A 133,522-nucleotide genomic window follows, 5' to 3' on the forward strand; every position below is an offset into this window, starting at 1 on the left:
GCACCAGCGCCATCTATCATGCACGAACACCAATCACCCTAAAAACGGCAAGATTTAATTTATCGGAACGATTACTCTCGGGGCGTGTATCTCTGCGCGCCAGGAGAGGATAGTGTGCGTTCGCGGCCCACTCTTTCCACCCCTCCTTCCTTGCCGTCCTTCTTTTCGTGCTGCAGGTTTCCTGGATCTACCACGGTTTCCCTTTCCACTCTTCCCTTCAACCGTTTTCCTCCTACTGTGTTCCCTCTCCACTTCCTTTGCTTTCACCACCCCTTCTGCCCGCGTCTCTCTCCACTTTCCGTCGTCTCCACCCGTCCTCGCTGCCTCCCATCGTTCCCACCCCTCCCCCCGCTCCACTCCGCACTGGCCCACAGGCCCTATCAGTCTCTGCGCAACCGAGTCGATGATTAGTTATCACAGCCGTGGGACTTGGCCTCACCCCGCTTTTGTATTCTCAGACGGGAGTTGAACCCCTTTCTCTCCCCCGCGGCTCTCCGGCTGGCTCTCCGGTTGGCTCTCCGGTTGGCTCTCCGGTTGGCTCTCCGGTTGGCTCTCCCTTCGCAGCTTCATTTCAAAAGAAGTCGCGCTCGCACTCCGCCTCCAACGTAGCAGACGGTTTATCCCGAGATGTCTCGCAGCAGTGGCAGCAGCGGCCCCGTCCAAGCGGCGCCATAAAGTTGTCCTGTTCAGCTAGATTAAGAAAAAGAAAAATTTTTTTGAAATGTTTGGCAGGTACTTGAGATTACCTCGCATCGCGGAACGAACCCTGACACAGACAAGCTTCACGATTTTCCTTCATTTTTTTCCATGGCTCGTGTTTCTCCCCATCACGTACGCATCACGCTCCGTGTTGCCGAGCACGCCGAAATTGGAGCACCACCACCAACAACAACAAAAACAACAGCAACGGGTAGGCGCGCCCTTCGGTTCCCTTCCATCCCTCCGGCTCGTGCCTGTCAAGGTAAGTGAGGCGCCGCCTTCTCCCAAAGTGTGTTTGAATTTGCGCGGGATTCCGCAGTGGCAGAGCCAGGCAGCGCCAGGCAGCGAGCGGCCTAAGTGCAAGCGGCCCAGGCCAGACCCAGCACACTGAGAGTCGTCGCTCTGTCTCTCTCGCACCTAAACGGGACGGCCCATGAGTGCGAGAGAGACAGAGAGGCCCGGCCTGGCCGAGCATAACGACAACTTCCTCCGCGTTTTCCCTTCCCTCGGCCGCGATCAAGTGCGAAACTTTTTCACTAGGCCGGGCCTCATTTCCGCGCTCCGCCGGAAGTCCGAGCGAGCAGCGCGGCGGGGCGGCTCTGGGCCGAGCCGGGCCGAGCCGAGGGCCCTTCTCGTATTTTTCACCCAAGAATTCTCACGCCGCCGCCTGAAAGGCACTGAAAGGATTCTGGCGAGGCAGGGCGAAGCTGTTCGCCCTCCAGCCGCGTTTTTAGCGCATTTTCGTGAAGCAAAATCTAGAAGCGGAGGAAGTGCATTGTTTCCCCGACACTGTTGGAAAAGAGTGCAGAAAAAAACTGGAATTTTTTGTGTTTATTGCTCTTTTTATGAGATCCGCATGGGGACGGAGAACGCGGGGATCGCGTTAAGACAGCAGGATGCCGGACAGTAGTAAGGTTGCCCCATTGTTGTGCGAAAATCTTTGGGGCCCCGGAGGAGGAGGGTTTGCGCACAACAGTGGGGACACCTTACTACTGCCGCGCGTCGTTGTCGTCGTCGCTCTGTCTCTCTCGCAATGGGGTGCCGCCCCCCTCGGGTGCGAGCGAGACAGAGCGCGGCAGCACAGCCGCGCTCCACATTGCGCTGCAGGCCGCGTACGCCGCGGCGGCCCACGACGGCGACCGCCTGCCCTCCACAAACCAATTAAGCAATTTTCTCCAGATCCCCCCAAATTTGTCGCCGAGGGCCGTCGGCGCCGTTCCGTGGCCGTTCCGTGGCCACAGCGCAGCAGCCCCGCGGAGACACGACCAGGATTAGCATTAATGCGTCGTATTTGCATTGCGGGGCCCGGCCCACCCAGCCCGCCAAGCCCCGCAAGCCCCGCCAAGGGCAAGCACTGCCTTCCAGATTACTTACATCCCCCGCCGGCGCGGTGGCGGCGGTGGCGGTCGAGAAGGCCGTGACCGTGGCGGCGCCGGCGGCGGCCCGGAAAAAGAAAGAGACAGTCGGATATTGTGGGAGTGAGTGTGTGTGCTTGATGGTGAGAATGCTAATGCAGCAGCGCGCCGATTGTGTCATCAATGAAACGGCAAGGACACACGCGTGCCGCACGTGTGGGACCACGTCGAATTCGCGCCTTGCTGGTGTTGTTGTTGCCGGCGGCGGCATGGGTGTAGGTTGGGTGGCCTGCCGCCCGGGCGCAGCCAGCCGCCGCCAGCAGCCGCCTGGCGCGGTGAAGCTCGGGAAGGTTTACAGCTGGGTCCCTCACTGCGCTCGGAGCCCATCCGGCGACCTCCACCACGGCCATGCACTCCATGTGCGGCGCGCGGGGCCGCGAGCACGCCGTCGACGCGATGACCCGCCACCGTGGGGCCCCGCCGGCCGAGGCCCTGGCCGCCCGCCAACAGCGTGATGGACTCTGGACTTCCCTCGGCTGGGCACGGCCTCGACCGGCACGGCACGGCACTGCAAGGCCTCGGCGCCGCCACGCACATTCCCGCCCGGCGCATGGAATAGAGCAGGAAATTGTATGACGGAGTGGGGAAGGCCGGAGAAATGAGCGAAAATGGCGGAATGGCGAGCGGCGCCGCCACTGGAAAGCGGCGAAGCCATGGCACGAAGCTATGGCGAAGCAGAGCCAGCAGAGCCATCGAGTATCGCATTCCGAACGGAAGTTGCCTCGCACTGTAATGAACGGTGAGTCTGTCTCCAGCTCGGGAAGCTAAGAACAAAACAGTGGTGGACGTACAGATCACGTTGTTTCACCTGCGGACTCGGATCCGCATACCTGGAAAGTTTGGCGAGCATTGAGCGCATGAATGCCAATAACTCGAAACAACTGCCGGGAGAAATTTGGCCGGTCGGCAGCCGTAGAACTCTAGCGATGGCGGAACCGGGGATGGGTCGAATAAGCAGCGGCGCGCTGGGGGTCAGTGGGAAGGGTAGGAAGCTATTGGAATTCGTTTCACGCGGGCTTCCGTGGGGGCGGCGGGGGCGGCGGGGGCGCAGAGGTTTGCAGTGGCGGTGCGGGGGCCGGGGATCAGGACGCTGTGACGGCACCAGAGCCGCCAGTCAGTCGCGACCAGTCCTGACCATGCACTTTCCGGCGAGAAAAATAAGTCGCTATCTCTGCCGGCGTGGCAACGCTGGGCCACGCCCACACGGTATTAGGCCCCGCGGCGGGGGCGTTGGGCTGGAAGATTCCAAGCGGTGCTCTCTGCAGTCTGTCTCTCTCGCTCTCGCGTGGCGACCCGCAGGCGTGCGAGAGAGACAGAGCGACGCCGTTCGGCGTGAGCCTCCGTGGAGGCGTGCTCCCGACTGACTAATGCTTCTTATTATTTGCCCTTTTGCTTCTGGCGGCGGCGTCTCCGCGTCGCCGCGTCGCATCGGAAGGGGTGGCGGAATTACGCCGCGCTGTTTAGACCAACTTTTAATCGCCGAACAGTTTTGGCCATTTGTCCAGCCTAACGAGCTTCGCCGGCCGCGCGGCGCCGCACCACTGCAGCACGCTTCCGGCTGCACGCCGCTCACGTCCGGACCAAAACTTTCGCGGTTATATATGCAGTTTTTCGGCCTTCTCTTTTTTTCCCCCCTTTTTTTTTGTGGGCCATCCCTAATGTGCTTCCTCTTTTTCTTCGCCGAGCAGCCGGTTTGAATTCGAAACTTGGCAGCGGCCGCGGGCCATGACTCGGCGGCGCCCTGCTCCGCCGCTCCGCCGCTCCGCCTCCGCCCCGCGGTGCTCACGGTGTTTTCCCCGCCGCCGACTTTGCAGTGCAGGGGAGCAGCCCAGGCAGGCAGCCCGGCGGGCCGGGGCCAGGGGGCTCAAAAGGGTGAAATCAGCATTTCGCTTCATGATTTATCTCGGTGACAACGCGCTGCCCGGCGCCATAAGGGAGTAAGGGAGCGCGGCAAGGGCGTGACGCCTGGGCAGCCTCGGCCTCGCCCCGCCTTGCCCCGCCCGACCTGCGCGAGGGTAGCCAGGCCCGGCAGGCCGCCGTGACGGAAAGGGGGGCTTGTTGAGACATAGCCCCCATTCTTCCCGAGGGAAACTCCTGCCGGGAGACACTCTCGCTCGGGATCGCCTCATTTGCTGACTCAACAGCCCTACACACACATCGGGGCGACGGCTGGATGGAGTCTAGTGAGTCTAGTCGCCCGCCCGAGCTGAGCCCTGCGCGCCCTGCACCGTGCACTGCTGGGAGAGTCTTCCCCAACTGCTTGCTGGCGTTTGCTGTGAGCCTCAGGGCGTCTTTTCTTCCGAAGACTAGCCTGCGGTTTGGCCTGTGAGGCGGAGCGGCACACACACACACACACACACACACACACACACACACACACACACACACAACTGGTGACCATCCCCATACCCACGCTCGCACCCTCGCACACACACACGCGCTTCCACCGTGAGCACGCCAACTGACGCCGCATATGTCTCTCCGAGGCCCCGATGAGCCCGTTCTTCCTCCCCCACCCCCACCCCGTCCCGCCAAGCCGGTCGTGCTTCGCCGTGCCTATCTTGTGGCGGGCGGCTCCATAGATCGCCTGGCCACAGTCTGGAATTCAATTTGGACCAAGATGCACACTTGTCGCTCCGCCTGCCCCTCCTCCCCCTCGCCCGCCACCCCCTGCCCCTCACCACCTTCATAGCCACAGCCAATTTCCGAATCGGGTGACGTATAGAAGGAGGCTCTGTGAACCGCCCCACCCCGCCCCGCCCCGCCCGTCACCGGAAATCACCCGGAACCGGTCTTTGTTCCGGGCGCGCCCTCTGTTCCGGCCACCGGAGCGGGAAGCCGACTTTTTTGACTCCGGGCAGCTAAGGTGGTCCGGCTGGTCCCCGGAGCGCCGCCGCTTCCGCGCACTCAAAGCAGGTAAACTTGATCCGTGACAGCTCCGGCGGGAATCGAACCCGGGGCTTCCGCGCAAGCGCCGAGCGCGATAGCCACTACGCCACGCGAAAGGGGAGCAGAGGCACTCTTTGAACGTATACGGCAATTTTTTTCGGCGGAAAATGTGTGTCTGAAAGCCGGGTTCTTGAGCGATGGGCCGCAGCGGAAGAGTGAAAACAACGACGTGCACGTGGGAATGCAGAGAGGCGGGGGGATGGAGGAGGAGTGCGTGGCGCAGGTGGCCAACAAGTGTGTTTCCTCAGCGGCCGCCCACCTCGCCACTCACGACGGAGTGCCCGGCCACGCTTCTCGCCCGTCCTCGAGCAGAAAGGGGCCGAGGAGGTTCTTTCAAAATTCCCGCCAGAACGTTTTTTTTCTGTGAGGCGGCCCGGTTTTGCGCACCAAGGAGAGTACTTCCCGCCGGGAAGTAGTTGTTCAACTTGGCCTGTGAGTGCGACGAAGACAGAGACAGGGAGACTGACAGCGGAGGGCGGAGCGGGCGTGTTAGGAGGTGTGGAAGGTTAAGAAGGTTTGGGAGGCCGGCTGGCAAGTGCAGAGCCATGAGACACACCGCGACGAAAGAAACCCTGAATAAGCTAAGCGAAGTTGGCGCAGCCCCTGGGATAACATTTTCCTGGCTGATCATGTGTGGTCTAGCCCTTAGTGGTAATGGCAATGGTGGCCCGACCCGCCCGTGGAGCAGCCGTGCCCGGCGGGCGGCCTGCCCGCGCTTCGCGGGCGTTCCGTCGTTTCCGTCGCTGCCGGCGCCGCCCCGGGCTGCCGCGCCAACCCCCTCCCCTCCCCTCTCCGGGTCCAGCTCGGCGGCAGCAACACGCGCCTGGGCCAGCACCACGCCACGCCGCGCCGGGGGCTACGCAAGAAAATGTTGATACAGCCAACCGAATAAGGGAGCTTACTGCGGAGATAATGGACAAGGGCCCATCTCGCGGTTATTACGCTGAAACAACGTGGCCTGCCCCGCTGTCCCTCCCAACCCTCCCAGCCCCGGCAGCGGGCGGCCTCGCCACGCTGTCTCTCTCGCACTGGAACGGAACACCCCACGGCCCGCGGCCACCGAATTGGTCCCGGCAAAAGCACTCTTTCTTGACGTGTTGACGACTTCCATCGCCCAGCGCAAGCGAACCCATTGGCATCGGAGTTTGATCCACAGGAGAGAGGCCGGATGGTTCTGAGCTGAGTGTGAGTGCGCCTAAGTTTGGGGGCGGGGGCAGCGTCTTCGTGTTTGCATGTGTGTCCGGGGTGGGGTGGGGTTGAGGTTGTACGCGAGGGAGGGACTTTAGCTCGGTAATGCCACTCGACAAGGGTAAAGCACAGAGCTTCACGCTGTTCTTCTTTCTTTCTTCGACTTTGACAAAAGATTCCTCAGTGCCGTACGGTGCAAAAAAATTAATTAAAAATTCTCGCAACTTTCCAGGAAGGCGGAGAGCGTATTTAAATTATGCCTCATTGGCCTGCGTCGATGGGAGGAGAGAGAGGGGGTAGTAGTGCGGGGAACGCCGAGAATGCCCCCGAAGCTTTTCTTCCGCGTTTTCTCTAGCTCTCCTCGCCGAGAAAAATTCTCGCGCCAAAATTATGTCGAGCATGCGCGCGTCCCTCGGGGAAAGAGCTGGGGGGGGGGCTTTCTTTTTCGGAAACAGAATGATGAAGTAAGTGTGAGCTGGCTGTGAGGGCGAACGCCAAGGGAAGGGGGAGGCTGGGCAGAGAAATGGCAGAGAAATGGCCTGGTCGGCCAGTGCAACGCTGAAACGGAACGGGCGGTGGCAGTCACACAAAGCTTCCGCCGCTGGGAAAAAAATCCGCGTACGGTGGCGTGGCGAGGGGCGAGGGGGCGGTGTCGTGCGGGACGCAGACGTATTCTTGCTGCTGTTACGCCGTGTGGGGTTGGCGGCGCGTGAACTGCACGAAACACGAAAAGTACGAAAGCGTAAATGTGTTTCGCCGCCGCAGCACGCCGCGACGAGGCGGCCGCGGCCGGGCGCCCCGCTTTTTCATTGTTTCAGTTTCACTGCTCTGGCGTCGCGTCCCGCGCCCCGCCAGGCCACTGCCACAGCCACCCTCCGAGTCCCCCACCGGTGCAGCTGCAGCCTCGCGTCGCAGGCACCGCCCGACAACGCAATCCCAGCCATTTTTATCACGAGACAAACAAATAAACCCAACACCCAGTCAGATTGGTTTGGAAATAAAGTTACCAAAGACCTGTCACAGACAAAATGTCTCGAAAATCGTGGTAATCGCAGTCCTTCTGCGAATCGGTGGTCTTGAGAAATTCTGCGGCAGCGGGGCTGGGCGGCGAGCTAAGGGCTGCGCGGCGCGGGGCTCCGTGGGGCTCGCGAGGGCTACGCCTTGCATCGCCCGCCACGCCCCGCCACGCCCCGCCACGCCACGCCACGCCCCGCCCCGCCACGCCCCGTCACGCCGACCCATGAATATGCTATGCGGTAGATTTGCATACATGCCACTGGGCATCTTCTTCCTGGGCGTCAATGCATCCGAACACAAGGCACAAGGAGGCGGCCGGGGCGGGCCGGGGCGGGACGCAGCCCCATCCCACCCCAGCCCCTCGGCATGCCGCGCGCACAGCGTCGGCCTTGTACTGCGTGGAGCCGAACCCCGAGCCCTGCCTGACGGGCCTGACGACGACGACGTCGTCCACCGCGCTCCAATGCACCCCAAAGAAGTTGTCGGTGGAAGTTTGAAGGCAAACTTTTCATCATCCGCCGGCCGGGGCGGCGCCACGTACTCCACGGCGGCCCGGTTCATGGCTCGTAACCCTGCCACCGCGCGCCGCACCGAGACCCGGCCCACGCCGCGGCCCACGCCCTGGAGGGCCTCGGCACGTAGCATCGCGTAGCACCGCGCCTTTTTTTCGACTTTTACGGAGCCCCACGCACGAGGGCCCGGCGGAGGGAATGCCTGGGGGGCCGACGCTTGGTGTGCTAATCCCATCACTTTGTGACAACCAGCCCCCGGATTTGAATTTCGCGCCAAAAGCGAGCTCTCTCGTTAGCCGCCTAGCCTAGCCCAACCTCGGCCGCCCCGCCCGGCCACCCAGTCTGACAGACGCATCAATACGGGGGCGTCCGCTCCAGCTGTGGCCACGCAGCTATCCATCCCTATGCCCGGCATGTGATTGCAAGCCGCCCCGCCCGGCTGTCGCGATACATACGGGGATGCATTTGTACGTGTCTGGCGGCCGAGGACCTGTGGACCTGCAGCAGACCGGGCCGGGACCTGAGGACTGTGGACCTGGAGGGACCTACTGGAGGGATTTGAGGCTGGGCTGGAGGACCTGAGGACCTGGAGGGACCTGGAGGGACCTGGAGGGACCTGGAGGGACCTGGAGGGACCTGGAGGGACCTGGAGGGACCTGGAGGGACCTGGGTGGGACCTGCCCGGAGGCTCACATGTGCCCCCGGCGACGGCCACGGCAACTGCGGGCGACAGGTGCTGGCTGGAGAGACAGGAGGGGGCCGGGGGAAGCGGGAGTGTTCTGAAGTGTGTGCCGGCGTGGACAGTGTGACCGAGTGTGGCAAAAGTTGTCCGGAGGGAAAAGTGACTGATTTCATCTAGTTAGCCAGCTGCAGCCATGGGCAGACACAAAGCTGAGTCTGGAACTTTCTTTCTGCTTTCAGAACTGGGAAAATTTGTCGGGTGCTGAGTGCGAGGTTGGCGTGTTGGAGGTGCGAGGCGCGGGTACACTGCCCGCCCGCTTGGGTCCGGATTGTTCCAACCCCAACCGCTTTTCCCCAACAAGCAAAACGTTTTTGTTTTTGTTCGCACCACACAAGCGCAGCAGCGAACACTCTTCTATTTCACCCCTTCCACTGCCCCGCTCTAATCTTCCCGTCTCTCTCCCTCTCTTCCGCACTGATCTCTCTGACCGCAGCACGCCGGACCTGGCGTGGGGGTGTGAGAGAGAGGGGTGATTTTATCCATGCGGTGCTCTTGTGCGGCTTGCTGCTTGCTGCTTGCTGCGCGGTGCGACGCCGTGCTCCAGCGAGGGCTTACCCGGCGTAACCTCGGTCGAACGCCCCGCGCTCTCAGAGCCGCTGGCTAAACGATACAAGGAAATATGCAGCACTGGGTTCGAACACCGACAGGGCGAGTCCTCGAGAAAAGCGCCCTAACCCTTCCGGTCGTCCGCGCCTGTTGGGGCCCTCTTGGCGGGGCAGGCCGAGACGGCAGTCGCAGGGGCGCTCGCCGCCGGGGAGGTCGCTGTTTGCCTTCCTCTTGTCTTCCGCGTTTCGGATTTCCATTCGGAACGACTCATCAGGGACGTCCCCGCCGTCGCCCCACTGTCGCCCCGCCCGGCCCGGCAAGCCCTGCAAGGGCCTGGAGGGGCCTGGAGGGGCCTGGAAGGGTGCCACGCTCGCCATGCCAAAACTAGTCCCGGCTGGCGACGTCCTGTCTCCAGTCAATCTTCATACTGGGAGGAAAAGTCTGGTGGAGAAGTCTCGTCCCGCGGGCCGGGCGCGAAAGTGTCAGGAGGGAAAGTGTCAGGAGGGAAAGTAGGGAAAGTGTCAGGAGGGAAAGTGTCAGGAGGGAAAGTGTCAGGTGGGAAAGTGCCAGTGTCCACGCTTTACGCTTTCACTGCGTAGGGAAAGCGGCGGGGGAGTAAAACACTGAAGAGACTGCCAGGCGGCAGTCCGAGCACTCGGAGAAGGACCAAGAAGTTTCCCGCCTCCACTCGCCTGTCACCGTCCGCAGTGCCTGTCCGCTGCTGTCTCTCTCGCGCCTCTACGAGACGCCCCGTGAGTGCGAGAGAGACAGAGCGACCCGTCCGGGATGAGCCCTCCGGCGCAGTCCGCCCACCCGGCGTCTGATCTCCAGCCGGGCTGCGGCCCCTCCAGCCCCGCCTGTGTGTGAAACGGAATGACTTAGTGCACTTTGACGGAAGAGCGGGCCCCGGCAGTCTTGGCAGCCCCGGCAGCCTCGGCACTGCATCTCCGGTGGAGCGTCTCGTCTCCGCGCGGCTGGCTTACGTTGCAGCGCGCGGCGTGGCGCGGCGTGGCGTCGAGGCCAGGCCGGGGGCTGCTTCGGGGCACCCCGCCCCGCGCCGCCGGCGCCTTGCACTCCCATCAGAACTTCGGCAGGCGGTGGAAAATTCGGGTTCGCACGCACGCGTGAATTCACGTTCCCACGCACGCTTAGATTCACCCGGCAGCCGCGGGCGTCTCGGCGGAGAACCGGCAACCCTTGCCGACGTCGCGTCACATTAAATTCCAATTCGGTGCAAACAGTCAGTTTGATGCATGGCTGCGACCTTGGGACAAGGCCCTGCCGCCCCGCCGGTCGATCTACCAGAATCCAGCGCGTTACAACCACCTCTGCCGTTGTGCAAACACCGACCCTCCCCTCCCCGATCCGCTCCATCCCTCCAATACAGGGGGCAAATGTTTGAGGAGCCGCACCATATATAGCCTGTCGCGTGGCGCGGCGCATGGCGCGGCGCGCGTCTGTTGCAGAGAAAACAAACTCGAGGAGCGGGTGGGCCGCGCCTGGGAGGTAGGCAACCCATCGACCCAGGCCGGGAGGCGGGCGGCCTTTCGCGCCGCCGGCTGGGCGGCCGTCTCTCCTCTCTCCTCCACTGGAGAACAGCGGCCCGGAATTCGCATTATTTTGCCTCGTAATGGCAACCGCCACGACCTCGGCCACGGCCTCGCACGCAGAGAGGGCGGCCGTTTTGACGCCGGGAAGCCGCCGGGGGGGGGGGGGGCGAGGCCTTGTTCTGTCGGGGGTGTGGCGGCGGAGGCCTCTGAAAAGCCCGGCCGCGGCCCCACAAGGGCGCGGTGATAAACGGCTGGGGCGCGAGGCAGCGCGACGCAGCGCGGCCAGGAGGCCGAGGCCGGGCCGGCCCAGCCGAGGCCCTCGAATAGGCTAAGTGGGGATCATAGCTGTCCGAATGTTGGCGTCGGATCGACCGGACGCCTAGCTTGCGGCCAAGGCTGCGGCCTGCGCCACAGGCCATGCAAATAAATCTAGCAGTGAAGGGTGCAGGGTCCTCGCGGCGTACATTCCCGTCCAAAAGCGCTGCGCCGCCACCTCGGCGATACTCCCGGCGCCGCGCCGCGACGCGACGCGCCGCGATACCCCGCGCGTGAGGGGCAGCTCCTTCCTCGGCGATACCTTGCGCGCCAGGTCCGGCAGGGGAGTGGGGCCGTTGACTTGATGGCCGCGTGCGCGGCGGCTCCGCGGCGGCACCGCGGCGGCACCGCGGCGGCGCGGAGCCCAGCCGCCAGCCGCCCCGGCCGCGCTGACGAGGAAGGATGCCGGCGGCGCGGACGCGGCCCTGCAGTCAGGATCAAGGTTGGGGACGGGGAGTGTGCACGGCCAAGCGGCCAAGCACAGCTGTGTACAGTCCGCGCCAGCACCACCGGCGCCGCGCTCGGCACGCCAGGGCACCGCGTCGTGCGCGCGGCCGACCGCCAGGCCAGCGCGTCGTCTTCTGCATGTCGGCGACCCCGGCGACGTCGGCAACACGACTCACAGGCCACGGGCAGCGACCCCCGGCCCTGGTGCCTCCCGGTGCTGGCATGGCCGGACTCCCCGCGCGGACTGTACCCAAGAACTGGTTCTCGCCCGGCCCGGCTCGCCCGCCGCCCTGCCGTGCGTTCGCGCTCGGCAAAATCACACGGGCATTTTTTTCATTCGCGGTTCACTGTAGCTCGAGCTGTAGCCGGCCGGCCGCGTTAGGTAACTGACAGCGAGCCGGGACATTGAAATTGCAACGATTTCTCGGTTTGTTAGCTGCGGGCTGACGGCTAATTTGGGGGAGCTTCGTTTTTGGCGCCTGTCTCTTCGGCCCGGTGCGACTTCTAATTAATGCGCGCTTGGGAAGGGAATCCGTCACACAATCACTTCGCGAATCTGTCCCTCTCGCTTTAGTGCGGCGCCCCGTAGGGGGCGAGAGAGACAGAACGGACCGTTTGGAATCAGCCGTCTGATTCAGCCGCCTCATTCATCGGCTGTGTACACTGTACTCTGCGTGCTCAGCCAGCCGGCCGCGGCCCGCCCTAACAAGACGACAATATTTACAACCTCGCCGGGACGACGGCGATTGTCATCGCCGGATTATTCGATTACACGTCGATGACTCGATGACTGGCGGGACGGATGCGATTGACAGGGCACTACACTGCAGAGCCTGGCAGTGCCCCTCCGCCCCGCCTGGCCCCGCGACGGCGACAAGTTCCGAGAAGCGGCCGCCGACTAGACGGTGCACGCGGCGGCCCGGCGCGGCCCCCGCGCTCGCGTGCACCTCGCCGTCGACGCGCCTTTTGGGGCGGACGGTACGGCGGCGGCGAACGTAAAATGTGGAGGTAATTAGTGAACGTGGAGAGACGACTGACGAGCCGTGAGCCATGCGGAGGGAACTCGACGTATCCCAGCAGAACAGGCGTATCTGTGGAGCAACCGCAAGAAAAGGCGGATCTGTGGGAGCCCAAGAGGCGATCGATTTGATACCGCAAAAAGGCGGATCCAACTTTTTGGTCGATTTTGAGTTTGTTTAAAATACGTTTCAGAAAGTAAGGATTATTTTGATAGACTCAAAAACCGACCAAAAGTTGGATCCGCCCTTTTTTGTGTATCAAAACAGATCCGCCCTTCTTCTTGGGCCTCCAACAGATCCGCCTTTTCTTGCGGTCGCTCCACAGATACGCCTGTTCTGCTACGGGTTGGGCCCGCAGCCCCGCAGCCCCGCAGCCCCGCAAGGCGCGCAGTGGCGTGGCCGCCGGATCGGCCGGCCAGGGTTTCGGGGAGCTGCAGCGGACAGCGAGAGGCGGCGGGACTCGCAGGACACGCAGGACTCGCACGGAGTGCCGAAAAAAGGAGGAGTCAGAAGCCTGCTGTTGCAGTCCACCAACTAAGTAGTGACACTGTGGCCAAAACGCCCCCCTTGGTGGGCTTCTTAGAGTGTGCCAGGCATTCGCAGGCCGTTCACCAGACTGATTCTGCAACGTCGCTCTGTTTCTGTCGAACCCAGGGATCACCCCACGAGTGCGGAAGAGGCAGAGGCGTAAGCAACGTTCGGAATTCATCTCTGCAGCCAGCTCCGTTGCCACTAGGGTTGCCACCTGCTGAAACTAGCAGCATTTCCTTTCGTAGGGTTACCGCTGCTGATGAGGCGGTGATCACATTACCGTAACGAGACTGCCGGCCACAACTTCCATCACACTCGCTAAAAAAAAAAAGAAAAGAAAGAGGCAACTCTGCTCGCTCTCGGCCCTTACAGGGCAGTGGCATTCTCCATCATCATCAGCAGTCTAACAACGTCGTAAGTCTCCAGCCACAGAAGACAAGCCCGGCGATCTGCGAGTTGGGTGGAGTGGTGCCAGCGACCAGGACCTCCAGGACCTGCTCGGCGGTGGCGGTGGCAGAGACAGGGACGCCATAATGGATCTAGCGGGATGCTTAGTTATTGGCAGCACACCATTTAAAAAAAAAACTTTTGAAAAAACTTTTTTTCTATCCAGCGACACGTTTTAGGCGGCGTATTAATAGCCTGACCGTGCAATGGTGTGCGGTCCCGTGGCAGCAGCGCCAGGACACTGATCCCAGATGTAATTATGAGTGTCTTCCCTCCACCATGCCTCCACCGCCACTATAGCGTCTAGCATCTCGAGCGTCTAGCATCTAGCGTCTAGCGTAGCGTCTAGCGTAGCGTCTAGCGTAGCGTCTAGCGTAGCGTCTAGCGTCCAGAGTCTATACCCGTAAATGAAGGCTAAAACTTATCGCGACCCCACAGCTGGAAGCACACACACACGCACACACACACACACACATACACATACACACACACACGCACACCACACACACACACACACACACACACACACACACACACGCACACGCACACGACACATCCTCCCACTCCGTTCCCGTGCTGCGTAGCGCCTCCCGCGTCGAAGTCTCCAAGTCTCCCAGGACGCACACGAGGAAAAAGAAAAGAGAAACGAAAAGAAACGCTGGCTTCAAAAGAAAAAGGGGGGAAACAGGAAAAGGAAAAAGCTGCTCCTTCCGGAAGAGGACGCAGCACATTTTAGCTCCGATTGCGAGGCGCGAGGTGCACGATGCGGTGCAGCAGAAGCAGGCCGAACTAGCCAGGTTAGGCTAGGCGAGGTGTGCAGACTGATGAGACAGGCTGCAGGCCGTGCAGGCCGCCGCACTGTAGGCTCCCTAATAGCCACACAAGTCCTCCGCGTCGGGTTGTTGCGCCTGAAAATTAGCGGCCCCTCATGCAAAAAAGGAGGCTTTAATTTTTAGCCTCCTCTTTTTTTAAAGAAAGAAAGAAAAACCGCGGCGTCTCTTGAGTGTCGGCGGGAATTTATTCATTATTCAAACTCATCGAGCCGATATTTCGCTGCGGACGCCCACGGAGGAGCTTCGTCACTTTCTTCACGGATTCTTCACTTAACCAGTGGCGCGCTTTCGGTGACTTTCCTCGGTGTTGGCCGTCGGCTTGGGCGCGTCATCGCTGTGCTTTTTTGGGGCGTTCGGCTGCATAATAAAGACACCCTTTGTTTTCGGAGCGGACGACGGGCACGTGAAAGGGTGGGGAGAAGGAGGGCGACCTTGCGGAAGGTCACGGAGGGCCGGACAGTCGCCACCGAAAGTGTGTGCTGCCCTGTTGTTTCCGCGCGCGTGTTCATGGCGGTGTAGCATTTTTGGCCAAGGCAAGGCACTGTACTATCTCCATGGCTGTAGCCACGATGAGGCCCTCCTGTGGCCCTCTCTGTGGCCCTCCTGTGGCCCTCTCTGTGGCCCTCTCTGTGGCCCTCTCTGGGTTGGGCTTCGGGGACCAGTGCAGGCTGCCTTCCTTTCCTTTTGGACAGCCGGGCCAGCCGGGCCACGCGGGGTAATCATGCAAATTGGGAATGATTATCGCACTTAAAAAATAAGAAAACAAAGAGATTGCCTAACGACGCCTCGGCTCCCTTTGCCCGCCGGCTTTATTTCGTCGGATTTTTTTTTATCAAGCGGGATATTTGCGAATGGTCCATCTTGACTCGACGTCCTGTTTTTCAGGTTCCTTACAGATGAACAGATATTGGATTCTATATGAGAGGTATCTGAGGGTGTTGCGTCCGAAAATTTTCAAATGGTGCAGTGTAACGGCGCTGCGACCGCATATAGGCGGGGAGGCCCATACGGAGCCCTGGTTCGAACCGAGTCCGTTCGAAGCGGCCGCCAGCTCTGCCGGTGCGGCAGCACGGCCCTCTGGAGGCTGGCTGCGGGCTGGGGGCTGCGGGCGGGGCGGACGAGGCTGGCAGCCTGCAGGTAGCAGAATGGACGTGGCAGCCGAGCCAGGGCGGCGAGGCGGCCAGGCAGTACAGCCCGCAGCAGGCAAAGCCAGGCGAAGACGGGGCAGTGCTGCGGCCCGGCCGGCCCGGCAGTGGCAGCCACCGGCACACTGGAAGAGGCTGCAGTCAGGCTGGACCGCTGGACCGGTACACCGGTAGGGAGGCTGGCAGGCTGGAGCCCAGGCTGGAGCCCAGGCTGGAGCGCTGGGGCCTGCTGGACCGTCGCTTGGAGAGCGATGCAGAATGGACCTGCGGACTAACGCCACACACCGTGCTGCCAGCAGCCCCGCAGTTGGAACCTGCCCGGTGAGACACAGTCCAGCCCGTCTCTCTGTCCAGCCCCTGTAGCTGCAGAGCGCAAAGCAGCTTCAAGTGGGATGCCATTAGTCAACTCGCGCGATTTTCTGTGGTTGCATGTGTGTGAGTGCGTGTCTTTGGTGTGTGAGTCAGTCTGTCCGTCAGCGTGTCCGTCTGTCAGTCTATCGGTCTGTCCGCCCGACGCTCTCTTGTGTGTGTGTTTGTGTGTGTGTGTGTGTGCGCGCGCGTGCTTGAGCGCAAATGTATGTACATGTCTCTACTCCGCAAACGTCATCGTGAAAAAAGATGTCGATGAAGGTAAGGTTAGGTGCGCCGGTTGGGGGGAAGGGGGGAGGGGGCGTGGCCCGAGGTGGGGCCCACGGAGAGTCTCGGTCGGTGTGTGGCGTACACTGTATGCAGAGGCGAGGAGCGCCGGTCCCGTATCTTCGAAACGCGCGCGCGTCCGCCGCACTTGTGCTCCTTTTTATTTGCTCTTTATTTGTTTATTTGTTCTGGCTTAGACTTAGACAAGCGCCGCCCCTGCCCATCCTTCCCCGACCCCGAGTTTCACCCGTCACCTGGGGGGTACCTTACTACTGAAGTAAGTACTGGCTCCTCCACAGGAACTGGCCGCGTTTTGGTATTTTCAGCTCCACTGACGCATGAACTTTGCGCTCCCATGGCATGGCCCCTGATCGTTTTTCGGACTGTTCGAATCCGAATTTACAAAGTAGCTGCATCGCCCTCTTTCTTTCTTTCTTTCCTCTCTCTCTCTCTCTCTCGCTCCGCTCGTCTCGCCTCTCCGTCTAATTACCCGCGGCTGCTGCTCACGTTATTAATTTAATATTCTGCCGCTTCCTTAATGGGGATGCACTCAAAACCCATGCATGCCATTACACGACGAACGGGAACGGTGTCGGATCCGATTCGTGGAAAACTGAAAAAAAACAGCGGCCGTCGACGTCACAGTGCAAAACGGCGTCGGCGCTGCGGAACGCGAAGAGGAGGCTTGCTGGTTCGGCAGTGTTTCCCCGGCGGCACTTCAAAATGGGCCTCTCGGACGAGGAAAGGGGTAAAGGGTGGGCGTGGCGAGCCTAGCCGCGCCGGAGAAGGGAAACCAGTTCCCCTTTTTATCGGGAATCGCTAATAATCCTTTGATGGCCGCTCCGCTCCGCGCCTAGCCCTCTTAATGGCACATATTTTTCTCTTGACATCATCAAGGGATTATAATGCACTGCAGTCCTGCGGAGGAGTTTTACGTGTCCATAAATCCTGCGATCCTGCGAACACACTGTCGATTTATCAGTGTATTCTGCACTGTCATATCGCCAAGCGACTGATCAGTCGCGCCGTCAGCGACGCGGAAAAAGACCTCGTGAGCTGCGAAGTTACTGCCACCTATGTCTTGCTCGAGTCCGCAGCATAGCCATTCCCAGGAAACGAGTTTCGCACTGTCACCAAATCGCTGATCTTGCTTGAATAACTGACCTAAGACGTCGCTGTGGCGACTCACAGTAACCTCTGTTTCCTCGGAGGGAGAGGCATTTTGATCCAAAGGGTTCTCTTTCCTTTGCTCCTACTACAGTACCTCCTCCTGCCTCTGTCCCAACTCCTCCCCCCCCCCTCCTTCCTTTCTCTGCCTACTTCCCACCCCATGCCCCCTGCGTGGCCGGAGTCGTAATTTTGTCCTATTTATACCCCGCGAATCCCCCCCACCTGTCCTCTCACACGAGTTTTGGGAACAGGTTGCAGCCCGGCCAGCGCTATGAGGTGAACGCTCTCCTTCAGCCTCCGGTCAAGACCAGTTTTGTAACCGATCTGAGGCTCCTCGCGAGACTCGCGAGCGGCCGGCCGGCGCCGTGGGTACCGCGGGGTGGCGTTAACTATCGGCCAACTATCGGGCAGAGCGATTCCACTTTATCTCGGCCAGGGTTCATCATCCCGGGCTTTTGTTTTTAGCCGGCTGGCCCTGAACCTCACGTTTTCGGCCCTCGGCCTTGATCGGCTGCCTTCGGCCGTCTTCGGCAGTCTTCGGCCGTCTTCGGCTGTCTTCGGCCATCCTCAGCTGGTGTCGGCCAGTGTCACACGGGTCGTATGCGGATCCGCCTCCGCCCAGGAGGGCGGGGACGGGCACGGGGTACCTGTGTTATGTAAATGAGACTGACGGTACTGAATGTGCAACCGTGAGACGATATATGATCTGCAAAGAGAGTGTGGTGTGTGTGGTGTGAGTGTGTGTGAGTGTGGTTGCGATGCCATGATATGACGAGGACATATTACATACTTTCTTAACGAGTAGTTCATTTCGATTAATTGAAAATGAGTCATCGTCTTGCAGAAGAAACACAGAGCGAGTTTTCGACAGTGATTTCGCACACCTTAAATATCGGTGTCGCGATTTCTTGCACCATCCACACTCCTTTCTGCCAGGGACATGGATTCTCTCTGCTTCCTCCTCGCTTCCTCCGCCATTCCACTTTCTTCCTCCTTTCACTGCGTCGTCCTCCCAGTCGTCCGCGCCCCTGCCCAGTGCCTGCCCAGTCCCTGCCCAGTCCCTGCCCCGCCGCCCGGTCTAGGTGTTGGTCGCCAACCCGAACTGAACCGGTTTTCCTGGAGGAGCTGGGGAGGGGCGGTGTGGCTAGCATCCCATGGCATCCCATGGCATGACTGTTGGTTCCACGGCGTGCTTGCGAGCCACGCAGTGGCAGTGACACGCCAGCTCCAGGATGGGCCTGTCTAGGGCCCGCCTCCAGCCGCGAGCTTCCAGCCAGCTTCCAGCCAGTCTCACTCAACTTCCAGTGCGTCTTGGGAACCGTAACGGCAACCTTTAGCAAGCAGCTCCAGGACACTGCACTTCTCCAGAGCCTCTCCAGGCAGGTCCCCATGCTGGACCGCGTGCCCGTCGGCTTGCCGCTCGGCTTGCCGCCACCGACGTCCTCTCCATGACTCGCCGTGCCTCCATCCCTCAATTTCGGCCCGTCGAGCCTCTGGAGTCTCTGGAGTCCCTGGAGAGCCTGGAGGGGCGCCCCCCTCCCCTTCTCTTCCTCCTTCCTGTGGGCTCCGCCACGGCTCCTCCACGGCTCCGCCGGCACCGCCTCTGCGAGGGCGCAGCGCAGCGCCGCGGCGGGCGCGGCGTGGCACGGCACGGCACGGCAGGGCGCGGCACGGCGTGGCTGACGCTGAGGCTCGGAAGGCTCGGTGGGCTGCGGCCCGGGCTGTCCGGACGCCACGGACCAGTCGCTGTGCTGGAGGCGCGCTGGGACGGCTGGAAAAGTAGTGACGTGCGAGTGTGTGAGTCAGTGAGTGTGTGAGTGTGCCGGGGAAGGTCCTCTACGTGGTCACCGTGCAGCAGCCTCGGCCACCGTCGCTGGAGACAGCCGTCGCTCTGCCCCAGCCGTAGGCCGAAGGGACTCTGAGGGTAAGGCCTGCGCCTGCAGCGAAGGTTCCAGCGAAGGCTCCAGCGAAGGGTCGGCCTCTGGATCCACACCGTCGTGTGTCGTTCATCGGGTACCTCACTGTAGACGCGCGCTCGTAAACACCATTTCGCAGTTTTGGGTGCGCGCGGCGCGAAAGACTTTTGAGTTTTGAAGAGCCGCGAAGGAAGAGGAGGGGGCGCTCGCCGCCTGGCGGCCGGGCCGTGGCCTGGCGGTCTGGCTTGGCGTCTTGGCCTTGCAGCCGGTCCTTCACCTGCTGCCGCGTCACGCCGCGTCTCGCCGTGCGGCTCGCGGTGCAGTCAGTGTGTCTGTGAAAATGTGCAAATCTTTGTTGCAAGTCGTTACGGCGGCAGGATGCGCAGGATGCGGCCCAGACAGGAATGCTGTCAAACAAGGGCGCTTTGACGAGCTCCTCGACGAGCCCCCGCAGGAATGCTCCTCGTCTAATTAGATTTGAAGAGATTACGTGTTGCCCGGCACTTACGATACGTGGTATTAAAGTAATGCATGGTTTGTGGACACTGTGAAGCAACCACCAGCCTTCTGTCCGTTCGGAAGGAGGAACCTAATGAACCCAGTGAACTTTCGAGAAAAACTCCAACTCTTGAACTTGAACTCGACTTGAACTCAATCTCCCACTAGCTTGTACCAATCCGTTCAGCGTGACGAACCTTCAAGGCGAAATTCATCTTGAACTTGGTCTCGGTCTCGCGCTTGAACTTGAACTCAAACCGCGGGGTACTGACCGCGACGCGCCCCTGAGAACCCTTTTATGGCCGTGCGGTAAATGAATTAATTGCCCAGATGAATTAATTGTGGAGCGGGTAAAGAGCACTTTTGGGTTGCTGCGATAAGCTTTACACGGCCAGCGAGCGTGTAGGTGAGTAGTTGTGGCTATGTTTCAGCGCGCGTATGTGTGTGTGTGTGTGTGTGTCTGTGTGAGCGCGAGGTGACGCGTAGCTAGGTGGATTAAAGGAACCGTGAAACACTCCTGGCCACATTCATTCATTCATTCATTCATTCATTCATTCATTCATTCATTCATTCATTCATTCATTCATTCATTCATTCATTCATTCATTCATTCATTCATTCCGTTTCCCTGATTCAGCGCTGCAGTATCCCACCGTCGGAGTTTGCCTGTTTCTCTACCGCGCCATGAGGGATGGTAACTCCACCACCGTTGGCTTGGATTTGAAACTGCCAGCGGTGTAGGTGTTCCTGGCTCTCTTGGTGCAACAACTCCAACGCCATCGCCAACCTCATCAACATCTTCCTTCAACGAGACCCAGCCATCGGCATCGGTTTTCTGGTTGAGCGTAGGAGTGGTAACTCTACCACCGTTGGCGTTATATTTTGAACCGCCAGCGGTGCAGGAGTTCCTGTGCCTCGCAGGCCCACTCTTCGGAACTCCGTCGGTGCCGCAGTCATCAAGCACAACGAAGGTAAGCAGCTAAATCCAAATATCTTCGAATGGTGGCAGGATTTCATGGCACTTTTGGGCAAATGTCCAGGAACTTAAGTGGCGGCGAACGTGATAGCCACAAGCACAAGTTCTCCGCAATTTGTGAGTTCGATTTGAGGTTAGTTCGAACCAGTCGTTGGCACCACGATAGTGTTTTTCAAAAAGAAATCACGACTATCCAAACACAAACTATCCTATCCTCTTAAACTTAGTCCTAGGGGAAATGATCGTTTCTTGTGGTTATTCCTTTACCATTTGTTTGTTTGTTGAACGCGAGAGAATAGCTACGTAGTGCGCGAGTAGTTTTGTGCACCTTTGTGGCAGGAAGGGTTTGTGGCTTGAAACAACTTGAACCACCATTATGGGCGTGGAAGGGGAAGCGTTTGCTCTGGAAACGACGTCTCCTTAAAATTTTATGATGCTTGGATGTTGTCCCTGCCCTCTCCGGTTCTACTCGTGCGTCCAAGTCACTACGACCATTAAGGCTAGTCTTTTGTTGGCTACCTTTAGTGGTCAGATCTGTGCAATTAAAGAAAAACGTTTCAAATGGAGTTTTTCTTCTTCTTCTTTGCCGCGTGTACGTGTACGGCTTGGAAATGATTTAGCATTTTGTTGTGTTCGCTGCAGCAGAACCCTTTTGGACTGCAGAAGTGCTGAGCTAGTGAGCATTGTGTTTGCAACGTCTCGTGCTTCTCATTTGGCAGCACTGTCGGCAGCGCTCGGCAGCGCTCGGCAGCTTGCGTTCATACTATTTGATTGGCAGCACTGGCTCGCATCGCTGGCCACGGGTAGGAGAGTCTTAGAGCCGCGGGAAGGGAGGGAGGTCAACAACATTTGCAGCAAAGAGCAAGCGGGCATATACGGCTGTGATTGGTTGCTTTTTGCACCATCATATTTACGATAGCTGCTGTCAAGGGACTCGTCTCGGCTCGGCTCTCGGCTCGGCACAGCTCGGCTCGGCTCGGCTCGGCACGGCTCGATTCGACTCGGCTCGTCTCTCTGAAGCCGAGGCGTACGTACGTGCGTTGCATCGCTGCAAGGAAAGGAAGGGCTTGGGCCTGCAGCGAGGCGCGTCGACCCCGACCACGTGGCTTCCCTGAGCTTCTCCTCCACGGCCCCGGCCAGGGCCTAACTTATTTCGTGAATTTGCAATTAAGCCTCTCTGGAGTCCACTTGTTTTTCGACCGCTCCGTGGTTCCGTTCCTGACTTGAGCGGACGGAAATGGACGAAACACATGAATCGAAAAACATGACCACGTAGTCATTTTGATATTTGAACGTTCTATAAATATGCCCTCAGCTTCGTTATTTTTAAAGCTTTTTAAATCTGGTCATTATTTGGGGCAGTTCTAATAGTTTTGTGTGGCTCATAGACTCCTCCAAGAAATTTGTCCTCAGAGTTCCGCGGGAAAAGTCCCCGCAGCGCAGAAACCATTTATTTCCGGGCGGTGCGTTACGCTTCGTTACTTTGTAATACTTTGTACCGACGGACGGATTGGCTGTGCCTAGCGGGACTCGGCGGCCCTTGGCGCGTTGCCAGTCCCTCACTGCGCTTGCTGTCATCGAAATTCGTCACACACGGAGGTATCATTTACACGGCGAGCACACCTTGCAAGTGCGCCAAGAAGCAAGCGCAAAGCAAGGCGGTGGAATGCTTGGGGGAAGGGCAGAGCAAGGCGGAGCAGCCGGTCTGGGTGGGGGCCACGGCAGGGCCACGGCCACGGCCACGCGCTCAGGCGGTCTAGGTCTAGGCTAGTAACTAGTCGCTAGGCGAGCTAGGCGAGCCGAGGCTCAGGCCATTGACACCGAGCGGAGAGGTGGCCAACCTGCTCCTCGCTCCGCCCAGTCCGACCAACTCTATGTAGCTGGAATCATGGCATGCTGCCAGATGTGCCGACGGAATTCGCACCCTGAGTCATCCAGCCAACTAATGTTATATTCTGGTTTCGGACACGTGGTATGTTTTGCGGTATAAATATTGTGCGAGTCGACAAAGTATGCGTGCGCGCAATTTTGCTGCGCACACTTTGGTACGATTTTGGCGTGGAAAGAATTGTTTTGAAGCCGAGTTGTGAACAGATTCAATTCTTAGCTTCAAGTGAGCTAACGCACGAAATCTTCGAAATGGGTACAAATAGAATTAGATAACAAATTGAAATGTTTATCTCAATGACACCGGATTTTTGAATCAGTCCTCCTCCCTTTTTTTGGAAAATTAGTTTGCGATTAGGTAGCGATTTGACAACCGCACTACCCCCGAGAAAGGTCCGTCCATCAACCGCTGTCTTTCGCTTTGTTCCCCGTTTACGACGTTGACTTTCCGGGCGGTGTTAAATCCTGCGGGGAAACATTGAACTGTGAATTGGCTCGAGCGGGAGGCAGTGACCGGCAGTGACCGCTTCGATGTGTGCCGAGCCAGCCGAGACGGCTGGCCGCGGCTTGCCGGCACTTTATGGAGCCTTTAAGCGTTCAGGCCATTCCGCTAGACTGGTTTCGCCGGCAGAGTTCAAGTTTTGGAAACGGATCAAAAGACGTGGCCACGCCGGCGCCTGGCTCGCGGTGCCTTTTAAACAGCCAAACTTTCCACTGAGCAACACCTATGAAAGAAGCCTTGATGCTAATGTGGGTTGCTGCGGGCCTGCCATCGCAAAAACCTGCAAAAACACGATAGCCTAAGTAACTCTGAGCAATCGTTTGAAAAGAGAGATGAGGGCTCCCAGCTATTTATACCCTACTGAGGACGAAAATTTTCAGTTCACACAACGACGTTAGAAAAAATTTGAAACTTCAAAGTTTTTTATGTTTTTACAAGGCCTATTTGACTGAATTGCCCACGAAAAATGGGGTTTTGCGAGCCCAACGAGTTAAAGACGGAGCGGAACAGGCGTCTAGTCCAGTGGTTCTCAACCTTAGGGTCGCGACCCCAAGTGGGGTCGCGAAAAAATTTTAAGGGGTCGCGGCGAGGTAGCTGGGGTCGTGTTTTGGGCCGATTTTAAGCAGCCACTGCGTCTGATCCGAGGCGGGCATTTTTCTCCCTCAACCGGCAATTGGTCTTTGAACCTTCCTTTAGCATGCCTTTGTTACGGAGTGTGATTATCAGTCTAAGTTTGGGAGCAGTATTGTCTCAAAGTTTACCAAAACGGTCAGAAATGTCTTTGAAAAATCGTGTTTTGGGCCGATTTTAAGCAGCCACTGCGTCTGACCCGAGGCGGTATTTCGTCCTCCTTCAACGGGCAATTGGTCTTTGGAACTTCCTTTAGCATGCCTTTGTTACGGAGTGTGATTATCAGTCTTAGTTTGGGAGCAGTATTGTCTCAAAGTTGGCCGAAACGCTCAGAAATGTCTTTGAAAAACCGTTGTGACTGTTTTGGTCAACTTTGAGACAATACTGCTCCCAAACTAAGACTGATAATCGCATTCCGTAACAGAGGCATGCTAAAGGAAGGTCCAAAGAACAATTGCCCGTTGAGGGAGCAAAATGCCCGGCTCGGATCAGACGCTGTGGCTGCTTAAAATCGACCCAAAACATGATTTTTCAAAGACATTTCTGAGCGTTTTGGCCAACTTTGAGACAATACTGCCCCCAAACTAAGACTGATAATCGCACTCCGTAACAGAGGCATGCTAAAGGAAAGTCCAAAGACCAATTGCCCGTTGAGGGAGCAAAATGCCCGCCTCGGATCAGACGCAGTGGCATGCTAAAGGAGGGGTCCCGTGGGGTCGTGAAACTTTTCCTGGGCGTCGCGGAAATTTTTGGCTACAAATTTGGGGTCGCGAGCCGAGAAAGGTTGAGAACCGCTGGTCTAGTCTTAGTCTCAGCAGTCTCTGCAAGCTGGAGTGTGAGCGGGTGTCTAGGCTAGGCTGGTCTAGCGCGACCCACGCTAGGGGCCGTTGACTCTGCCTGCCCCACCGCCTTGCCGCTCCGCCTTGGCTCCGCTCGGGCAGAGCAAAGCCCTCCATGCCGTGCGCTCCGTGGGCTGTGGGCTCGCGGCCTGTGGGCCCCGTGGGGCCCGGCGGGCAGCAGTAGTCTCCAGTGGGCCGAGCCCAGCGCGCCGCCACGGCGCTGCCCACCTCAAGCCGTGGCTCCCACGTGCCCGTCTATCAGACCGAGGAGGCAGAGAGGCAGAGGCACTGCCCCGGTGGCATCGCCGAACATCCACGCACCGGGACGTCCAAAAGAAGATCCCTCGAACGGTGTGCACGTCCAAGTAGGGCCTCAATAGAAAATTTTGTATGCAGACAAAAACAAACTCGGATGGAAAAAAGCCAAAACGTGACCTTCTGTTCATTGACTGTTTAAAATTTATTCTGAAACAAACTCTTTACACTCCGCAATAAAAAACAAACAGCTGGGAAACGCCATCAATTTGTGTTCACTCGGTGCGGCTCCTGTGGTAACTCTGTCGTGACCCCCGTCCCCCGCCCGAGGGAATTGTTGTGGCGAGACAACGTATCATTTCATTTATTTGCTCTCTTCCATTCCGATTTTCCCGTTTGGCTGTTTCGCAGCGCCGCCGCCGCGCCGCCCCGCCGCGTGGATGGCTGCGAACCGTTTGTCGCTGGGGAATGTGGCGCTGGATGGCCGCGCTGCTCACCGAGGCCGTCTCTGCGAGCACGGCCCGGCCCGGCTCGCCCGGCTAGACTGACTTTGGCCGGCCAACCCGTTGGAGTCTGATAGCCGGCGTTGGATTTATTGCTCGACTGCTCCGGCCTGGCTCCGGACTGGCTCCGGACTGGCTCCAGCCTACGAAAGGCAACATTAGCAATAAATGTCCAAATGCTGTCTGTCCGTCTGTCTGCCTTCCTATCTGTCTGTCTGTCTGTCTGACTGACTGACTGCCTGTCTGTCTGTATGTCTGTCTGTCTGGTTTTTCTGTCTGTCTGTCTGTCTGTCTGTCTGGTTTGTCTGTCTGTCTGCCGTGCAGGCGATTCGCGACGGACGCAGCGACGCAGCTGCACAGGTGGCGTTCTAACCATCAGCCCCTCCTCCACGTCCGCCAACGTCCCTCCGAGGCAAATGCCCAAATTTGACCATAACATTTGATGGCCGCCCCGCCCCGCCCCGCCCCGCTGCATCGGCTGGCCAATCTCTGGTGATCGGCGTCGTGGCCGCGCTGGCCGCGCCCGAATTAGGCGGCAGGTAGCGATTTGATGGCCAGGCAGCCAGGCAGGCAGGCAGGCAGCCTGGCACTCGGACGGGCCTCCACGCACACTCACACGCACGCACTCACACATGGGCATGGGCCGGTTCCGAACGCCCCGCCCCGCCCCGCCCCACCCCGCCACGCCCCCCGGAGGCCATTGGACTTGGCTGGTGCCTGGTTCTCTCCAACGCGCCGCGCCGCCACGCCGCGCCGGCCGCGCGCTCGCAGGTCCGCGTCGTCCGCGTTCAGCAGGAACACGTTTACCATCATGCGATTTGTCTGTGCCTCCGCGCGTCTGCGCGTCTCCACGTGTGTGTCCTTTTGCGACGCCCGTTAGTGTGAGTGTGCGTGTGTGTGTAGATGTCAGGAGCGCCGCGCGCTGTGAAGTACACTACACCGCAGACACTCCGTGTCGCCGCCCGGCGGACACGGCGGCGGCCCGCGCCCGGGTGGCAGGCAACCCAACGGCCGGTGCTGGTTGACAAGGCGGCCTGGCGGCCAGGCGCCGAAGTAACGACCGGTGACGTCACTCGCTCGTCGCGTTTTCAGCCCGAGAGTGCTACACGTGCAGTGCACCGCCCCGGGCCTCGGGCTGGTGACTTTATCTGGACCTTGAACAGCGTGGCCCGGCACCCGCGGTGCGTAGTACTTACACTGTGCGAGCGCAGGGGAGGCGCTGCGGGTCCACTGCTGCAAGTCGCTCTCCGGGCTGCTGGGTAATACTCCGGCGGCGCGGCGCACAGTGGTCCAGAAGATCGGTGAAGGCGGTCAAAATCCCGGACGCGCTTTGAGCTCCAGAGTCGCTAAATGCGGCTCGAACCGAGCGTATGACCCCACCAATGGATTCCTCTCCGAACGAGGAACCCATTGGTGGGGTCACACGTTCGGTTCAAGTCACATTTAGCGACTCTGGAGCTGAAAACGCGTCTTGAGTTTTGGCCGCCACCACCGGTCTTCTGGCCCACTGTGCGGCGGCCCCTGTCTTGCAGCCAGGATCGATAAAGCCGTTCTCGTCAAGTGAACCCGTTAGTTCCGGAATGAGCCGCGCCGTGCGTCTCGCGTGCACTGCCGTGTACCGCCCTACAGTGCAGCGAAGGGCGCAGCTCCGGCTTACATCCCGGCGCGCTGCACGGTGCTGCATTCGCTGCATTTCCCCCGAATTGCTTCCTATCCGCCGCCTCGGCGACTCTCGAGAAGCAGCCAAGCAGCGCCCGCTGTCTCCGCCTGGCATATTGAAAGTGCCCGCGATTGTTTTTGTTTCTCTTTTCCTTTTTCTCTGTTTCTTCGGTTTCCGCGTTATCGCAGTGCCGGCATCATCGCCCAATACGGTTTTTGCGTCTTTGCCTCGCTGCGGCGCGCTGCGGCTCGGTTCGGGAGGCGGAGGGGGAGGGCTTTTGCGGTTTACTGCCCTTTGGAGCCTCGTGTTGGCGGCGGCGGCGCGGCGGCAGCGGCGGCAGGAACTCTGCCCCATCTCGGCGTCCCGGAACATTTTCTGCTTTTCATCAAAGCGGGCCGGGGCGGCGCCGCCGCCGGGATTTGGCCCGGAAATCCGGAAATCCGCGCCGCAACGAACGAATTTCACGGCTTTCGCGACAAAGCACTCGTTCTTCGTACGCTGCACTGCTGCGGTGGCGTGTAGTGTAGGTGCGCTAAGCCACGGCAATCCAGTCTCCAGCAGCGTGAGGGGCGAGGAACGGACCACTGCTAGCTCGTGCAGATCCTAATTTATGAACCAAACGATGCCGTCTAAGGCATGCACGAAGAGATTCAGCAGGACCAGTTTGGCCACTCAAATGCGAAAATGTTTTTCCGACGGTTCGAACCTGCCTCCGTCAGCGTCTTCAAGGTCCGCCGAATTTCCGCCAACCCCCCGATGCCGTTTTCCTCGTCTTTCGGTGACGCGCCGCGCCGCCGCCACTCCGGAGCCTCGTGCCTCCCTCGGGAGCGACTCCGAACAGTCGCTCTGTCTCTCTCGCACGCCCACGGCAAGCCCCGCGAGTGCGAGAGAGACAGGGCGCGACCGAGTTCGGACTCGGCCCGGCTGGCCTGCCTTGCAAAATATTTACTTTCATTGCCGACTGTTCGGGCGACGCCTAAACCGCACTGATGTCTGTCGCGCTACCCGCGCCTCGCCGCGCCCCGCCACCGTAAATTGGCAGAAAAGAAAAAGAGCTTATCTGAGCGCAGCTCGGTCCACAGTACGCCTACGGAATGATTCCGAAGGATCTCTCTGTCTCTCTCGCTCCCCTGCAGGCAGCATGCTGGACGCGCCGCGGGTGCGAGAGAGACAGAGTTCGGGATCGCGCCGGCAGTGCGCTGCAGACGGGTAAATTGTCGCGGAGGCCAACAAGGCCAAGCCCCTGTAAGTTCGAGCTCGCCTAGCGGCGCGGCGGCGCGGCGTGTGTGGGTCACTACACGAGGAAAATGAACTGCGGTCCGAATGAGTCGCAGTCCAGTCGCTGGCATGCAGTGCTGCTGGCCCTTGCTCGCGAGCCGAGCCGGCTTCTCCCCCACCGAAAGTTCCACAATCCGCGGGCCCAGCAGAGTTCGGGCTGTCTTGGAGGCAAGGGCAAGGGGTGAGGCTCGGCGTCGGGACCACTCCACACAGCACACATAGCGGGCCGGGCCGGGCCGGGCCTCCCCGGAGTCCTGGCCTCCCTGTGGGCTCTGAGGCCGCCTTGGGCTAGGCTGGCCAAACCCCGCGCCGAAACTGCACACACACACACACTTACTGAACAACAAGTACAGCAGCGAGTACAGTGCTGGCTGAGGATGCCCGCCTCGTCGCGACGCCTCACGAAGCGAATGGCAGACGAACGGCAATAAACCCACTTGCAATATCACGGCCAACCGCGGCCAGTGCCACTGCCAGTGCACCGCCACTGCCACTTCCACTGTGGGCACGGTGGCGAACAAAAGAGCAGTCTCATGGCTTTAACTGCGCCCCGGTTTGAACACTGGAAGGCATTAAATTAGAGAGCATGGGGAGAGATGGCCAACCAGGACCGCTCACGTCTCGGCACGGGGAGGAGGCAAGAAAACGGTCCTTTCTATCGAAAGTTTCCAGCTACGATTTCAAACTGTCGTCCTTTTGAGACTCGGGATTTTGCAGGACTCGAACCGAACGTGTGACCCCACCAATCGATTGCTCTCCGAACGAGGAATCCATTGGTGGGGTCACACGTTCGGTTCGAGTCCTGTTTAGCGACTCTGGAGCTCAAAACGCGTCTGGAGTTTTGGCCGCCTCCGCCGGTCTTCTGGCCCACTGTGCCACGGGCTGGAGCGGGCCGAGGGCCGCCGAGGGCGAAGCAGGGCAAACACTGCCATAATTCCCGGCAGTCAGCCGCATCCGTCGTGCGACTGCGCGACGCGGCCGCGCGCCATCCTCGCCATCCTCGGCGTGGTTTGGCTCGGCCTGCTCCGCCGCTCTGCCGAGCGATTCAGAGGAGTCGTCTCGTCGCTCCGTCTCTGTCGCACTCACGGGGCTCTCCGTAAGCGTGCGAGAGAGACAGAGCGGCTGCGATTCTCCTCCGCAACGCCCAATGCCCGACCCGCCGGCCACCGCTCCGCTCTCGCTGTGTCGCCGCGGTCGCCGCTCGGTGGGCGGCTTGCACTGTACAGCCGAAGGGTTAGCCTCCGCGAAGAACCTCGGACCTCTCCGTTGCACCCGCTGCCCGGGCCGAGCGAGAGAGACAGAGACGGAGACAGCCGTGGGCCCCAAGGGGAGGATGGGCTGGGCCTGCTCGGCCTGCTCGGCCTGCTCGGCTACATAACAGTGGTCGAGTGAATGATCTAGCAGGCAGTCACAGCCCGGACGCGATACAACGACGCGACGACCCTACGACGCCGACCTCGTCTACGACGCGCCCAGCACGCCAACTTGAACTTGAACTTGGACGAGTACCCGGCGGCAGCAGCAGCATGGCTCAGGTAAGCTGGTCGCCGAGGCCGACTCCGAACCGTGGCTTCGTCGCAGTGTGTCTCCCTCGCGCTCGCGGGGCGTTCCGCGCGGCCGCGACAGAGACAGAGCGACGAGTCGCCGCGAGGAAGCAGCCCACAGTGCAGGTGTCCCGCGACCGCGCGCGTAGCAGCGAGGGCAATCCAAGTGCCGAGCTTTGGAGTACGGCTGCACATTCGGGCAAAACACTGCGGCCGGCCGTACGCCCTGGCGGCCCTGGCACTCGCGCATCCCTCCGCCCCCCCCCCCTTTTCCCTCCCGCCGACTCGCACGGGGCAGGAGCGGTGGACACACCGGCACACAGTGGGCCAGAAGACCGGTGGAGGCGGCCAAAACTCTAGACGCGTTTTGAGCTCCAAAGTCGCTAAACAGGACTCGAACCGAACGTGTGACCCCACCAATGGATTCCTCGTTCGGAGAGCAGTCCATTGGTGGGGTCACACGTTCGGTTCGAGTCCTGCTTAGCGACTCTGGAGCTCAAAACGCGTCTAGAGTTTTGGCCGCCTCCACCGGTCTTCTGGCCCACTGTGCGGCACTCCGCGCGGCAACCTGTGCACAGATATGGCGGTCCGGCTGTCTCGACGCGCTGCCACGCCACGCCACGCCGCGGCACCGCGGGTCTCGTTAAAGAAGGGAAAAAATGGTGCCGTCCATGGTCTGGTCATGCCGGTGCAGCGAGCTGCAGCAGCGACCGGGAGCCAGCCAGCACGCATTTCCCAGAAATTGCCTCGACTTCCTTCTCAGATCGTTTATTTTGATCGTGCGTGCCCTGCAGCCCGCAGCCTGCGGCCTGCCCTGCTCCCTAGTGCAGTCTTGTCTCGCACAAGCTCCGCGACAGCGATTTCCCCTCCCCCTCCCCCTTCTCCCCGCCGCGCGTCTCCAATTGTTGTCTGTTTCGAGAATCGGACGGGAGCGGACGAGTAATTATGATTCCTCTGACATTGACGCGGCGTGGCGGAGCGCAGCGCGGGTACCTGGAGTACCGGCAGGCTCCGAACCGTGCGCTCCGTCGCTCTGTCTCTCTCGCACCCCTGCGGACTGCCACGCGAGTGCGAGAGAGACAGAGCGATGAGAGCGTGACTGTTCGGGACGAGCCTGCAGACTGCAGACGCGGCAGGTAGCGGTCCAGGCGCGCAAGTAGTACAAGCAGTGCCTCAGGTGGACGTACCGACGTACTCGCGCGCGGCAGGCCCCCCTTTCCGACTCTCCGATCGCCTCTGAGGTTTAAATGACGCCAGAGCCGCCGCTTCGAACCGATCGGTCGCAGCCGTGGCCTGACCGGCTCTGTCTCTCTCTCTCGCACCCCTACGGCACGCCCTGCGAGTGAGAGAGCGCGGCGAAAGCTCTGTTCGACAACCTTATCGGGGGTCACTCCGGGGTCCCCGTCATAGGGGGGCACGGTTTGAACATGTGCGCGTTGCCGCTGTGTTCTGTCGTGTTTTTGTCACGTTTTTGTAACGTGCTTTTGTAACTAGCGGCCCCTGTGACGCACTGCAGCAACAGCGTGTCGCTCTGTCTCTCTCGCGCCCACGGGGCACCCAGGAGTGCGAAGGGACGTCAGCTATCTTATGGGGGAGACACACGCCACTGAAGGGCTAGCACAGCCTTGGCGCAGCCCGCACCACCCCTGCGCCTTGAGTGACACATGAGGCCGTACGGAAGCACGTGCCCACACGCCAAAAAAAATTGTATTCATCATGAAACATCTAACCCGCGCTGGCGCTCTCGAGTCATAAGTCTTCGCGTTACTTTTTTCTACGCTATTTCTTTCTTTGTTTTCCTTTTTGTGCACTGCTTGCTACCGCTCTGAAGGGCAGACGACGTACGCTGGAAACGGATGGCGCCGCTGTCCGAAAGAAACAGCATAATTGACCGTCTCCATCGACGGACGTGCCCGATTGAAATTTCAAATGAAAACGTAAACGTATCATCGACGAAAAGTCGAGTCGCCTGAGAGTGAGTTCCTCTCGTCGTTCCCGGCCGCGAGCCTTGCCGCGTGCAGCTGGGGCCGCGGGCCTGTGCATTGGCATGCGGTGCAGCAGGCCGCCGTCGCTCTGTCTGTCTCGCTCGCACTCGAGGGGTGCCTCGGAAGGGTGCGAGAGAGACAGAGCGCTGTTCGGAATCAGACTGGCGGCTCGGCCGATACCTTTATGCGCCGTCGTCGTACGCGCCGCTTCTATAAAGGGAGGCTGAACCCCCGGATTCGAGTGTAGTGCACGCTCCGGCGGAACGGCTGGGAATGGCTCTGCAGGGTGGGCCCGCCGCCCCACAGTGGGCCAGAGACCGGTGGAGGCGGCCAAAACTCTAGGCACGTTTTGAGCTCCAGAGTCGCTTTACAGGACTCGAACCGAACGAGTGACCCCACCAATGGATTCCTCGTTCGGCGAGCAATCCATTGGTGGGGTTACACGTTCGGTTCGAGTCCCATTTAGCGATTCTTGAGCTCAAAACGCATCCGGGATTTTGACCGCCTCCACCGGTCCTCTGGCGCACTGTGCGTCCGCCACCGCTGCCCCCGTTGAGAGCTCCGCTCGGCTCCGCTTCCAGAGCCTCGTCGAAGCATCGCCACCAGCAAACAAACCATCTCTCAATTCCCCGCCGACCTTTCCCTGCGTTTATGGCCGGCCGTCGCGGCGCCCTGAGCTTCGCCGTCTCCCTCGCACTCCTGCGCCACGCCCCGTGCACGCCCCGTGAGTGCGAGAGAGACGGGGAGGGCGTCAGTCTGCAGTGTAGGGGACGTCGACGTTCCGTTGTTGAAGACGGCCGCGTCCGGAAGTGCGGCTCGCTGCCGACGCTGCCGATCGCACGCGGCCGTGGCGTGGCGGGGCGTGCTATCGGGTGCCGTACCGCGCTCTGTCTACACGCCTGGATGGGAGACTGAGGCTCTAGGCGGGGCGTGGCGGGGCGCGGCGGGGCGCGGCGCTGCAACAGAGCATACTATTAGAGGTTATTACGTCCGTGACTGCCGACCCCTCATCTCGGGGAAAGGTAAAAGGGAGGGGGGGGGCGTCCCTAGGCGGGGTCCCAGGATGCACCGGGACGTTTGAACGGCGGCATGACGGCGGCATCGCGTTGCAGGTGAAGCTGGTCCTGGTGGCGCTGGCGGCGCTGCTGGCCGTGTCGCTGGCCGTGCCCGCCAAGTACCGCCGCGACGACGGCCACGCCGTCTCCGACTCCAGCTCCGACTCGAGCGACTCCAGCGACTCCAGCAGCAGCGAGTCCGGCGAGGAGCACAACCGCAAGCGGCAGCCGGCCCGCAACGTGCCCGTCAGCAATGTGAGTAATGACTGCGGGAGGGAGAGGGAGAGAGAGAGACGCGTCCTAACTGCCGGCGTGTTCAGCCCCAGGACCCGCAGGACCAGCAGGAGGAGCAGTACGCCGGCCTGGCCATGGGCAACGCCATCCCCTTCGAGCCCAAGGAGAGCGAGGTGGTGCCGCCCTACCCCAAGCCCGTGCGGAGGAGCCACGCCGACAAGGGAGCCGTCTTGGACCAGAAGGTGCGCCAGATTGCTCACTCCGAGGCCGCTTTTCTGGCTTCCGCTCCGTTTTCCTGTTTGTAATCTTTGCGCGGTTTTGCCGGTTTTGCAAATGGCCATGCAGATGGAGCCCGGCCAGCCGTGGGAGAGCCACTACAAGCACGGCGTGGCCCCGGCCAAGCTGCCCGCCCAGGAGACCGACAACGCCCACAGCTACAGGCACTCCATCATCCACCCCTACGGCGACGACCTGCACGCCTAGGGCCGCCTGGGGCCGACCGCGTGGCGCGCCACGCCGGAAAGGACATCAAGTACATCACCGCTAACGTCCCCGTCGTCCCCCGGGGCCGAGCCCGGGGCCGATAGCGGACGTGACGTCATCCTGTGGGGTGATGCAGCAGCCAAAGACAAGCCTCCTTCGGCCCAACGAGCACCCACACTGTTTGATTGGAGAGAGGCGTTACCATCCCATAAAATATACACATCAAACTAGTTTAATTCATTCTCCCATATCTGTCACAAATTTTGATGTAGCTTAAGTAGTGAATAAATCATAAATTAATGTTAGTGTGTATTAAAGTCGAAGCCGTGTGAAGAGCGCACCTCACCCCTCGCCCAAAGCGCCCGCCAAGTCGAGGATAGCCTCCCCTGCACGACACGCATGTGTGGCGGGCAGGCCTACCCCGACGCTCGCAGGCGCTCCGGCACACTGGACTCCGCACAGGGATCTCTCTCTCTCTCTCTCTCTCTCTCTCTCTCTCTCTCTCTCTCCTCTCTCTCTCTCTCGTAAGTGCAAGGTCCCGTTAGTGTGACAGAGACACGTAACCGAGAGAGATGTTTGGAATCTCTCTGCTGACACTTCTGTCCCTCCGCCACGGGGCGTGCTGGGCTGTCGTCAGTTTCGCGGCCTCACGGCACGCTTCGAGCCGCGACGCGAGTCTGTCCGGTCCGGTCCGCGAGACACTCATTTGGGCAGCTCGAGGAAGGCATTGATGCAAATGCAAGCTCCACTTCCGCTCCATATGCAACACCGGCACGGACGAGTCGACGCACACTGAACGCCAACGGAGCCCCTCAGCCGCATCTTCAACGAATCTTTTAGACAAAGAATGCCAAGAATTCCAGCAAATACAGTAGGATAATGGTAGAATGATACTCAGCACACATGGGTACTTTGGCCAAAATTTATTTATAAACTTTTATTATATTTTTTATATAAGTATAAAAACACCATAAAAAGTCTCATGGCATCGATATTTGACATTGGTTGATGTGGGATGAAATGCAGGGTAAATATAATTTGATTCTTAATTCAATGCTCCCTCAGTTATGTGACATGAAAACAAAAAGACGAAAAAACTTAGCTTTCCAGTGAAATAAAACAACATGGAATGCTGCAACATGCACAATTATCACAAATTGGTAAACAGTGGTTGGCTGTCTTTTGGACCTCAGATCTCACTGAGAAAGCAATGGGATTCAAAAGAACTTGAAGAAATGTTAAAGGAAATTCACACATGGTACATTGACAAAAGGTAGCACACTTGCACAGTGCATACACAATACAAATACACAGTCTAGAGTAGCTTCCGCTTAAAGTAAAAATGTTGGAAGTTTACTTTAATCAGATTCTACTCTCATTTTGATGAAGCTTCACCCGTGACAAAAGAAATTCACACCGCACTTAGTCCAACTTGAAAATACTGAAGGAGAAAGTCTTTATTTCCTAGTATACATGCACCATTCCATATAAAAATCTGGTTATTTGTCAAGGAAATTCGTAGATAAAGCCATCTTTAAGTCATCACTTAAACAACAGTTAAGTTACTTACCAAGCACCTAGATTCTTGAAATAAATAAAATGTAAGAAAGGATACGTCCAAAAAAGAATGTAGGTCTGGGAAACAAACTGTTAAGGAAAGGACAAGATTCAAAATCAGTTAAACGATAGTTCATACAATTAAATACAGAAAAATATTGTAAACCTTCCAACAAGATTGGTTTATTAGGTTGCATGTAAAGGATACAACAAGTCCACCAAGAAATCCATTTGTTAAAAGAGAGCGGCGGTTGGTAAAATATTTCTCCCATCTGACTCCGGCTTTTAAAAGAATTAAGCACTGGAAGAAAAAAAAGAAAATGAAAAGCAGAACCATAGAGTACATGGATGTCATTCTTTTTATTACTTACCCAGAGACCAAATACTGCAAACACATAAAAGCCAAAGCCTAGAAATCCTGTTAGTCCAAGAATCCCAGCGGTGGATCCTGATAGTGCTGACATCGACGTTCTGCAATACTCCACAACAGCGGCATTGTTTCGAACAGCACTTTCACTGAAGGCGACGATATCTGTTGCAGAGAGAAGTAGAGGATGACAATGAAAGTAAATTAAAGTACGGCAGACAAAACTTTGTAAATAAATGATCATTGAAACTCATGAAAGAATGTTCAATGCACCCTTAAGGAAAAACAGGCATGTGATTATGAAAGGTTACAATTGATTTTCCACCCTGAAAGCAAGCGGGGTGAGTGTACAATAAGTAAATTGATGAGAGGGTTAACAAAATAGGAAGTTGTTAACCTCACAACGTGACTGCTAACGTCATTGCCGACTACTGTTTTGACAACAGTGCCACCATTTACCTCCTGTTCCTCGGTGCGCAGTTTTAATTCTTCCAGCACACATACTTAAGGTACTATTTCTTCAACTAGCGAAGTAAACAATCTACCTTCTAACAAAATTATTGACAAATCACTATTCCAAATTAAAGCGGACGACGTTTAGTACAGAAACCCACCTGCAGGTGTCTCTGCCTCCGCCCACGGTCAGCTGTTCGACTTGAAGAGGGCGGTGCCGAAAATCAAATGTGGTAGAGGCAGAAAGAAGGTCACCTTCATTTTTATCTAAGGTCAGTAAATTCTGGATTTGCACTGTTTTTCAGGGAACGCACTCTCTGTATCGTTCTATTTGAACGTCTCACGATAGTGTTTGTAACAAAGGTTCGACTTTTGTTGATGTCCTTCACAATCATTCACTGGGAGTTGCAGCTACTGTCACAAATTGACATCATCCACGGTGTCCTAACCTTAATATTTAGGTCATAATAAGAGCAGAAAATAACGTGTTTCTCATTATTTCACATTTTTGTGCTCTTCGAAATGCGTCCCTTTGTGTGGATCGAATTTTCAGATCTGCGAACATATGTTGTATACCCACTGTCACAGTCATTTTGACTTGTACATTTACTACATTTAGATTTTGTGAGGTATCTTTAATGCCGCAGTGATCTTATTCTGAATAGAATCACCCGCAGTTATCATTGATACTTATGTAAATTTAATCTTACATCAACATATGACAACTTTCATTCATGATGCTCTCCTGTCATTTGGTTTTCCACCCCCTACTTCAACTCAAATGTCACTTCTGTTTTCAATCTGTCATAGGCAGAATTTACTATATGACTCAACTATTCTACCTTTTCTTTTCTCTTTCTTTGAATGAAAATTTTATATAGCGTATTAGATTTTGTTACATGTGATGACATCATTATTGGTATTACAGCTCATTAATTAGATAAGTTCTTTGTTGTTTCTTGTATCTTACTGGAAAAAAGTTTGTCTTTTAAACCATGTATAAATTTTGAGACAAAATAATGATATGTTATTCTAACATGACATACTTGTCTTCCAGTAAGAATCCTGTTTCATATCATGTCTTTCTCAATATCTTATGTTTGACTTAATTGATTCTTTCTTCAGAGATTTGCAAGTACCAAAAATCACAATGGATGATGAACCAAAGCAACGCTTCATTGAGCAGGGCTCACACAAGGGCAAGGGTATTGCCGTGTTCACCAGTGGTGGTGATTCCCCTGGTACGTAAAGATGCAACTATCATAATTTTCTGTCATTTGATTTGATAAATTTTGTCATAATTAATCACATTTGCTCTTCCATATCTGCTCTTTCTTTCTGGTTGTGCTTTTCCAATGGTCTTGCTCTTATCAATCTGCATTGTTTGCTTCCTAGGTATGAATGCAGCTGTGCGTGCTGTGGTTCGCATGGGTATTTATCTTGGGTGCAAAGTGTTTTTCATCAAGGAAGGTTATCAAGGAATGGTTGATGGCGGTGCTAACATTGAGGAGGCCAACTGGTCTTCTGTGTCATCCATTATCCACAGAGTAAGCAAGTTTTTACTCATTTACATCTTAAGTAAAATTTCTTTTGTTGCATATCTCTTTTAGATTCTGGCTCATCATCTTTTGCCTTAATGGTTGTTTGTTCTAACCTCTGTCTCAACTTGAGAACAACCCTCTTTGATTTGGTACTTGGGTATTATTAGCACTTGGCAAGCATCTTGTAAATAGAGTTGAGTTGAGAGGGGAGGGGAGGAAGCATGGAGGGGAATGTGAAGGGCAGAGGCAATGACCTTTCTCTTGGGGCAACCTCCCTTCACTGAAACTTGATATCTCATAATAATAAAAATTCACCTTGCCATTAAACTTTTTTTCCCCTCTGTTCTATAGTACAATTGTTTTGTTTTCTAAGTAGAAGTTTTTCTCAATGCCGTGTGTCATTAATTAATTTGGTTTCAATCCTTAGGGAGGTACTGTCATTGGTTCTGCTCGTTGCTCCGATTTCCGTGACCGCCCTGGTCGCCTGAAGGCTGCTAAGAATTTAGTTGATCGTGGTATCACCAACTTGGTTGTCATTGGTGGTGACGGTTCCTTGACTGGAGCCAATCTTTTCCGTCAAGAATGGAAAAGCCTTCTGGATGAGCTTCTTTCTACAAGTAAGGTGTAGGTTTGTGTTTGATCATATTACCTTTCTTTAAGGCGTTAAATTTCATGACAACTTTTCTTGCAGAACAAATCACTCCTGAGCAAAGGGAGAAATACAAGCACCTCCATATTGCTGGTATGGTTGGATCCATTGACAATGACTTCTGTGGCACAGACATGACCATTGGTACTGACTCAGCTCTTCACCGCATCATTGAAGCAATTGATGCTATTGTGTCAACTGCTTACTCGCATCAGCGAACGTTTATTATGGAAGTTATGGGCAGACACTGTGGGTAAGTAAGTTTTTAATTTGTCATCTCAAGCTTCCATTGCAGCTTCAAACCAAAAACAAATCTTCTATTTATGGGCATTAAAACACCTGATATCTTTTGTCAAGGGTTATCTATGTGTTCATGTTCATAACTGGTTCACATTTTATTGTTTTAATTTGATAAAGTGTAACAAACCTCTGAAAAATCTGGAAAATTATTCTCTTTGTGGTCACTTCTCCACAGCATTCAATGTTAGAATTACTGACATTACTGTGTTCACCCTAATTAAGGTATCTTGCAATCGTGGCTGCTTTGACATCTGAAGCGGACTATGTGTTTTGCCCCGAAAACCCTCCACCTGTGGACTGGCCCAAAAAGCTGTGTGACAAGTTAGAACAGGCAAGGGACCATATGTCATCTATCTGTGTTATGCCTTGCTTTTAACTTGCAGAGAATGACTTTAACCCAAACAGGCTCAGAAGTTATTGCATTGTTCCTGCCTGAAGTTTGCTTGTTGACTACCCTTATCCACATGCTCTTTATCCCTCTCATCGGTTTAAGTCACTTCAAAATTTTACACTGCATAATTATGTCTCAAATTTGAACCAATAAGATTTCATCCTAGTTTTTGCCTCTTAGGTTACTGTCCCAAAGTTTTAAAGCCATCTCCAGAATCAATTATTATTTGAAACCACATAATGTTATCATAGAGGTATTGTTTCCCAAGGGCATTGGCTGGGCGCTCGAGATCATGTTTTTCGTGGGGACACCATTGGGCAAATTTGGTATGCTTTGAATGTTTTGCTTGATTGCTTCATCTTCATAGTCAGTACCAAAAGGGACCGTACTTGAATATCATCTCTTTCAATGTCTGAGGGTTCTTGTACAGCATTATTCAAGTGTGTGTCCATGTTCTCAAAGGAGAAGATTTTGAATGCTAGCTACAATGGAAATTTCAATAAGATTTGTGAGACAACATTGTATGATGATGTAACATTTCTTTGCATGCCTGCCATATATTTTTTTTTAAGTTTTTTAAGTTTTTTGTGAACAAGCATTTTAAGAAAAAGTCATTGAACGCAGGTACTTAGCATTGGTTGCTGCTCTGGCTTCTGAAGCAGACTTCGTTTTCATTCCTGAATGGCCGCCAGAACGTGGTTGGGATACCAAGATGTGCAAAAAACTGCTCCAGGCAAGCAATTTCTTATTTACCATTCTCAAAACTTTCTTTTTGTCACTTTTTTAAAGTACTATAATCAAATTTTGGTGTAGAATTTTTTGAAGTTAGGACGTTGTTCTTATTGGGTACTATGTAGCTTTTTTTTGCTTTGTCTGCATGCTTTCCTGTACTATTTTATTTTCCTTTTCTTTGTAGTGTGCAATTTGTGATCCAGTATTGTTGCAAAGTAAAATTGATTATTTAGCGGCTAACAGCTAATGGATGCCCCTTTTCTGCTTGCTGTATTTTCCCCAGCAATACAAAAGGATTTAACTTATTCACACTGAAGCAAATATGTTTCATTCCTGATTGTTTTTCCTATTGTGCTGTTGGTTATACTCCCCAAACTTCTTGTGCATGAATTCATATCTTATATTCCCTATGTATGATGACAGATTTGGCTTCACAAGTGGTGGTATAATATGCGGGACTTGTAAGAGACTCAAATATGTTGAGCTTTATACAACCAAGTTACTATGTCCAAACTAGTCCTGGTAAAGAATACATGATGGAAGCCAGTTCCAGGAAATGTTATCTTCCTCTTCTTTTTTTTCTTTTTTCTTTTAATTGTGGCTGAGTATTACTCTATAACTGGCCCCCTTCCAGTGTATTCTCATCCAGCCTAGTTTTCCCTTGCAGTGCTTCCAATGTTTCAATTTCTTCCTTTAGGAGCGCTCTGCTGGACAGCGGTTGAATATCATCATTGTAGCTGAGGGAGCCATTGATCGTGATGGAGAACCCATCAGTGCAGAAAAGGTGAAGCAGGTTGTTGTGGACAACTTGCAACAAGACACCCGCATTACAGTTCTTGGACATGTGCAGAGAGGTGGTAGCCCTAGTGCATTTGACCGAGTTTTGGTACGTTCCGTTTGTGGAGAATATTGAGTTAATATTGCATCCATCCTGAGAGTCATTAACTTGAAATAAAAAATATTGCAGGGATGTCGTATGGGAGCTGAAGCTGTAATGGCTCTGATGGAAGCAACACCCGAGACAGAGGCGTGTGTCGTCTCCCTTGATGGTAACCAGGCTGTTCGCCTACCCTTGATGGAATGTGTGGAGAGGACCAAGGCTGTTGCGAAAGCTATGGCAGACAAGCAGTGGGAGAAGGCTGTTCAGCTGCGTGGCAGGAGCTTTGTCCGCAACTTGGAAACCTACAAGATGCTGACCCGGCTGAAGCCACCAAAGACAGCTTTTGATGAAGCAGGACGTGGGGTGGTAAGTGTCTATTATGGTTCAGGGAAATACTTGAATCGGTATTAATGGGACTGTCATAAGTGACACTTGACTGATGCATGTCATACAGCAGTACAAATAAACTCCCCAAAGCTTACTCCATGGCTTAAACTAACAACTAAAGGAAGTCTATAACCAAATCTATATGATCATAGTCCATGCACAATGTTCTTGATCTTTTAGAATTTTATGCACTAACATGCTTGAGGAGAAATAATTTTAGGTACCTCTTACATCTGAAATATCTCCTTCCTGCGTGTGTCTTATCTTTTCTGATACTTCTGCATCCTTATGTCTCTAGACATTGAACCTTGCTTTTTAACTAATAAGGCTTGGTCTTTGGATCCCTTTCAGGGCTTACTGAGCTATCTGAGATGTGGGCTGGATTAATTCATTCCTCCTATCCCTAGCTTTAAATCCTAATCGTACCTTACTTTCTGCATGTCATTATAATGCTTGTCTTCTCTTTCTATGCTTGCAGTCTGCATTGAAGAAGGTATAGTATTATTTTTATGGCTATTCATCCCAGTTAACAGTCTGGTGGCGTTTGTGTCTGAGCTAAAATTATCTTATGGTTCCATTCAATTGTCACACTACACAATTTTAAGTATGTCTTTTGTTCTGTTCCTCATAGCAAGACACATTGTGGGGACAGGTAAGGGAGATTTAAAAACATCTTTTTTCTAGAGTTTTTTTTATTGTTCAAAAAAAAAAGTACACTATGTTAGTCTAGCAATTTTTTAAGTGGTCTGAAATCCTTTGCTGTATCTGAACTATAAGAGGTCATGGTTTTGTTTCAAGTCAACTAAGAACCCTGTATGTGTATACCAATATGGGTCTGGGCCTCTAGGTGTCGTAATCTGTTTTCATCAGCAATCATGTGTGCACTTCCTGCATACACTAATATATTAAAAGTAATTTATTTGATTCTTTTTTCTAATAAAATGTTTTATGCCACCTTAGGAAGGCTACACTCTAGCCGTGATGCATATTGGTGCTCCTTCCTGCGGTATGAATGCAGCTGTTCGCTCCTTTGTCCGGAACTGCATCTACAGAGGTGACACAGTCTATGGCGTTCATGATGGTGTGGAGGGTCTAGTAGCTGGCAATGTACGTTTGGGAAAAAAAGTGTTTTCTTTTACTGTTGTAGTTCTTTTGTCTAAGAATTCTAAGATTTCAGGTTCAAATGATGGGCTGGTCAGATGTAACAGGGTGGGTTGGACAAGGTGGAGCTATGCTTGGCACCAAGCGCACACTTCCTGGAGCTAGGATGCCCCAGATTGCTGCCCGTTTGAAGGAATACAAAATCCAGGGTCTCCTCATTATTGGAGGCTTTGAGGTCAGTTTTCTCTATTCAATTCAAGTGTCTTAGAATTGAGTGTTGGACTTACTTAAAACCTAATTTTGCTTGTAGGCCTACCAAGCTGGTCTCCAACTCACAGAAAACCGGTCTCAGCATCCTGAGTTTTGCATCCCCATTGTAATCATCCCTTCAACCATCAGTAATAATGTGCCAGGCACTGAATTTTCACTAGGCTGCGATACTGCTCTGAATGAAATCACAGAGGTGAGTTTTGTCTTATTTTGACTCCGAAAGGCCCGTAAAATGATTGTCTACTTTTGAGATCACAATTTGCTTCCAGATTTGTGACAGAATTCGTCAGTCGGCTCAGGGTACCAAGCGGCGTGTGTTCATTATTGAAACAATGGGTGGATATTGTGGTTATCTGGCTACTGTTGCTGGTAAGTAGGCAGTGGTGGAAGAGAAAGTAACATGTTGTTGATACAATTAACCACCCACTTGTGTGTAGGTTTGGCTGGTGGCGCTGATGCTGCATACATTTATGAGGAGAAATTCTCCATCAAGGATCTTCAGCAAGATGTGTACCATATGGCATCTAAAATGGCAGAGGGTGTTCAACGTGGTTTGATTTTGAGGTAAATAAAATAATAATAAATTTCGCAGGCCTCTAGCTTGACCAACTTAAAATTCACCTATCAAAATTTAAATTTATTTGCAGGAATGAAAAATGTAATGAAAATTACAACACTGATTTCATCTATCGCTTGTACTCTGAAGAAGGCAAGGGACTGTTCAGTGCCCGTATGAATGTACTTGGTAATTTCCTTATGTTGTTCTTTGTATGCATTTTTGAAATGCTTGCGTATTTTTTAAAAATGATATGGTGTTGTTTTTTTGCAGGCCATATGCAGCAAGGAGGGTCTCCCACACCCTTCGACCGTAATATGGGCACAAAAATGGCAGCAAAGAGTGTGGAATGGATGGTGGGTCAGTTGAAGCAGCATTGCCGTGAGGATGGCTCAATCAATGTTAGCTCTCCTGATTCTGCTGTTATGATGGGTATTGTTCGCCGGCAATACAAATTTACTCCACTTCAGGATCTCAAGGCGGGGACCAACTTTGAGTAAGTAATTTTATGATCATACTAGCATGGCCTTAGACATCCTGAAACCCTTGTACTTTTTGAAGAAAGGTAAACTATACATGTATCATTGAATGAACTGCTTTTATCATTTATCAGTCTTGCTATTTGCAAGATTGAATGTTACTTTTAATTGCATCTTCAGCAATATGCTTGAAAAATAAGGTCCATGTTCATTTTTCTTTTCTGTAGATAATTTAGATAACTATAAGACCTTAGTTTAGTTTTTCTCTGTTCATCATTTGTAAAGTGTTAGTAAAGCATCATTTTATGCACAACTATGCATTGGCTGATTGAGGCATGTTGGATTTAGATGATCACATTCACTTGAGCACACATTGTACTGCTTTGGAGGTGATTGCATGACACATTGGTATGTTGTAGGCACCGTATCCCACAGAATCAGTGGTGGTTGAAGCTGAGGCCACTATTCCGCATCCTCGCTAAGCATGAAAGTGCTTATGTGGAAGAAGGGATGTACATAACGGTAGAAGATGGCAAACCCACAGACCTCACTCACTTCATTTAGGCATGTGAAACAACTGAACCCTTTTTGTTTTTGCATGGCATTGTGGCGTATTTTGTGTCATAAATTCAACTGATTTTGTTTTAAGATTACTTATTACTTTAAATTTGTTAGTTAACCTATTGGTAACCTTTTTTTTTGCTCATCATTACTTTTCTTTTCTTTCATGTTAAGAAAGCAATGCTTAATGTATCATTGTGTGTATATGTCATTGTCTATAAATGTAATTATTGTGTTCATCTGTTCATGATTCCTTCTGTTACAACATCTGACTACATGGCTATTTGTGTGTTGCAGTCAACGCATCCCCAAGGTTCAGTGGTGGCTGAAGCTTCGACCGCTATTGAGGATTCTAGCCAAACACGACAGTGCCTATGAAGAGGAAGGATTGTATATGACAGTGGAGGAGGGCGCGGAGGCAGATTCAATTGTAGTTTGATATCTTTAGAAAATTGAGGGATAGTTCAACTCCTAACATGCATAAATTTTAAATTATATGTAAAATATTTTTCATTTTAGCCTTCTGAAATCTTTTGTGTTTTGCCTTGCGAAACATTGTGTTTCACATTGTTATGAGTGGCATCCGTAGTAAGTCAGTCTGTAGTCGCCCCAGTAGATGTAATGCTTGTTATGTTTCATCAGACAATGTTTGTGGAATCAAAGCATGACTTTTATTATAAATTTATTTCAGGCCTAGTCCATCAACCCAGTGAAGCTTCCAAATCTTTATCATTAATAAGAAGTAAATTTAAAGAATTGCCTTTGGATATCTTGTGGTGAAGTCAGTCTTAGTGCTTTTGCCCATTTGCTTCACTTTTTGCCTTCTTGATGTGACCCTTTTACTAGTATTACCAATTTTGAAATGTGGCACTGGCCAATGGTTTAACATGTGAGCATGAAGTGCCTTTAGTCACTGTTGAATGCCATCTCTCTTGTGTGTTCTCTGCTAGATTGGATTTTGTATTTTTTGTTTTAATCAATCTTATAGATCAATTGCACTTTTCTCCTATCACTTTATTAATTTCCTCCAATGTTGTAAAATGTCTTTGTTTTAAAATAAATTTTATTGAATTTTATTTTCATAAACAGTTGTTTGAGAATCTTTTTGTTTAGTATGAACTTTATTTTTGTTGAGTGACAGATGTCTTTATTTTTTTGATATTAGTGTGATATTATTCTTTTAGCTTTAATTTTGCCATTTAATTCTCCATAAGTAACCAATAAATCAAATATGAAGTCTCATAGTTCATTTGGTATAATCTGGGGATTACACATCCTGTAATTTGATGATCAGCATCCACTGAAGGATTCGCTTGGTGTAGCAAAAATTTAGCTAAGATGAAGTAAATGAGTGGTGTATTCTGCCATATACTGTATTTTTATTGTAGTGACTACCTTGTGTATATCCTAACAAGTAAACATTTCCTCCAGCTCAAGTTGTGCGGCGGTTGAGTCATGTATTGAAAGAAGTTCAAACTGAAGTGGTCAGATGGTTGTAAATGTGTTTGTCTAGTCTCATTTGAAAAGGGCATCTCCATTTTAGAGAAGGCATCTTCTGATTTAAATTAGCAGTATTGAGGAGCCGCTTTGATGCAACTTGTACCTAATCTGTGTTTAGTGATTTGTGTAAAATATACAGTTAGTTGACAAATAAATAAGATTTTAGTTGCTTGTCAGCCAAAAATCAGCCAATGAGATGGAATCTACCTCTACTTGGTTGCAACAGGGGGCTGGCTCCCCAGTCTTCACTCTGTGAAATTATGAAAGTGTTCGATTTTTGGAGAGTTTATGCTCAATAAAATTGAAAATATTGAGCTGAACAGTGTACATTATTTTTTGCCTGCACATTACACAGCATACAGAAAACGCAGATAAACAATATTAAAAACACCATTTAATCTCAAAAATGCCAGTTAGAAACTGATCAAGTCTTTTATAAATAAATGAAAATACAGGGATGGAAGCATCAATTACTTAGCCTTAGCGGCTGCTCTTGTCCTTAAAGTTTTCTTAGTGTTTTGGTCCACTTCAGGCAAATCATCATCTTCTCTTTTTTCTGTAGAAATAAAAATTATCAATGAGTCAAAAATTTAAATGAGTCATTTTCTTGTCACTCCTTTTACTGAAACTGAAGCATACCTTCTTTCTTAATTTTCTTCACAGTCTTCTTATCGATTTTCGCCTTTGGCTTGCTGGAAGCATCAAGTGCTTTTTGTTCACGCATTTGCTGAAGCTGTTCCGTGATGAAGTTCCACATGAAATACGCTTGAATAGCACAAATGCTAGCAAGAACACTCAACCTGCGATTAAAACAGAATGATTGAACACAGTTGAAGAGGAGACCAGATTAAATGTTCATGACGATATTATCATGTTCATAAAATATTACCTGACAGTCTTAGTGTTGAAGTTCCCCTCTGCCACATTAATAATCTGGTTGTCACTTAGAGCAAGGCCATACCAGAAGGTAAGGACAGACAAAATTATTGAGCCCAGACGAACTAAGACGAACATACTGTTAGAAGCCATGTGGGTACCTAAAGAGCAAATTAAAAGGACAGTGGCAATTTAATTACAGCATGTAGAGAAATCTTAAGCAATGAATAAACGACTTTCTAATTTTGCTATTACCTTTGGAACCATTATCATCTTTGTCAAGATAATCTACAATACGAGCAACATGGTACAAAGCTTCAGACATGTAGTGGAGGGTCAACAAGCAAATACCAACTCGGTTTAGGCTAAAAGAAATCGTGAAAAAAAAAGTAAAGAAAGAAAAATATGATAAAGAAAAATTTTGATTCGATACATACATGCATCTTTGTGAGAAAATTACGATACAGCTAACAACAGGTGATTTTACTCACTTCAACAGATAAATGGCAGAAATAGCAACAATGCCCAAGGTAGCGGTCTGAATGTGTTCGGACATCTCCTCACGCTTAACCTTCTGGAAGTATAACTCAGGGAAGCAGTGCACCCAATATGAGAGTTGCACAATAAAATAGAACTTAAAAGTGAACATCATAGTGGAGTGAGGATATCCTTCCCAGAGAGAAGTGACATTGAGCAACAGGTTTTGCCTGGAACAGGAAATTATCATGAGAAGTTGTACACAGTTCCCAAATTTCGATCAATAAAAATAATTTAATGGACGATGCATTTACCTTAAGATGATGTCAATACCCCAAACAATAGAAATGAGGTAGAAAACCAAAAGTTGACCAGATTCATTAAACTTGCTGTGCTTGGCCTTGGAAAGGTGCAACTTCTTGGTGACTTTCTGTAATAAAAATGGAATCACATTGAGCAAGGTGTACGTAATAAAAACATAATAATAAACATCAAATTTGCGTTGAGAATGTACATACGTCGAGGAAGTATTCCTGGAGGATGGCATGCATAATAATGCAGATAAGGCAGTAGTAGAAAATTGTGCAAAGATCCTTGATACCATAGGTGTACAAAACATCCAAAGGCCCATCATTGGGATCTTGGAACTCTGGTGACTGTGTGACATTGTGGTGGATTCCGATGAAGGTGAAAGCCAGAGATGATGTAGCCTGGACAGAAAAGACAGGCCTAAGGATTAAAACCGTTTCTCTTTGATTCACCTCCAAGAAGATAGCAAAATGTTAAATTGAAATTTGGGGGGAAACAATTTGTGATCACAGGAGGTACGTTTATTACTTTGTAACTATACTGACATTCATCGTACACAGATGTTTGTAGAAAACCAATTTGGACTTACACAATTGGAGGGTCTCACTTCAGACACAGTAGGGAAAAGAACAAAACAAACATTCTTGACATGGCTAGGTTCTCGTGCTGAACATGTATCACCTAGAGGTCAAGCACTAATATTTAAAGGGCCAATACCGTTACATATGTTCAGAGGTTATGTGACGTCTACAATATTGAGGGGCGAACCGGCAACAGGCCGGTGCTTTCACAGCTGGACATTCACTATCACGTGTTTAAAATGAGCAAGGGTGGGCGTGATTGTTTGACAAAGGCTGACATTCCGAGTACTTATCTAAATCTGCCTCCCATACGCAAGTCTGTTTACGTTTTGCAGCGAGTGAAAGAAGTCAACTTACCTGGATCATCAGACCAATGATAAACACCATCGCGATACAGGACACGATGTCCGGGTGATTTTGAATGAAAAACTCATGACTGAGTATTGCTGGACTTTTGGACGCTTTTCTAGGTTTGATAGGCATTTTATGCATTGGGCGTCTTTCTTCCAATCCGAGGTAGAAGCAGACGCCAGCTGGTGTGAGCTGGGCCGGAGTCGGAGTCCTGCACCAAAGTGCCCTGCCAGCAAAAATGCCAACAGTACACTTCGTGGCGAGAACCGGTGTTGCGTACCACGCTGGTGGAGCGCAAGACCAAATATTTATCAGGTCACCAGAATATGGGGCCCAACGCGAGAAGAAAGACATACAGTAAAATACTGTGCTACGCGGAGAACGAAGTTCGACAATCTAGGTGTGAATAGGTGTCTGCGTTTCGCAGAAACACCTCTTCTTGGCAGAGTCGATTTTGAACGAGGGCGCGCGCCGCCACGCGTAGCGTCAGCGCCACGCGATAGGCCGACAGGCCGGACTCGGCACTGCTCGAGTCAGCCGCGGTCTCCGTCGCACTCGCACGCACAGCCGGGCCATGAGTGCAACAGAGATGGGACCTCGGTGCGGTTTGTACGTGGACAAAGAAAAATAAAATAAAATGAATGGGAGAGTTGGGCGGCGCGGAAGGGGAAAGCCTGCCGGCCTGCCGGCCACAGCCACACGCGCCCGGTGTGACCCATCAGACCGGGCGGATGCTGGCGAGGTCCGGCTTCGATGATAGAAAAAATTAAAAATACTCTACGGCCCTTTTACCTCGCCACTCCCGATTGAACTCACTTCCTTTCGCCAGGGAGTTGCCTTCTCGCTCTACTACTGCCCGCTCCTCGTGTCTATCTTGAATTAGGTACCAATTCACCATCGAACTGCACAGTCACTAGTAGAGGGAAGTCCTGTCGTTTCTCCTACTCGTTTCTAAACTTGTCAATAAAACGCCCGTGGTACGTAGAATGAAGGGCGTGGATTAGAAATTGAATCTTTTTAACACCTTGCCATTGCCCTGTCACAGAGAAGTCCATGCGGCAAATCCATTCCTCTGAGTCGTTTTCGAACGCAGCCCTACGGAAGTTGGCACTACAGTCTCGCAGTCACACACAGCAAGGCGGAGGAGCACCCGGCCGGCGGGTGTAAACAATAACAAAAATACGCGCACGATGACAACCTCCAAAACTGACCAGATCGTCTCGTAGACCGCTTCGTCAAAGTGCCCAAAGTGCTCTAGGCCCGACCGAGGTGCCGCTGATAAATAATAAAATTGTGTGATGTATTCGAGTTGCGGCCGCGACGCGGTGCTGCTGCCGCTGGCTTGCCGAGGCCGGGACGTCCGGGAACGAGACCAAGGAGTCCAGCAACACCTGCAAACGGCAGCCGTCAGCGTCCACGCCGTCGACGGAGTCTACGGATGATATGGAAAGGGGAGCCGTCTCGGCCAACAGCAGTGAGTACTCGAGTGCAGCGAGTCGACGAAGACGGAAAGGAGAGCCTTGAGGCACTTTTCTCTTTCCCTTCCAGCAGCACCTTGACAACTCGAACAGGGCGGCGTGCGGCTTCCACTCGCAGAGCGAGCGGCCGAGCGGCCTTGGCCATTGTGTCGGTGTCCAGGCCCTCCAGGCGGCAAGACTCATTTTCTTCCTCCGATTTTCCGGCCGCAGAGAACTTGTTTTGGCCGGACGGAGGGTGAAGTCCGGTCCAGCGTCCCAGTTCGGGCCAAGTTGTTTGAGGGGGGGGGGGCTCTCCAGCCTTTACAGCCTCCAGCGAAGGTAGGCAAAACGCGGGACTTCTGTGGCGCCTCGCGCCCCTCGAGCACCCCGTGTCCTTGTGCCCCTCGAACCAAGTCGGGCGTTCCCCCCTCGCCGCCCCTCCCTTCCATCGCTGGTCGGCGTCCAGGTCAGTGGAGGAGGAGGAGGCGGTCGAGGTTGTCTTTGGCGTGTGTGTCGCCGTGCAGCCCCACCCGGCCCCGCCGCTCGGCCGCCCGTTGTCCGAGTCTCGGGGCACTGTGCCCTGCTGTGCCCTGCTGTGCCCGTCCCGTTCCGCGCCGTCTCGGCCAAGCCGATCCCCGAGCCTCCCCGTGGCCGCCGTGCTCCGCCGCCCCGCCGTCCCGCCCGTCGCTCCGCCCGCGCCACTGCCACCGCACGCGTAGCGCGTAGCTCGCTTGGGCCAGACAAGGCTCGAGGCCTATGGCGGGCCTATGGGCCGGGGCAGCCCCGGCGGGCAGTTAGCAGTCGGCTGCCGTGTCTGGAAGATGGGAGACCTCCTCGACCGCCGTGCCCCACATGTGCTCCAACGCCTCGTCGGGGGCCGGGGCGGCGGGGGCGATGGTGGCGGGGGCAGGGTGTGCGTCCCTGGCGGCACCCTTAGCACCCCTGGCGCCTGTCGCCCACCCCTTGTACCCGGTGGCCCCGATCGCACCCGCCTTGGCCTCCTGGCCGCCTGACTACGTCCTGGATAGAAGAATCACCGATTACCATGGTACGTCACCATCACCCTGGAGCGCCTGGAGTCTAGGCCCGCGCTGGTAGCGTGTGCTCGCGACTGGACCCTCTTGTTTGACCTTCGTCTGGCGCGTGCCCTTGTCACTCCAGTGTCACCCCCGTGTCACTCGAGTGTCACGCACGAGTCGCGATAACGATGTGCGCCTTACTCCAGAGCTATTTGCCTTTGAGTCGTGCCCATACTTGTGCCAGGTGTCGCGTCAACACCTCCACGACTTGATAATTTCCTTTTAGTTTGGTTCATTCTCGGCAGCGTGTGTGTGCCCATGGAGTGCCCTCTGTCGTGGCATGGACTGGGTGGTCTGGTGGTGGGGCCCGGCCCGACCGGCTTGGGTGCACGGACCAGGGAGGAATGTGACAGTGTGACAGTCCGACAGTCACACGCGTCTTAATCGTCTGCCCTTCCCCCTCCCTTATCGTCCAGCGCCTCCCCCCCCCCCCCCCGCGTGTCTTGAGCACCGAGGGGAAAAGTACGCGCGCCCGCACACTTACGCACGGCTAACCCGGGCAAAACCGAAGCGTGTTTGTAATGTAATGCGAGGCGGGTGTGATTGGTGGTTAACGGTTCTGGGCCGTCTGTGCTGCCGTCAGCAAAACGCTCTGGGGGCGTGCGCGCACACTGTGTGACTGTCACTGAGGCTCGTATCGGCGATGATGCTTTCGACAGAGTGCACGCGGCAGCACTTCCTATTCCCGTGCTATTTCGATGGGCGGCCGGTGCGCGGCACGCCGGCAGTCCCGATGCCTCTAACGACACACTTGCTTACGGCCTCCTGCGGTCTCATCCTCCGAACGCGCTGTCTCTCTCGCACGCGTGGGGCGCTCCACGGGGGAGCGAGAGAGACAGAGCGACTTTTCGGAATCAGCCTGCAGACGCTGCCGGTGCCAAAGTATTGCTGGTTGACTCAGCCCGGCCCGCCCTTGGGGCCGTCCCAGTGCCGAGGTTTCGCGGCGGTTTGACTCACCCCCAGGTGTGGTGACGGAAGGGTTGCCGACTGCCTGGCCTTCATCGCCACTGCCAGTCGTAGGAGAAGACGCCTAAGTTTCTTACGCCCCGCCATGCCCTTCGCGTCCCGCTGCGCTTGGCCGTAGGCTGGGTTGCCTACCCGCGCCCTGCGAGGCGGCGCCCCTAGCGAGGCGCCGGTCGGCAACCCAACCGCCACGCGTGCCCAGCGCGTTGCGTGGGTGCTGCGCCGGGCGTGCTGAGGGAAGCCGCGACGCCGGCCGAGTGAGCGCGGTGCGGCCCGGACGCCCCGACCCGACGCGCATTCCTGGTAAAATGAAAGAGAAGGCACGGCGGGCACGTCCGGTGCGGTCCGGCGCCTCCGACGCGGCGCGCGACGCCGAGGATCCAGGATTCCCGCCGCCAGCGACTCTTTTTTTCCGTTTCCGCAAAAATTGAAGTGCATGCGCGGCGTCTGCTTGCTGACCTCGACGACGCGCTGCATGCGCTGCGCTGCACTCTGCTCTGGGCGGAGGAGGCGGGAGGCGTTGGCGAGCAACTACTCTTCTTTGACGGGGTACCTTTCGCAACGCCGCCACACGCCGGCCTAGCCACGCCGCCTCGCCGCATCGCCGCTACGCCGAACACAAGTCGTATATCCGTCGGCGACAACCCTCCCCTCCCCTCCCCCGCCCCCAACCTTCTCAGGTGCGCGGGCATTGGTTACGTCCAGGGGAGTGATTCCCAACAGTGCTTTCGTCGGCCTGTCTCTCTCGGACTCACACGGGACGCCCCACGAGTGCGAGGGAGAGGACTTCCACTTGGGATCAGTCTGCCGCCAGCGTCATGGGTCGCGGATTTTCCCTCCCTGTGCGAATTTGGCGCGCCGCCCTTGTGTGTCTCTCTCGCACTCACGTAGCTCTCCGCGAGGGTTCGAGAGAGACAGAGACTGGCCTCCTGCTTCTGCTTTGGAATGGGCTCGCTGCAGACTGCAGTGTCCGCCACTGTGCCGGCAGCCCACCTACCCGTGGCGGCGCCGCGCAGCTCCGCACCCTGCCCTCCCTTCCTCGAGTGGGCGGCCTTCTTCAGTTCATAAAACCTGACACTGAATCCACCCCCACGGCCCTGCCACGGCCCTGCCGCCGTCGGAGCACCCACGTGGGACTGGGGCACTCCTTGAAGGGGACGGGGCAGCGGGGCGCCTTACTGTTGGTCACTGTCCTATGTACTATCACTCAGAAGAAATGAGCCCGGGGATACTGCATGCGCAAGCGACTGCCCGAGTTGGCAGTCACGTGGGCGCGGAGTTCCGCCTGGCTTATTTCTATGGAGGCCGGCCATTAGAATGCTACTTGCCTCTCTCGGTGCGCGGTGCGCTATTTTCTTGTGGTGCCGATGCCGCCGCGTGCGCGCATTGCGACACTACACTGCAGTCTTGTCCGCACCTGCGTGGACTCCGCGACCGCCGCGCCACTGCAAACAATGCCAGCGACCGGACCGGCGGGTTGCTTTCTTGATTTGCGCGCCGCGAGCACGTGTTGGCGATACTCCGCGCATGGGGGGCGCGCGTGGGGTATGGACGCGGGGCCGCCGTCAAGCCAATTGGCTAATGCATGTGCCCTGTGTGGAGGATGCCCTTCGCCTTCAACGTCCTCCTTGAGGTGATGGATGGGCGACAGGCGCAGCAGGGCGACCAGGGCCGCCAGGGAAGGGAAGGGATTTCTGCTTGCCTTTACCCAAGCCAAACTCGGGCTGCACGGGGCGCGGCCACAGGGCCTCGGTGACGTCTGCGCGACGTCAGAGCCGCCCCGGTGAACGCCCTCGGGCAAACAGCCCTCGCGGCCCGGGCCCCGGGTTCGAATCCCCGCCTGACTCGCCGTTTTTTGTCGTCTTCCAGGCGCCGCTTGCCCGTACCCGCCGTCCGTGCTGGACTTCCTGCCGCTGCGCGGCGTGGACGCGAGCACGGTGGAGGAGAGCTGGCCCTGCGAGGTGCGCGCCTACTGGGTGCTGGACCTGCAGCCCTTCGTCGCCTTCGTCCGCTTCATCTACGCCTACTTCACGCTGCCCGTGGTGCTCATCGGTAAGGACCATGTCGCCTCTCGGACTGCCTCGCCGCACTGCGCCACTGACCCCGTTCCTCCTCTCCGCAGGCATGGTGCTGAACGTGTTCGCGCTGCGCGTGTGGTCCAGCCGGCCCATGCGCGGCACCAGCTTGGCAGTGTACCTGCGCGCCCTGTCCATGTCCGACATGGGCGCCCTCATCTTCACCTACTTCCTCGGCTACTGGCGCTCGCACCACCCCGCCTTCAACACGCTCTTCTTGGTGAGCAGCTGTCTCTGTCGCACTCATGGGGCTCTCCGTGCGGGTGCGAGAGAGACAGAACGACATACCGCTCTTCTGGTTACGCGAAATCCACCCCCTTTCTGATGCGTTTGCCGGTCGGCCTGTTTGGTGTGCGCAGAACAACGAAACCGTGTGCCGCATGCACAAGATCCTGGTCTCCATGTTCCCGATGACGTCCCAGTGGCTGCAGACGGCGCTGACGGTGGAGCGCCTGCTGGTGGTGTGGCGGCCGCTGCGCGCCAGGAACCCGGCGTACCCGCAGGTGGCGGTGCGCGCGGCCAGACGCACCGTGGCCGTCGTGTACATCACCCTCATCCTGGTGGCCCTCACCAAGTGGCACTTCTCAGGTATGGCCGGACTTTCGCCCGGGAAACCCCCGACGGTCTGGAACGCGAACGACGCGAACGCACAACGCGCTCCCAGAGCCGGTACATTTCCATTTAATCTGCCCTCACCCTCTCCTCGCCTCGAGAATAAATATGTCAGTCTAATTGAGCTGATGGACGCGCGCTGCTCGCCGAGCCGTCTGCGGGCCGCGGCGTCCACGCCGAGGGCGTCGTTGGCGTCGTTGGCGCGCCGCGGCCCTCCCCGCCGCCCGCCTCGCCGGGGCTTCCCTGGCCGCCCGCGCCGCCCGGCGGCAGCGGCGAGTGCAGCTGCACGTCGTCCACCACGAAGTTGTACAGCACCTCGCGCGGGTCGTTGGCGAACAAGTAGTCCATGTGGTTGAAGGTGGGGTGCGGCACCTCGAACACCGAGGACACGTTCTTGAGCCGGTCGAACAGCCACAGGGCTTCCTGCGCCGGGAGGCCGGGAGGGGGAGAGAGAGAAAGAGATTACGAGTGGAAGAAAGCACCGTGTTATCTACGAGACAGGCGGCGTTTTTATGCAGCTTTCATTTTAAGACCGCGCTGCTAGTTTCCCTGTCTGAGATTGCTCAACGTTGCGGAGCAGACGGAAGCTGATAGGGGCCATGCGACACCATGCGTCACCCACCGCCACTACCGAGTTCAGGACTCGAGTGAGACTTTCGCCTCGCCCGAGATAAAGGCATTGCTACTGTGGCAGTGTACTGACTTGCGAGCCGCTGATGAGGTCGTTGTTGGCGTACACCAGTGTCAGGGGCACCTTGATGGCGGCCAGGTTGTAGGACGCAGTGGCGTGGTGGCCGCCCTGACCCGCCCCCGCCGGGCTCGTCCCCCTGACGAAGGCCTCTGTCAACACGCCGAGATAACGGTCGGACTGATGAAATGAGCGATACCGTTCCGCGTTTGCTGCGTTTCTGATTCCGAACCGGGTTTCTGTCTCTCTCACACTCACGGGCTGCTCCTTACGAGTGCGAGAGAGACAGAGCGACCGAGTTCGGCATCAGCCTGATGGCTGTGTAATAATGGGCGATGCGGCGGAGTCAACTGGTGTGCGTGAGTGTCGCTGCGTGTCCCCTTTCTCCCATTAATTGAAAAGGACGTTACCAGCGACCAGACACTCGCTCAGATGGATGAGCGTCCTGACGGACGCGCCCGACGCGTACTGGATCATGATCTGAGGCAGCAGCTCCTGCCGACCCAAACGAACAAAGCCAGATAAAAGAGTGTCGCAAATAAAAAGAGTGGCGAAACAAATGTCGGCGTGGGAACGCGGCTCGGAGTGCACTCACGGCGTCGAAGAGGTCCGGGCTGTGGCCCGCCACTGCGAACACCGCCAGCTTGCACATGTCGGCCGTGGGTGCGCCGGGGTGGCAGAGCAGCGACATCGCGCGCGACGTGAAGCCCCCCATGACCAACACCTGCTCCAGGCCCAGCAGCTGCAACAGGCGCTGCGCCGCGACAGCCGCGAGCACCGTGCCACTGTACTGGGCCGCCCAGGGGGTGGGGTCGGCGGGGCGGTCTGGGAGGCCTTCTGCCCCCTCCACTCACCCCCACGACGTGGCCGTAGTGGGCCAGCACGCGCAGGAAGGGCGAGGCGACGCCCCGCAGCGAGGCGACGGGCCCCAGCAGCACGGCGTGGCGCACCAGGGCGTTGTCCTCCGGCCGCTCCGCCAGCAGCGCCAGCAGCGCCGTCGTGCCCAACGAGTGCCCCACCACGGTCACCGGGCCCGGCGCGTTGGCGTGCACCTCGGCCAGCATGGCCCTCAGGTCCAGCACGCCGTGCTCGTGGAAGCTGTGCCGGCCGCCGCACGCTCAGAGCGCCTGGAGGGTAGGCAATGCGGGCGCCGGTGTGCGGCGGGACTGCCTACCCGCCGGGCGCCTGGAGGGTAGGCAATGAGGACGCCGGTGTGCGGCGGGACTGCCTACCCGCCGGGCGCCTGGAGGGTAGGCAATGAGGACGCCGGTGTGCGGCGGGACTGCCTACCCGCCGGGCGCCTGGAGGGTAGGCAATGAGGACGCCGGTGTGCGGCGGGACTGCCTACCCGCCGGGCGCCTGGAGGGTAGGCAATGAGGACGCCGGTGTGCGGCGGGACTGCCTACCCGCCGGGCGCCTGGAGGGTAGGCAATGAGGACGCCGGTGTGCGGCGGGACTGCCTACCCGCCGGGCGCCTGGAGGGTAGGCAATGAGGACGCCGGTGTGCCGGCGGGACTGCCTACCCGCCGGGCGCCTTCCTCCCTGTCCCTCCGCCGTTTGCCGCTAATTGGTTTCTGCACGGAGACGCCTGCTTATCGGCCGTTCTCCTCGCGAGCCACTTGAATCGGTTTGGTTAATAGTTGCATCGGAGAGGGTATCTGCGCATCGCATGCAAGTGGCCGCAAGTCCATCGACCCCGCGGGGCCGGCAGGCTGCGACGCTCCGTCTCTGTCGCACTGCAGCGGAGCGGCCCACGTGGGCGAGAGAGACAGGGCACCACTTGGAAATGGGCACTGACCTGTAGTTCCAGAAGGCGGCCTGCAGCGTGGTGATGTCCCGGTGGCCGAGCGAGTAGGGGTTACCCCTGAAGTTGGCGAGCCACACGTCGTAGCCCGCGTCGTAGAGCTGCAGGGCTGCCCTTGCGGTGGAGAAAGGGAAAGGGCGCCTCGCGAGTCGGTATTCGAACCCGGGACCTCGGCGTGGGTGGCTTACCGAGCGACCGGTCCGGGCCGGCGAGCAGCCACTCGGCCGACGAGCAGAACAGGCCGTGCAGCAGCAGCACGGCGGGCTTGCCCTGCGCCGGCACGCGGTGCAGCACCAGGATGTGGCCGTCGGCCGTCTCCACCTGCCACGTCTCCGCCGGGTAGTCCCAGCGCTCCAGCAGTTCCACCTGCGGCGCGAGGTCGCGGGTTCGAGTCGCGGCGCCGCCGTCCGTTTTCATTCCTCTCGCCCTACGCACCGTGGACAGCGGCTGCGGGAAGGCGCTGGTCCAGCCGTCCGGGATGAAGAGGGACGCGGCGTCCATGGCGTTGTGGAGCATCTCGGCGATGCGGCTGTGGGCGGCCATGTCGCCGGGGGGCGGCGTGGAGGCCGCGGCCCCGGGGCCCGCCAGCCCGACGGCTAGCACGGCCGGCAGCAGCCAGCACGGCCAGGCTGTGCAGGGCAGCATGGCGCCGGCCGGGCCGGCACTGCGGCGCGCGGGGAGGGAGTGTGGGCGGGGGTCCGGGGCAAGGCCGACAAGGCCGGCAAGGCGAAGGGGAAGCTCTTATCGCACTGGGGCCCACGCACTTCGGGCCGTGCCGATGTGCCAGGTGTGGATTCACTGCCTATTTGCCGCGCCTCGTTACGTGCTCACTGTTTAGTAGGAAGTTTGCCGCCCTGGATATTGTGCCCCCAAATGATCCTTTTCGAGACCGCCTTGGAGGTGACGCGGTTGCACTGGGTGCAAAGCGAAAAGTGGTCCTCTCCTCACTGTCCACTCTCTGCTCGCAGGCTTCGAGCAGTACAGCGCCTTCGACTACCAGCGCTGCGAGCACAACAGCCACAGCTCGGTGGTGGCGGTGTACGTCTACGTGGCGCTCAGCACCTACCTGCCCGGGACGCTCATCTTCGTGAGCAACGTGATGCTGTTCCTGAGGCTGAGGCGCTCCGACTCACTGCGGCGGTCGCTGTTCGGTGAGCTATCCCGCGAACGGTGTGCTGTCGCTCTGTCTCTCTCGCACCCCCGCGAGACGCTCCTCGAGTGCGAGAGAGACAGAGCGACGAGATGCCTGTTCGGGGCCAGGCCCGGCTGACGGCCTGCTTGTGCTTGCAGCGGGCACGGCCCACGACGGCGCGTACTACAGCAGCGACGCGGCGGCGCGCACGCTCGTGCTGTTCTCGCTGCTGTACCTGCTGCTGCAGCTGCCGCTCGGCGTGGTGGAGACCGTGGAGCTCTACTGGGACGTGTCGCTGTACCGGCCGCCGTCAAGCAGTGGCGCCAAGCGCGAGGCCTACATTTTCTGGTGAGTCGGGGGTGGGCCGGGCTGGGCGCCCATCTGTCGAAGTACGAAACTCTTTCGGAAATAACTGTCTTCTCTTCGTTGCAGGTTGTGCCGGAAGCTGCAGCTCAAGTGGTCCCGCAGCCTGCTGTTCTGGCTGTTCCAGCTCAGCTTCGTGCTCAACTTCGTGGTGTACCTCAAGTCGGGCGGCCGGTTCCGCGTCGTGGCCAAGGACATGGCCTGGCAGTGGCTGAGCTGCGGCCTCACGCCGCTGCGCTCGGCGGGTCGCTCGGCGGGCCGGTCGCTGGTCTGGCTGCCGCGCTGCATCGGCCGCTGGTCGTCGGCGTCCTCGCACGCCGCCGCCTACGCCGTGCCCGGGGAGTACGGCGCGGCCGCCTGCTGCCGCGTGGCCCCCGAGATGACCACCGTCTCCGACCACCCTGACGTGACGCTGTCCACCACCCTCGCCACCGCCACCGCGCCCATGAGCGCGAGCGGCAGCACGGGTAGCTTCAGCAGCGACAGCAGCGGCAACCAGGCGACGCCCGGCGGGTAAGGACGTACTGCCTCTCTCGCACCCAAGGAATGCTGCATGAGTGTGAGAGAGACAGAGCGACTGTTGGGGATTCCTTCGTGCTGACGCACTCTGTGTTGCAGACTGAGCCTGTGCTGGCGTCCCGTGCGGTCCAGGATGTCCAGGCCGCGAGCTCGGACCAACTCGTGCCCGCACCGGTGCGCGCTGCGCCGCTCCTCGCAGCGCTCGCCGTCGCCCTCGTCGGCGCGCTACAGTCCTTGCCAGCCCTGCCGCCGCGCCAGGATTCACACCTGGACCACGTTCGTGAGGTCCGTCTCGCCGCGGCCTCGCTCGGCAATCCAGAGGGGCCGTGGTGACGTTCCGCTTTCGTGTTGCAGGGCCCACCAAGGGCTGCTGGGGCTCGGCCGCACGGCGCGGCGCACCTGCACGACGACCAGCTTGACGCCGCTGACGGCCAGCAGCGAGGTGGACACCGACGTGGACTCTGTGTTCGGCTCGCCGCTCTTCGCCGTGCACCAGCGCAGCCAGCAGCAGTGCCAGGACCTTGGCCAGGGCACGCCGCCGGGCCGGGACTGCAGGGACTGGGCGTCGCCGCCCCTGCACGACCTGGACAGCGCGGCCTACGTGAACCCCGCTTTCCTGCAGCCCCTCCAGGACGCTGGCGCATACCGCTCCCAGGACCTGCTCGCAGTGCCGCAGGACCCCGTCGGCGGGTCGTTCTGCGTTGATGCGTCGCCCTCACCGCAGGACTTCCTGAGGGACAACCCCTTCCTCGGATGCTTCAGCAGCAGCAACAGCTTCAGCGGGCCGTCCCTGTCTCTGCCGCACCCCGTGCAGCACCCCGTGCCGCTCCAGGACGTCCAGGACGCGGGCCTGTTCCGCAGCGAGCGGGCGCTGCACGTCGCCGACGGCCTGGACACGAGCACTAGGACCTTCAGGACCAGCAGGAGGCTCGAGCGGTACCTCAGCGAGCCGCACCGGTGACACGACGCCAGTCTCGAGGCGGCTGGGCCGTGTTGACTAGATTGCGTAATAGGAAGCGCGAGTTGCTGTGCGTGAGCAGGGCCCGTCGTCACTCTGTTTTTAATTTTATACGTATGAAATGATTGAAGTAGTATTTGTTGTTGTTGTTTTTGTGGTAGCTTACGTATACCGACTAGTTTAATTTTCGGCGGAACCACCGCTCCCTGTGATACAAGGCATATCTCAAGTCCCATTTTCATCGTCTTATCCTTTCCCGTGTTTTACATTTGCATGTTACTATGTGTTCATTTTATCGTCTTTACTTTTGTGTGACCCGAGCAGAGGAACTGCAAAGCACCTTATATGCTGAGTTTTAAACGAACATAAGAGTACAAGGAGTGATGTGTTATGTGTTGACGTGCAATGGCTACTGTATGTGTTGGTGAATAGATGTGTCTACTCGATGAGTATTATTAAATGATGCCTACGTCAGCACGGCGACTCCGTACTTCCTGACCTACCCCTTGCCTTAATCCTCCACCTGACCTGATAGGGTCGGGACCCGCAAAGGAAACTCGGGACAACCGGCCTCTGCCCCACAGTGTGGGTGCCGATACGACCGAGGCCAGGCCCAGCCCAGGCCCAGGCCCGGCCGAGGGCAGCGCTTGCCCCCTACTTCGCTTGCTCCCCGCTTCAGTGCGTCGGGCTGGCTGCATCCGGACGGTGGGTCGATTCGATTCGAACGCAGCCCGACGCCAAATGCACTGCCACTGGCTGCTACTGTGTCTGTGTGTGTGTGTACAGCAAGCAGTGTTATCTGGTATAGGCTTCCCTGCCCCGCCCCGCCCCGCCCCGCCCCGCCCCTTCCGGGCGCCCGCTTGCGCCCGCCCCACCACCGCGGACGATCGCGGACGGCGGCGTCCGCGTCGCGACGCCTCGTGGGGACGGGACGGGGACGCGCGGCGCCGGTGCCGCTTCAGTTTAAAGAACAGTTTTGAGCCGGGTGGAGCCTGAAAAGAGAGAGGCGCCTTTCCAGTGCCGCACCGCGTCGTGCCGCGCTGCGCCGCGCCTGGAAGGCCTGGCCTCCAAGACCCGTTCCGAACGAGGTGAGTATGGAGGCGGCACGGCTGGCATGGCAGCACGCAGCGACAGGCTTTACGACAAGCAGGGGAGCGGGGGCATCAATGACGTCATCTCGACCTGTCGTTTCCACGTTTAAATGAATCTGACTTGGACAAGCTAGGCAAAAATTGGCCGGTAGTGATGTGAAATTGACGGGCGTTGTCATGACTTTGGCTCTTGGCTCCTCGGAGACGGCATCAGAGTGCTGCTTGGTTTGAAAGGCCCGCGCTGCTGCACTCCGTGTCGTGTGGGGTGGAGGGGAAGTAGGGAAGTAGCCCCGCTGTGCTCTGCGTTCCCATTGGCCGGCCGAGGGCCGTGACCTATTGCGGCTTCTGCTGGCCCGGCTGGCGGCTGTCACGGGCCGGATTGAACTCAAGTTAAGATCAGCTGCTTGAAAGTGGGTTAAACGGGCCCGTCGCGGTGATGCTTGACACGGCGCAGCCTCCTGCCAACATCTGTACGTATACTCAGCGAACGCGGATTGCCGGCCATTACATTTTGCTCGTGTTTCCGTTCGCAAACGAACCCAGGAGCGTTCCGCCGCTCCGAAATACCGAAAACCCGTGGTGGCTGTCACATTCCCCTCGATGCCTCGTGGCTTACTTTTAGGTTTATTGTTTCGGGAGCGCAATGGTTCTTTGTCCTGTCTTTTGACCCTGATTTGCTTTATCCTGAATGGTACTTTGCTGAGATTTTATTGATCCAACGGAGAATCCAACCTCTAAATCATGCATGTGTTATCATTTTGACAACAATGTACTTTACAATGTGGTTCCTTCGATTTGCTTATCTGCCTTTTTGTGTTGTTGGGTGAGATAAAATTTAGTAACTTATTTATTGTTTTCTTTTTTTCAGGTTTTATTGTACTTAAAAGAAGCTGTTCTTAGAGACACACATAAGAAATGGATTCACTCAAGAAAACGGCACAACCCCCGAATCCTAGGGCCAAAGCAAACATTTTGTCCTCTCTGATGTTTACTTGGACATTTGGCCTGTTTTGGAAGGGGTATAAACGAGACTTAGTTCTATCAGATCTCTGTGAGCCTTTGGATGAGTATGATTCGAAGCAGGTTGGTGATCAACTTGAAGACCTGTGGAATGAACAACAGAAGAAAAGTTGTGCCAATGGGAAGCGGAAAGTACCCAGTTTATGGGCTTGCCTTCGAGCCTTCATTGGATGGGAACTATTTTTCTTGGCCTTTGGTATTTTTATTTTTGATCTCACCATTAAACTAGGACAACCAATCTTACTTGGAAAATTCCTTAATTATTTTCAAACAAACAGCACTGTTACTGCTGAAGAGGCTACTATTTATGCCTCAGGTGTAGCTGTGTCAGTGTTTCTACACCAGTTTGGCATACACCCTTTTATCTTTGGCCTAATGTACTTAGGAATGAGGGTTCGTGTGTCCCTCTCATCCCTTCTGTACCGCAAATTGTTGAGAGTTTCTATTTCATCCAGTGCAGGAGTTTCTGGTGGATATGTTATAAACTTGCTGACAAATGATGCGAGTCGTTTTGACTTTGCTCCCTTGTTTCTGCCTGATGCTTTAGGAGGCATAGTTTGTTCAGTGGTTGTGACATATTTTCTATGGCAGGAAGTTGGTGTGTCTGCCTTTGTTGGACTGTCGGCCCTTGTTTTATTTGTACCAGTACAAGCTCTTCTGGCCAGAAAATCATCCACTCTTCGTGAAAAGACAGCTAAGAGATCTGATAGAAGAATCCAACTCATGAATGAAATCATTCAGGGAATCCAAGCAATCAAGATGTATGCATGGGAAAAACGGTTTTCAAAATTGGTTGAAATTTCAAGAAGAAAAGAAGTTAATGTCATCAGATCCAAGCTTTACTATACTGGAATAGCCTTTGCATGTTCCTTATTTCTCACAAAGGTTTCCTTTTTCCTGTGTGTGCTTCACTTTGCTCTCTCAGGAAATGCTATCACTGCAGACAGAATTTTTTCTACTATTATGTACTTTAATATTCTGCAAGAAAGTTTAACCATTTACTTCCCAATGGCAATTCAAAAGTTAGCAGAATGTGTTGTTGCCATCAGAAGAATGGAAGAGTTTCTCCTGAAGCCTGAGTCCAGTGCAATAATGACTAGCCAGAGCATAACTGGAAGTACTGAAGTGCTTTTGAAGAATGTAGATGCCAAGTGGACAGAAGACCAGCAGTTCAACACCCTGGAAAACTTAAATCTTTCCATTTCTCCAGGAATGCTGGTTGGTGTTATTGGTCAAGTAGGATCAGGCAAGTCATCATTGTTACAATTAATTTTACGAGAAATACCGCATGTCACTGGAGCAATGAACATCCAGGGGTCAATTTCTTATGCATCACAAGAACCATGGCTGTTTGCTGGCACAGTTGTACAAAATATCCTCTTTGGCCTTCCTATGGATAAACAACGTTACAAAGAAGTTGTCAAAGTTTGTGCATTAGAAGAGGATTTCAAGCAATTTCCTCGGGGTGATAAGACCCAGGTTGGGGAACATGGACATTCACTCAGTGGTGGACAGAGAGCTAGGATAAATTTAGCTCGAGCTGTTTATAGAAGGGCTGACATTTATCTTTTGGACGATCCCCTCTCAGCTGTTGACACTCATGTGGGCCGCCACCTCTTTGACGATTGCATCAATGGTTTCCTGACAGGGAAAATAGTTATTCTATGCACTCATCAGTTGCAGTATCTCAACAACGTCGAATTCATTGTAATGATGAAAAATGGATCCATAAAGGCCCAAGGCACTTTTGGCGACTTGCAGAAATGTGGCACAGAATTGTCTGATTTAATGAAGACAGAAGCAGAAAATGAGGAGAATCCTGTCAAAGATCCACTGCAGAGGAGACTTTCGATTCACAGTACAGCTTCAGATGATGAATTTGACGTGCCGGAAGAAATGAAATCAAAGGGGAAAGTGACCTGGAGGATTTATCAATCTTACTTCAAAGCAGCTGGTGGTCTGCCAACATTTATCCTTCTTGTGTTATTCCTTGCACTTTCTCAAGGCTCTATAAGTGGTGGTGATTATTGGACTTCCTATTGGGTTGATCTTGAACAGTATGTATTTCAAAAAGGGAACACCACATCACTTCCTATATTGGGAGAAATGGACCAAGATAAATGCTTGTATGTCTTTGGAGCTCTGATAGCCATCACAGTTTTTATGAATTTGAGCAGAATAATTGCATTCGTGTACTGCTGTATGGAAGGCTCTAAAAGATTGCATGATACCATGTTTAATACTGTCTCCAATGCCACCATGTACTTTTTTGACAACAATCCATCTGGACGTATTTTAACAAGATTCTCCAGAGATATTGGTGTTGTTGATGAAAAGCTTCCTGGCACTCTTTCTGATTTCCTGGAGGTGGCCATGCATTTAGTTGGCGTTCTTTGTATCATCTGTGTGGTCAATTACTGGCTTGTGTTGCCTGCCCTTGTGATGGGTGTGATTTTCTCCTTGCTTCGCCAACTGTTCATGATGACGTCTCGAAGTTTGAAAAGACTAGAGGGCTTGTCCAGCAGTCCCATGTACACGCACACAAATGCTACTATTGAGGGGCTTGTCACAATCAGATCAATGCACGCATCGGTGAGTTTCTCAACCTTTATCTTGTTTATCACTACCTTGAATTGTTTCTAATTTTTCTTTAATTTTGTTGCAGGACGATTTATCAAGAGAATTTGATAGCAAACAAAATATGAACTCCTCAGCGGTTTTCTATTCACTTGGCACTGGTAGAGCATTTGCTTATTGGTTGGATCTTGTGTGTAGTGGTTACACAATGCTGGTCATCTTCAGCTTTTTATTTTTGGAGGATGACTTTAAAGGTGGAGAGGTTGGCCTCACCATCACACAGGCGCTTTCTCTAGTTTTTATGTGCCAGGTAAAATATTCTTTGAATTTTTTACCTCAAAATTTATTATTACTGCACCTGATCTTTTATTTAACAAGTTACTATCTGTTGATTTTAGTGGGCCATGCGTCAAGCAGCTGAAGTGGAAAACTATATGACTTCAGTAGAACGTGTTTTGGAATTCCACAAAGTTGAAAGTGAAGAGTCAAGACTTTTGACAAAACCTGAACACAATCTGCCTGTCGATTGGCCAACCTGTGGAGATATCACCTTCCAGAATGTCTGTCTCCGTTACTCCTCTACTGATCCTCCTGTGCTCAAGAAACTTAACTTTTTCATCAAATCTGGAGAAAAAGTAAGAAAGCAAAGCAATTTTAGAATGAAAATATTCTTGCCATTGCAAACTTAGAGCTTGTAAAATAAATTGACACCATGACAAACAACTTCTTTAATTCTTCACCAATATTTTTCTAGATTGGTATAGTTGGTCGAACCGGAGCTGGCAAGTCTTCATTACTGAGTGCCCTTTTCCAATTGTATCCTATTGAAGGAACTATTATTATTGATAAATTAGACACAAGCAAAATGGGTCTTCAAGATTTGCGCTCTCATTTGTCAGTTATCCCTCAGGAGCCTGTACTTTTTACTGGTATGCCTTTAAGTTTACATCCGAACAGTTACTGTCTAAAAGCTTGGTATATAAATTTTGTAATTTATTATTTTTGACTGGTTTGCAGGATCCTTGAGGCACAATCTTGACCCTTTCGAACAGTATAAAGATGAAGATCTTTGGCGAGCACTGGGAGATGTTGAACTAAAGTCATATGTAGAAGAAATGAATGGTATGTATTGAACTTAAATTTAATTCATGTGGAGCTGATATTAAAGTTTCATCTCTGGGTACCATTGCTTCTCTATTTGATCTGATTTTCTGTTTCCTATCATTTTTAGGTGGGCTGCAGTTTGTTGTGACAGAAGGTGGCAGTAATTTGAGTGTTGGCCAGAGGCAGCTTGTGTGTCTGGCACGGGCCATATTAAGGCAGAATAAGATTTTGATTCTTGATGAAGCCACTGCAAATATGGATACATACACTGATCAATTAATCCAGACTACAATAAGGCACAAGTTCTCAGCTTGTACTGTTTTGACAGTAGCTCATCGTCTTGACACTGTCATGGATTGTGATAAAATACTTGTCATGGATGGTGGCCAAGTGGCTGAATTCGGCAAGCCCCATGACCTCCTTCAGAACCCCACGGGGCTTCTGACTAAATTGGTTAACCAAACTGGTCAGACAAATAGTGCTACTCTCAAGTCCATGGCAGAGCAAGCCAGTAATAGAATGAAAACTCATCAAATTGAAGCTGGAAAATGACTTTTTCTTTGCTAGTTTATTTCTGTGTACCTTGTCAGTGTTACCCCATTTGATGTATCTTTTGACACTGCCCAGCTCATTCAGTTTCTTACAATGCAAGAAATTGTATCTGTGAACAATATTCCTACAGTATTTGCTCCTGCTCTTTGGTGTCGCTTTGTCTGTTATTGAATGTCCATCCCCGTAGTGGGAGCAGGTAACATAGTTCTTTTTTAAGGTGACGGTCACACTATGAGTCTTTATTTCTTGCCCACTTAATAAATTATAATTTTATTACCTTTATAATGTTAATTTTTTACTTGAATCTTCGCCTGTAACCAACTTTATTGGTACCTGATCAAACTTCCTTATGTTAGTATTAAAGGAGTTTCATTTTTGTAACTTCCATCATGGAGTCTGGTGCTCTAGAACTTAATAGTGATATCTTGTGATTTATGAGAAGGGTTCATTATATTTTGTTTATAGTGTTCAAATGAAAATTTTCATGTTTTTTGTTCCACTTTGTTCATTTAAATTATTAAAAAAAAAATCTGTTACTCTAATTTTAAATTCTTTATATGCTGAAAATACACTGATATTTATGTTAGATGTGCACTCTGGATTACTTAACTCAGCATGTGAAGCACTGCAGTTGATTTAAATTTTAGAATGTCGACATATCAGTCAATGCAGTACAAATGATGTGGAAGATGTACTTAAATCTTTCAATCTATTGGGACATTTATGTGTTTCTATTCTTGCTAATTGCATTCTTGTGTTAAAGCTCAGTTGATTTGCAATCAACGCTGTACACACCATATGTGTAACTTTTGTGCCTTGTTGATATGATGACTGATTTTTTTACATGTTGAATTAAAATAAAATTCACTTACCAATTTAGTTTTTATCACCTTAAATTTTTTTCTTCCCTCTTCCACGAGTCGCGGGGGAGACAGAAAATTCTGAACCTGATGGTGCCACAGCCTAAGGCGGTTTTCACGACAGCCTGCCGCCTCCGAGGTAGGCATCCCAAACGACAGGCCAGGCCGCTCAGTGGTACAACCTTTCCAAACGAACGACCACGGCTACTGCGAGTCTTGAGATGAAGAGCTCGCATCGCCCTGACATCAACATCAGACCAATTTGTTTTCTTTTAAAGTGAAACATAAACTTTGACAAAACACAAAATTTTGTAAATATCATTTTTTTTCCACGCAAGAACGGCCAAGGCAGGAAGTCGAAGTCAGCTGATCGTCGCGGCGCGCGTTTTGTGCCACATTCAAGCCAAAATATTGTCGCAAACGGGGTAGTTACGGAATGCTGCTGCGGGTCATTCCCCCTTCTTATCATCGACACACACACTGCAAACCCGACCCAGAGGAGAACTTCCACTAGCAGACAAGCTGACAAAGCAGTCCATTCTATTACCCTTAGCGACCATAACCTAAGTATTAGTTAGGAAACTTGTTGATTCCCGAGTACGTCTTAAGTACTCAGGTAACTTGTAAACAAGGCTGTCTTGAGGGGTGTACCCGGACAAGCAAACTAGACTCTGATGAAGAGACGAGTCTGGAAGACGCGGTTCAAGTGACAGGTCTCTTGGTGTTTGGATTTCATTGCAAACCTAATGAGAGACAGTAGTCAAAGTGCGGAGTACCGATACCACGATCAGCCAGCAATGACGACCTCCTCACAATTTACGTTGACCAGTAACTTGATAAAACACAAGAATCAAAGAATGAAGTGCTTCACCGTCAGTGTGCTCGGAATTGCAATATTTGCCATTCTTCTAGCTTACGTAGCATTTGCTGATAAGGATGGAGACGGAAAACCAGATATCAAAGTTGCTTATGTGGTAAGTGGTTTTGTCAAAGGTCAGTTTATTCACTACTTTCAACCTATCGTTACGTCATTTGTTTTAGATTTTTAGGCACGGTGACAGGAATCCAACTGAATCGTACGCAACAGATCCATACAATGATATAAAATATTGGCCAGGTGGATGGGGTGCCTTAACAAATGTATGTATTTTTGCAAGCAATTTTCAGATGAATTTATCGCAGTAAGTTTTATTAAATACTTATGTTTTTTTCCAGAAAGGAAAGCTTCAGATGTACAAACTCGGAAAATACCTGAGATCCAGATATGCAGAATTATTAGGAGAAACGTACTCATCTGAGCGCTTACTTGTCAGAAGTAGCTATGCAGACAGGGTTATTATGAGTGCGGGTGCATTGCTTGCTGGCTTGCAGCCCCCATCAACTTCTGAAATATGGCTCCCAGGTTTCAACTGGCATCCAATCCCAATTCATTCTACTCCTCGCTCTCTTGATCAGGTAAAATGCAGTAGTGATGCGTTCTATGTTACTTTTTCCTTTTTTTAAATGAAAAGTTATGTTAAACTAGGTGCATTTTGTTTTCCTCTCAGTTAATTACTGTTAAAAAGAAGTGCCCTCGCTATGACAAAGAACTTAAAGAAGCCTATCAGTCTGAAGAAATTTCCAAAATTAATACAGATATTGCAGATTTATACAGACATCTTTCTGCTAACACTGGTCAAAATGTGTCAACTGTACTAGATGTTGAGTTTCTCTTCAACACATTAGAAATTGAGGTATGGCTGGCTGGCTTGGGTATTTCCCTTTATTTAAAATTGAGCTGGTGGTTTATCTGAATCCTTTTATTATGCTTCACATTATTAGGAAGCCAATGGACATAAGCTGCCTGATTGGACCAAAGAAATCTATCCTGAGAAGATGAAAGAGATAGCCACTATCTCAGTTAAAATATTCTCTCAAACTCCGTCCATGAAACGTTTTGTTGGTGGTGCGCATTTATGTTCACATTGATAAATGATTGTGGGTATCATGATAATAATGATGACAATCCTTTCAGGTCCACTAATTAATGATATGATAGAAAAAATGGTTGAAAATCACAAGCACTCATTAGATCAAAAACATGAAGTGTTCCTCATTGCAGGACACGATATGACTGTACTTAATGTCATGAGGGCGCTGGGCTTTGATGAAACTTCTAAACCAGATATTGGAGCTGCTATACTAATAGAACTCCATGCAGGACCCCCAGGACTCGGAGAGAGCACAGACTTTGTCAAGGTAAGATCTTATAACAGAATGACCATGCCCTCCCTTTGTCACCTGGGTTTTACAAGAATCTTTTTTGTTACAGCTTTTCTACATGAATTCGAGCTCAACCACAGATCCAATCCAGTTGAGCCTCAATGGTTGTGATGAGATCTGCTCATTGGATTCTTTTGTTTCAGCTTTGTCCCATGTTGCAATAAAACCAAGTGAATGGGAAACAGAATGTAATAATTAAAATATTTGAACTAATATTAAGTCCTCACTGTTGTTCAGATTATGTAGGTTTAGTTGTTGTTTTTAGGTCATTAGTTTAGTCTGTGCCCTTGTCTGTGCCTCTCTGGAGACATTCTGTCTGACATGCATAAGCATGAAATCAAATCTAGAAATTTTATTGTAACTGGTCGTTGTGCTTTTATCGTCTGTATGTAACTTTGCTTCAAGTTAGTGCAATAAATTAATAATGAATACAAGAACAGAAAAAGGTAGTAAGTGACAAATAAAGCATTGGCTTACTAAATACTAATGAGCATTTCATACAATAAACACTCATGCTTTCAAATATGTTTAAGAAATTACAGGATGAAACAGATAAGTTGGTATGGAACACAGAGAAGTAAGGGTACTTACATGGAAAATCACATTTTCAAAAAAAAAAAAAAAAGTTACGTTTTTATGAAAAAATTTGTTGCAGCTATGTCTCAACAGTATAGACAACAGTTGTCCCAGTGTCGAGCTGGTCTTCATCATGATTTTCTTCAAGTTCAGTATCATTCAGACAATCGTCATCTGAATCACTGTTACATTCCGCCTGCCCTCTGTAGGCCATGCTATTAACAATACTAATGGGAATATCTTCGGCCATTCTAATTCCATGAAGAGAAGATAACTTTTCAGCAGCATGTCTCATTTGTACCTCCTACAATTACACAAAGCAAAATGTCAGAAATATTATTGAAAAAAAATAAAATGATGTAAAAATATTCAAAATTACCTTAAGTTTCTGGTTCTGCTCACGCTGAAGTTCAAGAGATTCCTCAATGGAGAGTAACTTAGTATCAGGATGAAGTGGCAAGGGTGGGGTTACATTGGTTTCTTCCCAACGTTTAGGCTTGGATGACACTCTGCCAGTAGGCTTCAGAGGAAATGAACCTGTGAATGGCTTCAGTGGTTTATTTGGTTTAAACCTTTCTTTTGCTTCTTTGTGGCCATAACGTTCACAAATAAAATGTGCAAATGGCTCAGGCTCATCAGGGAGAGGAAATGTTGGTGAAAACTTCTGCTCCCACTTTTCTTTGTTTTCTTGAGGATCAGAGGTTTCATTCCTTATTACATCTGATTCTTTATCTTGTTTCGATTCCACTCTTTGAATATTTTCATCATTATGATCCTCATCAGAAACAATGAGATCTTCAGGCTTGATGAGGCTCGCCTCTGGCTTCAAAATCCTTCAAAGCAAACAGGATATTATTATAATCAATCATGAAAAGACTAGAAAACCATCATAAGTGAAGCAATATTTTACCTTAGATGTTTTTGGTGATCTGTTGTTCCACTGTGAGAGACTAAGATTTTTAGAGGATCAGTTTCCTCATAATCTATGTTAGTGACTGATTCATGAGTTGGATGTTTGTAACGAAGACCTGGAGTGCAATGGCCTGTCCATTCAAGGGCATTCAGTTGATTAAGACTCATAGCCGATAAAAGATTTGCTGCTTTATTGACATCATCTCTAGATTGTAACTCCTTTTCAATCCTTTCTTTGAGTTCAGTAGCTTTGCTTCCTTTGTCAGCAAGCTTGTTAACTAGAGACCTGGAGCACAAAAGAATAAATAAATTGTCATTTTTGTGAACCCCGCAATCAATTAAATGACCATCTCTTACTTGTTTGACAAGATTCTAACTTGACGTTCCAAAAGCTCTTTGAGCTCCGCGACGCTTTTCTTAGAAAGATCACCCATATACACATCCTTTTCCTTAGGAAGGGGGACCAGTTTTCCTGGAACTTTCTTGATGATGGACTCAGGTTTTGCAACCAAAGAAGCAGCAGAGGGAACAGGCTGAGGATCCATTATATAGCCTCTTCTTTTGACGTTAGTAGGATGTGACACTCTACGATGCTAATGTCTACAGTGAATCAGAATAAGAACATGACGATGACAGACTTTCAAGCTAGAAAATAATGAAACATTGCGACATAAACTTTTGGAAAAGGCTGAAAAGAACTTGCACCACGACACTCAACGACACGGCGTAAACTAAACAACAACAACAACAACAACAACAAACAAAAAAAGTTACGATGTTGCCAACAGTCTTACACAAAAAATAACGAAACGGTGTTTTAACTTTTCATAAATGGTTGTTGGCACTTATAAGAACTAAAACAAATTTTATATTAAAATATTTTTAATATGATTTTTGAGTTAGTAATGTTTTTTCTTTTTCAGAACATGCAATAGCCTTGGTTCATGGTTTGTGTCATGATTGTGGTACTAACGTTTGAATCGAGAGGGTTGATGTTTAGATCGACCCATAACCAACAACATTGTTCTCTTGTTCAACATTGTTGTATTTTGCACCGCTTTTAAAAAAAATAATCGACGGAATTGTTGAGTTTGTTCAAGCCGAGACTGATTCTGTTTAATGAATTGAATGCTACATCCAATTTCAGAGCAACAACATTTTCTGGATCATGACGGAAACCGTAAAGGCAAGTCAAGAGGACACACAGAAAGATTCGACCCAGCAGCCGTCGTCACCCAAGACAAAGTCAAAAGCTGCAAAGCTGTCAACTGAAGGAAATGAGCGTCCAAAATCCAATGACAAGGTCGAAAAACCTCCAACCAAGGTAACATGTTTGACCTGACACCTCCTGTCGTCTAGAAGTGTTGTCACATTGGATCAGAGAGTTTGAGATTTTCTTCTGTTGTAGGTGGTTGTACGTCGCCTTCCACCTACTATGACGCTGGAAACATTTTTAGACCAAGTATCTCCTTTACCACCTGTCGACTACATGTATTTTGTGAAAGCTGATTTGAGCTTAACTCCAAACTCATTTGCAAGAGCTTATCTACATTTTGTTCATGTAGCAGACCTGCTCATCTTCACTGAAAAATTTGACAACTATGTTTTTGTTGACAGCAAAGGTATGCTGTTAATCTCTAATTGTGGCTTTGATCTATGAGTCTACCGTCATGTATTTATTGTCCTTTTTCTGGCCTAGGTAATGAGTATCCTGCTATTGTAGAATATGCTCCATTCCAAAGAATACCAAAGCAGAGATCTTCAAGGAAGAAAGATCCTCGTATAGGAACAATTGGTAATGACCCGTACTATCTCGAATTTCTTGAAGCCTTGAAAGCAGAGGAGACTCAGAGGAAGTCTGCGTCCAAAACAAATAAGCAACATTTCTTTGAAACATCTATAAGTGAGTGATATATTCATTTTTTGTATCTTCTCTCCCTTATTTCTTCTTTTTCCATCTTGATGTGGGTTATCTGGATGTAACTTCTGATACCTCACCAACATCTCTTTTAGCAGGCGCAGTTACACCAAAAGTAACATCAACTCCCTTGCTGGAGTTTTTAAAAGCAAGACGTGCAGACAAACTGAGGACAAAAGAAGATAAAATTGCTGAAAGGAGAAAGAGAGAGGTTGAAAGGCGTAAAGCTCGCGATGATGCTCGCATTACAGTGAAGCATGGGAAGACTGCAGAGGCAGATAGTGACATTGCTGCCCCAACGTCACAAATAAAGGTACCAAATTTTATTTATCACTAAAGACTGAAGGTTAATAGATGGGCCTGTGGCTATTGATTTTCTTATTGCATGTATTGGGTTCATATTTAGCTGCTCTTCATCATTAATCATTTATTCATCTCATAATCAATATTATTCAAAGGTAGAAGCGGTTGCTTAAAAGCCGCTTTAAAAAACTCAGTGTTTGCTTTTCAATTTTCAATGACATTACTCTTTGGCATTTATTTAAGGGTTGATTGGTTTTGGAAAATGGCATACCATTGACCTTATTTTCCAGCTTCCCCAACCCTCCAGTGACCGAACCCCAGACTTGGCAGAGATACAAACTCGCTACCTGCGCTGCATGATTGGCCTGGATACGGATACCTCAGGCCTAGAAAAGGTGTCTTGCTCTGCATGTTGCAGTAACAATTTGCATGCTCCCCACACATGTCAGATCCTGCGTGAAAGGATGCACCTCTTATTGCTTCATATTAGCAATGCCAAAATAATTCTGGAGCCTAGTTCAGAAGTAAAAGTTTCAAGTGAAACCACTTCTAGCACAGATTTGCACCAGCCCATCCAAGCCCATGAAACCCTCAAGTCTTGCTGCATGAACAAACTGGTAGCTCCTGGCACACAGAAACCGCTATTTTCTTCCTCCAGTATCAGTAGTGATGACCCTTTAGTCACCTGTCCTACAGTTACTCAAGTTGCCATTAGCAAATTCTCTGATGCTCCCAATAGCTCAGTTTCTGACTCTTGTGAAATGGTGAAGAGCACTTCAACTACTTCATTAAGTATGATTGAAGTGAAATCTACCAGTGGAGGCTCCAGAGGAAGTAGTCTAGCTCAAGAGGGAAGTGGTAGGAGCCACAAAGGTAGGAAAGTAAGTGGGGCTCAGCACAATCCCCCCAGCAGGGACACCAAAAGCAAATTTATTTTGAACCACAAGAGAGGAACCACAGTTCCTATCAAACCTGACCTGAAACACCCTCTCAACAGTAATAGCTCATCTAAAAGTAATCAAAGCTTTAAACTATCTTGTTCGAAGAGAGTAAAGAGTAACAAATCCAATATGAAGCTGACTGAGCTGTTTAAAATGCTGGAGTGTGGCACTTTGCAAGTACAATGCCCATCTCCATCAAACTGCTCCATGGACCAGATGACTACTTTGGAGGAGCTGGAAAAGCAACTGATGTCTCAGCCCAAAAATGATTCTAAAGTTGAAACCAAGGAATGCCAGTCTGAAAACCTCAATTTTCCCTCTGAAAGACAAAAGTTGCAGCCATTGCTTTCCAGATCCAAGACATCCATTCAACCTTTTGATAATTTTAAGTGTGGCAAGAGAAGTCCTGGATGTAAAGAAATTTGCAATAAGAGGAATTCATCTTCCTTTCAATTGAATAGACATTATTGTTGGCCTGGTGAGCCCAGGAGACTTTGTGTTATGTGCAAATCTGGGGCTTCACCTTTAGCTATAGATTCCCTTCCTTTTATTGAAGCAAAGAGAGCAAGATGTCCATCTCACTTTCTTCCGTCAAGATGTGTGAGCCATTCTGACATAAGGATAAATCCTGTGAAAAATGGCAATTTTTCTAAGCGCTTATTAAAGAACTCTCAATTTAAAGGAATATTATGTGGGCATCAAAAGAGTTTCTATGACATGAAGAAGTCTTTGCGGGCACCTTTTGCAAATGAGAATTGTAATGTTGGCAGAGAATGTTCTTTCTTTCATCCATTGCACTATGCAGAAGCTTTTCATTCGCCTGTTGGATGGAGCTTAGGAAATATCTCTGAACTTAATCGAAGTCTGAACCTGTATTCAATGCCTTACCCAAATGTACCAATGGCCCAAGCTAACGTTTGTGATAAATATCAGAGGCAGTCAAAGTATGATTATAATTACAGATTGTCACATAATTTATGGGGATGTGGGTTTAATGCACTTTGAAGACAACTGTCTTCTATGAAGACAATAAATTTATCTCCCTCCTTTATTCTCATGAATCTCTTAATCAACTTGTCATATTTCATCACCTCTTGCATTACTTGCATTTTGTTTATTCTATAAATAAATCCAAGTGTAATTTTCCTGCATGAAAGCTTTCTTTTAGTCACTTACTGTTCATAAATAAATGTCCAGCAGTATCCAATGTTGCTTGCTTTCCATGTTGTTCAAAAATTGGGATTTAAAGCCTGAAAAAGACCACAGTAATTTTGCCTTCCTAAAATTTGAACTGAGGAACCAACAGAATCAGTCTCACAAAAATCTGCATTTCCCAAATAAGCTGTGGCCTAGTTCAGTCTTTCTCTTACTTCTACTGTCCCTTATCTAAAAATTTGTTTCCTTTATCTTGTGTTTGTTTGCTTGAAATTGTAAACTTCTGGTAAGTGCTTGGTGGGATAGGGATAGAAATAAAATATTGCCATGCATGGTTTAGCTTATTTGTTTCAATGTGCCATGCTCAATTAAATTAAAAAACTTTGACAATTTTCAAATTTAATTTTTGTTTTATTTATTTTTATTTTGCTACAGATAGCTGGTCATGGGCCTGCAGCTGACAAAGGAACAAAGGATGCATCTGATATTAAACGGTTTTCGAAAGATAGTAGTGTTAAAGAAATTATGTCCAAGCGTCGCGATGACGATCGTGGTAAAGCTCGAGAGAAAGATAGGGAAAGAAGAGAAAAAGATGCAAGAGAGCCCCAAAGAGAGCCAAAACGAGATTCTCGAAGGGATTCAACAAAAGATCAAGGGCCTGATAAAGAAAAAGATAAAGAAAATCAACCCAACACTCTGGATTCAAAGTAAGATGCATGATGCCTCTATTTTTGTTCTTTATTTGATTGTTAAACTGTAGGGGAACCAGTTTGCTTGCAATTAAATGTAATCAATTTGTTTCAGATCCAAAGAAACAAAGCGAGGTGGTAAGAGCTACCAGGAAGAGAGACAGCGTCTTAATGAAAGAAGACTTGCGGCCAAGGGTATGTCCTCCAAGCCTTCTAGTGTAGGAGATTGCTTGGATAAAAGCGAAAGTGTTTCTACTGAAGAAATAAATGGTGACAAAAAAACAATTGCTAAGAAAGAGGCAGACACTCCATCTGAATCTCGTAGTCGACCTAATGAGAGGAGCCGAGGTTCTGATAAATACCAGCAACAAAGTACTAGGGAGTCCAAGAAATTTGAAAAAACTAATAAGACTGGGAAGGATTCAGAACAAAAGCGAAGTTATGATTCAAAGAAGACTGCTGAGGAACGTTACCAAGATGATAGCAAGGAAATGAAAAAGAATGAATCAAATGACAAAACAGATTCTCCAAAGGAAGAAACTCGAAAAAAAAGTTACAATCAGGAAAGAGAGCAACGAAGAGCTGCTGCAGCAGAAAGAAAGAATCCCAACAAACGGGAACAAGGTGGATCTAAGAGTGAGATGCCTGACTCAAAGGAAAACACAAAAAAGTTGAGTAGTGCTGAAGAAGCCCAACAATCTCTTGATGATAACTCTAGTAAAAAGGGTGGCACCACACAAGAGGAACCATCAAGGCGCAAGTCAGGAGGCGAGTCGTCAAACGAGAGGAAGAAAGGCACCTCAGATTCTAGAGATGAAAAAGATAAAAAGGACCCCCGGGCAGAGCGAAGAATTCGAAATAAGGTAAGCTGAACTCAGTTGAATTTCTTTTTCATTGTGGTAAAAACGTACTTTTTTTTGGTGTTTGTTTCCCTGTTTAGTTTTTTGGTAATTTATTCTCTTTTGCTTTTCAGGATCGGCCGAGCATAGAGATTTATCGGCCCGGCATGGGTCGTTTCAGCCGACAGAGGCTTGAACGGGAAAAGGGTCTGGGCAAGGGCAGCAGCACTGAAAGGGATTCCCCATCCTCCAGTCCGTCTCCGGTGCCGTCGTCTGCCAAGACCTCTGTGATATCAGAAAATGATAATGAATAACAATAGTTTTCTCTCGTGATACTTCTTTTTTTCCCTAATTTTTTTTTTGGGGGTAGTTTCTTTCTGTTTTGTAGTTTACTTTGTCTTCTACATGAAGACACTCACTTAATTTTTATTTTACTTCGTGTTGTAACCCTTTCCTTGGAATGCCATGTGTTAAACCAATTTTGTATTGTTTAATCATTTTTTTTTTTGTGTTTAAAGCATTTTCCTTTGCCAATAATTTAAAGAATTTTGAAACTACACATGTTTAAAAACTGTTTTTGAAAATGTTAAAGGAATTTTGAACTATCAACTGATTTGACAGTTACTTTTGTTGTATCCCTTCCCGGCCAATCTGAGGATTGAAATTAAAAGGAATGTGACTTGGCGTTCCCTTTGCTTTCGATTCAAATTTAGCGCCTGGCTTCATTGCCAACATACGACACCACACCTTATGATTTCATTTCTTTAAGAGACGATGGTTTTTGGTTTAAAATATGTGACAAGGTACCTCTTGTCGGAATATTTTCAAAATTGTGTCCATGCTGAAAATTTATCACGCAAAAAAGCGAAAAACCGTAATCCTGACGTACATTTGGAATGTAGCCCTTCCTGACTGTTGAACTGTTGAGGCGGCCATGTTGGATCGGGGTTGTGGCGAGGCTGATGTAACGTGCTGTCGTGGTCTTTATTTCACTTGCAAAGTCGTGTCAATTTCCACATGAAATATGGCGTCAGAAGGTTCTACCACGGGGCAGCCTCATCTACACAAGCAGGATTTGTCAAAATTAGTAAGTAGTTAGAAATGTATATGTGTTCTGACTTGCCGTATGCGTGCGGCCGGTGTTAACTAACCCATTCGTCCCATACGTGAGAGAATTTACATTTAGCACTCCAAAATTTGGACCTATCCCTTTGATTTACATTTATTCAAAGATGGCTTATGTTTTACATCCATCCTGGAACTTTGCATGTTGACGTGATACTCTGCTTTTCGCGATGTTGCGCTCCGTGCGCTCCGTGGTTAGGGGACCAGGCAGGTTAGGATCTGGGATTCTTGTCAGTCATTTAATTTTTCTTGCCGAGTTCTCTGATCCTGGTGAATACGGAATAGTAACCGTGGGAAAATTTGGTTCTGAGACCACCCTTACCCCTGTTTTGGTTATCTTGAGAATCCATCGACTTGCATGTATCTAATCTATTTGAAATTTTCAGGATATATCTAAGCTCACTGCACTTTCACCTGAGGTTATCAGCAGACAAGCCACAATCAATATAGGTGAGTGGTAATGAAATCCGATTCATTTTGTAAGTTGGTATTTTTGAAGTTGCTCTCACACTAAATCTCTCATAGGTACTATTGGCCATGTCGCCCATGGTAAATCTACTGTTGTGAAGGCAATTTCTGGTGTACAAACTGTCCGATTCAAGAATGAACTGGAAAGAAACATCACCATTAAGCTGGGTAAGAGTCTGTTCTACAGTCTTTGTAGTTTTTAAATTGAAAAACCTTTTTGAAAAATCCTTTTTTTAAAATCCTCTAACCCGCCCCTTAACATTATTTGGATTAATGCATTGCGTAGTTGGTATAAGTGATGACTTCATCTCTCACACTTTTTCCTTTTGTTAAAGATGCATATGCCAGCTGTGTTCGAAAAGCTTTTCATTGTTGCAATCTGCCTTCTTCTTTTACCATACTATTGAGGTGTAGTGCATGGCAGGACTGATCAGCTTTATGTTCTCATTTGATTAATTCACAAGATGTTAAAAAATTCTCACACATAGTTTTATTAGAATGATAAATTTTACTAAAGAGTGGTAATGGTATTTAAAATCTGATGGCAAATTAAATAGCAATCTTAGTGCTGAGTTTCTGACCATTTTTGAGGTTTGGATTTAACTTAAATTATTATTCGGAAATTGTGTGAGAAAAAAAAGTTTGTTTGCTTTTTTTCTCACAAGACACTGCTGATAACATGTTGAGAGAACTCACATAAGGTGCCCATTTAGGCTTCACATACTATCTGTCAGGGTGGACGTCAGAAAACTTTTGTGTTTTTATTCCCTTGGGTTCAAAGTAGTTAGTCCGCAGGGGTCTCTGAAACTGTTTCAAGGATAAAATCATAGTTTCTATTCTGTTGTAGTTGGTATCTTTTAGGCAGAGGGCGTGGGTAGGGTGACTCTTTCTGGGCTGTTACTTTTGATTATTTTCTACATCCTTTCAAGACACATTTGAGTAACCAAGTGCAAAATGTATGAAGTGCTGGCTAAACGACCCACGAGCTACCTTTTCAATTGCAGGCAACGAGGAGGGAGGAGGAGACAAATTTGAAAAGGAAGGAAAAGTTGCTCCACACGTCCAGAAGAAGAAGAAGAAATCCGCTGCAAAATATGGACAAAAGTTCAAGTCCTCAAAAAAGAAAAAAGAAAACGAAGCTGTAGTCGTAGCTCCTGTTTTGGAGGATGGTGTGTGGGAGGTGGAGGAGATCCTTGATTTAAACGTAATAAATGGTCAAAAAAAGTTTTTAGTGAAGTGGAAGGAGTGGGGACCGGAGTACAATAGTTGGGAGAAGTTCACAAACCTCACAACTTGTCAAGAGGCAATCGTTGATTTCTTCAAAAGAAACAACTCACAGCGTGTATTGGACGTCCTTTTAGGAAAGGTGACTATCAGTATAGAGGAAAAGTTCACAAGAGAGCAGCAACTGCTGCTCCTTGCTGAGTGGGAGACAGAAATCAACAAGTTATCCCCCCATGAGGCGCGCATCACTGTGGAGAACGATGTCGACAACGAACGAGCTCCTGCAAACTTCACTTACATCGCAAGTTACATTGCAGGACCCAATGTAGTTTTGCCAGAAGATCCACCTATTGGTTGTGCGTGTTCGGACTGTGGCCCCAAAAGTGTTTGCTGCAACTCTCAAAATGATGCCCCCTTTGCATATCAGAAAAAGAGACTCCATGTTCCTCAAGGCACTCCCATCTTTGAGTGCAACAAAAAGTGCATGTGTGGTGACGAATGTCCCAACCGTGTAGTCCAGCAAGGAAGACAAGTCGCCCTTTCGATTTATCGTACAAATAATGGTTGTGGGTGGGGAGTGAAAGCCAAACAAGCTATAAAAAAGGGAACTTTCATCTGTGAATATGTTGGTGAAGTGCTTTTTAGTGATGAGGCAGAAGTCAGAGGTGCTCAGCACCGAACTGATGGAAGAACTTATCTTTTTGATCTGGACTTCAATGATCCCGAAGATCCCCTCTACACAGTTGATGCTGCCAAGTATGGAAATGTCTCCCATTTCATAAATCACAGTTGCAGCCCAAACTGTGGTGTTTTTGCAGTATTCATTAACTGCCTGGACCCTAACCTACCCAGATTAGCTCTCTTTGCTCTAAGGGATATCCGTGCTGAAGAACAAATATCTTTTTGCTATACATCCAACCCCAGGCTCTCAAAATCCATTACTGCAGCTAATGATGATGGAACCATGCTGCAGTGCAAGTGTGGTGCAGACAACTGCAGAAAATTTTTATTTTAATTGTTAAGTGTTAATATGTGTGATCTAGTGTTAACACCAAGTTGAATGTTTTTCCCTTCCCATTTTTTTTGCCTGCTGTGTTTTTTGTTGGTTTCTTTGTTATTTGTATTTTTGATAAGTACTGATTTTTGTACTGTTTTTTCTTCTCCTTTCGTAAAACACATCAATAAATTTTTGTACAAATAATCTAGAATTTTAAAGTCTCACTAATCATTATACCTTTGCATTATCAAAATATTTAAAATGGTTGATCTTAATCTCTAACTTGATTTACAGTGTAAGGGCATCAATGTATTAATGCAAGGTACACTTTGCCATCACAGAGTAAATGAGAATTTTTTTTTCTAAAATTTTTCCAGGTTATGCCAATGCCAAGATTTACAAATGTGACAATGAGAAGTGTCCACGGCCAGCTTGCTACATCTCTGGTGGATCATCAAAGGATGATTCCTTTCCTTGCTTACGTCCTGCATGCTCTGGACGCTTTAGACTCGTGCGGCATGTCTCATTTGTGGATTGTCCTGGGCACGACATCCTTATGGCAACCATGTTGAACGGTGCAGCTGTGATGGATGCTGCTCTTCTTCTCATTGGTAATTTAAAATTATTTTTTTTATCTTTCTGTACATTGTTATTTGTGTCTTTTTGTTCTTTTTTAATCCCTTTCAATTTTCCATACAATTTTCTTATTGTTACATCAGAAAACAAAAATTGTTTAGTTGTTTGCTATAAAAATATTTTGATTTTCAGCTGGAAATGAGCCCTGTCCACAACCTCAGACATCCGAGCATTTGGCTGCAATTGAAATCATGAAGCTCAAGCATATTGTGATATTGCAAAATAAGATAGATCTTGTGAAAGAAGGACAGGCAAAGGAACAGTATGAGCAAATTGTTAAGTTTGTGCAAGGTAAGTTTTAATTTCTTGACCTTATTGGTGATGTGTATAAATCTTGTTAGGTTATTTGATTTTGATTTGTCTGTTCCCAGGCACTGTTGCGGAAGGGGCTCCTGTCATACCCATTTCTGCACAGTTGAAGTATAATATTGAGGTCTTGTGTGAATATATCATGAAGAAAATTCCTGTGCCCACCCGTGATTTCATGTCTGCTCCTCGTCTAATTGTTATTCGTTCATTTGACGTGAACAAACCTGGATGTGAGGTTGATGACTTGAAGGGAGGCGTTGCTGGAGGAAGTATTCTTCGTGGTGTCCTCAAAGTTGGCATGGAAATCGAGGTCAGGCCAGGCCTTGTATCAAAGGATGCAGAGGGCAAACTGACTTGTCGTCCTATCTTTTCAAGAATTGTCTCTCTCTACACTGAGCAGAATGAACTCCAGTATGCAGTTCCAGGAGGATTAATTGGTGTGTGCAGCTATCTAATGGTACTTGAAATATCCTGACATTCTTCATTTTGCTGATTGCCTCAAATTGTTACAGGTGTGGGAACTAAGATTGAACCCACGTTGTGCCGTGCTGATCGACTTGTGGGTCAAGTCCTTGGTGCGGTAGGTGCTTTACCAGAAATCTACATTGAACTGGAAATTTCATATTACTTGCTGAAGCGCCTCCTCGGTGTCCGAACTGAAGGGGATAAAAAAGCAGCCAAGGTAATTTTAATACTGTTAAATATTTAGATGATAGACACATCTATCTCTCACCTTCATTACTTTGTCTTCTTTTCACAGGTCCAGAAGCTGTCAAAGAATGAAGTCCTTCTGGTCAACATTGGTTCATTGTCTACTGGTGGGCGTGTGCTCGCTACCAAGATGGACTTGGCAAAAATCAGCCTAACCAGTCCAGTGTGTACAGAAATTGGAGAGAAGATTGCCCTGAGTCGACGAGTGGAGAAGCATTGGCGGTAAGTGAATATTCTTTTATTATCCTGGAAGTTGAAATTAATTTTTTCTACTTCACTGAATTTTTGCTTTCTTTTAGGTTGATTGGATGGGGTCAGATTCGTGGTGGCGAAACTATTCAGCCTGTTGTTGATCATAAGCCATTTTAACATGGTTTCATTGTGTTATGGTTGTATTAAAAATGAATCATTATATAGCAGATATTTTTTCTCATACTGTCCAATAAATGTCTTCAAGCACTGGAAACCCATTCTTTGAGTCTATTGAGTTACTTCATTTGAATCCAGTGAGGCCCTCAGAGCTCAAAACCAACTGACTTCTGAGTTAATTAGAACAATATTAAAATGATAAATCCCACTGAAGCTGTTCAGAAATTACTTATTAGTATATTTCGAAAGGGATTGACATTAACACAACACAGCCTCCCACCACAGCGTTCCTGAACTTAAAATTAGCAGGAATAGAATATTGAACTAGTCTCTGAATGATAATCTTCCAGTCAAGCTCAATAAATTCAAATATTATCAAAACTACCATGTAGGGTTCATAATAAAACACACTTAGAGTTGACCAACTTTAATTTAAAGAAGGATTTGATATATTTACATAACAGACATGAATGGACTACAATCCAATTAATAAAATGATTATTCAAGCACTGTCAGCAATGATTTTGGAATACTTTCTAACTTTTGAGGCAATGCTCATGTCAACATATTTGTCACCAATGGTAACAACCATCCCACCAATGATGGAAGGATCAATCTTGGTGGTCAGCAGAATTTTCTGGTTTGATTTCAAGAAGCCCTTCAGTGCTCCCTCAAGTTCCTTCAGGACCCCAGCATCCAGGGGCTGAAACAAAATTTTATGAGCTAAAGTAAAAAGGTCATAGAAGCAGACTGGCAATTGGTACTATCAGAGATTGTTACCCACCTTGGCAGTGGTGATTTCGCAGGGAACTTCTCCTCGAGCGGCAGCCATGATCTGCTTGAAAGCATTGATGGTGCCATTCAGGTTCTTAAGCCGGTTGTTCTCTGCCATAAGACCTAGACAGAGGGAAGATGAGACAATTTGAAAACACAGTAAATGAAATGCTGTCCACTCACTGATGTATTGTAAACTTACTCAGCAGGTTGGTAACGGGAGCAGACAGGCTAGTCTGCTTAGCAGCTGCTTTGATGGCCTCAACCTTGATGTTCTTCTTGATGCTTGGATTGATAAGGTAGTCATTCAACTTCGCATCCTTCTTCAGCTCAGTCTATGGAATGAATATTAAACATAACAAATAATATTAGGATAGGAGGATACACCAGGGAAAAACAGTGCCTAGTGGAACAAGGCAGTGCGTGGTGGAGCATTGCTTAAGGACCAAAGAATGTAAGTGATAAACACCTGAATTTTGATGAGATCCTTCTCTGCAGCATCAAGGGCCTTCATCTTTGAGGCACCAGAGAACAGAGCGGTGGCATATCGACCATCCAGCCCAAAGATCTGGATTGGGGGCTGGAACAAATTTCAATGACGTAAGCTTAGGCTGACAAAGGAGGAAGACGATGAACTGACGAGAAAAACTTATAAAGTACTGACCTTCACCATCTGCTGCCCGACGGGGGAGGAGGAGAAGGACCTCACCTGCAAAAGCGACAGGCATGACAATGAGACAAACAGAGCAGGTAGCAATTGTACATGAGAGGTTATGTATCACTTTAAACAGCACTGGATTGTGAGTAAAACGAGCATTCTCTAACGTAGCCCATGAAAGAAAACGAAATAACGGGTAAGGCTTTCTTCAACAGACATTTATGACAAACAATGTGGATATTGCGAATTTGGATGCTGACCGTGTGACCGATCTAGCAGACAGCCAATGCCTTAACCTTGACTATGTGTAGGCAAGACGTCTACATTTAGTCTCTCAGGACTTGTAAGGTAGAAAACAGCCTCTGAACTACCAACAACATTCAGTCTGAACCGGCATTGAGACGTAGCGTTAATGGATAACGTGAAAGGAGCAAATTATTTCGTCTTTGACCCCTGGTCCTCTGATGCTACGAACGGCAAGTGCATGAGCTCTTTAACAGCAGGGACATGCAACGTGCGCTGTGATCCTAGTAGGACTTTAATAGCGCGGTCAGTTTAATGTCGTTATGACACGAGGATACAAGAAATTCAAGGTGGATTCAATGAAATACTTACAATCATACCGATCTTTGGGGTCGCCATTTTGACTGGACTGCTGGAAGTGAAGTTGACAAATGAAGGTGAAGGGAAAGAAGAAAAAAAAAATAAGCCTCAAAAGTGTTCAACCAAACTGGAAAATAAATGGAAACCACTTAAATGGTTACACCCCATTTTAGTTTAAAATTTACAAATCTGTTAGCTATGATTTAAATTTTATTTCTTGCGAGGCTGTACTTTAGTAAAGCAGTAACTAATATGATGACAGATATGCTACAAGTTAGTTAAAGTTAAAAGGTTGGCTGTGCTGGGCCGTTGAGCACCGTGTTCTGTCTGTTGCGCGGCAAAAGTCCGAATATAGGAACGTTCGCTGTGAAGTTGAACGCACGGCTATGAAAGTGAACGAGGGACTACAGTTGTATCTCTCTTGATGTGAAATTAAATAACGTCGACAGCTGCAATGAGAATTTGGTGTAAGGGAAGGTCCCCAAACCGATTGGGAAGGTTCGATCTGAGGTGTGGCTCTACATGTAGGGAGCAGTGAAGACAGCGCTCGAATCCAGTTGCTGAAAGACTTTGCCTGCCTTTCAGCCAGACGGGAGGGTCACTAAACGCGTCTCATGCGTGGGGCGTGGGAGGAAACCCTTTCCTTTGCTCCAAAGTTGAGCTGCTGGAGATCCCACCATCCCCCACCCCTCCCCGCCGCCCCGCCCCCTTCCCGTGGCGGCGGCGTCGGCACCGCGGCTGCAGTGGTGCGCGTCGCGGGCTATAGCTGCTGCTGCTACTGCTGCAGCCGTGCCGGCGGGCCGTCCCGGCGGCCGCCTCCCCCTCCGTCCGTCCGGCCCGCCGCCGTCGCGTGGCGTGGCGCGGCGCAGCTTGCTCTCCGTTGCCCGTCGGTGTTGCTGCTGTTGCTTTGCTGTTCCTTCCATACTTCCATTCCATTCGGTCTCGGTCGGCCCGATAGTCGCAGCCAAACCGTTGTGTGTAACGCGTCACGCTAGTGCAAGGAACCGCCGCTTGTGAAGGAATTCAGTGCGCCTGCCAACGTCAGTCCTCCGCCGGTCCTCCGCCGCCCCATCCAGGCCGTCCAGGACCTCTGGAATACTCATCGCCGTCCACGAAGCCGACGCCGCCGACGAGTACAGGTTAGTCGCAGGCTGACGTTGCGGCAGACCCGGGCCGGGGTTTTGACAGCGCGTAGCCGGCCGCCGGGCAGGCCAGCCTTCAGGGCCTCCAGGGCCTCCAGGACCTAACGGGCCTACGTCACAGGCATCGGCAGCGCGGCAGGGCGCTAAGTTTACGAGGCCGGCTGCGTCCCCGTCCTGCCTGCCCTGCGTCGTGGCTGCACCGGAGGATGCTTTGTCGTTTTGGGTTTTGGGTGGGGTCGGGGAGCTGGGTAGAGTATCGGCTCGGGGATCCAGCACCGCTCCAGCCGCTCCAGCCACGGCCCCAGCCCACGGGATACCGGTCAAGAGGAAAGAGAGGGGAGGGGCCTCGGAGGGCTTCCGCGTGGTGGTGGTGAAGGGCGCAAGGGCGGTGTGTCAGTGACGTTGAAGTTTCGCCAGGATCCACGACGCGCAAGGAGATGGCTGGCGTGGCTTGCGCCCCGAGTGTGGGCCCACACTGTGGGGCAGGGCAGGGCCGAAAGCCCACGCACTCACTGTGTCTCTCTCGCACTCATGGGGCGTGAGAGAGACAGAACACCGTTCAGCCTCCTCCCGGCAGCGAAGGGCTCGTAAGCCCCTTCACACTCACCCTTCGCTCCCTCCCTTCCAGTCTGACTCACCCGAGGGGGAGGGGGAGCTGCAGTCCGCGAGCCGCGAGCGTGTGCAGACCTGCAGACTTGATCCTCTCATCCTCCCCCCGGCCCGGCCCGGCCCGGTCCGGCTCCACCCCGAATCTCGAGACTCGAAACGCGGCTACGCTGGGGTTTGTGGAGTGTCTCCGCCTTTGTCTCGCCGCCTTTGTCTCGCAGCCGTTTTCAGTGGAGCGAACAGCGAGCCCGGAATGCCATCGCGCAAACGATGCCCCAATTAATTAAGGATGCTCCGTTCCGTCCTTTCCCCCCTTCCTTCTTCCTCCTTCCTCTTTCCGGCCTTCCGGTCGACTCTAATTCCCGGACTCGGCTGCTCCCCCTGGTCCCCCTGGTCCCCTGCCCGGGGCTGGGCCGCGCACCTCTACGCACCTGCCCGTCGATGCCCGCTGACGCCCCCCCCCCCCCCCCCGGGCGCGTCGTCGAACGTCGAACTGGCGATAAGCCCAGACATCCGCCGTTGTCTGTACACAACACAGTGCCGGCGCTGGCGCGCTGCCTGCGCGGCATATTGATGGTGACGCATACCCGAGGGCTTGCCGCGGCTTGCCGAGGACCCGGGGCGTAGCGCGGCAGCGGCGTTACGTGGCGGGCCCAAGGGATGGCTTTGGTCGGGACCGATCGGGCGTTGGTTCTGGTGATGTCACCGAAGGGCGACCGGACAGGCCGGCCACGCCCTGGCCGCCTGAGTCACAGGGCGCTGCGCAGCGCTGCGACATGCCAGGGCCGGCGAAGGGTGAAAGGGTGGATGGGGATAACGAAGGACTGAATCATCGGCTCGACAGTGCTTGGCGCTCGTGACGTCACACTCCCTGCAGGACTGCGAGCGGAGCGGTCGATTGGACGAAGCCTCCGGCCCTGAGAGCGTGTGCTCCCGCTGGCTGATGTGCCTGGTGCACCCTTCGCTCAGCTCGGCGCCCTTTCTGCGGATCGGTGGTTTGCGGCTGGCTACGCCAATGGCTGGAGCGGTGCACCCTTCACTGCCGCCGGCCCGCCCCACCCCGCCGCCATGCGCCGGCCGGCCCGTCCGAGGGGAGGACGGCGGGGAGGGTCTTTGTGTGCTCGCCGCCCCAGCCGCCTCGCCCTCCCCATCGCCGCCGCGGGCTAATGGTACACATACGCAGTGCGGAGCTGGGGCTGCGGAGGCGCTGTGCAGTTTGTGGTTGTCAGACGTCATGACTGGGGACTGGGTGCCACCGGAATGCCAGTTTTTCAGTCCTCCGCTGTCTTCCCCGCTGGCGTGCTGGCGGTGACCTCACCGGGGGCTGGACCTCCACGCCGCCGTCGTCGTGCCATTGCCCCGCTGTTCGTCATCGAGGCCGTGCCGCCGCGCCGCGGCCGTTGCGACCGCCGTCGGGCTGCGGCCGCTACGGGCGCCCCGATGACTCAGAGGACCCGCGCACCCCGCGCCACGCCACGCACCGGACCGGCTCGGCTCGGCTCCGCGCGCCCGGTTCCGGCTCGGCTCAAATCTGTGGCCGGCTCAGCTCGGCTTGGCGCCCCGCCCCGCCTTCATTGTCTCCTCGTTGCATTGGCACTTTGTCAGTCTGACCGGACCCGGGTCAGAAGGAAGAGGGGAGGGGCGGGGCGCGGCGCGTCAACGCGCTGCCCGCCGGGCGGGGCAGGGCGGGGACAGATTGCTGGCTCGCTTGAAAAAGGCTCGCTGCTTTTCCACTCGCACCATCTGAGTGCCGAAGGCGACGCGACTCCAAAGCGTTTCCACACCCAACCAGATACTGTACTGGCAGGGGTGCGAGAGAGACAGCGACAACGCAGTCGCCAGCAATCGCTCTATCGGCTGCACCTCGCGGCGTGTCGGAGGTGTCGCCTGTAGTGCCACACTGGCGCGAGAGAGACAGACAGAGCGACGAATCGTCTTCCCTCGGAATCGGTCTGAACTCTGAGTCGAGCGCTGTGTCGAGACGTGCCGCTGACGCCGGCTTCCAGTGTATGGCCCTTCCCTCGCGGACGGGGACGACGGGGACGTCCTGGTTGCCCCGCGGTTAGGGACGGCCCCCGGCACGCCATCTGGTGGACGAAAGTACGTCTGGGGCCTTACGGCGCTCGGCCCGACCGGGCAGGGCAGGCAGGGCGGGCAGGGCAAGCTGGGCGCCCCTCCAGGAGCCGCCGCCCCGCCCCCGCCCCGCGCAGCGCGACGTACACCAACGACGCGCCGCGGCGCCGCCACATGTGTGCTCCGCGCTCCTACAAGACTGCGTGCCGCGCGGTGCCGCGCGCACAGTGCGCACCGAGCCGTATGTCATCCGGGGACGCGATGGCGCGGTGGCGGGGCGCGACGCCGCGGAGGGCACCCGGCCGGGCAGAGCCGCGCGGCGAAAGGAGAAAATGAAGGAGGGAAGAAGACAAGAAGAGAGCCGTGACGACGATCGCTACCCTCATGCATTAGTCAGGCGGCCCCGCTTTCACCCCGCCGTCCCCGTCGACTGTCACCCCGTCCTTCCGGCGCCGTCGCTTCCGCCGACTTGTGTGCGAACTGCGAACGCTTTGTCGCTGCATTTCCGAAGGGGCGTCGTCGCCGTCGTTCCGCTGCAGGCGTCTGCACTCCGCCACGCCCTCGGACTCCTCCGCGTCCTTCGCGGTGGTCATGGCAACGTCCTGCGAGTCCTTGGCGGGCTTTTCCTTTCTGGGCACCTGCCGCCTCGTCACCGCCGCCTTGTCACTGCCGCCAATTTCTGTCGCGTCCAGGAATCGCGGCGAAAGTGCACGGCACTGTGAATACTGCTACACTGTCTTGAAGGGTTTAGCCCGGTTCCGCCGGTCTGGCAGTGCCCCGGTGTTCCACCGCCTTGCCGCCCCGCACGGGCCTGCATCCTTGACACCCGGTGTCGGCCCCGTCCAATTTGTCATCTCGATCGCCGAGTCAGCAAGCCTGCCCATGGACTCGCCATGACTCGCCGAGCGGTAGTTCATGACCTGCCTGTCCTACACTGTACCTACGACTCCCCTCCCTCCCCTCATATTCCTTTCGAGTAACAAGGTTGTTCTAGCCGTGCGCCGCGCTGCGCCCGCCTGATGGGGTTGTGACGTCACCTCCCTGGAGAAGGCGTGGCCTTATATACCCGCCGTATGGTCATACTCACTCGCCGCCTCTGCACTGCAAAAACCAAAGTTTGCCCAAATCGACCTTAATTTCGTCAATTTCCTTTGAAATATCATTTTGACTAAGACTGCCCCATGAATTTTTCACTAGGACTTACCATCCAATAAATTACCAAAACTAACAGATACTAGATCCTGTTTTACTGTGTACGAGAAATAATCACCGCGTCAGGATCGGAGCAAGGCGCGAATAGATTCCGGAGTGTTCCCCTGCTCGTTAGATTGAATGCGGGCCGACTTGTTTGGTTTGCCTAATTGCGGGCACGCGCGTCCAGGGCGAGTTTTTTTAAATTTTTATTTTCGAGGCTCACTGGGGTGGAAAAGGTAACTCCCCATGAATCACACACACCTCGTGGGCGGTGCTTCTTGCACCCGGCTTATCTAGCGGCCTTCTAATTGGCCCAACGCGTCTATCTCTCCGTTCCGTGTTCCTCGGTGTTCCTCGCCCCGTCGCGGTTCTCGTTCTCATTTTTGCAGTGGTGTGTAATTGCTGCAGCGCAGTCGGTATTCGGCCTGGCTGGCTGGCTGGCCTGCCTCGCGGGGGGTCTGGGCGGCACGTGTGTGTTGTTGGCCGCCGGCTGGACGCGGGTCCGCGGGTTCGAACCCCCGTCAGTGCAGCACTTTTGCAGTGGCGGTTCACCTCACCGGGAATCCGCGAGCGCCGTTTTGTCATGTTTGCGGCATCCCCACTGGGATTCCCCGGGCAGCCCATGCGTGCGGCGCCCTGCCGAGGGTCGCGCCTCGCTGCAGACCGGTACCGTGCCACTATAAAATTTAATTTTTCGGTGGTGCTTGTGGCAAATACGCACTCGGCCATCGGTCACGTGACCGCACGGCGCCGCGCTCCGCTGCGCTCGGCCACACTCGCAAGTACTTCCGGTAGTAGTACGTAGTGCCGTGCCGGTCCGGTCCGCCCGGCGCGGCGGAGGAGAGGAGAGCCCCGCGGTGCTCGCGAGGAGGCCGACGAGGAGGCCGGGAGGCAGGGCCTTTAATTTGTCTCACTTGGACTCCGATGCCGCGAGCCGCACCGCGCCGAGACGGCCAGGCAGGCGCCACGCACGGCCAGGCCCTTAATGAGTTGAGCGTGCCGCCCCGCCCCGCCCCGCCCCGCCCCGCCCCGCCCCCCCCGCCCCGCCCCGCCCCGCCCCCGGCCTAGCGCCATCGCTCGCGCCGAACCGAACGCCGCCAAGGAGCGCGGTGCATGTTCCTCATTGTCGGTTTGACGGATTGGCCCTGCAGACCGATTCCGAACAGGCGGCTTTATCGTTGTCTCTCTCGCGCCCCTCCGGGTGCCCCACCTGCGCGCCGCGAGTGCGAGAGAGACAGCGCGCCCCGCATGCAGAACGCGCGGATTAAAGGCGCCGTTGGCTCGGCGAGCGCGTTTCCAATTAAGGCGACGATAAGCATCGGATGGGCCGGACCGGAATCTCGCGGCACATCGCTCTCTCTCGCACTCGTGGGTCGGGCCGGGGGTGCGACGGAGACAGCGATGCCTGGGGATGTTATTAGCAGCGAGCACGGCCTGCCTAGCCTAGTGGTCCAGCTCCATGGCCTCCTCCGGCACCGACAGCCTTCTCACGGCACACTGCTGCACTGCACCCCCTTTCCCCCCGCCGCTCCAGCGCGTCATATTTTCTCCAGCCTCGCTCCCCTTGTCCAGCCTTGTCCAGCCTTCCTTGTAGGTCCAGTGGTCCAGTGGGGTCCGCGAGTCCGAGTGGCGGACTCCGCGGCCCTCGTGCCGGCTTAGCTGCGACCCGGCTTCGGTCCCAACTTGGGCCAACCCGGCATTCCAGGCTCCGCTCCAGGCTGAGCCTCGGCTTGGGCTCCAGCCGGACTCCAGTCGGTTCGGTTCCCAGGTCGCGGGCCTGCCACCGGACGCCCTTGCAGGAACGTATTTGGGCGGCCGGCGGGGCCGGGTGTCGCGTGGCGCGACTGGGTACCGATGGGGTCCGGTGTGACGGGGCGGGGCGGGGCGGGGCGGGGCGGGGCGGGGCGGGGCGGCGAGGAGGTTCGCGTCGCAGTGCGATGCGGTGCGCGGTGCGCAGGTTATGTTCGTACATGGCGCTGTGGCGGCCGGTGCGCGCTGCGCTACGCCGCCGTGGCCTCGCGGTCAAGTCCCATCCCATCCCGCTCAGACGTTGCCTTGTAATGCGGTCGTGCCGAGACGAAGACGCTCTGATCGTGTCACAGTGTCGCCGCTTCCTCGCTCTGTCCGTCCGAGCCGCGATATTTGCGCCGTTTGGTCGTTTTTGTCGCGAGCCTTGCACAAACAAACCGGAGCGGACAGCCAGCTTGCTTCGCGGGCTTCGCGGTGACGCAGCGCCGCGGCAGTGTAAACAGCTGTATACGTGTCTAAAGTGGGACAGACTGCTAGGCGCGGCGCGGCCATAGCTCGGGGGTGCGAGCGTTTCGCCGCGTCTGGTTCTCCGTTGCCATTCCGCTGTTCTAGTGCACTGCGATACAGCGCATGCAGGGAAGTGGGTTGGCGAACTGGCTGCGAAGCGAGCCGCTTTTTGTCTGTTGGCTGCTGTATCGGCACAACCACAGCCTCATGCTGTGGACCGGCAGCCTCCCCTGCAGTCTGTCTCTCTCGCACTCGTTGGGCTTTCCGCGGGGGTGCGAGAGAGACAGCGACGAGGGAGCTGCTCGGAATGAAGCTGCCGGCCGTGTCGTCTCTGCTGGTCTCCTCTCCGGAGCCTCTCTGGCGCGCGCCATCGCCGCGCCTCCCCCGCCCCGCCCCGCCCCGCCCCGCCGGCGAGCACGGGGAGGCTCAGGGCGTTGGCGAGGAGGGCGTTGACTGCGCCGCGTCTCACCCCACTTGCTGCGCCGCGCTGCAGAGCGATTCCGGACACCGCGTTGGTCGCTCTGTCCCTCTCGCACTCGCGGGGCGTGGCGGCCTCGCGTGGACGCGCGAGAGAGACGGCTGCGCCGCGCTCGCGATTCGCCATTGCCGAGGCTGGCCGAGGCCCGCCCGCCCGCGCGCCGTGCGATCACGCCACGCTCGACGCCACGCATGCAATGGCGCGCTGATTTCGCTAAAAGCAACGCGAAGCAAGGCGAAGCAGGGCGGGCTTAATTTCGCGTCCGAGCTGCGCGTCGCTCTGTCTCTCTCGCACTCGCACGGCGTCCCGGCCGCCGAGGGAAACAAGCGGGATTCGCGCGGACAGGTAGACAAGAGCACGCGGTCCTCAATTACCCGGGCGTCAAGCCTCGTGGGCGTCCTGGGCCCGGCGGGCGGGGCGGGGCGGGCTCAGGTGACGAAGTTTAGCGGTGTACGTCTGGCGCGAGTACACTCAGAGTAACTCGTCCCTCAAACCCAATTTCCGATCTCTGTCGCCCCACGGGGTGCACGGGCCGCGCCGAGCGATGCTGAAGTCTAATTTCCGTGCCGTGTCACCCTGGAAGGCCTGGGAGGCCTCGAAGGCGATCCGCTGGCGCTTTGAAAAGACTGCGCATCGGGAGCGCCCCCTCCACGCCACCGCCCATGGCCCGACCGTCGCCCGGCCCGCCCGCGGGGATCCTCCGCGGATTATTTCGAAGCAATTCGGCGCTGCAGCCCGCCGAGCACTGCAGCGCCAAGGCAGCGCCGCCCACCGCAGCGTTTACTGCCGCCATCGGCGTCCATCGGCGTCCATCGGTCGGCCGCGTGGGTTAATCCCTGATCCCGGCCAAGCAGGGCCTCGTTAAGTCCGCACCAAATTGAGGCGTCGTCGTCGACCTGCGCGCCGTTGCGGACGACTCGTCGCGGCGCGGACTTTCTCCCCCCGGAGGCCCTCGCCGTCTAGGAAGTCCCCCAGGACGCCGTCAGAAGGGAGGCGGTGTTGGGGCCGCCGTCTCATTTCCTTTTCAATCTGGTGCCTTTTTTCCGCCATGTCGAACACAGCGCGATATGCAGGCAGACCGAGCAGCCAGCCCGAGCCGCGGCGGCGCCTGGCGGACGCGGTGCGCTAACGCGGACTAACGCAGTGCGCGCCGCGGAACTTGTTCCGTTCTGTTGCCTTTGTGGGCACCGCGCGGCCCCGGCCTCGCCCCGCCCCGCCCCGCCCCGCCTCACCCCGGCCTGGATACAGTGCCGTCGAGTACTGGAAAAATAAGGTTCATCAAAGCTCAGAGCACGGAAGCCAGATGATACGTTTTCATAAAGTGTCCGGGGGAAAAATACTCTGTAGGGGTGTCTCGTCAGCGTGTTTTGAAGTCAAAGTGAAGTTTCCGCCGCGTGCCGCGTGGCGTGCCACGTGGCGTGTGCACAGTGTGGCTGCTCCTTTTCATTCCGCCCCGTCAAAATACCGCAAGACGACGGGGCCGCCGATCATGACTTGCGAGGTGCGAGGGCGTGCGGTCCACTCCGCTCTGCACGGTGTGGCCCAAGCCGGTGGCGCGTTGAAAGGACGACCTCGGACCGCCGACCTGCAGTCGCTCTGTCTCTCTCGCACTCGTGGGGCGTCGCGTCGGGGCGCGAGAGAGACAGAGCGAATGGGAGAACAAGAGCGCGCCTTGCGAAACCTGCCCTCGCGACCCTCGAGCAGGCCGAGGCAAAGGCAGACACAGGGCGGGAAAGGGCACCGCACTGTGAGGCGGGCCGAGGCCGGCGAGGCACGAGGGACCCAAAGCAGCCCCCCTCCCCCCTGTTTTTTCACGACGTTGCCTATTACGTTCGAAGACGCCTTTGTCGAACCTCTGGGCCCTCCGCTGCTGCCTTGCTGCGTCTCTGAGGGGCACTGCTTTGAAGAGAAGGGCGTCTCATGAATTTGCCACTTGCAATTTAATTTTGCGGGGTCCTGGCTCCGTGGAGAGCCGTCTCTGCGGGGCTACTCATACAGTAACCATGGCGACGCAGGCCTGCCTGCCTGTCTGTCTGTCTGTCTGTCTGTCTGTCTGTCTGTCTGGCGTGAAATATCTCTGTGTCGTGAGCCTTTTGTTTTCGGGCCGTCCGTGAAGTCACCCTGCCTCCTATACGGCGCGTCGACGACCCTTGGCGCTCCGCGACCCGAGGGGAATGACTAAAGAAATGATCCGCCAAAAATACCGTGTCAAATTTCCACCTAATAGTTTAAATTTTGGCATAGAGTTCAAATTTTGACGTAGCGCTTAAATTTTTGCCTAGAGTTTAAATTTTGACCTAGAATTTACATTTTGACCTAGAGTTTTAATTCTTGACCTGGGTTTAAATTTTGACCTAGAGCTTTGCCCATCTCAAAATTGACCCCGCTCTGTGTCTCGCACCAGAGCGAGCGAGACAGGGCGACGAACAGGGGGTCCGCAATCAGCCAGCTGGATGCTTGCACAATTTGTTGTCGGTCGTGTAGTAGCGGTGCGCTACGGTTCCCATAGCTCGTGCGAGGCGAGGGTGAGAGGGACGCCTCGATAGCATCTCGCCCGGCCGGCCGGCCCCGCCAGGACCAGCCAGGACCCGCTAAGGGAATCCTCGCACCTCCAGACTTCAAAGAAAGAAACCAGCCAGTGGTGCCAAATCCGTTTCCAACTAATCCTATCACTCGTTATCTTTTTCTATGTTGCTAAAATTAGTGAAAGAAGACCCTGCTTTTATCTGGAGAGTTGCTCTTTTTTCGAACCGCGGCTCCGTGACAACAGTCTGACACGGCGCCATTAGCTAAATTGCCCCATCTGAGGGTGACACTGTGACAGTGTGGCGGACTGCGCGGGCCGCGTGCGAAGCGCCAAGCGCGCGGCCGGTGAAAAGGAGGCCGCGTGCGAATAACGTCCGAACGGCCAAACGGCGTGCTGACCCCGCCGCGGCCCCATCTGCTGCTTCTTCGTGTGATTGGGGAGGGGGCCTGGCGGTTCGGGCCACGGCGGGCCGCGCCTCGGATGCACAACAACGTCAACTAATGGTGGAGCGACCTGAATGACACGGGGGGGCAGGTGGTCGAACGAACGGCCGGAACTACGGCCGCCCTGTTGTTTCGTGTTCCAGTTAGGAGGCATCGGCACCGCGCGGGGAAAACATTGCGGCGAGAATTCACACTTCTAAGTAAATAATGTGGGTCTCTCCTTTTTTTTTGCGCATCACTTTCGGTGTGTTGTTTGCCAGACGTGGCTTTGTCGCTCAAGGCTGGCGCGTGCGCCCAGTGTCCACCTCGTGCTGGGCTCAGTCTTTCACAGTGTGCGCAGCGAGGCGGAGGGATTCTCGGGATTCGTGGCGGGCTTTTTTAAACGCGGGCTGCTGCTGCTCTGGTTGTTGGTGCTTCGCGCTGCCGTTCGGCCACGGTGCTCCACTTGCTGACGGCCTGTGATGACAGAGTGATGACGGCGTCTTTACCGCTACGCGCGGCCGCAGCTAGACGGCGCACTTTTGCGAGGGGCCGGAGTAGGCCACCCGCTCCGATGGCGAGCCCCTGCGCGGCCTACCTCCCAGGCGCTCGGCTCGGCCAGGGGCGAGGGTAGGCCACGCGCTCCACAGGCGAGCCCCACGGTGGCCTACCTGCCCGGCGTCCGGGCAGCGCGGCACCGCCTTTGTCATTGTTTTGTTTGTAGTGTGGCGGACGGTCTCGGTGTCCGTCTGCCGCGCCGCCGCGATTGGCTGGCCCTTGTTGGCTCTGTAAACCCTCGACGGGGCCCTCGATGGGGGCGGCGGGGCGCCGCGTGGCTGATGCCGCGCCACGTGGGAGTCTCCGGTGTCCGCCAGGGCGGCGGCCATTTCGCTCCTCTTATGGAGAGAGTTCTGAGTTCGGGGAACTAATGAGCAGTGTAGGTGCCGTGTGGAGCTGTGCGGAGCGCCGGGCGGGCGGACGGAAGCCTTCGTAATACTCACTCCTTTGAGAAGCATTCTCTCTTTCTGACTGTATTCTTCTCTTTCGCGCGTCAGCGGTGGAGTACTTCCCGCCAGTCACACTCCCCCGCCATACTCCACGGCCGGACAGGCAGGTGCTGGCACTCGCTGGCCGCTGGCGGCGAGGGTTAAGGGGAGACCATCTGGAGGCATCTGCGGCCATCTGGGTGATAAGATGCGCGTGTTGCTGCCAGTGTGGTGGCGCACGGTGCACGTCGACGTGCTTTACTGCGAAACTAATTACCGCCGTCTTCGTCACTCGCCACTCGCGGATTCGGCTTCCATTCTCCTGCTCCGCGTTTAATCCGACTCGCCCCCTGCCCCTGCCCCGACGGGCTGCAGGTCAGTGGCCGTTCCGTACCGGTGGTGCTGGAAGCGTATAGCTGGAGGCCTAGATAGCTGGAAGTCGGACTGGTATGAAAATGGGCAATTTGTTGCTAACGGGCATTATCGCTTTAGCGTCATACGTGACTGGCTGGCCGTCTAACGAGAGGTACGCGGCGGGCGGACGCTTGGACGGACAGACAGACAGACAGACAGACAGACAGACAGACAGACAGACAGAGTTAAGGGTTAAGGCTCTCGGATCGTAGTCCCGCGCGAGACTCATGGAAACCGCAGAGGAATTTGGTGTGCAGGCCGTCGTGCCGAGGCGTGCTGACTGCTTGGAGGGCAGGCGGGGCAGGCGGGGGAGGGGGGAGCTGGTCCCGTCGGTATGCAGAGTTTGAAGGGGCCTGGCGGCGCGGCGGCCCGGCCGTCTGGAGCGAGGTGAGCTTCGCTTCCAGCGCGCCTCCAGCCGTCCAGTCTTCCAGTGCGCACGACGCTGCGCATGCGCTGCCACACGCTGCCAGGCCCGAGGTACGCCGGGTACGCCGCGGTGTGTGTAATGGTCTAAACATAGCCTCGCCGTCGACGCGGCCAAACAATGCCGGGCTAGTTGGCCGGGGCGGCCGCGCCTGTAAGTCGCCCGGAGACTCTCGGCAGGTACGCGGCTCTGGCGGTTCTGGCCAATGATAGCAAAGGGTTTGTCTGGCGTGCCTCTTTGGGGCGTTTATCGCGCCGGGCCTTTTGGGGGGCCTGGCACGCACGGCACGGCATGTCCTATCTCGGTCATCCCGACTGGCCAGGTGATTCAGTAGAATCCGCCCCATGAGTAACCAAGCGTGTGCCCTTTACGCGGCACATCCTGCCTGCCCCCACTCCTTAAAACAAAAACAACAACAACAACAACAACAACAACGGCAGTCAGGTGTGCGAATCGGCAGTCATGATTTTACACTGCAAAAAATATGTATACTGTCGAATGGACGAGTCGTAGTTTGAATGGACCCTTTTAAAACGCAGTCCTCATTGCGTGACTAAGACAACCTCTCCGCGAAATCGGTGTCTTCGTTGCGGAATCGAACTTGCGTGTCGCGGATTCAAGGGAGTGGGTTTGGCCCGCGCCGAGTGCCCATCTTCGCCGGAGTTGCGTCCCTGCACAGTGCCAGCACGGCTCCCTGGCCCGACCGCAAGACGCAGTCGTTTTGGACCTTTGGGCGCGCTGCGGGGCTGGTTATGTCGTCCTGTAATCGCGCTTGGGCCTCTGACGGCCTGCGAGCTGTCTCTCTCGCACTCACGGGGCGTGCCGCAGGGGGTGCGAGAGAGACAGAGCGACGAAGCACGGCGACACCGTCCAGATTACGAAGCGGCCACCTTTCCCTTTCTCTGACCATCTGTTGCACCCCTCCCCCCCCCCTGTGTTTGCACTCCTGCACCGGTAGGGCCTGCACCGTCCAAAGGACCAAAGGGCCTGGGCCGCCTGGGCCACCTCGCCGCTTGACTGCCTCTCAGCCGAGCCACTTTTCCTTTTGTCTCGCTGACTCGCTTGACTTGGCGGGACTTGGCGGGACTTGGCGCACTCCGTCCAGGACCTCTCCAGGACCTCTCCAGGACCTCTCCAGGACCTCTCCAGGAAGGACGAGCCCTTCGCCGCCCCTCCGCTTTCTCCCTCAGGGCGTCCCTTGCAGTGTCGCTGGAGTCCCTCTAACCGTCTCTCTAACCCCTCTCGTCTGAGACCCAGCCTCTGCGCTGTCCCGCGCGTTTCCGTGGAGCCTCTACTTGTCTCGAGTCTCTCTAGATCGCCTTAGATCCTCCCGGAGCCCTAGCTGAGGCCTAGGAGCCCAGGCCCCTCGCATCGGATTAGAGAGGTCACCGCGACCTCGCGGTGTTCTCGGGTATCGCTTTTCGAATCGCCCGCGCACTCTCGAGTTTGTGTCTGTGTGTGGTTACGGTGGCCGGGAAAATAAATGGCGGAATATTCTCCTGGTGTGCCGTGCCGCCGCGCCGCTCGCTCCCGGTGGCGATGTCGTTCCTGTTCCAGGCGTGCAGGCGGCGAGTGTGGTGGGCGTGGGCCGGCCGGGTATTTTGCGACGCGGCACCGCGCGGCACGCCGCCGTACAGTAGGCCGCCCCGCCCCGCCCCGCCGGAACAACGCCGCAACGTCCGCGGCGATGGGTCCGAGTTGCGCGACTTTACACGGAGAGATAGCCGCCGCCCGACGCTGGGCGCGCTTTGGCGCGCTGGGTGCGCGACTGTGCGCCGCGGCCTGGTCAAAGTCACGGCCTTCCGACAAGGGAATGTTTGTGCAGCCAAGTACCGGCTGCTTATGGCGCGGCCCGCTGCACTGCACCGCCTTGCACAAAGGGGCCGTTTGGGCGGCACCGGCTGCATGGCCAAAGTTGCGTTGGGCCTGTTTTTGGCGTGACATTGAGGCTTCCCTGCTTACTTCGTGCAGCCACCGGCAAAAGCGCTCCGGGTTTGTTCGCTGGATCGCAGTTGGAACCGAGGTTTTGGGGCCTCTTTTTACCAAGTGCGCCTCGTCTACGCCATGGCTACGCCCGTCCCAATGGCCCTAGGCCGCCGATGGCCGTGCCCGACGCGGCCTTTCGGCGGAAACGAGATAAGAGTGACGTCGCCGACGTCCCCCGCTCCCCCAACCACGCCCACATGCTGGCGATTAGCTACGCCGACGGCGATGGCTCACCCCGCGGAGGGAACGCCCTCGTCGTCGTACTCCTCCTCGTCGTCGTCGTCCTCCTCATCGTCGTCGTCCTCGTCGACGGCGTGCTGCTGCTGCGGGTGGTGCGGGCGGACTTTCCTCCAGGCTGCCGGTGGAAAAGTCCCACGACGGCGTCCTGGCGGCACGGCGGCGGCGCCACTGCATCCCCAGTCCCAGTGAGGCGTGCCCGGCGGTGGGAACGCGGAGAAATTCGCGCCGGTTTATCGCCTCACTTCATTCAGCGCGCTCTCTGTCTCTCTCGCGCCGCTACGGGGCGCCCCGCGAGTGCGAGCGAGACGGCGCGAGAGAGCCGCTGCCCTGCACTTGCACGTCGCCTTATCGTTATTCACTTCCAGTTTTTCGCGCTTTCTCTCTCGGCCGGCCGGCTGCCGCCTGCACTGTAGGGCTCCGATTTAATGAGACTTGGCGCTGTTCATGAGTTGAACTCGACTCGCGCCGGACTGCCTGGCTGGTCCGTGCGCCAATTTTGCAGTGGGCCCACAACGAAGCCTTTGCGCTGCCTGGTGTGGCAGACGACCCTTGCCTCCAGCCGAACGCTTTTCGTGTTTTTCTCTTTTATTTCGGTGTCCTGGACCCCGTCCTTCGGAGTGAAACAGTATCCAGGCTGGCTGGCCTGGCTGGGTAGTAGTTCTTCGCGGTGGAGTGGAAGGCGAGTCAGGTCCGCCCGAGTCCGCCGCGACAACAACACTCGGACGCCCACAACTGGCGATGCTCTGCTTTGCCAGGCTTGCCGACGGCTTGCCGTGCCAAAGTGCTTCCTCTGGCGCTGGCGTGCATTGCCCAGCATTGCCTCCGTGGCCAGTGAGTCAGCTGTGAGTCGCTGGTCCAGCTCGGCAAGCGAGTCAAGCCAGAGGCGCGCAAGTTGGGTTGCCTACACTGGCGTCTGCGGGCGTCTGCAGGCCGCAAAGTCCTTAACCCCAACTAGAAGTTTGAGAGCGTGACATTGCTTGCGGGCAGCGGGCTCGAAATGCTTGTTGTTGTTGTTGTTGTTGTTGTTGGCGGTGCCGCGGTTCCAGCCGCTGCTCCAGCGGCGTGCGGTTTATGGAATGTGGAGCGTGTCTCCAGCAATGTGCGGACATCCTCGGCCACCTCGGCCCTCCCACGCGCCTCGCTTGTCTTGGGCCCCCCTTCCCCCTTCCCCCTTTGCCTCGTTCCGCCCCGCCCCGCCCTGGTCTTCCATTGTCCCAGCGGATGGCAACGGATGCGTCCTTTTATCTGTAGCCACCTCACTCTCTCTCTCTCTCACACACACACGCGCATACAAGACAATCAATCTATTTTTTCTTTCCCTTGTTGTGTTAGCCTGAAGTGGGTCCCCGTCCGGCCCGTCGGCCCCTGCTATCGCGTTGTACCTGGATGCGCCCTCCCTGACCCAGACAAGGTCGCAGTGTAGGCACCGACGACGCGCCAGCGGAGTGTTTGGTCTGTGTCGCCGCGCTGCGCCGCTTTCCGCGTCGGTACCTGCACTGTGCACTGCCCGCCTACAGGTGTACCCAGTGTACCCGCGGCGGCAGCGCCAAAGGACATAAACAACTTTGAAATCCTCATTTTTGCCGCGTCCGTTGCTCCCTCGCTAACAAAGCTCGGCACAGTAATGAATCAAACAATTATTAAAGTGGCGCTGACGCGCTGACAGTGTGGATTCCTCTGCGTTTGTTGACTGCGGCCGGCCGGTGATCTACGGAGCGACGCGGGCGGGCCTGGATCATGTTCGTGTTGCTCGTTTTTCCTCCACTAATTCCCCCTTTTTTTGCCTCCACGTCTTCAGAAACACTGCAGCGGCGGCCAGCGGTCCCTGCGAGCGTCGCTCTGCCTCTCTCGCGCCCGCGTGGGGCGCCTCATGAGTGCGAGAGAGACCGAGCGACAAAAAAGCTCTTATTTCGGAATCGCGGCGGCGCGTGCCGAGTAGTGCCGAGCACTGCAGTGTTATCAAGCAGGCTGTCTCGCTCGCACTCGTCCCGACGCCCCATGGGTGCGAGAGAGACAGACAGAGACAGAGATGCGTCTAATGACTAATTACTGCTCGCGCCTAAACGCAACGCAGTGTTCAGTGCAGTGTCGGCGTTTCCTGCTTTACTGCCGCGCTGCTTGGCTGCTCGCAGTCTGGCCGCCCACCCAATCGGACTTTCAAAAAATACACTCCGACATTTGACTGAAAAGACTGAAATTTGGTCGCTGGAGGTCTCTTTCGGCGCCGTTTGCAGTTTTGCTCCAGTCCGGTCCGCCAGTGCGCCGCTTTCCCTGACGGGGCCCGCCGTGCCGCGGGGGCGATGCACCTGGCTAGCCCACGGCTGCAGCGCAGTGCAGCGCTGCGTTGTCGTGCCGTTTTGATAAACAGTACAGTAGTCTCGGGCCGCGCGGCTCGGCCGACTCGCCGGGCTTATCTGGGCGTGTCACTGCGGTGCTGCCGCACTGTAAACTGTGTTAGACCGGCCACTCTGATCCGAGTGAAAGTCCCTCGGCTGTAAATAATGGTTCGAAGGCTGCGGGGGGTATCCCCGTTGTGGGAAGGCGGCGTGTGTGTGTGTGTGTGTGTGGCGTTGTCGCTTTCGGTCCTACGTCAGCCCTGCGTCGTGTTGCTTGCCTTGTCCAGGTGGCCGGTGGCACTACGGTACGCGGCTTTCTCGGGGCTGGCGCTTCTTTGTCTGGCGTGCTGCCTACCTTGGCTCCTTGACTTGCCTTGCGTTTGACCCCGACGCCGGCGAAGCACGTCGAAGTCTCTCCAGTGGCTCGTCACCTCGTCCCGCAGCACGCAGTGCAGGCAGTGCAGGCAGGCAGTGCTCGCGACGCGACATTTCCTGGAGAGCCCCCCTGCTTCGCGGCGTCCGCTTCGCGGTACTGACGAGCACGTCCCTGGCTTGCCTGGAACAGTCTCATCCTGGAACACCAGGAACACCCACCCCACCCGGCAGTCCATTGTCGCAGTCGGCTAAGGCGTTGCAGGAAGCGGCCATTCCTGGTTCCAGGCCGTTCCAAGCCGTTCCAGTGGTTACAGGGGCCTTGCGTTGCCCGGAATGACGCCGGCGGACCACCTCGCCGGCTCTGTCTGTCTCCCTCGCACTCGTGGGGCGTCCCGTGCGGGTGCGAGAGACGGAGCGACGAATCGGCGTGCAGGGGCGGTGGGGCGGGGGGCTGCGCCGCGTTGTGGCTGTGCTGACCCGGAGTGCGAGGTACCCGTCCATGCCAGAGCCAGAGCCACATGGCAGGCCTGGCAGGCCAAGCTGCCATGTATGGATGTACTGCTCCGAGCCATGCCATGCCTCGCCATGCGCCGGTGGCGTCCGAAAGTCTGCAAGTCCGAAAACGCAAAACGCGCTGCCCAGCCGTGACTGGACTGGACGGAGGGACGGAGACGGCAACGGCGCAAGTGTGTCGTGAGCGCCTGCCGCCTGGTCGGCCGCGAACGCGCACATGTCGGCCGTCCGCGGGGCGGAGCCAGGCGGAGCGCGGAGTTCGGACGGAAAGTGTTCCCGATTGAACCTGCTCGATGGTGGCGGCTCGGCTCATCTCGCTGGCGGTCCTGGCGGTCGACGGGGACGTTCCGGACGCGCGGTCCGCGGCCACCCCGCCGAGCGGTGGGGACGGGGAGGGGCCTTCGGCAAGCTGCGGATTATTCGAAACCATGCACTGGTTTGACCGTGGTTGCCTTTGTGTTGTTGCAGAACCATGTCGACCCCCGCACTCAACGAACTCCCGAAGGTGGCCGTCGACCTCAAGAGCCAGCTTGAGGGATTCGACACCAACAACATGAAGCATGCCGTCACCCAGGAGAAGTCGGTGCTTCCCACTGCCGAAGGTAATTGTTACACTTGTTACTTTTAGCTTTGTTCAATCCTTTAAAATTTTATGATTTTTATTCTTTTTGATGCTTGAATTCATATCTTGAAATGTAGCAACCCAATGCCCACCAACAGTTTGCGATGCTGGTCTTATGAGACATCACTATGAAATTTGTGCTGTAACTTTGCGTTTTGTAGATTTTTGGCCAATTATGGATGATGCTCAAAATTTCTGCTGACTGTAGCTGTAGAGTTTGCCAAAGTTTTGTGATTGATCTGTCGGTGTTGCTTACATAGATGTTAAGCAGGAACGGCAACACAACAACCTGATTCAGGATGTGGAGAACTTCAGCCCTGACCGGCTGAAGAGAGCTGCCACTCAGGAGAAATTTGTGCTACCAAATGCACAAGGTACTTAATGCTCTTGCACTGATTTGTGCTCTTAATCCAATTGGAGTGGTCTAAAAATGTTGGTTGCACTGCATGAGTCTTGTACTTCCATGTACTGGCAAAAAAAAAATTGGTTTTCCTAATGAATTTTTCTTTTTAACTACTTTTATGTTTGAGCTTGGTAACACATTGCCTCTGTTTACACTTATTTGTTTTTATCTTTGTGTCACATTGCATGTGAATGAAATTCACTTCTTAACACTGTAAAGCATTTTACTTTAGTTCTGCAACTAGCAATAAATATCACACCAGCACCAGCTAACTCATCCTTTCAGGTGGCTTCTGTGGACGAAAGTTATGGATATTGACAAGATTATCTACAGGACATGCTGTGCAAAATAGATATAACAATTTTATAAAATAAAAATATTTAAACAAAACTACCTATGGAAGAAGAAAATAAATGTTGCATATTCACAGGAAAATGCAATTAACGGGCTGTATTCTCTTTGTAACAATATTAACGTTGTTGATGTGAATGCTGCTAACTTAAAAACTACTTCACTTTGCTTTTAATATTGCCCTATCAGTTTGTTTCAATCTACATGTGAAATGGTAATGGGCTCACTGTTTTTGTAACCAGTCCCATGTTTCTAATAGCATTTGTTTTATTTCTTTCCGTCTAGATCTTGCCACAGAGAAGACCCAGAAGGCCCTCATCGATGGTGTAGAAGCTTTCGACACGAGCAAGCTGAAACCCACAGAAACGCAAGAAAAGAACCTTCTCCCTGACAAAGATGGTAATTTCAAACCAATCCTTTTTATTGAATGATTTTTTCGTATTTTGAAAGCACTTATTATGAAGTATATCAGTGTGCCATACATGTTTATTTTGAATCAGTACAACTTGTCTTCTCAGACAAACAAATTTATATTTTTGGCTTAGTGAATTAGTCTTTGAGTAGCAATTTGAAGTAATTTGTATGAATATTACAAATCCTGCTCTGCTTTTTATCTTGCTAGACTTTCTAGCTTAAATTAAACATACTTTTTGAGCTTTTCCTAAATTTTTATAGGCCCCACTCATTACTCTACCTTCTTTAATTACCATGAAAAATTCTTTGTGCTGACAAGCTTTGCAATTTTTTGTTTATCAGTGTGCCTTTTTGCATGTTTGAGCTGCATGATTTCTTTTGTGTGCTAGTTGTCAAGCAAGAGAAGGATCACCAAAACCTGCTGAATGGTGTCGAACACTTTGATAAGTCATCCATGAAGCACGCCGAAACTCAGGAGAAGAACCCTCTGCCTGACCCTGCAGGTATTATGCTTTAGTGATTTCTCTGCATCTTTTTGACTTGGAATCTGCGTGTTGCCTATGCTTTGCCCAGTTTCCATAGCAACCTTCAAAATGAAAATAGCAAAAACAGTAACAAATTGTTTCTTTGAAATGATTTTCCAAGTGTTAGTGCACCTTAAATGACTTTTGGGCCTGTTTGTTGCAGCCATCGAACAGGAGAAGGGACAGCAGAAGTTGATTGCTGGCATCGAGAACTTCAACCCCAAGTCATTGAAGCACACCGAAACCAAAGAAAAGAACCCCCTGCCTACCAAGGAAGGTAATGTGTCAATTTTTATTCGGACAAAACCTTGCAGTATGAAATCCAATTGAAGTTAATAAATATTTTGTTTTACTTCTACTTGCAGCGATTGCCCAAGAAAAAGGCGCATAAGTAGTTCCGTGAAGCCAGGACGGCCTCCAGCAGCATGCTGGCATGCTTATTGTGCAAGAAGAGAGAAAGCTCAACTGAAAACATTTTTTAAGATTTTGTACTTTTGTCGTAACTTTCTTAAACACTTTGTTTTGCTATAAAATATATCCGGCCGACTTTCTGTAAAGAAATTTCCCTTGCTGTTTTGTTAAGATTTATTGATAGATACATTTAGGCTATTGTTTCTCAGTGCTTCCCAATGAGTCAGTCATTGTAGGCTATCCTACTTTAACCACAATCTTCTATTTGTCTTTACTTTTACCGCTAACTCTAATTTTAAGGAACTACTTTTTATATATGGTAGCGTTGATGAATTTTGTACGAAGCTTCTTTTAGATTTCATATTATTATATTTATTCAGTCATGTTTGCTGTGGCTCATGTCAGCAAAACTGCATAAAAAATTTTCTGGAAAAGCATAGTGATCATTGCTTTGAACTATTCTCTGAATAAAAATAAATTAAAACCCAACATGTACCAAATTTCTGCAACCATTTTTTTCATTTCCTCCTCCTACCACATACCACAAAGAATAACCAATAATTCAATACAATGCTGAGGTCTACTTGGCCAGCATTTTAGAAGAAAGGGAAAATGGAAATCTGCATCATAGGGAAGACCTAAATTCCACAGAGGAAAGGGGGGAGGGAGGGGTCACGGTATCCAATAGGATAAGAAACATGACCGCATGAACACAGCTACTCAGTTGCCGCAGAGTACAAAATGGAGATTGCAGAGGCATTAGCAAAAATGGGGAAAAGTCAAATCTCAGTCGCAGCCAAAACACTGCCTCAACACGCTGATTGGGATGCCTACCTCACAGGTGCTTTCCAGCAGAACAGACGCGCAGCGGCAGGCCGGTCAAAGGCGCCCGGTGGGTAGGCAGCCCAACGTGCATGGCCTCGGGAATACTCCATGCGCTGCTCGCGGCTGGCGTGCGTGGAGTATCGCCGCAGCGAGTAGGTTGGGTTGCCTACCCCGCGGCTCGCGGGCGCTCCAGTGCCGGTCCGGTACAGTCAGGTGCTGCGGATGAAGCAGCGACAGAGAGCGCTTTCACTTGAAAGGCACCGCGGTGCCATCGCGCCATCCCGGGCGAGACGGATAGCCCGGGACTGGTCGGCCCATCCGTGTCATTTGTCTTTGTCCGACCGGCTGCTTTCTCACTCGCGCGTCACGTTGCGACGCGGGCCGCTGGGCCGCTGGTGCGCTGGGGGCGTCCCGTCCAGTCCACGGAAACCCAGCCCAGCCCAGCCCAGCCGCCATTCAAAAGAGTCTCCGTCTCCGTCAGTCACACCGCGCGGCCCCCTGAAGGCAGGCGGTGCGAGAGAGAAAGAGACAGACGGGCGACCGGTAATGGATGGCGTGCAACACCGGCAGGGGGCAGCACTGCAGCACCGGCCGCCGGCACGGCACCCACCGTCTGTCTCTGTCCCTCCTATTGGCCCGGTGTTTTCTGAACACACACTGGACAGGGCATAATGTGACTGCGACTTATGAGGCGCCATTCTTTACAGTGGGTAAACACTGATAGAAGTCGGGGCGTGGCGGGGCGGGGCGCGCGTACAGTCACGCGGGTCAAGTGTCTCAGCAGCTCGCCAATGCCTCCCGATGCTCCGTGATATTTGTGCTCCGTCTCTGAAGCACTGCGGAGCGGTGATGGTCATGGTGTGTTCGCGGCCGGGGCCGACCAATGGCAAAAACCTGAGAGGCAACAATCTCACACTCGCCACGTCGCATTAAAAAAGTAATTATAACCTTATATTCTTGAGGCCGACTCGGCTGCTCATACCGTACGTGATGAAGTGACCATCACCTGTCTCTGTCTGCCTCCCTCCGACGCGGCGCTCCGTTTCCGCGGTTTGCGCTTTGCGCATCGCAGTCGCACACATTATACCCGCCAGATAACTTCCAGAGGGGGGGGGTGTCTTTAGGGAAATGCAGAGAGGCCCGGAGAGGTCGTGGGGTGTGTTCTCGCCATTAGCAGTGAAGTGCTCCACATGCAAATTGTGCCTCTCTCTCACTCCGACGAAAGAGGGAGTCGAAGACATCTGCTGAAGGCCGCTGTAAGCAAGCTGCCCCTCAATTCGTACTTAGACCATTATACAGCACCTAGTTAGCGCGTGCATTGGGAATGGACGGGAAGGAAATGACAGTTTGCCTTTCATTAAGCGAGCCCGTCCGTCTGCGCGAGATTAATCGCCGTGTTTTACGCAAATCATTTCATCGGGACGAACGCGTTTCGTCTGGCCGTGTCTTGGCACGCCTCGCAGTGTGGCAGGCCGGCAGGCGCGGCGACAGGGTTCTCGACCCGCCGCCAGGCTGGCTCAGCACAGTGCTTTCGTCGCTCTATCTCTCTCGCACTCTTGGGGCGTCGCGGAGGGGTGCGAGAGAGACAGGGCGGCGGAGCGCTGTTCGGAGCGTGCCTGGCGGCGGCACCGGACCCTGGACTGGCGCGGCGCGTGCGTGAGCGGTTCAGCTCGCCAGACTTTGGAAAACATCTCTATTCCGCATCACGACACGCCGACACGCTCCGAGCTGAGCGGCGGCCGCGAGCGCAGCGCAGCGCCGCTCCGGGACCTACACTCTACATTTGCTGTTGCAGCAGGAAAGCTCGGGCCGACGGACGCAAGGCGGGGAAAACAATGAATCCTCTCCACCCTCGGGTCTCTACCCCCCAGCCGCTGGGAGACACTTCGGGAGAGACACGTCTGGGCCGCGCGCTGCCGCCAAGCTGCCGCGCAGCGGGATACTGCCCAGAGGTGCGGCCCAAGTCCGCGCCCGATTGAGAAGTCGGCGCCTCTCGTTTCATAAAATCGGGAATTTGATTGCCGAAGTGTCATAAACTCCAGCGATCACGGGTCTATTCCCGGTTAGGACGCCTCGCCACGCAGGCAGGGCCAGGCAGCGCGCGCCGACGCGTCGACCGTCCAATTCCCTTAACGGCGGTTCCCTGCGCGACGTGGCGGCGCGGTCGACGGACAGACGAGGAAAGCGTTTTGGCAGGATGTCAAGCGGCCAGCCCGGCCAGCCGAACCAATATGTGTTGCGGCGGGGCGTGGCGGGGCGTGGCAGCGACAACGGACTGCAACGGACGACGACAGTGATGCCAACTGCGAAACAAGGAACGGTTTTAACGACAAGGTGCGGTGCGACGGCGCGACGCCGTGGCGACTCGCACGGCGACGCCGCGGGAAAAGCTCGGCGCGTGATGCGTCGTTCGAGTGGGCAGGTTGGCTGCCCTGCGCCGCCCTACGCTGCGCCACCGCAAGGAGTCACAGTTCAAGGGGGTTCAACATAAATCCCGGCAAGTTCAGTACTCTGTCCAGGGTGCAGTCAGTCAGTGTCTTAATGGGTGGTCGTAAACGGGCCAAACAGCGCACACCCCGGCACACCCTCAAAACAAACGAAACGAACGCTTTCGAGTCGCGGACCGAGTATTTGTCGATAAAGTGGTACACGGCAGAGCGATATGTGTGTATGTACGGACATACGTACTGGAACGGGGCGCCCTAACATGAACCAGTTCACTCGCAGAGATACAGTGTATGTCTGTGTGCGTGTGTGTGTATGTGTGTGCGGTCCTTGTACCCGTTCCCTACACCGGCCAGTTCGACGATGTTCCAGCTGCCAATATGTCATAAAGACCCGCATATAAATGGGACGTACTCACACACACACACACACACACACACTCACAAGGGCGTATCGGTCTCGCATTTTGTTCCTCCTGGTTACGTCCTCTCAGAGGAACATGCAACACATCTCCTTTGCTAATGAATTATTGAACTTCCCTTCCTTAATAAATCGCACGGCATATGGACTTCTACGACCGAGACAGCCTTTCGGCGTTTCTTCCCCTCTCAGCCTCCACCTAGAGGGGTGGAATTGAAACAGACGCAGGTGCGCCAGCCCGTCCGTCACCTGCTGCAGGGCGGATCATTGCCAAATTGACGGCAAAAAGCAAGTAAATTGGACCAAATGTCAGTTTGCTGTCGTCAGGTTTGCATCCTTAAATAGGGCGACGCTGGCGGCACGAGCACCCTTCAGAAACGCACCGCCTTCGATGTACCGCCGGCATCGTCTGCGTCGGAGAGGCTCCTCGTTACAGAGGGCGGTGAGGAGCAAGGCGGTGAGCAAGGCGGTGAGCAACAGGAACACATTGTACAGTCGCGAGGCAGCGGATTCGCGGAGGGCCGCGGCATATATAGCTCATCCAAAAGCAAGAAGAAACATTTAAAATTATTATTGGCCAGCGCAACCGCGCCGCGCCTACTGTGCGGCAGTTGATGATATTGTTGAGAACCAGTCCGCCATAACTTTGCCGTCTGATCCATAAACATCACCAAGTCCTCCAAATCAAACGAATTCTGGCAGAACTGCATTTCACATAAATCAGGAGGCCGAAGGGAAATGGCAGGGAAAACAAACACGCAGACTTTGACGACGGCCGTATCTCATACGCGGACAGACAGCTGCAGCCCGCGACGGCTAAATAGAACCGCAGAAAGAGAAAATTAATATTTATACGCGAATAAAACTCCCTGCTTGGAGCACGTCCCGTTCATAAACCTCCTCTTGTAAATATTCCGAGGTTACGTTCGGCAATGAGTGAATCATGACTTCCCCTCCCATCCCATCAGCTATTGTCGGCAGGCAGCACGAAAAGAAGGACGCCAAAAAATTGAATCATGTCTGGATTTGAGACTCTGTGCGCCGACGTACGATTTTTTTTTCGCTGTGCGTCGTACGTAAAAGTTTGCTCCGAATCGTAGGCCGGACTCCAGGAGGACTCCAGGAGGCCGTCTGGGTTCTGGATTGCAGCTTGAGCCGCAGGGCCGCAGGGGACTTTGGCCGGAACGCAAATCGTACCGGAGAGCTCTGAGGCCCGAAGGCGCCTGAAGGGCTTGTTGGCGTTGGGCCCCTCGTGCCTGATTTATGGCGGGGACCAACCTGGCCAGAGCAAACATCGAAACAGGAACGGACATGACAGTGCCGGGACTCCGGGCTGGAACTCTGGAACTCCAGTCTCAGGGCCACGAGGCGTTATGGCCCCGTGCGTTTGCCCCCCCGGGAACATTGTCCACGTTACTCGAGCCACCACGTGGCCCGACGCGAAAACAACACCTGCCCGACTTTTCCGAGACAGTATGTGAAGCAGATCGAGTGCCAATTAGAGATTAGCAGTCGATTGTTGATTAGCAAGTACAAAATACGATGAGAGAGTGATGTTATTGCAAATGCGGCGCGGTTGCTCCAGCGGCAGTCTTCCCCCCACAATAACCTTTCCCCTCTGTCTGTGTGCGAGTCTGAGTGTGTGTGTGTGCTCTCGGCCACCCAGTCTCCCCGTTGATTAATGGCATAAATAACTCTGTGTGCCTAAACCAAAGCGCTTCCCAGGCACACATTATGCTGTGCAAAACGAGCCTGGAGTCTCTGTCAAAGTGCCTGCTCCCGCCGACGGCTCCCCTTCCGTCCAAACAACTTTTAATTCCAGTGTACACGTATGACGTCACGTGACTCAAAAAATATTCTCCTCGCTTTAAATTTAAAAAAAAAGTATTGGGAAGGCCATGTTTGCACAAATAGAAAGGCTAACCTTGCTCCCAGCAGCGGCCTGCAGAGCGCGACCCCTCGTGATCCAAGGGCCCCTTTTTTGCCCGCGCCAGCCGTACAGTACCGCAAAACACCAAATTTTGCTTAGGCATCCAGCCTTCGCAGCTTCGCGGCATGGCACTTGGTGGCACTTCGTACTTCGTGGCTCCTCTAAGTGACTTCGGCCACCATTGCGACACCGCGCCGTAATGAGCATCAGGTCGTGACACACGACCGTCTCTCTCGCACCCTTGCCAGACGTGCCTCGAGTGCGAGAGAGACAGATGGGTGCTGTTTCAGAGTCAGCGCCGGCCTGCCGGCGGGTGCGGGTTTTAACACCAATAGCCACTGGTTGTGGTTAGGTTAGGTTAGTTAGGTTTCCGAAGGGATGACGCAGACACCGGACAGACAGACACTTGTTCTAGTTGGTGCGACCCACGTTATCAATCACACCATAATTGAGCGTGGTGGCGCCAGCCAGCCAGCCAGGCAGCCAGCCAGTCAGCCAGCCAGCCAGCCCTCGCGCCGTCATGCATGAAGCGATACCATCGTCGAGTGACAAGTCCATCTAGGCCTCCATGCCCTCCATTCTCATGGACGTCTCGTCGACGCGGTCCACAAAAGCGTCGCGCCCGATTCAACATTATCGCGCGGATATCTCCGTCCTTGTCGCTCCATCTCGGCGCCGCCGGAATGCAACGCCCTCTCTGCGCCCCGGGGCGTGGTGGCGTCGTCGCGGTGGTGCCGGCGTCGTCGCGGACCCCTTCAGTTCCCAGGGCGGCTTTCATGGGGGGAACAACGCAGTGTAGGGGAATGCCTGGAAAATTGAGTTTGTGCGGAAGGTCCGATGTGCCCGCGGCGTGTGCCCCTGGAAGCCCTAAGCGCTTCGCCCGTCTCGGCCCCTTAACGCTTCGGCCCTTCCAGTGCCCCCACTCCTTTAGCGGATCGCGCCAGATAGGAGCCTAAGCCCGGCGATCGGCGCCGCCGATAGCCGCCCGATATCGGGAAGGGGAGGGAGGGGGGGGGGACGTTCCTCTCGGCGGAGCCCCGCGGAGGGCTGCAGGACGACGCCGGCACTGCTGCCAGGACGGGGACGCCGTGGGAAATGTGGCAAAGCAATACGGGGATTAATCTGGACCGCTTGGTGACCGTCACGCTTAGCTCGGGAAACGATACTGGCATTCGGACGACTTTCCGAGAAGCTGTCATTGGCCAGCGATAATTTCTGCACCGCCTAAGTATCAAAGCAGCAGGATTTAGATTATCCAAGATTACCATGTAGGGTTAGGTTAGGTGTTCTGCTAGGTCAGGTTGGGTTAGGTTTGTTCTCAGTGCGTGACCCAAACTGTGGGCCGAGCCGGCGCTTCTTTGTCGCTGAAAATGACGGATAATTTGGGCGACTGTTTATAGCCGCTTCCTTTTCGCCAGGTGTAATCCCCGACGCGGCGTCGCATTCGTTTTGCCGCCGAGGCGTGTGTTCATTAAAATAACTGTCGCCCCGGACCGCCAAGGGGAAGGGGGGGGGGGCAACGTTTCTTTTTTTCGGCGCGAATCAACTTGGCTTTTCATGAACCAAAGGCACACGACAATGTACACCAATCCGTGCCGGCAACGAACGAGACATTTTTTTAAAAAAAGATGCTGAGCCACCTTCTAATGAAACTGGCCGTAGATCGCACTCGTGCTACCGTGCGTTTGGGTCTCCCACGCCGAGGATAGGGTTTCTCGCGCGTGACCCGCGTGGTGACCACACTGTGTGTGAGGCAGCTCTGCACTTCTGTACCAACGCAGGGCTGCCAACTGCTCCCTCTCTCCCGCGGACAGATTGTCCAGGGCTTTCTGTCGCTATCGCTCTCGATACTCCTCCGGTCGATGCATCGCATGGCAGCCCAGGAGGGGGTCCATCGGCCCCATTAAGACGTCGTCCCGATCTCGCCACGCCAGCCAACCTCGCGGCCATGACAGCCATGATGTATGCTTTTCCCTCTTTTTCTCCCTTTCGGTCGGATTTATTTATTCGTAATCGGCCAATTGGCGACACTGCGCGGCGCGGTCCGCGGCAGTGGGCGCAATCAGGGCTGCGTCCGTCATGCCGCCAGGCCCCGCCAGGCTGGCCAATAAATTCGACGAGTGCGGTAATGTTGTCATGTTGGTACCGCGCGTCAGGCCGGGCAGGCCACGTGCTACCGGCGGCCGGCCTGCGTTGTTCGTTATTCGCACCGCTGAGAACCGAAACGCGAGGCGGATTTATGACATCCGCAGCGTGTAAAGTGATCCGAATAGAACAAGGCCTTAATAAAAACGGTGCCGGAATTTGAAGCACTTAAGACGCGCTGGCGCAACGCGAGCCGCCCGCCCCGCCCCGCGTCGCCACGCGTCCCGGGCAGGCAGGCCGAGGCAGGCCGATGTAAGCTAGTGATACAGGCCGTCTTCGTGATGTCTCTCTCTCGCGGCCGATCTGTCTGGCTACCGTCCGCGCCTCCCTGCTTCTCGTGCTGCAATATTTCTCAGGGTGTCCAACCTCGGGCGCGCAGCCAGCCTCGCGAAACAAAAAAAGAGGGTGGTTCGAGGGTCATGACCTTCATGCCCTACGCGGACGCGCACCTGTCCAGACGAGCTGCGGGTACGGTACTCTGTAAGCCCCGACCAGCCCAGCCAGCGCCGGAATGAACGCAAACGGTGCGCCGTAGTGTTGCTCTTTTGATTTTGGGCGGCGAGCGCGTCCCCCGCGACGCGCGTCGCCACGTCACCGCGTCGTCGCCGCAGTGCCGTCGCACTGTCGCCGCGTCTCAGTGCATTTTATGGACCTGCCCCCCGTTATCGGGGACCTCCGGGTGTGCCGCGCACAACGCCGACGACGGGCAGGTGCAGCGGGGAGGTCACGGCCTGTCCAAAAAAAAAAACCTCCGTCTCTCTCGCACTTGCACGGCCGTCAACAGGAGACAAGGAAAGACGCATGGATGGGCCAGACGCATCCTTGGCATCGGGGGATAGTTTCGAGGGTGACAACAGAAGGTGCCGGCCCGGACACGAGGTCTGTTGGGCTTGCGTGTTGACTCTGTGTGCGTGTGTGTGTGTGTGTGTGTGTGTGTGTGTGTGGTGTGTGTGTGCGGGGTCGTGTGCGGGCAGTTGTTATCACTCGCACCAGGTGCAGCCTGCCTTTGGTTTGGGTGGCGGCGGCACTGCTCTGCAAAGGGGGGAAAAAGGTTCCGGTAGTCCGTCCCGTCCCGTCCCGTCCGTCTTCCTCCGAGTAATTGAAAACGCGCCACGCGCGCGCATACCCTGGGCACCCTTCTGCCTGCCCAACATTTGTCAGCGTTTTGTCAAAATGATAAAAAAGAGTAAATTATTGCGGCGGGAAGGTCAGCCACCCCCGCGCGGGGCGGGCGGGGCAGAGGTCATCGGGCAACGCCTGGCTGGCGGCAAGGTGGCGCGCACCGCCTGCCTCGGCCTGCCAGCACACTGACTCCCAGACTCGTCGCTCCGTCTCTCTCACACCCACGCGGTACGCCCTGTGCGTGCGAGAGAGACAGAGCGGCGAAAACGACTCGCAGTGTGCTGCACCGCCTGCACCATCTGCGCCGAAACCAGTTCCGGATTTTCCTCCTCCCCCGCCGCACTCGGGTCTCGGCAGACTCGCTGGCGGTCTTTTAATTTTCCCCGTTGCATCTTGCAGATAGTACGATGGCCGCGCCACCCATTTCGAAAAACAACAAAAACAACAACAACAAGGCGACCCTGACGCGACGCGTCGCAGAGCTGCAATTAATTTGTCTTACCTTCCTGCCCCTCCAAAGCCTGCTGTGCGCCGCCGTGCGAGGGGGAGGAAACAACAACAACAATTTCTTTCGCAATTAAACTGCAACGGCATGGCCCGCGGCGTGCGACAGGAGGAGAAGAAGAAGACGACGAAGAAAGAGGAGGTGGAGGAGGAGGGAGTAGCAGTGGGAAAATATGGATATGCGATATCCCATCTGGGTCGATGCCGGTGGACACCCGACGGTCTCCTCTCCTTGTCTACCTCCTTTTTCCCCGCATGAGGGACGAGGGCGGGGCACTGGCCCGCTGCTCTGGTTTTCAAATTCGGTTTCAGATGTCCGTGCTATGGGCAGGTAGTCCTCTGGACGCCCACTCGAAACGGGAGACGGAGACGCGACGAGTCGACGAGGCTGCAGCACCGATTCCGGGAGTCGATCTGTCTCTCTCGCAACTGTACGGGACGCCTCGCCAGAGCAAGAGAGACAGAGCGACGAAGGCGACTCTCGGAATCGGTCTGGAGGCGAAGCGGGCGAAGCGCTTACACCCAGTTTTCACACCTCACACGCATTCTGATGAGTGGCCGTCGCATTCCGAGTGATGGACGGACGGACGGACAGACAGACAGACAGACAGGCAGACAGGCGGAGGGGGGAGGGGCGGATCGGGTTGCATCATGAGGACTTCTCGGGTGACCCGGAATAATCATACCGGACCCGCGCTGCGCGGCGCTGTGTGCCCGGTGCACTGGCGGCCTAAGTGCAGCGCTAAGGCGCTAACAACTCGCCCCGGTGACAGGTGCCGACGGGCGTAGGTGGCGACCGCTAAATTTACGAATGTCCAGTTTTTCTTTATTTTTTCCCCTCGCGCGTCGATTTGTCTGAATGTTGCTTTGAGGTCGAGGCGAGCGGAAAGCAGCGGCGGTGAGCAGGGCAGGCCAGCCTCGTGACAGTCGGGCCCAAGCTAAAGGGACGCTGCGCCGCGCTGCGCCGCGCCGCGACGCGGGGAGCTGTCCAGATCCCTGTGATACCAGTCATGATGCCGCGATGCCATGGCAATTACGATATTCTCATCGTGATAGAGATCCGATCCGACTGCTTTCCGGTCAAGCCTGCCCAGGGCCTGCCTGCCTGCCGGCCTGCCAGCCGAGTACCCGCTCGAGTCCGGGCTGCCCTGTCTCTCTCGCACTCGTGGTGCGTCTCGTGAAGAGCGAGAGAGACAGGCACTGTGAGCCCTCTGGAGGTGGCCGGTGGACGCGCACGTCCCCAGCAGGCTGACTCCGAACTCGTCGCTCTGTCTCTCTCGCACTCCCCGGGCGTCTCGAAGGGGTGCGAGAGAGACAGAGAGAGCGGTCCCCGGAGAAACTGTCCATCCATACCAAACGAGAGATGGAATCGCGACGAAACGTTTATGTCTCTATTCCTCCGCGGGAGCGGGCAGCAGCAGCAGGGCCCGATGCGATACGAGTTTTCGGGCCGCCCCGCGGACCCGATCCTCATAGCTCGGGCGAAAGGGAACACAATGGCCGTTTTTAACGGTGTGAAACCGTCCGACTGAGCGACTAAAAGCAACAAATTCTCCTGGTTTAATGTGTTGGTGGTTCCGAGGCTCTTCGAGTTCACACACTGCCTGATCAACTGGACGTCTCACCAACTCCCCAGCATGGCAGTTTGTTTGATTTTATTTGACTGCCGAATAATTCGCTCCTCAAAAGCTCATCACGCCAGGCCAGAAGACCGGTGGAGGCGGCCAAAATGCTAGACGCGTTTTGAGCTCCAGAGTCGCTAAACAGGACTCGAACCGAGCGTGTGACCCCACCAATGGATTGCTCATCGAACGAGGAGTCCATCGGTGGGGTCACACGCTCGGTTCGAGTCCTGTTTAGCGACTCTGGAGCTCAAAACGCGTCTAGCATTTTGGCCGCCTGCTCCGGTCTTCTGGCAAACCCACTGCACTGCAAACCTAACTGTCTACTAAGTACACACTTACAAATGCATGCTTGCAAGTACACACTTACAAACGCATGCTTGACGCATGGAGTTATACGGCGTCAAGCATGCGTTTGTAAGTGTGTACTTGCAAGCATGCATTTGTAAGTGTGTACTTGGCTAAGCATGCGTATGTAAGTGTGTACTTGCAAGCACGCATTTGTAAGTGTGTACTTAGTAGACAGTTAGGTTTGTAGTGTGTGACATGAACCTGTCGCGAGGAGTGTGTCTCTGTCGCACACGTGGAATGCCCATGGCGCTTCCGGCGGGGCGTAATTTCTGTTGGCACCACTGCGGTCCTCTGGCGGGCCGGCCGGGGCGGGCGAGGACCGAAGACCCGGGCCTGGGAGGCCATGAGACTAATTTGAGTCGTCCGGCCGAGAGCAAACCGAGCAAGCGGCGTCGGGTTTCACAAATTACCTTTTGGGCCGAACCGAAGATCGGCACTCTCGGCGGCGTCGGCGCGGTGCCGCAAGGTGCCGCCCTGAGAGGGCGAAATGAGCGGTCAGCAACAACAAAAACGAAAACATTATCAGTGTCGCCGCGCCTCCTTCCGTTATTGCCGCGAAGGGAAAGATGACGGAAGGAAGACGAGGGCAGTCTTCGGGGAACGGACCGAAACACTATGGCCTCTGCCGGCCTTTGCCGCAATTAGGACTTCTTTCTGGACGATTATCGTACTCGACTGATTCCAAAACACACGGACGCACGGACGTCGTGATGGATCAATTTGGGCGGCGGCGCTGCGGAGCTGGGGCTCAACGCACCAGCAGCACGGCCAGAGGAAATGTAGCGCTGCGGGACGGGGCGGGGCGGGGCGGGGCGGGGCGGGGCCGAAAATCCTGGCGACGCGCAAGGAAGGCCCGCTGGACACCATTACTGCAGCGCTACGATCTAGCGCCCGTTCAACCATTCATCCCAGGACCGAGCCAGACGCACACACCACTGTCAGAAAAGCAGCAGGGATGGCTCATCACCCCTACCAAAATTATCTCTCTCGTCTACCAATCAAGCGTCAAAACTTTTAAAAAATCCTATTAAATTTTAAATCTTGAACTAAAAACCGGATAAAATTTAATCAGAATGACTATTTTTCCTGATTAACACGAAAAAATTCAACCTGTCCCGCATCTCTCTTCAACAGTGCAGCAGGCAGGAAGAGACACTTAATAAAGTCCGTGCTTAAGAACGTAAGGGCTTCCTAAGACGGCGCGCTGCAGCGCCGCAAGCGGCCGCCCTGCTGGTTCCCATTCGTCTCACGCAGGTGGGGGAAGCGAGGGGGGATCACCCCGTGCTTGTGACTCATAGTCGCGGTAGGGGGTCCGCCTCGCGACGCGTTTGACGCGAGCCGACCGGAATGATATTATGACCAAGTTACGACTGCCGGCGTCGCCCCCTTCATTACCGAATCCATAATTTTCGCGCCAACTATATTTGAACACAGAGGCGGGATGGGGCGGGGTCGGCCTCTTTTGAGAACCTCTTTTTCCTGATTATGCGCTCTCGTCGTACCTTATCCCTGCTGCTGGCACTCGCATGTTCGTAATTTAGCCCGCTTGTTTCTTCGAACTGTTCCAGCGAATTTCGCTCGAAGAGGAGTCTGACAGGCTGTCCGACAGCCCCCTGCCTTGCCCGGGGGAGGTTAAGGCAACCGAAATACCCGCACGCTTGTTGTCATCTTGGTGTACAGTCACGCGCGTGAAGTGAGAGCGCGCCAAATTTCGAGTGTTTCTCCGTTTTACGTGTTTCGTGCGACTGATAAAGCCTTACTGCAGCTGGCACTGGAGCGCGCTGGGACTTCGGTATTGATCCGCGCGCACATAGTTTACATTTGGTTTATAGGACGGCTCGCCTCGCTGCCGGCCTGCCTGTGGCCTGCCTGTGGCCTGCCGGCGTATTCGTTCCCGGTGACATGGCAACTCCGGCCCCATAACACTTTATGGTCCGAAAACATGAAATTCCACTCCCCGAAAGGTCCGAGCCGGTGCGAGCCGGGCCCTGGCCAGCCCTGGCCGCACCGGGGCATGATGAGCCGAGCCGAGCGTAGGACCGGGCGAGCGCGGCCGAGCCTGGCGCTCGGGACGGAGCCGAGCCGGGCCCTGGCCGGAGTGGGGGTCGCACGCCGACGGGCCGGCGGAGCAGGGCCGGCAGAGGGGCAGCCAGGTGTCTGGCCGGTGTCAGCTCCTCTCAGACTTATTCTCGTGGAAATGTTTTGCCTTGCCGGCATTGCCCTTGCGCAAGGGAATGCCCCCACCGTAAGTATCACCACTCGGACCCCAGAGCGCGCCGAGCGCGGCGCTGAAAGCCGAAAAAGCAGCAACCCGCCCCACGGACGCCCAGCGGACGCCGTCGAAGGCGTTCGGAGAGGAAGGTCGCACTTTCGCACGCCAAGGACACTCCGAGGCAAAAGCGTGCGGCACGCCAGGGGGGAATGTGTCACGGCACGGGCCACCTCTTGACTGCACCATGGCTGCACTGCACTGGAAGTGCTCATGTCAGCCCTTTGCTCTCGTCCATTGGCACCAATTACCGCCGCGGTCGTGACTCACCTGCACGGCCTCCAGGACCTCGGATGAGTTTTCACTTTGTCGCGCGTCTAACTGTCTCTGTCGCACTCCGTATCCTAATGGAGCCGCTCGGCTGAAAATGCGGCGGCTCGCAACATGCGTATCAGTTTTGGCAGCGACTCGGCGGCATGGCGGCGGCACAGCCGGCTGATTAGTTTAACGTCCCCGTCTTAACGTCGCCGACACACCGTAAAATCGCTTCGACTTTCGCTATCCGTCAGGACGGCCTTTCGCGGCGGCTCCAATCGATAACTCGAACCGGGCCGATTGTGCCGCTGCACTGCTATCGGGCGCCAATCACGCGAATGACTTGTCACGTGTCACGGGGCGGCCAGCGTATTTACGATCCCCCCTCGGACCGGGCATCTTTTGAGAAACGCCGCCGAACCACGTTAAAAGTCCTCCCGCGAAACGAGTCCAACTCACTGTTGTTATTATTTCGAGCGAGCTTTATTTTTTCGGCCTGTTTTGGTTGAATGGCGGCGACCTCTCTGACTTTCGTCCTGACGGCGTCCTGGCTGCGGTGTTCCCTTACCTCCTCATTGTGTGTCCCTGCTGGGGTGCAAAGGGGCAAAGGGGTGAAGCCAGAGTTTCTCACATTAGCCCCGATGCCTGCCTGTGAGTGTGTGCGTGTGTGTGTGTGTGCGCGCGCGTTTGGGCGATCGGTATGTGAGATAGCCGGGTTGCCGCCACCTCGCACACCTTTGTAACACCGGCTGACCGACCTGCGGAGAGATGAGCTCAACACCACGACCAACGCGGTGATGGAGAGGGCGCATGATGCGTGTGCGTTTTCGCGCCACCGGAATACTTTACGTTTCAGGCGGGCGGTGTCTGTGCCCCCGTACTGTGTTGACTATCTCCCTGCATGCGCCCGTCAGATAAAGAATAAATACCCAGCCAGGAGGCGGAAAGTTAGTAGTAGACAAACGCTCTGAAACAGCCTAGAGCGAAATAATAAAATTTCCCTAAATGCGGCCGCCAGGTGGTGTGGCCGTGCCGCAGGTAGGCCGGCGCTGCCTGCGATGTCTGCGATGGCGATGAAGGGTGCCGTCATCTATCCTGCCTCTTTACTCGCAGTGATGCTATCTAACTGTCGCGCCGCGTTAGCCGGGCCAGCCTCCACCTCGCTGCAGCCCTTGCCTGCCTGCCACCGCACCTGCTGCTCGCCCTACTCGGCCTCCTCGGCCTACTGGGCCTCCTCGGGGCGCGCCGGGACCCTCCAAGGCTCGCATTGTTGTCAAAATGCTTCGTGAAATCCCAAAATGTCCTTGCAGTGTCCGGCGGGTCGTCCACCTCCCGGGAGCCTTTCCTCCGGGTCGCTACCGCCTGGCTCATGGCTGGCCGGCCACTGCCACCGGGCCGCCTCCCCCGAGTCCAGAGTCCAGACGCGAGTCCTGGGAGGTCGTCGCCGCGGTCCCCGCTTCCTGCACGCGCTATAAACACGCAAATGAAAGCCATCAAAACATCGTTATGGCGACCCTAACTAAGGAGGCCCAACAGCCTCACCCCTATAACGACGAGGCGCGGCGCCTGGGGGCCTCACCCCATTCGCCCATGACGACTGTCTGTCTGTCTGTCTGCCTGTCTGTCTGTTCGTCTGTCTTTTTGTTTCCAGAAGGTAGGGTTTTGCCCGCTCGCCACCTGTTGTGCCCTTATCCAGACCAAGCCTCGGTACGTGCGACGCGGCGTACATTTTACAATGTATTCGCGACAGTTTCTCCTCCTGTCTGTCTGTCTGTCTGCGCTTAGCTGTCTCCCTTTCTGTTTGCTTTGTCTTGTTTCGCCAGTTTGCCTGCCTGTCTGCTCTCCTGCGTTTTTCAGCTCGTCCGTCCGTTTGCCCGTCGTTCTGCCTGCCGGTCCGTCTGTCTGCCCGAGGCCTAGGAGCCAGGCCGGTGCAATTGCTACGTATGCCCTTCTGTGCCGCAATTATGCCCGGAATTAATTCGCCATAATCAACTTGGAACAAACTATAACGGTTGCCGAGTCCCACTGCGTGCCTCCGCCCCTCCGCCCCCCTCCGCCGCGACTCTGGAACTAACTGTTGACCCGCATCCATCGGCATGAGAACTCAAAGTGTCGAAAGTCTCGCGGTGGAAATGGCAAATGGCTGATGGCTTGGGAGGCTGCGGCGTCCAAATTAAAACCCCATCGGGTGGTCGGAAATAGCGTTGCCGCATCTGTCTGTTCTTCTTCTTCTTCTTCTGCTGAATGGTGCTGACCCATTCTAGATCCCAGACCACACGGTGCTCTGGCGGGCTGCCTACCGCGAGAGGAGAGGTCCTGCTCGCTCGGTGGCCAGGCCGCTTGGCCAGGCCGCCCACCTGCGGTGTGTACTTACAGTGCGCCACGCGGCGCTACGCAGCCAGTGGCGTACAGTGAAAGTCCTGCTGCTTTCGCGCCCAGCCTATACTTTGGGTATGCAGTCGGAAAGGGCAGGCTCATGTTGAGTGAGGCAGCCAGACAAGCGGCAGCTACCGAGCAGAAACATTTCCGGAAGGGCTTGTTGCTACTGCTGGAGCCAAAGAGTTGTTTCGTCGCTCCGTCTCTCTCGCACTCGTGCGGCGTCCCGGATGGGCGGGCGACGACTTTTCGGAACGCGTCTGCTGGGCCTGACGACGGCTTCGCGACTGCGACACACTTTGGGGCGTTTTGAGCTTCCGGCCCTTTGTCTCGCATCACTGTAAGTTTGTAGGCCAGAGAGGAGACGCCGCGAGAGACGCCGCGATGCACTGACCGCCTTGACGAATCCTTTGGACTTCCCTTTGGAGGAGGCCGACGACGAGAGGAGGGGAGAGGCGGAGCCTTATTGCAGAGATGATGTGAATGGAATGCCTGCGGTGAGCGAGGCAGAGGATGAGCGAGGCAGTTGCACACAACTTAGTGCGATAGAGGCAGGCGGCCTGGCCGGGCCTTGCCCTACACCATTGTCTTGCGGCTTTGCCTCATTGACCTGCAGTGACTCGGCTCGACGTGGCTCGGTCACCTAACAGAAGGGCCTGGGAAATCAATTACGCCGAGCCAGCCCATGCGGCTCCGCTCGGACGTTCCGATCGTGCGTCGGGGGTTCGAGTCCCGGCGCCGCCTCTTTATTTTTTATCTTTTTTTTCACCTGTGCTCGATGCGTAACTGCTTCCTGCCGGCCGGTACAAATTCATCCGGCGGCTGAGACAAAACGCCGGGCGTCGTGTCCACTCGGGTGCAACCGTGCTCACCGCTCGCCCTGGTTCTAATTCGTCACAATGAATTTCCCCTCCCGAAGCTCGCCGCTCGGATGGGCCGTGTCACTGCACCGCCTGCACCGGGGTAGAGCAGCGGAACAGTCAGTGGTTTCTCTGTGTGTTCCCGAATTTAAAAAAAAAATTCAAAAAGTGTAGCTAGGGGCATTAATTTGTTCGCGAACAATTCCGATTTGTTTGGCGTTGCAAAAAATCTTGCCTGCTCCAGGACGGTTGGAACATTGAAACAAGCTGTCATTAAATAGCCACAGTAATTGGGCACAACAGCGCGTTGAGCGACCCCCCTCGTCGTCGACGGCTTCCTTACCGCGATTGGTCATCGCGCGGTTGGAGGTTCGAGTCCCGGTGGCGGCCGGCCGTTTTTGCCGCTCAACACTTTTTTTTTGCGACCCGCACGGCCGCCTGTTTTCGGTGCCTCTCCGCGGACGGGCGACGGACGGACGACGGACGGTCGGCAGCGGACTCTTCGAGGAAGCCACATGGATCGTGACGGCGGACAACGCGGACGTCGCGGACTCCGATTGCGGCGTCATGAAGGCGGACAAAAACGGGACGAAAAAATAGACCTCCAGCGGAACACCGGGAACACCGGGCCAGCTGCAGCACAGCCGAGCACAGCCCTATTCGCAGCCTGCCCTTCACTTAGCGGTCCGATGATCACCATACAAATGGGGCTCGGCTCGGCTCGGCTCGGGCTGCAATCCCGATCCAGGGCAGCTGTCGCTCGAACACCGCCAAATGAATTCTCAACTCGTTCTCAAACAATTCTCAAGCCCCTTCCCTGCAAGCGCCTGTGAGGTAGGCCGGCCGCCTCGCCCGCCACACTGGTGCTGCGCGGGGCGGCCTACCCCGCGTTTCGCGGGCGCTGACGGCGGCGACCCTCGACGGGGCCCTGGCCCTGGCCCTGCCTCGTCCGAAAGCGTTCCGCGGGCCCATCACGCTCCATTCATGTGTGTCGCCGACGCCGTCCGAGATGACTTGCCTGATGCACACCCCGTGCTCGATGACTTGTGTTAAAGTGCAGCCAAGCAATGCGATTTGTCTCACCCCCTCCCCCCCTTCCAGCCGGCGGCGCGGCGGGTGTGAGCGCGCACTTGACGAAACACGAGTCGTCGTTGGTTGTTTTGTGACTGTTGTTGTCGGCTTCCCACGGCAAGGGCAAAAGGGACGGCGCGTTTAGTGCAAAACCCTCTCGGTTTTGTTTGAGTTAATGGCCGGGCAGAAAGCGCTTGCAGTGCAGACGGCCTGCCTTCGCGGAAAACGGCAGTCCGCATAGCGCGATCGGGGCTCGAGGTTTTCGCCGCTGGGACAAAGATAGAATGCCTGCGGAAACTTGAACGAGTCAAAGACGCTGTTCGTCTTCCTCAGAGCGAGACGGAAGTCGCAGCCCGCGTCTGAAAACTTGCCTCTCACTTCCGGTGGGGCTCTGCGAACAGTGGTATCAAACCACCGATTTCTCCATTCACCTCCCCAAATTAGTCGGCGACACTTGTAATACCGTGTCGCCCCACACGCCGCGTGACACACAATCACACACGAGTGACTCACCGGCGTCTCGTCACGACCGTGTCACGCGTGACTTGCTGGATGTGGCACGGGCGGCGCGTGACGGCGTCGCGATACCGCACGCCCCGCCACGCCGCGCCACGCCGCGTGTGTCCAGTTAGGCGATCCATCAGGCCAGCCGGCCGGCCAGCTGACACTGAGCTGACTCCAGCTGACACTGGTTCGCGTCGCGGTCGCGCGGAAAGTAGGCCTCGCCGCGCGACTCGAATAGAGAGGATGACGCGACATAGATCGCCTTCGTGCAGGCCTGCCATTGGTTCCAACAACAACAACAACAACAACAACACAACAACAACAACAGCAGCAAGAGCGCGGAAAATGTGAACCATAATTTAGTGCAGAGTGATTAACGTGATTTCTGGGATGCTAATGAGAGAGGATTAAAAAGCCATTTCTCTTTTCGAGTGCAATTAATACCGTTTGCCGGATTAGTTGGACCGGGAGGCTTTCGGCCCGTCTCGTTATATTTAACTCGGGCAGCGCAAAAGTTACGAGACTGGACACTGGAAGAAAAAGTTTCAAAAGAGAAGCGACTCAAATCTCAGAAAATCAACCAAATTAAAGTGGGTTTCGGGGTAAGCTTCACGGTAGAAACGGTTCCCGGTTTTCCCAACAGTGCAGGAAGCCTATGGTTAAGGCATAGGCGATTTTCAGGTACCGTTTCTACCGTGAAGCTAACCCCCCGAATCCACTTTAATTTTTGGTTGATTTTCTGAGATTTGTAGGATGCATAGGCGATTTCCAGGGAGTTCCTGGGAAAACCAGGAACCGTTTCCACCGTGGTTTTTTTCAAAGGGCGGTAGCGATAACAGGTGGCCTGCAAGCGAGCACCGCCGAACTGGCGCGTTCAAGAGAGAAAGCTCGTTGAAATTCGAATGAAGCGGGGACCACTGCGTCCGTACGGACTTCGTAGTCCACTGGCTGCGAATTGGAGTGAAAACCCTCTGGGCGTGTGACGCTAGTGAGACAGCCGTTCGCACAACGCGCCGAAGGCCGAAGGCCGAGGGACGCTCAAGTGCCATTCCCATTACCGAGTAAATACAGTGCAGGCGGTAAAAACGAAAGACGCGATGAGTCGTTGCGCGCGTTTAGAGGGCGCTGCAGCGTTCGCGGCGTGGCAGCGCCGGGCAGCGCCCCGGGGCGAGGCTAGCGTCTCGTCAGCGCCAGCCTGCGCCGGCCACGCTCTCTGTCTCTCTCGCACGCGTGCCGTAAGGGACCGGAGGGTGCGAGGGAGACGGAGCGAGCGGCACGGCTCGAGGTTAAGGGCGTCGTTAGGGCGAAGGATGGCCGCACGCTTTGTCCGGGGAATCTGCATGCATCGCCACCGGGGACGGCCGGGCTGGCGGCGGTGGGTGGAAGCCAGTCACAGTCGCGCGGTGAAAGGTTAGGTTAGGTTTGGCCATGTCCTGCAAGGCGTTTGCGCTGCACGGTGCTGCACGCTCTCCGAGTGAGACAAGTCCATAACGTGCCGGCCGCACTGACGCATGAAAAAGTGGACGGAAGTCATGGCGGCGGCGCGGCGGCGCGGCGGACTGCAGCAAGGCGGTGAGTCGGTATGATAACTCAATAGGCGGCCGAACACGAATTTAAAAGGCGAGGAAATGAGGCGGTGTTGTAGGCGGCGGTGCTGGGGCTGCGCTCTGGACGCTCTGGGCAGCGGGAAAAGGCTCTCATTGAATTAAAAGAAACGTTTCGTTTAATCGTTCCGGGAATGGCTGCGATACGCAGGAGGCTTGCCGCTCGGGACGGGACGCCCCGTGAGTGCGAGAGAGACAGGCGGCTGCCGGAACTCGGAGGGGCGGATGCAGGGGGAGACCGTGACGTATCTGGCCCGGAGCACGCAGCGATCAGGAAGCTAGGTGGTCCACCACACTGCGAGCCCGCAGGCCCGCCGACTACTGAGGGGACAGCCTCGCGGGAGAGAAAGAAGAAAAAGAAAGGAGGTAAAGAAAGGAGGTGTCAGAAGTGGTGGGGCTCGAACCCACGCCGGCGAAGCTGGAGGTCCTCACACCGCTGTAGCGGCTGCTCGGACGTACTGCGTTTTCAAAGAAATGACCCAAGATTCAACACGACGTCACTAACTGCCGACGAAAAACATAAAATGAATCGGACTGCGGGAATCGCACACATTAAGCTCAGCTGGGGTTTACCTCATCTCGAAAGTAAAGCTCCCATTAACAACCGTCGCGGTTGACCGGGTGGAAGCGCTTGGGACCAACTTGAAGCTCGGAATGGGACGGCGCATAACGTTGCATGAAGAAGAACGTACACATTGTCCCTTGTGCACGTGTGTGACGCGGCTAACGGCACGGAGCACATGGCGTGGCGTGGCGTGGCGTGCCCGGGTCACCCCAGCCTCCGCCGCCTTCAGCCGCCCCGACGCGTTCCCGCCCATAAGAATGAGTTTCGCGACGTGAGATAAAAAGATCCCGTGCGTTACCGCCGCCGCCGCCGTCCCTGCCCGCGCACTGAGCGGCTCGGCTCATGACCGCATTGTGCCATTTTTATGGAGAGGGAGAGAGAGAGAAAGAAAAAAATGAGACACAGGGCGGCCTTTATTGTGTGTGGCACAGGACGTCACGACGCGAGCAGGAAGTCGAGGCGGATTCCGAAAACCTTTGGCGAGAAGTCGAGTTGACATCGACACGCCCGGAGACCAAATTTAAAAACGCGGGTGGCAGCCGTGCCGAGAAAACGGATGCGAGCCAGTAGCTTCGTAGGTCCGAAACCAAAGAAAAATTATTTTTTTGAAAATTAGTTAGTTTTAAACTTTGACCAAAACGGTCAAATGGGGTAACTCCCTCCGAACCCCACCCGCTTCGGCGGCCATCTGCAGTCGGACTCCGGCCGGCCCGAAACGCGGCAGCGCCTGCAAGCATGGCGTCATCATGTTCGGAAAAATGATTAGGAGTAAAAAGCAACCGAAATGAATGGAGGCGAGCATGTCGGGACCGGGCACTGCCGGGCAGGGACCACAGAGTAATGACAGAGGAGTACGCTCCACGCTCTCGGTACGCTCACGGCACGCTCGCGTGGACGTCAATGACATTCCGATGCGACGCCCGGGCCCAACAGTGCGTTTGTCGCTCTGTCTCTCTCGCTCTGGGGCGTCGCTCTTTGGTGTGAGAGAGACGGAGAGACAGACAGCGCTGATCGGCATCCCTGTACAGCGCGGTGCAGCTCGGCGGCGCCAACAAAAAATTAATCCGTAAAAGCAGCGCGCCGCCCCGTCCGAATAGGGTTCCCACGCGGCCCAGGAAAAAGTGTAAACTCCGCGGCCACCTCCTGGAGGCCTCCTGGAGTCGTCCTGGAGTCCTGATGGACTGCGGGGCTTCCAGGCACGACCAGGTCGACCGGGCCGCTGGTTCCAGGCGACTGCCGGAACGATCTCCGACTGCCGCTGCTTCTTCTGCGACCTGTACAATGTCGCCTCTACAGAACCGTCACGTAACATCCCTTTCCGGAAAAACAAGGAAAGCAGAAAAAAGTGAACGAAAAACAACAAGTAAAAGAGGAAGTAAGAACAGTCGCCTTTTCCGCGCTGCGTGTTCCGGCCAATATGTAGTAGGGGCGGTTGAGGGGCTTCTCGTCGTCATCATCATCATCGTCATCGTGATGAGGGGATGGGGTGTCCGGGCCGGCTGGCCACGCCACGGGGCTGTAGGCCGATTCCGAGAGTCGTCGCTCTGTCTCTCTCGCACCCACCCGGGACGACCCACGTGCGCGAGAGAGACAGAGCGACGAAATGGAGTGATAGTCTGCTGGCCGCTATGACGCGTGTAACTCGAGCCTCGATAAAGCCCCATGCGTGCTGCCAGCTCGGCCAGGCCGGCCAGCGCGTCGTGTGCCTACACTGTGCCCCTGACATTGCACGTCCTGCCCGGTGCGTTACCCGCCGTGCCGTGCCGTGCCCTCCTTCCCGGCGTCACGCTGCCCGGCTCGGCAGGGCACTGCACGGCGTGACACGACGTCTGTGCACGCTGCGCACGCGTGCAGGCGTCGTCCATCCTCATACCCCAGTGCCCCTGATGCGTGCACGAGCCTCAGTGCGAGTGTCTGCCTTCGGTCTGCCTCACTCGCGCCGTCGTATTGAGTCCTCACTGGGGACGCCGGTTCTGGGAAGGACGGCCATGTCTCGATTTCGCAGTGCAGGCGAGCTTGTGTTGGGTCCGTAGAGGTAATGGTAATGGTCAGCGCCTGCCGCGTAGGCAACACAGCGCGCTTCGACGCACGGATGCTGCGCAGAGCTGCCTACCCCGCGATTCGCAGGCGTTTTTGTGCCGCCGTCCACCACACTGTCGTCGCTTTCTTCTTCTTCTTCTTCTTCTTCTTCTTCTTCTTCTTCTTCTTCTTCTTCTTCTTCTTCTTCTTCTTCTTCTTCTTCTTCTTCTTCTTCTTCTTCTTCTTCTTCATTATGCACTCTGCAGTGGGGCGGGGCCTTCCATACGGCGCATTGTTCGTGTTGACACGCGCGGGCGTCGCCGCCGCCTTTCACAAATTCACGAAATGAGTGAACGGAGTGAATGGGAGGGCGTGGGTCCGCCTGCTCCGAGGGTCTCAAAAACTCGGCCCCGCCCCGCCTCAGTAAAAGCACGGCGACAATGCGGTGAAGGCTGTTTGCTCGACTCCAAGCTGCTGCAGCTGGAAAAGAAAAGGGCACCGGAGGATTCGAATAAGAGAAAGAGAGACAAAAAAATGGCCGTCGTGAATAATAGTCCACGAATGGCACGATTTGGCTCAGGTCAGGTTGGCGGCCCCGGCGGCCCCCGGAGGCCCTGGGCGGAGAGCGGCGTCCCACTGCGCTGGGGTACTGGGTCACGACGACGGCGTGCTTCGGCAGGTGTGGAAACAATCAGGACGTGTTCGACGCCGACATGGACGGCAGCTGGCTGGTGCTGAACAGTGCTCCATCTTTTCGTCCCTCTCGCACCCGCCAACCCTAGCAGTGCGATAGAAAGAGACGAAGGCAGTCGCAGCGGCCTCAGCGGTCTCAACGGCCATGGCGGCGGCGCGGGGCTATGACACAGTGCCGGGCCCTCACGACGGCGTCGTCTCAGGACTCAGGAAATCCATAAATTGTTGGTGTCGTGCCGGTCGTCATGGCGACGGCGCGGCTCTCACGGAAAGTCCTCGTCGCACCGCCGGCGGGTGCTGGATTTGTTGCTTTGCCTCCCGGGGGCCCGGATGTAGGTGGCGCCACCGTCCCACGCTGCACGGCGCGGCACGTGCAGAACGAGACTTTGAGGTTAGGTCGCGCCGCCCGGTTCAGTTTCAGTGCTTGATGAGTTGTTCCCAACCCGCGAGTTAACAGTGCCCACTGACATCACCCCATGGGCACTCATCAGCACTCATCCTCGCCGATTGGCCGAAGTTCGCGTGCCGCCGTTTGCAGCAGCGTTGTTCTGATTGGTCCCATTTCCGGGCGTCCTAGTCGAAAGGGGCAGCGGCGGCGGCGCGGCGCGGCAAAGGCATTGTTTGCGTCCATTTAATCGTCGTTATCGTGGCCGCCGGCTGGAACGTCGTGGCCGCGGCGTCGCGGAGTGCCTTGCTTTTAGGCGCGGCGATGACGAGTGAGACGGCCGCGCCGGGACGCCCTCGCCGCCGCGGCGGCGCGTCAAACAAAAAACAAGGACGGAATCAATTTGGTTCATTTGGAGGTCGTTATGGGCTGCGGCCCGGGCTGGCGGCAGGTGCACGCCGCACTGGAAGCTACGACGAAGGCTTTCTCGCCCAAAACGCGACGCGTCCGGCCGGACTAGACTGCCGTCCACGCGGAAGCGATCCGCGTCAGTAGTACGCGAGCCCCATTGTCACTGTCAGCCACAGCGGGCACCCCGAGTCACTAAACGGAGACCGGCACATCACCTCTGGGAAGTCTAATCGCGCGCAGGATAGTTCCCGACGACTGGCTGGCCGGCTAGCGTCGCTGGCTTTGGGCCGGTGCAACGCAGTGCAACGGCGGGGACCTTAACCTCTCACCCCCGCAGATTCTATTTAGATAGGACGAGAGCGGCCGTGTTGGTGTGCGTCATACCACGCCCCTGGTGCACTGCTGGCAACCTGGCTGCGTCCGGCCGTCCACCATGCACCGAGGCTGGGCTGTGTCAGGATAGGTTAGGCACGCCGCATCGACTTCGAGTCGGAGCGCGCGTTGAGTGAAACCATCCATCCAGGCGTTGCATTTCCATTTTTGGCACGGCGCGAGCCAGCGGCCTGATTCCGAACCGACGTCGTCGCTCTGCCTCTGTCGCACTCACGGGGTGCACGAGGCGGACAGAGCGGCGAAAAGCGGTTTCGAATCAGTCCCCAGCCCGTGCCAGGCTGTGCCAGGCCGGGTCGCCTTCCCTGGAAGCAAAGCAAAAGCCACTTGATTATTTCTGAGGGCCGTTTTTCCTCCGCGACAACCGATGAGTTTCTATCGCCGTTTAACTCGACGCCGCGCCGCACCGCGCACGTCGCTCGGTTGACATTGCTCGGGTGGCATTGACCTTCCTTCGATCGGTCTCTCTCCCCCTCCTCTTCCTCGGCACCGGCCGTGCGTTAAGATCCAGCTTTCCCCGCCACGCCCCGCGTGGGTGTGAATCGACGCCCGATCCCCCTCCCCTTCTCTCTCCCTCTTCCGCCCCTCCCGTCTCCTCTCTCCGTCGCACGCGCAGATATGCCGGCGGTCGCTAATGCCGCGGTGCTCTCTGTATCTCCATCCTCCTCGCCCCTTTCCCTTCTGCAGACTGACACCGAACAGCGCCGTGTCTCTCGGCCCGCTACACGCCCCGCGAGTGCGACAGAGGCAGCGCTGGGTGCATCCAGGGAAACGCTCCTTTGGGCAGGATCCGCGTCAAGAAGTCCTCCTTCCCTCATTTCTTTATCACTTTTTGTGTTGTTTCGCCGAGCTGGCGTGCCGGCCCCGCCGGGCCGCGAAGACGGCCGTCTGGGAAGGAAGGCCGAGACAAATAAAGCTCTGCGGGCGTGGTGCGAAAGCATGCGAAAGCAGGAAGCACGCCAAGCACCGCGGTTTCACTTACAGTCGTCGGGGATTCAGGACTGTTGCTGAATAACGGAAACCATTTTTGTCCCGCGGACGGAGGAAAAGTGGGAAGGAAGGTAGAAACTAGGAAATTGCTAAAAGAACAAGTTGAACTTTTTCTGTCACATCATAAAATAAGCTGCCACAGCTTCTGGCACAGACCAATTTTTTGAGGTACCTTTAGGTGCAAACAGAACAATAGCATTCATACATTTTTCCTAGCGTTACGTCATACATGCACAGGGCTGCGCGATGGCCATACGTCACCAGCGGAGCGTGTGAATCGTGATACGTGCGTAGAAAGGCGGGTGTCGTCTCTCTTTGTCTCTCCCTTTATCGTGCTCGATGAACATCTCAATGACACCGGTAGCCCCGCGACCTAGCCGTCTGCCTGCCGTCGCCCGGCCGTTGTAGACGGCGGAGGAGTGATAGCACTACGCGTGCTGTACCGGAGATGCTGTGTGAGACACTGAGTTACTGCAGTGCCGCCCTGTCCTACAACGCAGGACGGCCGGGGCGTGGCGACGGCTGCAAAATTGCAGAATACACAGTGCGGAGCGTGGAGCCCGGCGGGCCCCTCTCGGGTGGCAGTGAGGCGTGGTGTGGGTTTTGCTGGACACTTCTATGGGCACATACCCGTGACCCGTCCAGAGAAGTGTGTCTTGATCGCAGGAATGTTGAGAGAAAAACTTGGTTCCGTCTATTGACTTGTCGAGTCCTTGAAGGGTTTTTGACGAGCCTGTTACTCGAAGGTGGGAGGGGAAGTCGTCCAGGCGAGGAAACGGAAAGGGCGTAAAATTATGACTCAATTACATATGCAAACCGGCAGGCGGGTTGCGCAACAACTCGGGTAATTAAAATGTACTCATCGGCCTATTCGGGAAAGCAACTAACCGGGCCATCAAATAGGACCCATAACTCAGGGGAGCCTCTAGCCAAATATTTATTCAGTCCAAGTGTTTGATTGGCTGCCTAGAGCTAGGCCTGTAATGCCTCCCAAAGTAGCTCCCGGACAGATGAAAATACGAGCTTCGATTTCGGAAACGCGGAGAGCAATCTTCGTGCCAATTTCGCTTTGGATGAATTGACTTTCTATCCAACTGACCTCGTAAATAAGGATGGTTTACCTACCGCAGTACTCCTCGAGTCGTAAGTCTTCTGCGCTTGTTTTCGGTTTTCCCTTGCCTTTGGACTCCATGGAACGTGAATATGCTGACTCTGATGAGAGGGCTACCAATCAGAGCGAAGGAATATTGGGACGGACAGGCTTCGACGGGAGCCACAAGAAGTCGCATGGGGACGGACCATTCGTTTGGGTTATAGTCCCGCTTGATTATCTTGACGACTCGGGCCCTGCCTCCGCCTTGCCTTGGGCTTGCCTTCGGAGGGGTCCAGCTATCGCAAAAGTAAGCTGTTTCATTAACGCCGTCCAAATAATCATTACGTTAGAATGAAATCACTTCGATAAAATGGCACCGCAGCGGGTTGTATAAAACATTTGATGGGCCCGGCGTTGTCTTTTTTAATGAATCGAACACGGTCCGCCGCGTCCTCGTCTTGTTCACGTCATAAAGGAACACATCAAGTCTACGTCGGCCTATCGAGCAAAACGAATTCAGCACATTCTTTTTCGGAGCAAACCGTCAGCAGGGTGTGGACAATCAAACTCTCAAAGAGCACTTTGCAGATTTGGCCCAGTCTAAAAAGCACTCTCTTCGTGCTGGTGAGCTCAAAATTGCGCGAAAGGTACGACACACGATTTTTAGCTGGAACCTCTTCTCTATTGAAGCCACGGCCAGGCAGGTCGTGAAACGGGGGTCTCTGTGTTGTGCGGCGGTGTCGCGATAAACCAGCGTTACGGCCGCGAGGGTTTCTCATCAGCTTCGAGATTTGCAACAGTTGACGGAGTTTGAGCTCCGGATGAGTGCGGTGGCGGCCTGGCGGGGGAGGGGGGTCGCTCTGCCGGAGAATGGGCTAGCTGCTGCGAGTGCGTAAATTCCAGTCCGGGCGGTACGCGGCGGTACGTCATGCACCAGTAGGCAAACAGCAGTCATAATTCTTGCACTCCTTTACGATCCTTTCAAGATTTTATTACAACGATGTCGCTGGGGCCTTTAGGCATTTAGGCCTGGCCGCAGAGCCACACAGCGCAGAGGCAGCACGAGTCATAGATTTGCTCCGTGGGGAAAACAATTTATAGTTAAGGTGCGAATCGACGAGACGTGCATTGTCTCAGAGGCTTTCAGAAGTTTTTGTGCTTTGCAAAAACGCTTTGGAAGATGGACTCGGCTTTTTAGGCATGACTGGGCAGAACAAATGATTGGTTTGACCCGCAGTTTGAACAGTGTAACGTTTTGGACTGCGCTGTGCGACTCTAAAAGGGATCACTCGTCGAACGTAAAATTTGATTTCCCGGTCGGCTGGCCGTTCTTTACCAGAGGGGACAGAAACACGAAACTCGGTCGCCGCCCTGGACAAGGCCTGGACTTTGGCGGACTCTGACATTGTCTGAAAAGCATTGTAATGCCTGAGATGGCCATAAACCAATACGTTACACAGTATGCTAATTCCGATGGCTCTCTCTCTCCCCTCTCTCCGTCTCTCTCCCTGGCCGTGTCCAAAGCCCCACGCCCTTGACAATAACTTGTCCGATTTCCGATACCTTGAGCCACTTGTCGCATCCTGTGTATATGGTGGGACATGTTCAAAAAAGGTCGGGTTTTCGAAAATGGCAATATACGTTCATACTTTTGAAAAATATGATTGGGGTGAATATTTCTGCTTGTGCACAGCCGGGTCTGGATCCTGGGTCTGGCCGACCGGGCCGCGGGAGCCAGTTTCAGGGCCCAGCAGGCCGTGGCCTAATCGGAACCGAAGGGCGGAAGGGCAGTGCGCGAGCGTGGCGCAAGCGACGCAAGCGGCGCCCGAAATTTGATAAGCGCATCCATCAAGTGGGCCTCGCGTTAATATCCCTCACCTCCGTCATCGCTGACCGACTCTTCAACGCGTCGGGGGCTTCGACTCCTCC

At 54.3% G+C, this 133,522-nt stretch overlaps 13 protein-coding genes across 30 annotated transcripts; 8 read left to right on the forward strand and 5 right to left on the reverse strand.

Annotated features, from left to right (window-relative positions):
• The first annotated feature begins 29,462 nt into the window (after positions 1 to 29,462).
• LOC117652141 lies at positions 29,463 to 33,707 on the forward strand. Its single transcript, XM_034396813.1, has 4 exons — positions 29,463 to 29,640; positions 32,747 to 32,944; positions 33,010 to 33,165; positions 33,269 to 33,707. The coding sequence occupies exons 1-4, from the start codon at positions 29,632 to 29,634 to the stop codon at positions 33,404 to 33,406; spliced, it is 501 nt and encodes a 166-aa protein (XP_034252704.1). The 5' UTR covers positions 29,463 to 29,631; the 3' UTR covers positions 33,407 to 33,707.
• Positions 33,708 to 34,308: 601 nt separating this feature from the next.
• Positions 34,309 to 35,938, reverse strand: LOC117652143 (ER membrane protein complex subunit 6). The gene is made up of 5 exons (XM_034396814.1): positions 35,790 to 35,938; positions 35,335 to 35,495; positions 35,172 to 35,264; positions 35,022 to 35,041; positions 34,309 to 34,901 (listed from the first exon to the last, which is right to left on the reverse strand). The coding sequence occupies exons 1-5, from the start codon at positions 35,830 to 35,832 to the stop codon at positions 34,871 to 34,873; spliced, it is 348 nt and encodes a 115-aa protein (XP_034252705.1). The 5' UTR covers positions 35,833 to 35,938; the 3' UTR covers positions 34,309 to 34,870.
• On the forward strand, positions 35,926 to 45,450 carry LOC117652139 (ATP-dependent 6-phosphofructokinase). Of its 8 annotated transcripts, none has more exons than XM_034396803.1 (19): positions 35,926 to 36,055; positions 36,909 to 37,024; positions 37,179 to 37,330; positions 37,752 to 37,941; positions 38,016 to 38,226; positions 38,496 to 38,604; positions 40,094 to 40,282; positions 40,364 to 40,642; positions 41,142 to 41,156; positions 41,295 to 41,315; positions 41,624 to 41,770; positions 41,841 to 41,999; positions 42,075 to 42,227; positions 42,304 to 42,403; positions 42,472 to 42,598; positions 42,682 to 42,779; positions 42,864 to 43,086; positions 43,489 to 43,633; positions 43,928 to 44,061. In XM_034396803.1, exons 2-18 carry the CDS (start codon positions 36,934 to 36,936, stop codon positions 43,631 to 43,633), a joined length of 2,409 nt encoding a protein of 802 aa, XP_034252694.1. In that variant the 5' UTR covers positions 35,926 to 36,055; positions 36,909 to 36,933; the 3' UTR covers positions 43,928 to 44,061. The 8 variants fall into 8 exon arrangements, with proteins under 8 accessions (XP_034252694.1, XP_034252696.1, XP_034252698.1 ...); XM_034396805.1 differs by lacking the exon at positions 38,496 to 38,604 and adding an exon at positions 39,289 to 39,397; XM_034396806.1 differs by lacking the exon at positions 35,926 to 36,055 and adding an exon at positions 36,078 to 36,146.
• A 54-nt stretch (positions 45,451 to 45,504) lies between these two features.
• Positions 45,505 to 47,950, reverse strand: LOC117652140 (translocating chain-associated membrane protein 1). Its single transcript, XM_034396812.1, has 8 exons — positions 47,731 to 47,950; positions 47,002 to 47,193; positions 46,798 to 46,913; positions 46,498 to 46,713; positions 46,262 to 46,371; positions 46,020 to 46,167; positions 45,770 to 45,930; positions 45,505 to 45,686 (listed from the first exon to the last, which is right to left on the reverse strand). Exons 1-8 carry the CDS (start codon positions 47,863 to 47,865, stop codon positions 45,601 to 45,603), a joined length of 1,164 nt encoding a protein of 387 aa, XP_034252703.1. The 5' UTR covers positions 47,866 to 47,950; the 3' UTR covers positions 45,505 to 45,600.
• Positions 47,951 to 48,841: 891 nt separating this feature from the next.
• LOC117652555 lies at positions 48,842 to 59,851 on the forward strand. 2 transcript variants are annotated; one of them, XM_034397566.1, is made up of 9 exons: positions 48,842 to 49,198; positions 53,093 to 53,275; positions 53,346 to 53,518; positions 53,658 to 53,886; positions 57,371 to 57,553; positions 57,693 to 57,882; positions 57,967 to 58,410; positions 58,516 to 58,701; positions 58,771 to 59,851. In XM_034397566.1, the coding sequence occupies exons 1-9, from the start codon at positions 49,168 to 49,170 to the stop codon at positions 59,375 to 59,377; spliced, it is 2,226 nt and encodes a 741-aa protein (XP_034253457.1). In that variant the 5' UTR covers positions 48,842 to 49,167; the 3' UTR covers positions 59,378 to 59,851. The 2 variants fall into 2 exon arrangements, with proteins under 2 accessions (XP_034253457.1, XP_034253456.1); XM_034397565.1 differs by lacking the exon at positions 48,842 to 49,198 and adding an exon at positions 49,956 to 50,229.
• LOC117652556 (lipase 3-like) lies at positions 56,431 to 56,904 on the reverse strand. The gene is made up of 2 exons (XM_034397567.1): positions 56,838 to 56,904; positions 56,431 to 56,768 (listed from the first exon to the last, which is right to left on the reverse strand). The coding sequence occupies exons 1-2, from the start codon at positions 56,901 to 56,903 to the stop codon at positions 56,457 to 56,459; spliced, it is 378 nt and encodes a 125-aa protein (XP_034253458.1). The 5' UTR covers position 56,904; the 3' UTR covers positions 56,431 to 56,456.
• A 475-nt stretch (positions 59,852 to 60,326) lies between the features above and the next one.
• On the forward strand, positions 60,327 to 66,593 carry LOC117652839 (probable multidrug resistance-associated protein lethal(2)03659). Of its 3 annotated transcripts, none has more exons than XM_034397993.1 (7): positions 60,327 to 60,462; positions 61,334 to 64,077; positions 64,151 to 64,372; positions 64,461 to 64,697; positions 64,817 to 64,991; positions 65,080 to 65,184; positions 65,294 to 66,593. In XM_034397993.1, exons 2-7 carry the CDS (start codon positions 61,381 to 61,383, stop codon positions 65,716 to 65,718), a joined length of 3,861 nt encoding a protein of 1,286 aa, XP_034253884.1. In that variant the 5' UTR covers positions 60,327 to 60,462; positions 61,334 to 61,380; the 3' UTR covers positions 65,719 to 66,593. The 3 variants fall into 3 exon arrangements, with proteins under 3 accessions (XP_034253884.1, XP_034253883.1, XP_034253885.1); XM_034397992.1 differs by lacking the exon at positions 60,327 to 60,462 and adding an exon at positions 60,589 to 60,935; XM_034397994.1 differs by lacking the exon at positions 60,327 to 60,462 and adding an exon at positions 60,968 to 61,156.
• A 203-nt stretch (positions 66,594 to 66,796) lies between these two features.
• On the forward strand, positions 66,797 to 69,323 carry LOC117652841 (testicular acid phosphatase homolog). Of its 2 annotated transcripts, none has more exons than XM_034397998.1 (7): positions 66,797 to 67,552; positions 67,620 to 67,718; positions 67,794 to 68,033; positions 68,126 to 68,311; positions 68,400 to 68,523; positions 68,593 to 68,816; positions 68,890 to 69,323. In XM_034397998.1, exons 1-7 carry the CDS (start codon positions 67,325 to 67,327, stop codon positions 69,037 to 69,039), a joined length of 1,251 nt encoding a protein of 416 aa, XP_034253889.1. In that variant the 5' UTR covers positions 66,797 to 67,324; the 3' UTR covers positions 69,040 to 69,323. The 2 variants fall into 2 exon arrangements, with proteins under 2 accessions (XP_034253889.1, XP_034253890.1); XM_034397999.1 differs by having other exon boundaries at positions 67,363 to 67,552; positions 67,628 to 67,718.
• LOC117652843 (DNA-directed RNA polymerase II subunit GRINL1A) lies at positions 69,178 to 71,047 on the reverse strand. The gene is made up of 5 exons (XM_034398000.1): positions 71,032 to 71,047; positions 70,686 to 70,928; positions 70,327 to 70,614; positions 69,796 to 70,249; positions 69,178 to 69,720 (listed from the first exon to the last, which is right to left on the reverse strand). The coding sequence occupies exons 2-5, from the start codon at positions 70,871 to 70,873 to the stop codon at positions 69,496 to 69,498; spliced, it is 1,155 nt and encodes a 384-aa protein (XP_034253891.1). The 5' UTR covers positions 70,874 to 70,928; positions 71,032 to 71,047; the 3' UTR covers positions 69,178 to 69,495.
• Positions 71,048 to 71,251: 204 nt separating this feature from the next.
• LOC117652840 (regulator of nonsense transcripts 3A) lies at positions 71,252 to 76,618 on the forward strand. Of its 3 annotated transcripts, XM_034397997.1 has the most exons (7): positions 71,298 to 71,652; positions 71,737 to 71,950; positions 72,028 to 72,231; positions 72,342 to 72,559; positions 75,081 to 75,352; positions 75,450 to 76,197; positions 76,308 to 76,618. In XM_034397997.1, the coding sequence occupies exons 1-7, from the start codon at positions 71,497 to 71,499 to the stop codon at positions 76,485 to 76,487; spliced, it is 1,992 nt and encodes a 663-aa protein (XP_034253888.1). In that variant the 5' UTR covers positions 71,298 to 71,496; the 3' UTR covers positions 76,488 to 76,618. The 3 variants fall into 3 exon arrangements, with proteins under 3 accessions (XP_034253886.1, XP_034253887.1, XP_034253888.1); XM_034397995.1 differs by lacking the exons at positions 75,081 to 75,352; positions 75,450 to 76,197; positions 76,308 to 76,618 and adding an exon at positions 72,840 to 74,641 and having other exon boundaries at positions 71,252 to 71,652; XM_034397996.1 differs by lacking the exons at positions 75,081 to 75,352; positions 75,450 to 76,197; positions 76,308 to 76,618 and adding an exon at positions 72,840 to 74,641 and having other exon boundaries at positions 71,252 to 71,652; positions 72,345 to 72,559.
• Positions 76,619 to 77,085: 467 nt separating this feature from the next.
• On the forward strand, positions 77,086 to 82,113 carry LOC117652340 (eukaryotic translation initiation factor 2 subunit 3, Y-linked-like). Of its 2 annotated transcripts, XM_034397183.1 has the most exons (9): positions 77,092 to 77,260; positions 77,685 to 77,748; positions 77,824 to 77,934; positions 80,365 to 80,598; positions 80,756 to 80,914; positions 80,995 to 81,369; positions 81,445 to 81,614; positions 81,693 to 81,865; positions 81,943 to 82,113. In XM_034397183.1, the coding sequence occupies exons 1-9, from the start codon at positions 77,198 to 77,200 to the stop codon at positions 82,010 to 82,012; spliced, it is 1,419 nt and encodes a 472-aa protein (XP_034253074.1). In that variant the 5' UTR covers positions 77,092 to 77,197; the 3' UTR covers positions 82,013 to 82,113. The 2 variants fall into 2 exon arrangements, with proteins under 2 accessions (XP_034253072.1, XP_034253074.1); XM_034397181.1 differs by lacking the exons at positions 80,365 to 80,598; positions 80,756 to 80,914; positions 80,995 to 81,369; ... (1 more) ...; positions 81,693 to 81,865; positions 81,943 to 82,113 and adding an exon at positions 78,771 to 80,198 and having other exon boundaries at positions 77,086 to 77,260.
• Positions 82,114 to 82,423: 310 nt separating this feature from the next.
• On the reverse strand, positions 82,424 to 84,174 carry LOC117652341 (ATP synthase subunit O, mitochondrial). The gene is made up of 6 exons (XM_034397184.1): positions 84,060 to 84,174; positions 83,451 to 83,495; positions 83,256 to 83,366; positions 82,989 to 83,121; positions 82,797 to 82,909; positions 82,424 to 82,715 (listed from the first exon to the last, which is right to left on the reverse strand). Exons 1-6 carry the CDS (start codon positions 84,084 to 84,086, stop codon positions 82,515 to 82,517), a joined length of 630 nt encoding a protein of 209 aa, XP_034253075.1. The 5' UTR covers positions 84,087 to 84,174; the 3' UTR covers positions 82,424 to 82,514.
• A 736-nt stretch (positions 84,175 to 84,910) lies between these two features.
• LOC117652421 (thymosin beta) lies at positions 84,911 to 105,244 on the forward strand. 4 transcript variants are annotated; one of them, XM_034397316.1, is made up of 7 exons: positions 84,913 to 85,186; positions 102,488 to 102,621; positions 102,902 to 103,015; positions 103,681 to 103,794; positions 104,199 to 104,312; positions 104,497 to 104,610; positions 104,699 to 105,244. In XM_034397316.1, exons 2-7 carry the CDS (start codon positions 102,492 to 102,494, stop codon positions 104,722 to 104,724), a joined length of 612 nt encoding a protein of 203 aa, XP_034253207.1. In that variant the 5' UTR covers positions 84,913 to 85,186; positions 102,488 to 102,491; the 3' UTR covers positions 104,725 to 105,244. The 4 variants fall into 4 exon arrangements, with proteins under 4 accessions (XP_034253209.1, XP_034253207.1, XP_034253210.1 ...); XM_034397318.1 differs by lacking the exon at positions 104,199 to 104,312 and having other exon boundaries at positions 84,911 to 85,186; XM_034397317.1 differs by lacking the exon at positions 102,902 to 103,015 and having other exon boundaries at positions 84,916 to 85,186.
• Positions 105,245 to 133,522: the final 28,278 nt, after the last annotated feature.

The sequence above is a fragment of the Thrips palmi genome, unplaced genomic scaffold, assembly GCF_012932325.1.
Source record: "Thrips palmi isolate BJ-2018 unplaced genomic scaffold, TpBJ-2018v1 HiC_scaffold_7, whole genome shotgun sequence".
NCBI lineage: Eukaryota > Metazoa > Arthropoda > Insecta > Thysanoptera > Thripidae > Thrips > Thrips palmi.

Bases quoted from the DNA above. Each gene is read 5' to 3' on its own strand.
- LOC117652141 (XM_034396813.1), top strand. The intron at 32,945-33,009 runs GTGAGTAATGAC...CGGCGTGTTCAG, and splicing joins GCAACGTGCCCGTCAGCAAT to CCCCAGGACCCGCAGGACCA. The intron at 33,166-33,268 runs GTGCGCCAGATT...ATGGCCATGCAG, and splicing joins GAGCCGTCTTGGACCAGAAG to ATGGAGCCCGGCCAGCCGTG.
- LOC117652143 (XM_034396814.1), bottom strand. From the start codon at position 35,832: ATGTGTGCTGGAAGAATTAAAACTGCGCACCGAGGAACAGGAG. The intron at 35,265-35,334 runs GTAAGTAATAAA...TTTTTCTTCCAG, and splicing joins TTGCAGTATTTGGTCTCTGG to TGCTTAATTCTTTTAAAAGC. The intron at 34,902-35,021 runs GTATCCTTTCTT...ACAAATAACCAG, and splicing joins ACCTACATTCTTTTTTGGAC to ATTTTTATATGGAATGGTGC.
- LOC117652139 (XM_034396803.1), top strand. From the start codon at position 36,934: ATGGATGATGAACCAAAGCAACGCTTCATTGAGCAGGGCTCACACAAG. The intron at 37,942-38,015 runs GTAAGGTGTAGG...CTTTTCTTGCAG, and splicing joins GGATGAGCTTCTTTCTACAA to AACAAATCACTCCTGAGCAA. The intron at 41,771-41,840 runs GTACGTTTGGGA...CTAAGATTTCAG, and splicing joins AGGGTCTAGTAGCTGGCAAT to GTTCAAATGATGGGCTGGTC.
- LOC117652140 (XM_034396812.1), bottom strand. From the start codon at position 47,865: ATGCATAAAATGCCTATCAAACCTAGAAAAGCGTCCAAAAGTCCAGCA. The intron at 46,914-47,001 runs GTATGTACATTC...TTTTTATTACAG, and splicing joins TCCAGGAATACTTCCTCGAC to AAAGTCACCAAGAAGTTGCA. The intron at 46,714-46,797 runs GTAAATGCATCG...TTCCTGTTCCAG, and splicing joins GGTATTGACATCATCTTAAG to GCAAAACCTGTTGCTCAATG.
- LOC117652555 (XM_034397565.1), top strand. From the start codon at position 50,034: ATGTGCTCCAACGCCTCGTCGGGGGCCGGGGCGGCGGGGGCGATGGTG. The intron at 58,411-58,515 runs GTAAGGACGTAC...TCTGTGTTGCAG, and splicing joins AACCAGGCGACGCCCGGCGG to ACTGAGCCTGTGCTGGCGTC. The intron at 58,702-58,770 runs GTCCGTCTCGCC...TTCGTGTTGCAG, and splicing joins ACCTGGACCACGTTCGTGAG to GGCCCACCAAGGGCTGCTGG.
- LOC117652556 (XM_034397567.1), bottom strand. From the start codon at position 56,903: ATGGACGCCGCGTCCCTCTTCATCCCGGACGGCTGGACCAGCGCCTTC. The intron at 56,769-56,837 runs GTGCGTAGGGCG...CTCGCGCCGCAG, and splicing joins TCCCGCAGCCGCTGTCCACG to GTGGAACTGCTGGAGCGCTG.
- LOC117652839 (XM_034397993.1), top strand. From the start codon at position 61,381: ATGGATTCACTCAAGAAAACGGCACAACCCCCGAATCCTAGGGCCAAA. The intron at 64,698-64,816 runs GTAAGAAAGCAA...ATATTTTTCTAG, and splicing joins TCATCAAATCTGGAGAAAAA to ATTGGTATAGTTGGTCGAAC. The intron at 64,992-65,079 runs GTATGCCTTTAA...ACTGGTTTGCAG, and splicing joins GGAGCCTGTACTTTTTACTG to GATCCTTGAGGCACAATCTT.
- LOC117652841 (XM_034397998.1), top strand. From the start codon at position 67,325: ATGAGAGACAGTAGTCAAAGTGCGGAGTACCGATACCACGATCAGCCA. The intron at 67,719-67,793 runs GTATGTATTTTT...GTTTTTTTCCAG, and splicing joins GATGGGGTGCCTTAACAAAT to AAAGGAAAGCTTCAGATGTA. The intron at 68,034-68,125 runs GTAAAATGCAGT...TTTTCCTCTCAG, and splicing joins CTCCTCGCTCTCTTGATCAG to TTAATTACTGTTAAAAAGAA.
- LOC117652843 (XM_034398000.1), bottom strand. From the start codon at position 70,873: ATGGATCCTCAGCCTGTTCCCTCTGCTGCTTCTTTGGTTGCAAAACCT. The intron at 70,615-70,685 runs GTAAGAGATGGT...TTTGTGCTCCAG, and splicing joins GTTAGAATCTTGTCAAACAA to GTCTCTAGTTAACAAGCTTG. The intron at 70,250-70,326 runs GTAAAATATTGC...TTTGCTTTGAAG, and splicing joins GATCACCAAAAACATCTAAG to GATTTTGAAGCCAGAGGCGA.
- LOC117652840 (XM_034397995.1), top strand. From the start codon at position 71,497: ATGACGGAAACCGTAAAGGCAAGTCAAGAGGACACACAGAAAGATTCG. The intron at 71,653-71,736 runs GTAACATGTTTG...CTTCTGTTGTAG, and splicing joins TCGAAAAACCTCCAACCAAG to GTGGTTGTACGTCGCCTTCC. The intron at 72,560-72,839 runs GTACCAAATTTT...CTTATTTTCCAG, and splicing joins CCCCAACGTCACAAATAAAG to CTTCCCCAACCCTCCAGTGA.
- LOC117652340 (XM_034397181.1), top strand. From the start codon at position 77,198: ATGGCGTCAGAAGGTTCTACCACGGGGCAGCCTCATCTACACAAGCAG. The intron at 77,261-77,684 runs GTAAGTAGTTAG...TGAAATTTTCAG, and splicing joins AGCAGGATTTGTCAAAATTA to GATATATCTAAGCTCACTGC. The intron at 77,749-77,823 runs GTGAGTGGTAAT...AATCTCTCATAG, and splicing joins ACAAGCCACAATCAATATAG to GTACTATTGGCCATGTCGCC.
- LOC117652341 (XM_034397184.1), bottom strand. From the start codon at position 84,086: ATGGCGACCCCAAAGATCGGTATGATT. The intron at 83,122-83,255 runs GTGTTTATCACT...TTCATTCCATAG, and splicing joins AGGATCTCATCAAAATTCAG to ACTGAGCTGAAGAAGGATGC. The intron at 82,910-82,988 runs GTAAGTTTACAA...CCCTCTGTCTAG, and splicing joins TCCCGTTACCAACCTGCTGA to GTCTTATGGCAGAGAACAAC.
- LOC117652421 (XM_034397316.1), top strand. From the start codon at position 102,492: ATGTCGACCCCCGCACTCAACGAACTCCCGAAGGTGGCCGTCGACCTC. The intron at 103,016-103,680 runs GTACTTAATGCT...CTTTCCGTCTAG, and splicing joins TGTGCTACCAAATGCACAAG to ATCTTGCCACAGAGAAGACC. The intron at 103,795-104,198 runs GTAATTTCAAAC...TTTGTGTGCTAG, and splicing joins CCTTCTCCCTGACAAAGATG to TTGTCAAGCAAGAGAAGGAT.